Source organism: Manis javanica, chromosome 1, assembly GCF_040802235.1.
Source record: "Manis javanica isolate MJ-LG chromosome 1, MJ_LKY, whole genome shotgun sequence".
Taxonomy (NCBI): Eukaryota; Metazoa; Chordata; class Mammalia; order Pholidota; family Manidae; genus Manis; species Manis javanica.
In genome coordinates, this window is record NC_133156.1 from 179823614 (window position 1) to 179937434 (window position 113821).

The window sequence follows — 113821 nt, forward strand, 5'->3', positions numbered from 1 at the left end:
GCTCATCAAAAATTGTTTCGGTAAATGAAAAATGAGAAAAAACTGTCAACCAGTTTTGTGCAGTTAATGTAATCTTGGCTCAAAACCAGATCAGGACACTACAAAGGAAAAAAAGGTAAGCCCACTTCACTTATGAATGAGAATGCAAAAAATAAAATACTGGCTGAATAATCTAACATGTACTAAAAGATATAGTTTATCCCAGCAATAAAGGAAGATTTACCAGAGAATGCATAAAAGTTATTCATCACAGTAGACTAAAGTAGGAAACCCATGCATCTCTTTCAATAGATGCAGAAAAAGCATTTAATGTAGTACAACATCTATTTAAGATTTTATAATTAAAAATCTTAGCAAACTAGGAATAGAATAAAGAATAAATAAGTACCTAAAGCCAGTACCCAAAAATCTACATCAAACATTTTTCCTAATGGAGGAATTTAGGCACATTCCTTTTAGGATTGGGAACTAGACCAAAATGTACAATTACTGCTACTATATAACAGTGCTGAAGAGTCTAACCAATGTGGGAAGAAAAGGGGAAAAAAGAGGTTTAGTGAGTTGGAGGAAAAGATAAAACTGCAATTATTTATGAAGTGTATGATCATCTACAATGACAAACCAACAGAATAAAAAAACCCATTAAAATGAATAACAAAATAGAGCAAGGTTATCAAAAATAAGATCAACTTAATAAATTTCTAAGGTTGCTCTATGCCAGTGGTTCTCACCTAAGAGCCATTTTGCCTCTCAGGTAGAGTTGATCAATTTAACAAGTTAAAATTTTTAAAGATATTGCCATTCTTATTTCAGTTAAATTTGGATTTCAGGCAATAATAATTTGGTAAAACATGTCCCATACAGTTTGGGAGATAAAATACTGGGTTTCCATGTTTTCTGTGGCAACCCCACCCTCAGGGAACATTTGGCAATGTCTGACGACATTTTATCACAACTAGGGAAGGAGTGCTACTGGCCTCAGATAGGTGGAAGCTAGGAATGCGGCTCACATCCTGCACCGCGCAGGACAGCCCTCACAGTGAGCATTACCCAGCCCCAAACGGTAATAGTGCCGAAGTTGAGAAACCTTGTGATAACCTACCAGAAAATGTAATAAAACTCAAAGATTATGCACAGTAGGAACTGTCTGAGGATTGTTCCTTAATCAGTAATTCACAAAGTCTCTATAGAGAAAACTGTGAACCTAAGAAAAAGCAGAGATGGTTGTAAAAACACAGAGAGATATTCCATGCTCTTGTGAACACGTGACAGGTCGGTTCTACCTTCAAAATCGGTAAATTCTTTGCGACTCCAGTCAAAATGTAAGCTGGTATTTTTCAGAGGTTCAATAAACTTATCCTAAAATTTACATGAAGGAATAGAGGATCTTGAAGAGCACAGCTGACTTTGAGGGAAGAAAATAGCGGAGAATTGCCTTGCTAGATATTAGGGCACACTGGAAGCCGTGGTAAATGGGACAGTGTGTTACTGGTTCAAGAACCAGAAAGGAGCACTCAGAGACAGACCTTTGTGAACTTAACATATTTCAGAGCTGTCACCCATCAGCAGGAAAGGGCGGACTAACTCACAACTGACATGAAAAAAATAAAAATACAAATTGGCCCTACCTGATACTATATAGAAAAATGGACTTCCTAAGGGTTCTACACTAACCCTTTCATGTCAAAAGTAAAACTAAATAAAACTAATAGAAGCCAATGTTAGTGGGCTAAAAATGAGGGGGAAAAAAACACAAAAGGATTGGTGGTTTTGATAATGTCAAAAGAAAGGATTCCTTGTCAGCCAAGGTTGCAGGTGGACCAAAATAACAGAGTGAGAGGAGATTCTCACCCTACCTCAAGCGAAGGCAGAGTGACGTCCAGATGAAACGAGGGACTCTGGCAAGTCAGCAAGGAGGAAGAGCGAGGCCTGCATGAAAAATCAGCAAACAGTGTGAATGGGCAATGAACCGCCACAAACCTAAAAAGCCAAGAAACATGTAAGGGATGCTCAGACTCATAGTAGTTAGAAAAATGTGAGTTAAAACAACAAACAATCTCACTTCACACTCGGCACATTAATAAAAATTAGAAAGCTGGATAATGGCCTGTGTTGCTGGAGATTCTCTGCTGGAGGGAATGGGGTACAGAGGCTGGGGGCAAGGTTTCAGGGGAATAACTTGGCAGTATGGGGTCAAATTAAGCACATACACAACCTATAATTCAGCTGTCCTGCTCCTGGGTACATGCCCAGAGAGATTATCAGAGACGATGAAGGGGATGTGGGCAAAGACGCTCACTGTGATGATGCTTGTGGTCGGAGGAGAGTCAATCACGTGTTCACCATTGCGAGTGTGGGTGGGAAACAGCCTGCACACATGCAGGAACTGGAATGGGTCAGATGTGCACAGAGGAGCATCTATGGGTCTTTAAAGGCACGACAGTGGGAAAAAACAAAAAAAGCAAAGACTTTCAGCCAACAGCATTTTATAAATTAAAAAAGAATGCATGCAAAAACAATATATGCTTCACAAAGACACAAAAATAAGATGCACTTCAACATGATCGTGTGGTTGCTGATCGTATGAGTGGAGAATGGGAAAGAGGCATGAGGATAAAAAGGAGTAAGATAGTAAAAAGGCAAGAAAGCTCCTTGCAAAGATTAGAAAATTCCCTGAACTGAGGAGAGTAATTCAGCTTTTGGCACCTAGGGCCCAGACTCCAGAAAACAAAGCAACAAAGAACAGAAGGCGTGATGGGCTTGGCGGAATCCAGAAGAGAGATTTCCACGCCACGAGCCACGTGGGGAAAGACTGTCCATTGTTTGAAGGAAACTGTTTTCCCCAGACGGGAAAGACCCTCATGGAGGAGAAGGAGTTGGGCAGGAAGGCAGCCCTAGGGAAACTGTGATCAGACTCTCCAGTGCAGGAACCCGTTTTAAGTTACGCTGAGAACAGTCCCTTCTCAGCATCTGTCCAGTATGATAACGGGTCGGGAAGTAAGGGGAAGTAATGGAGAGCAGCTCTTCCCTGAGGCCCTGCAGTGGGGGCAGCAGCCACCTTGGGAGGGCGAGTAGCCACAGCTGCCCTGAGCAGCAGCCTGCCATGGCTGGCCCTGCACAGCCCGCTGCTCCCAGGGCGAGTGATGAGGTGGAGCTGCTGAGGAAAGGCCATTACCACAGAGACCTCATTGGCGTGCTCAGTCCAGCACAGCAAAGGGAACGTTCAGGAAGCACATCATGCCTCTTGTGCATGAGAATGCTTCCTCACCTCCCCAATCCAAAGTCAGAAAAATCAGATCTAATTTCAGTGTCTTTTCCCTCGCCACTAGCGAGGCTGAATTTTGTGTTTGGGCTATCCTACGTCCTGTTAGCCTTGGTCAGCCTCCTCCCTCAGTTACATGCAACGGCAATGTCAGCAGGTGTCACTAGGGACTTGTAAAACTTACTACCCAGGTTTGTATTTTGCTTAATGAGGAGGGGGAAAAGGTTAGTAAGGAGAGGACAGAGGCAAGTGCTTTTTAATTTTTTTAATTAATTGCTTTTAAATTATAGTTGATACAGGCAAGTGCTTTTTAGATGTTCACGTAAGGGCTTTATGTCCTGCATCCGAGTCACCCATGCCTGGAGAGACCAGCATGGTTCTTCAGTGGTGCTTGAAATCTAAAGGCTCAAAGACAGCCTAGGAAAAGCCATCGCTCTTCCAGTTCCATTAAGACTGAATTTCTGGGAAGAGAAATACCTGCAGTCAAGGCCAAGTCTTGGCTGGACGCCATGCAAGCACATGCAGTCAAAATTGAAACACCCATCAATTGTTCAGACTGGCCAGAAAACACTAATTACTCCCCAAACATGACTGCACTCTTGAAAATGCTCATGAATCACACACTGAGTATTTTGAAAAATGTTAAAATTTATTAATAGTAGTTAACATTACATAGTTAATTCAACTAGTTCTTTATTGTGCATGACAACATCTTCACTAGACTGAGTGCTTGAGGATTTGAGATCCACTTATGCAGTACATCCCAGTCAAAGGTGGATATTCAGTGTATTTACATCAGGCAAAGCAGCGTCACCGAGGAACTGTCACCTATTTGTGGGAAGACCAACATTCAAATGCATTTTCCAGCATTCCTTTTTGGAAACCAGCAACACACATTTAATAGTCATACATACAACTCTACCTTTAAGAAAATGTGCAATCTCATAGACGGTGCTTCTTTTTCAAGTTTAAAAGTTAAAATTTCTACCTATTTCTTAGGCATACCTAAATCTAGACACTCTTCTCAGTACAAGTTTGATGAACGTGTAAAAACTGGGTGCTTTTGTCGCATCTTACCATATTTGTTTGAATCCTTGCATCATATTCAATAGTGCCACAAGGCATTTCCTCTATCGTTTAGTATTCAGGCTTGATGTGTGTGGGTATGTGTATTTTAGGGCAAGTGGGCTTTCAGATTCACAATCAACTGCACTCTCTTGAAAATAGGGTCTGGAAGGCTTTATGCCACTCCCACCCCCAGATGTTTGAAATAAATACCTACCGTGTATAAAAACAGCTCAGCCTAGAGAAGCCAGTACACACCGGACATGGAAAACAAAGGCTTCTTATAAGACATTTAGAAAACCGATTTTGTGAGGAGGTCACAAATCCACCCAAAGTGTTGTCCCTGAGGTTTTGTTTGTTCAATTATTTTGGTTTGGTTTTGCTATCAAGAGTTAAACACAACTTTTTAAAATGTTTTTGGTAGCTTCCTTTGTCTTGTTAGAGATTTAAAATACTACTGACAGCCCTAAGGATGTAGTTTCCTGAACAATGAGTCTGTTTGAAACGATTGCCATCTCCTTTGGTTAGCATCCAATGTGATATTGTCCCGGCGCAGTCTCCAGACAGAGTAGCCATAGATGCTGTGGCTTCTTCAGGGCACAGGCTCTGCCTCTCTCATTCTGCAGGGAAAGGAGCCAGGAAGGGCTGTTTGCCCATTGGCTCACTCACTCTGAAGAGGCTCCCCTTCTCTTCCTGCAGGCGAATGAGGTATTTCTAGTAACCAGTCCATATCTCGCCTTCTATCCTTTAACTATACTAATCTACTAATGAGGAAACCTTGTGTGTCTATATACATAACAAATTAACATATAAATACATTACATACAGTGTCAAGATGAGGGAGCAAATGTACTTCATGAACTAAATACATTTCAAACATAAATTAAGATGAAAATACAGTTGTTTCCACTTCTGCAAGAAAAAAATTTAAAAACAGACCAAAGAAGTCCCTCTCCCAAAGGTCCATTTCTCATGGATAACTCATGAACCCACGAGGAGATGTGAAAACAAGCCCATTCGCAGGATGCATCAACTTGGGGCTTCCGTTTTGCTTGCTCCAACTTAGGATGCTTTGCTTCCAGGGACAACATCCACAGGAGCCCACCAGGCAAATGCTCGAGGCTGAGACTGAAGAGGCACAGCCACATGGCCACCCATGGACTCCATGGATTTCCCTCCACTGCTGCCTCTCCCTCACCACCCACGTTCTGCCTGTGAAAGAACCAGACTCAAGTTAGTGGAGACCCCCAAGAACTGAGAGGTGAAACAGTACCAACCTCCATGCTGGGGGATGCTATCCATCTAGAAATGTCTGGGTCCAAGGTGAAGCAACGGTATCTTTTCATTTAATGTCCCCATCCTATAGGGATTCTACAGGGACATGGAATTTGGCCAGGGGGTCTACTAAAGTTAAAAATTTGTTTTCAGTTTTAAGAAACAATGGGAATGGTTGTGACAAGTGTGGACAAATCCTTACTTCCAATTGTATTTATCTCAGGAGGGACAAGGCCTGGGCACCTAACTTTCCAGTGAGTAGGAAGAGACAAAACCCCAAGCGACAGGGTCCTCTCTGCCAAGGGAAAGCCAAGGGGTCTGTCTGTGACACAAGGGACGGCATCTGATAACTTAAAGCAGGGAACAGGAGGAAGCAAAGGCAGTCTCTTCCCATGGACTTTATCGCTGTCCAGCCTCACGGATGCGGCAGGCCACAGCAGTGATGAGAGCTGCACCCTTCCCACTGCCATCCTCTGACTCCAGGAAGGACACATCACATCTCGGAGCCAGGTCCTTTACAGTCTCATGCATCACCTTGGCGAAGCTGGAGAGGTTGGGAGGAGAACACAGAAAGAAGACCTTAGTCATGACTGACTTGTGTCCTCAGAGATGAGACTGTAAGAAGTGAGGCTGGAAGCCCAGGAGTGGTTAAAGTGGGGAAGAGGTTGACAAGCTGCCACATATTAGACACTTACTGTGTACTGTGTATCGGAAAACGAGGCTCGGAGAGGCTGGCCATCTGCCCAAAATCTATGCCACATGAGGCAAGTAAGGAGCTAAGATTCAACTGTGGGACAACTGTCTGAGATTCTGGGGAATTGTGTTCTTAAAACTAATCAGGGAAAGAGAAGTCATGGAAGCTGCAAGTATGTTGATAAGGTCTGGAGGGAAGGACAAAGCCCCACACATTCTATTTTCCGAGAGTATGGACTCACGTCTAGCTCAAAATGCCATTAAAGATAAAAGGAGCAGGCTTAGATGGGACTTCATGATGGGACAGATCATTTTGATACGGGGCTAGAGAAAGGGACTGTCATCATCTGCCCCAGCACAGCAGGGTCAGGATGGCCGGCCCCATCTGTGAAACCAATAGCTCGGCTCCTGCCACCCCAGTTCTTATCTGACACTGACACTCCTATTTTCAGAGATACTGATCACCAAGGAAAAGGCCTTACAACTTCTTCAAGGGCCACTCTTTTCACTAATTACAGACTCTGGGCAAGTCTCTCAACTCCTTGAACCAATCACGGTGAGAGCAGGCAACAAGTCATTTGAGGGGTCAGTCTATCCTCACTCCATCCCACCTACCACCACCCAGGCCAGGCACACAGCTCTGTTCTTTTAACTTTGAGCTGAAGAGCTTCCAGGGGAAAGAAACTGGAGCTCTCCTGACTTCAAAGTAATTTATTCAAACCATATGCAAATGAATGAAGAAGTGAGAAGATAAACGGTTGAAGAGAAGAGAGAAAGGAGCAGAGACGGAGAAAGATAGGAAAACAATTAAAAGAGAATTTAGCATTTTTATACTTAGGAGGAGGCAATGACATGACACTTTTTCTATAAAGCACCAAATGGTAGATATGCTCTCAGCTTTGTGCACCAACTTTAGAGCGGCCACAGACAATGCATAAAATGAGTGTGTGGGGCTGTGTTCCAATAAACCGTATTTACAAAAACAGTTATGGCTGTAATCTGCCAGCCCTCACTCTAGATTGCAGAAAGAAATCCTGCTCCAGAATTCCACTTTGTTTACTAGAATGTTCACAGGAGCACTGTTTATAACTAGAAATAATCCAAATATCCATTAGCCATAGGATGAACTACAGTATGCTGCCCAGCCCCAAAAATTAATGACCGACAATTGCAAACGTCCACATGGATGCATCTCAAAACCATAGATGCTGTCTGGGGAAAGCCAGTCACAAAGAAGAGAGGCTACACGAGTCTCCAGGATGGCAAGTCCAAAACCAGGCAGAACTAACACATACAGACATACAAAAGGGAGCAAGGGACTGAGCCGCCATCGACTTCCTCCTCCAGGGAAGAGGGGAGGGTGTGCTGGGGAGGGACTCAGGGGGGCTTCCACGCTCAGTACAATGCAGGCCTACTTCTGGTAGTCAATCTTTAAGTCAAAATAAACACATTATATCATTATATACACTCTTCAGAATGTCTGATCATTTGCTGTAAAATAAGGCAGAAGGGAAAGCAAGGAAGAACAGAGAGATGGAGGGAGAAAGATGGACGGGGGAGTGGAGGTCAGGCACTCACTGAGGATGTAGCTTGTAGAGAGTCCCATCCACGCCCACTGTCACTTTGAGAGTGTCCAGCCCCCGGTTTTCTCGTATTTTGTCCACAACGGCGGCCATGCCTGCGCCACAAAGCTGGGCTGCCCGCCGTGCCACCACAGTGCACACCTCCTTCACAATGATGCTGTCGTCACAGGTGCCCTCGAGCCCCAAGTGGTGCAGAATGGCGCGGACCTGCAGCAGGGCCAGGCAGTCGCTGAGGCGAGAGGGAGATGGCAAGCGGTCAGTCACACGTAAGAGGGGCTGGTGGCCTGCCACCCCAGGGACCAGCTCCTTTATTAGGAGAGGTTCCCTGGGGACCTAGCTATCTGGGAACAGGGCAGAAAGGCCGCTGCCCTGAGAGGTGGCTCCCGTTCTTGAACAAAGTTCAGGGTCCTGTGTTTGTCCCACTGGACCACAGAGACTCTTCCTGAGTGTGACAGCAACACTTAGAAGAAACAGCTCCCTGTTCCACTTTGCCCAGGCAAGGTAGGGCACTGCAACTACAAAACTGACACTCAAAATGGAAGGAAAGTCACTGTCGATGCATGCTACTCATTTAGAAATAATAAAGACAGTGATAATGCTTGTATGTGGCAAAGCTCTTCATAGCCATTTTCTCACTGGTATTCATGAGTCAGCAGGACAAGTACCAGCCCCCGACATTAGATCCCTGCTCTATTTCGACCCCTGCCCCCAACCCATGTTGTTCTCAGATCTACTGGTGTACTATTTACAGAACAAATGTAAATAAAATTGTAAGGAGAAAGAAATCCTATTGTATAAAGGGAACTATTTTAGAAGCCTGGAATCATCTTCTTGCACACAGACATGCCAACTAGAATGTATTCTTTCTATTCACCAGTACAGATAAATGCCCTAGGGCCCCACTCATATCAGTTGTCCAATTCCTGTTTTTCTACACAGCCTGTGAGGAATGCACAGCATTCATTTTCAAGGGGCTCTGAAATTCACTGCTCTCATGAGGCAGACTTTTCTACCATGAGACCAGAGGCCTTGTCTGGTGAGCGGCTGCACAGCGTATTTCTGCACTGCCGTCATGCAATCCTGGTTGCCCTTTTACTGTAGCTGACAGGTAAGAACCCTCCCTCTGAGCATAAATGCTTTAAAAGATTACCTTCCTCTGTGCATTCCAATTTATGCCTATGAGCATGTATCTATCTACCTTTGATGGTTAGTCTAAAACCCAACAATGTGACATTTTTTTCATGGGCTCATGCCAGCTCAGCACGATTTTTCACGAGAATGCTAGGTATTTGTCCTTAAAATACCAGCATCCATAAGATTCTTTACATAAGCATTATAGATACAATGTGTTTGCTACTAAAATGACCCTTAGGTAAGACATGACCTGATCTTACTTGAGCTATGGAAATCCTTCAGTCTGTCCATGTGAAGGTGGATATGGTCCCACCCTACACTGGGACCTAAATTCTTACCTCTCAATCTGAGACAGGAACTTGGTTTCAAAGATTCCCCTTGTCTTGAGCCGCTCTGAGATGCGGCCACGGAAGAGCAGCCCACGTTTGGTAAAATCAATGAGGATGTTTCGGACAATCTCACCCAAGTACATGCCACTGATCATTTTTTCGAACCTGTTAACGTGGGTAAGGTTTGTAGAGGTTAAGTAGGAAGGCGGTGGGATGTGCTGAGACGGCCAATGCATTAGAAGGTAGGGGCATGCAAATTTCCCATGTGGGAAAAGAAATGCTACTTGATTGATTCGGGCAGGATTTCTGGTGTGCACACACCACAGCCTTCATCAGAACTGACCACACTGCCTGAAGTCCCAGGAGGGTCCTCGAGATTGGCCCCACCTTCTGGGCTAGTCTCCTTTCCAAGGCTTATTCCCAATTCAAGAAAGAATCCATACCCAAACCCCACCACACTTCCAGGAAAAGGGTAGGACGCCGAGTCTCAATTCTTAACTGTACTAGGCATTTAGCATGATTTCTCTGCAATCTAATCAGTATCACTTCAATAACTAGTGCCAGCTAGAGACCCTGTCCTGCCACAGCTAAAAGTGGCATGAGGGTCTTTTGGCTCTGCACGCTGCCTCTAGAAAAGTTGGTCACCAGCTCCAACCAAGACCCCATAGCCACTCCATCTTATCTTGCCCCTTCCCCTTTAATGAATACATACACCTGTATGGCCTCTGAGGCCTTTTAGCCTGTGACCTCTGCTCTTGACAAAGTATATTCTGCAGAACTATGGTCTCTGATTAATCCCCAGAAGACACTACATACATCTTCCTAACATGAAGTGTGCTCAATCTTACACTTACTGTTTCTTGGCTCAGAGCTGCCCCACCCCACCCCACATACTAGGGGCTGGCGACTTGTCCAGCCCTGGCAATAGGGGGCGCCACACAGCGGCTGGATGGAGGAGGAGGAAGAGCTTGTTCCCCGCGGCTTCCTGTCCCTGTGGGTGCTGCCTGAGAGGGCTACACTTCTGCACCCTGGCAGCAGCCAGTGGCTCAACTGTCTGTTTTTCTTCACTGTCCGTAACCCAGATTTGAACACTCTCTGACCTGTTCTCAGTCGGGGTAGTGGGGGCCGCTTCTTACATTAACTCTGTGCTCCTCAGTGTTCCCTTTCAGTCTCTAAAACCTATGTGACCCATTCCCTGTAGGATATTCTCCTGGCAACTTCTAACTGTTGTGATTTGTTTTCCCAACTGGACTTTGAAAGCGTCATAGTCCAAAAGGGAAAAAGGATTTAACCCAGAACTTTCTCCAAGGAAATCTCTTCTATTAGCATCTCAAGCGAACGAGTGCCCTGGGATTTGCTGTGGTGAAGGATCTGCTCACTCATCACCCGCCAATTCTGTGGACACGTGCCAGGGCCACACGCACTCAGGTACCTACTTCTGTTTGCCAGGGTTGAGAGAAAGCTCATCCACAGCCACATCAAACTCTGTGCGTAAGTCATCTAGGCATCCGTTGTCCCCAAAGGCCCCCCACTCCATGTTGACACACATCTGCCCCTCGTCGCCGTCCACCAGCTCCATGTTCCGCATCTCCTCCATGTAGCAGGCATTGCTGCCTGTGCCTGCCAATCACACGAGGTCAGGGCCTCACCCAGCCCTGTCCTCCCACCCACCCCAAGCTGTGGGTCACAGCGCAGCAAGGACAGCCCAGGGCCTCACCCACAATGAGACCGACTTCACAGTGAGGGTCTTCATAGCCACAGGTCATCATAGTCCCGACTGTGTCATTCACCACAGCAACAACATCCAGGTCAAACTCCTAAGAGGGCAAAAGCAGACCCCCTAGTCCACAGAGGAACTGCAATATTCTCCCTTCAGATGCTCACAAGGGAGATTTATGTGTGTTTATCAGACCATCTCATACACACAACTCATTCTACTTTCATCAGGTCTCTGAACAAAGCCACTTCCTCAGAGCGACCTCGCTGGTTGTGCTATTTAAAAGAGCGCCCTTCCCTACCCCACTCACTCTGTCCTTGCACCACTTCATCCTTCATCACAGCTCTACTCCACCTGGCACAGGCCCACAGGTTTGTTTACATAGTATGAGAGTTTGCGGTCATTCCTGAGTCCCTGGGGCCAATGGCAGGGCTGGACATGCAGTGGACGTGCAGTCATTGCTGAGGGACTGAGTTAATTTTCCCCCTAACCAATGCAAATGTGCTCAACATCTCCCACACTTCCCGAACCAGACCAGTTTGGGCCTCATGCCATGTCTCTCCCACCTCTCGCCGGTGGATGGCTTCCTTCAGCAGGGTGACCACATCCTCACCCTCGCAACCAGACGCCTTGAAGCCTTTAGTCCACTTGAGGAGAATGCTCTAAAAATCACAACATGAGCATAGATGAGGATCTCAGAGAAGGGCTCCCAGGTTTCTCCCAGGGCACAGGCTGTGCCTCTAGTTCTTAATCTCACAAGTTATACAGATTCCATTTCAAGACCGATCATCTCATCCACAAAGGAGTCTTAACCTGTTTCACTTACTTGGATTTATTGAGCACTGACCATGCATGCGGCTCCATCATTTAATCCTCACAGCAAACTGGTGAAATATTTATCTATCATGCCCCTTTTATAGGTAACTGCAGCTCTGGAGTGATTCACCCAGGTCCCACAGCTTGTGGGAGGGGCGAACTCACCCCAGGCCCACCAACAGTAATGGTTGGGCCTGTAAGCACCACACCACTGCCCCTGCCTGTGACTTGAGTTCTATATACCTATTTATTTCACTGAGAAAAGCCATTTATTTACATCAGAAGGGTTGGAGTATATCTCTTCATTTCTAAACTCCATTGTGGAGTGAACAAGGGCCCTGCCCGTAGTTGGGATGACATCTGGTCTCACCACCGCCCAGTAAGGGAAGCACTCCAGGCTCCTCAGAGCCGCCAAAGCCTCTCACCTTTAACATGGCCCTTCGCCATGTCACAGGGCCCTCTGGGAGCAGATACCTGGTGACTTTGAACATGGAAGAACTTTCTCAAGAATGTTCCATGGTTCCCTCTTAGCTGCTGCAGCCCAGCAGAGAACAAGTGTCAAGAACTCCTAGCCCATTCCTGTGTGACCAGAATCCATAAAAGGGCTGTTTGCTTGCTTTCCACTCACTTTCACGGCTTCTGCAGGTCTTGCTCAACTGCTCATGCTCACCAGCCTTGCATTTCATGGCCCAGGAGTCTGGTATCACAAGTCAACTGGGATATGTCACACTGTGTTCAGATCCCAGGAGATTTGGAAAAACCAAGTACTATACCAGTCAGTGCTCTGGTCTACATACCTCCATCCAAACAACTGTGTGCTTATCTCCACTGAACTTTATTGTGTACAAACTAGCTTCACATCTCTTGACAGAATTTTCTATTTGGCACTCTCAAGTTTACAGAATGTTCAAGTAACATTCCAAGTGGTCCTTAATAAGACATGCAGAGACCTCGAGCGCCAGGGAGACTTGCCCCAGGCCACCAGTCAGTCAAGGCAGCTGAAGACTTCTGGGCCTCAGCATCTAATTTTCCCGTAACAGGATGGCCTCACCAGAACAGAAGCCTGCTTACAGATAAGATAGAACAACAGAACCTGGCTTCTGCCTTACTGCTCTGACTTTTTACAGTTCTAGACTGAATACATGCTCCTTGCAGAAACTTAGAACACAGGGAATAAATCTAATACAATGACCTAGAATCCTACAGTTCAGGAAGAAACAGCTAATGTGTCTTGGGGCCACCTGATAAATATATAAAGATAAATACATATTCGACATGAAGAGCAAGATGTGTGTGCTTAAAAATATTTCAGTAGGAAAGTGTAGATGTATATATACTGGAGTGTTGTATTTCTATCTTCCTATTAATCATATTTTTGGTATGTTTCTTCAGAGATAATATTTTTCTTAAAAGCTTTTAGTTTTAATACCAGTATTTTCCCATATCACTGAAATTTCTTTAAAAAAGCTAGTTGCAGCTATGAGGCAGTAAATGGCTCATAATTTGTTAACTATTTCTTGACTGTTGAACCATTAGATTTATTTCAAATGTCTCTGTTATAACAAGTAATGTTTCATTAAATATCACATAACTATTTATCCACATGCTTGATAATTCCCTTTGGGAAACTGATGCAAATGAGAAGGTTGAAATCCCAGTACACTGACACTGAAAAAAATAATATGTTGAGGCAAAGGAATTAGAAAGCTTATAGAGAGGGAATTGGAGGAAGGGGTCAAAAGGTACAAGCTTCCAGTTATAAGACAGGTAAGTACTGGGGATATATGTACTGCACAGCAAGGTGCCGACAGCTAAACTACTCTGGCATACCTGAAAGTTGTTAAGAGTTCTCATCACAAGAGAAAAAAAAATTTTTTTTTCCTTTTCTATTTTCTTGCATCTATATGATATGATGGACATTATTGAAACATCGTGAAGATCATTTCATGATCTAGGTTAAATAAGTCAAATCATTATGCCGTATGTATTAAACTTACATTCTGTTACATGTCACCTCAAAACTGGAGGGAAAAAAAAAGAAAAGAAGAGCTGAAAGCAACACTGAACAAATGTTGATTGATATATGTTTGGAAACACTGGGTTAGGCAGGGTTTTTTCTTTGCAGGAGGTCCTAAACCTTAACTGTACTAGTACATCTGGTATATTTAGCTCCCAGAGGGGAGGAAAAGGAAGCATTTACAGAACTCAGCTGAACAACATGGGCTGCTGTGCCAGGGACCTTGTAGGCAATGTTGGCTTTTTCTTACCACTGGGCCAGCTCACAGTACCTGTGACTTGTCCCACCTGCATGCCCTTCTCCTGCCTGGCCTGCCCGCCTTTCTTCCCCATCAACTCCTTCTGACTTAGATGATCCAAGTATCCCTCATGCTTTCCAAGCATAAGCTCAGTTTAACATCACACGGCACATCCTCAGGGCTCTGGCATCCCACTGGTGCCACACTCCAAATAGCAGCTCTTGCTTTTCTGAGCTCCCTTCACCAGCCCAGTTGGTCTGTAATCACCTAAAGCAGGAACCATGTCTTTTGTACCTGGCAACTCCGTCCACAGCAGTGTCCACTTGTAGCACGCATAAAAGCTTCTAGACCAACTGAGACAAAGGAACAACTGCTTAAATAACAACATTATAGCATTCTGACATCTAATTTACCAGTCATTGAACCAGGTCAAGCCCAACCATAACCTATTCAGGTCTCCTACGCTTCTCAACACACCCACATCCCAAACTGGGAGCACCAGATCTGCAATCAACTGCTTCATTCTTCCAAGGCAAACTGAAAGAGAATGAAAAGCAAAGGGGGGACTAAAGAAGTGCCAGGGCATCTAAACCACAGGACATGAATGAAAATGTCCTGGTCCTAAAACGAGTGCCTGAGGGGCAGTTGAGCATAATCAAGAGCATGGGCTCAAGCATCAGGCAAAGAGACTTCACATCTTGGCCTGGCCACTCCTAAGCTTTATCTGGTGCAAGGTACTTGGCACCTCTATAGAGATGCTGTTTTCCTTTCTGCAAAATGGGTATGTGAACACCTACCTTATATGGTTGCTGTGAGGGTTATATGAGAGAGCGCACATAGGAAGCCTAGCATGGTCCTGGCATAGAGTGCCTAAAAAATATAGTTAATACTGTGATTGGCATCATCCCAAAGACTGTTTCCTACTAGACCTACACCAGCTCTGACTTACTCACCAGGTCCCTCCTCACTACTGGTCACTTATGCCCTTCTTTCTCCCACTCAGCTCAACTTTCTCCCCTGCCCCAAACCCTGGCTGGTTAGAGTCAGCAAAGGAGAGCTGTCCAAGAAGGTACCGTTACCTCATCCAGGCTGTTCTGCTGGCAGGGGAAAGAGAAAGTGAAGCCCAGAGGCAGTGACACACCCTTCATGCCCATGTACTCAAGGAAGTCAGCGATGCACTGGACAATGTGGTCAAAGAGCTGCAGGGAGAAGGTGGGCTCTGAGGGAGGGTGCCCAGGCCAGGGCACACTGCCCCCCCAGGGTCTGAGCACAAACTCAAGGGCCCCACCCAGAAGGAATGCAAGCTCAGGCACAGACCTGAGGAAAGACCAGGATATGGCCCTGGCCCACATAGCCTTCCCCGGAACCATGGGTGAGAAGAGACAGCACTGTCCTCCCCGGTGAGAAGTGGGTCCCCTACCAGAGGTGCCACCCTGCCTCACCTCATCCCCAGTGCCATGCATGACCTCCTGTGGGATAGAGTAGATCTTGTTGTGCATCTCCACGCCACGTCGCTTCCCATTTCGCACACGCACCAGCAGGACCCGGAAATTGGTTCCCCCGAGGTCCAAGGCCAGGAAGTCACCTTTCTCTGGAAAACAGACCCAGAATGGCGATGTGTCAGGGCATCACTGCTTCACAACAGCAGACGGGGAGCATCTAAAGCACCTTCTACTGATGGGGAGCTCTCCTGGGATCTCCTCCACAACTCCTGGTGATGGACTATGAGATCCAACTAACAAAAAGTAAGATCCCTGGAACCTGTTGGCTTCTAAGTGGTTCTCATGAGTTCAAGTGACAAGGCCTCAGAAGTTCCAATGGGCTCTGCAGGACATGGGAATTAGCAGTACATACACTCAAAGATATCCAAGCCTGCCATTCATGCTGAACTGAAGGCCACCTTATGTTAGGTTCTAGAATAAGGAAGGAACAGCAGAGTACAACTCTTTAAAGGAAGTTCAAGGGAAATCTTATTAAATGAGAAAACCCTCCTTTGTTGGCCAATCAAAATGTGCTAGATGCCTCACACACAGTCCCCAGGCAACCCTCGGGTAGCCCTGGCAGGGAAGCTTGCATTCTCGTCTGAAGGAGTATCAAGCCCTGGCTGAGCTAGGCTGAGTCACTTGCTCAGAGCCACACAGCCAGAAGGGGGTTGAGTAGGGACCAAGTCCCAGCCTCTATGCCTGGAACCTGTACCAACTGCGCCACGATGGCCTGCTCAGTGATCATTTTCTCTGCATTGGGAAAGACTGCCATTTCTTGGGTTGCAAGACCTAAACCAGGGGTCAGTGATCTTTTTCTGCAAAGGGCTGAGCAGTAAACATTTCAGGGCCTGGGAATCATAGTATCTGCTGCAACCACATGAGTTTGCCGTGGTTGTGCAAAGTGACCCTAAACAATATGCAGACAAAGGGGCATGGATGAGTACTAATAAAAATTTACAAAAATAGGCACTGGGGCCAGATTTAGCCCATGGGCCTTACTTTGCCAACCTCAGACCTAGGGCTTACAAGAGCTGGCCCCTGGAACCAGAATTCCTGGGTTTGAATACCAGCTCTGCTGTTTTCTGCCTTGGGTGGGTTTTTTTTAACTCTCTGTGCCTCAGTTTTGTGCCAAACATAACAGTTTGTTAATAAGCAAAATGAACTACTAATCTCTGTAACAATTAAAAATGAAATGAATTCATATACGTAAAATGCTTAGAGGTGTGCTTAACATATTATAGACAGTCAATAAGTATTTACTATTATTACTGTTCAATTCTTAGCAGAGGAATGAATTCCTTGATGAACACTCGAATTACCCTGTACTCTATTTGAAACATGCTCTGTCCTAAATACCCAATGCTAAGGCTAAGGGAGACCTCTCGGAGCATCAACACCAGGATGAGGGCCCACCATGGTGAGCTGGGTGGCAGCCCTGCCAGGTACCTGTGCCATCAGGGGTAGCACACACGTAGGTGGGCAGCATCTTGACGGGGGCAGTGGCATGAGTCTCCTTGCTCAGACCCCGCTCCATTTCTACTTTCATCCTCCTCTTGACCTCCAGCAGCTGCTCACGGCTCAGCTTCAGAGGCTCCAGGGTCTTCTGGCGAACTCGATGTTGGTCAGCCAGCCGGTGGGCCACTGCCGTCACCATGGCTGCCCCCTTGCCACTGCCATCTTCGGAGCGGAGGAAGCGGACATCACAGTCGGGTACCAGGCGCCGCACGGTCTTGTGAAGGCGCTTGGCGAAACTGCAGTCATGGAGATAGGGCATGAGACAGTGTCCATGGTTATGGTCAGTGGTACACATGGCTGGGGCACCAGCTCACCAGCCCACATGCCAGGAGGCACCTGCAGGAGTGGAGATCCTCTCCCCACACTTTCCTAAGTTTAAGGTGACTGTATAAAAGCTCAGATCTTCAACTGTGACCACCCTGGCTGGGCTTAATGCCTGCTGAAAGGATCCTTCTAGGATGCCACTATCCCCTGTGTGCAGTCACATAATATTCTTCCCACAGGCCACAGCTCCTCTGCCCAATATGTCAGCCCTTTGCTGGAGCAGCCCAAAGGAGTCAGGTGATTCTGACACCAACCGCCATTCACGTTCCATTACTCATTTCACTCGATGATGCCTGGGAAAGACCCAAAATAGAAATGGTAGAAACAGTCTTCTGGACTCTGGACTCTCTTTGGCCAGTTTCTGCCAATGATCCCAAAGATGTCTGAACAGCTAAAGATAATAGGTATGTTCATCAAGAAGTTCTAAGTGGTGACTGCTGGGAGCCACGGTCCCCAGCGCTCCCCACTCCAGCTGTGGTCTGGGGGCCAGTGCATCAGTGGAGGCTGTTAGAGATTCAGGATCTCAGACTGAACTCAGACCTTATGAATCAGCATCTGCCTCTTAACAATATCCCCAGGTGATCTGTGTGCACCTTCAAGTGTTTGAAGCACTGGACTTGGAAACTAGGGAATAATAGGGCTAAGACCTTCTGCATCAATTCAGTTAATGAAGGCCCATTGCCTTGGCACTCATATTAGGTGAAATTAATGGGATAATGAAGTGGGCAAAATAGAGATCTTCCATGTCTCAACTGAAATTTGAATATTTTGGTGCTTATGACCCAAGAGATCAAAACACAGAGTGCAGGGCAGGATCATTTCAATACCCAGGTCAGCCAGAGAGGCTGGTAACCCATGGGACTGGGAGTGCCACTGGTAGAGGAAATAGCACCTGAATGAGAGTCAGAGAAGCACATAGAAAGACACTATCTCTCTTATACAAGAGGGTGCCAGAAAGACCCCTGTGCCAGGAGAGCCCGAGTAGAGGCCATTGTTGGCAGCCTTCAGAAATTACCCCCACCAGGCCAGGGACAACTTGCCCAGTTGGGGGCTTTTTTCCTACAAAGCCCCTCAAATCCATGATCCATCTCAGCCATCCCCAAATGCAAAACAGAGTTGGCCTGTGAGGTCACTGGGGTCACTCTTGAGCCTGTCAAGGACCCCCAACTGCTCTGGCACTCAGTCACTCCCAGGATGTGGACTCACTGAGGGTGCTTCTTGTAGACAGAGCCGTCAACCCCAATGGTAGAGCGCAGCCGCTCCTTGCCGGCCTTGTTCTCCTTGATGCGCTGCAGCACAGCCGCCAGCGTGGCGGCGCACAGGCTGGCTGAGCGTGTAGACACGATCTGGCAGATCCGGTGAGTGGCCACACAGTCCTCCTGTGTCGGGTCCATGCCCAGCCGCACCAGGACCTCACGGGCCGTCCGGACACCATCCTTCTCCCTGGGAAACAGGAAGGCAGCAGGTGGGCACATGTCCAATTCCCTGTGGCACAAGGGTGGCAGGCATGTGACCTGACAAGGAAATCCCTCAGCTCCAGCAAACGCCTCATCCCAGCAAGGACAGGTACCCACGTCACTGCTCAGCCCCCCATTGGCATAAAACAAGGTGGAGGCATTGGGGGACACAACACAGCCAACCTGAGGCTCCACTCCCAGACACACACACACACACACACACACACACACACAGTTTCACTGACTGAAAACACTGTATGTATGTGTAAGTTTGTGCTACGTCTGCTTGTCTTGGGGAACAGTACCTCTGCCAAACCACCTCCGGCTGTGTGTGGCAGCTGTGGAGCCCACCCTATTTTCTCTCTACAAAGCAGCCAACAGTCCACTGTGCTTCACAATGGACTGGCCTCTGCTTTATCTTGTGCTGAAGACGGTGTGAAAGCTGGTGCCAGAAGACTGGGACTCTTCTGAGGGGAGCTAAGTGCCTCACAAATGTGTGTGCTCTCATCCCCAGGCAGGCACAGTTCCTTCAGGAAGCTCCACTTAAACTCGGGTGAACTGCTTCGCCGCTCCCTTTAGTACCAAGGCACCCTCTCTCCACCACCTGATCCACCCAAAGGGCCTCCCCAAGCGACAAGTGAAAGTCTCGAGAACAGAAAACTAGGTCTAGCTCCTTGGATATTGTTCATTGAAAAACAAAAACCAGGCCATCCTCATTCCCATCCCAACCGCACTGTGAAAATTCAGACCTCAGCTCTACCTACTGGAACTAAATGGGTGAGGACCCAGCTTTCTGGGATGAAGCAGGAGACAGGATAGAGCCCTTCCGGCAAGAGAGTATGAAATGTCAGAGCTTCAGGAGAAGGGGAAGGAAATAGATGCAAATGAGTCAGTAAGGGGTCCACTAGGAGCCTCCAGCATTAAGCCACACCCACGCCCCCATGGCCAGGCAGGAATGTGAGTGGAGTAGTCCTGCACACAGAGGCCAGGTGTTCCAACACCTTGAGTCACTTTGGTAGTCAGCACACCCAAAACGGACAAGACTATCTGGTAAGTGAAATTAAACCACAGGCCCGCCATGTCCCATCCTGAGCAAGACTCTCTTGCTGTCCACATTCTAATGTCCAGTGCCTTTACTCATTCCCCAACTGCCTGTCCACTCTTTTGGGGACCCAGTGAACAGAGAAGGCCCCAAAAGCTTACCCTTCAATATCGGAAACATCTTTGGTCTCAAAGTGGCCAGTGGTGAGGAGTTCTGGGCTGAGCTTCCCCCCGAAAAGCAGCTCCTCCTTGGCCATTTTCACCAGGATAAGCCTCACCAATTCCCCCATGTACATCCCACTGATCATCTTCTCAAATCTGTAGGGAGATACACACCATAAAATCAGTAAATTCCCTGCTGTCAATGAACTCACAGCTCCCCTGTGGAGGCAGCACGTACACACAGGGCAGGCACACAATTAAGTGTTAATGTGTGTGGCACTGACTGGAAATGAGGTGTGCAGAGAAGCACAGGCTCCAGTGGGGCAGGAGGGGCCAGGGAACTGGGGCTTTCTCTGCAGCGGCACGGAGTGCCTTTGGCAGCCAAACTACACATCCAGAGAATGTGGAACATTCTGGAGCAGCCTGAATTTTAGGTAAAGTAAGGTACATGTAAGGTAGTGCTTGTGTACAAATTTTTCTCTAGCAAGGAAATGCGTTTTTAAAATGAACCTTATATATAGAACCTCAATATTTATTTACAAGAGGAAAAGGAAGTCAGTCTGATTAAATGTGGGGGACAGGCCCAGCAACTCATGTCCTTGTACTGCCCCTCCCCTTGCAAGGACATTTATGGATTCCTAAGAAAACAGCATGAAAAAAAACCCTGGGTGGAGCTGATGGTGTGATGGAGCAAGATTTGAGGGCAGGTTTGGACAGGCAGGAAGGAGGTCTAGGTGTCAAATGGTCTCAGGAATCTGGGAGTGAGACATCTTGGAAGTTTCTGAGCAGGCAGGTGACAAGACAAAGGCATGTTTTAGAAAAGCAGAGGCATGTCTCCAAGCTGAGGGTATTTGGGTAGTTTATTTTTTCAACACTAGGTGATGCTGTTTTCTTTAGAAGATAGTCTTTCTGGCTCACACAAGGTAACCAGAGAAACCAAGCCCTTAAAATTCTTCTTGGCCAAAATTAGGCCCTTTCTTGGTAGCTCAGAAAGGATTTGGGTCCTAGAGAGAAGAGGCACCTAGAGCCTGTGGGCACTAACTAGGCAGCGCTTCAGCGAGGAGGCCCAGAGCAAGGGTGTGGAAGGGAGGAAGCCAGGCCCTCAGAAGGTAACTTGCTCAAGACCCAAGGCCAGGTATGGCAGAACTGGAGCTAAGGGCAGAGCTGGCCAAACTGCTTGAGCAGAGGGTGCATTTAGCATGTTTAAGCACCAGCTCAGGCACACTGCCTGGGAGGCAGCCTGGCTTCAGGAGTGAGGGACTCAGGTGTCTGCTTCTGCACTTGTCTGAAATATCTGGTTCTATGGGAGGAGATAAGGGGAGGGGGCCAGTGGGGCTCCGAGGTGTGGGTCGTTTCTTAAAGCTTTTATTCCAGTTTTTAAAAACACTTTGTGTTAGTCAGTGTTTGGAAAATATTTATTTAGAAACAAAGAGTGAAGAAAAGTTCCCGCATGAGCCCGATCATGACTTCAGGGCTACCTTGGCTGACACGTCAGTATATGTCCTCCCGTGACTTATCTAAGGCTAAACCAGCAGTATGTTACTAAGAGCGGCCTGGCAATTCTGTCTCCTGACACTTCAAAGGGCATAGAGCTCCTTAGAGTGGCTTGGGCATGCCTCATTCATGGAAGCATTGAGCAAGTGACTTTTCAGTCCATTAATTTCCCACCATCCACAGGCAGACACAGCCAGTATGTTCCTATGAAAGTTATAAGTAAATGGACTCACATTTCAACATATGAGAGAAGCTTGTGACTTAAATAAACCATGCTTTGAGGAAGCAAGGACTTTCCCAGAAAGAAAAGGCTCCCTACCACCAAGCTGGTGAAAAGCTGTCTTGCACAAAACATTTTTGCAATTGCCCACAGAACTTGCAATAATCCTGTTTCAAGATCTTTAATGGGAATTGGCAAATGTTTGTGGGAGTGAAATAATGGTTTCTGAGTCAAAACCAAGTTTGACCAGGCTGGAAAGTATAACATTCAAGGTCCAAAATGTTGGAGGCCCTCCTCCAGTCCACCCAGGAACCTGGCTGGGCCACGGGTCCAGGGAGGGCCGCCAAGGAGGTTCCTTAGCCAGCTTTTCTGCAGGCCTCGAGTCTACCTGCAGCCAGGGCAGGAAGCACTGGAGCTCTGTGGGGTCCAGCCTTTCTCAGGCAGCTCTACGGGAGGTCTGAATCAGAGCCTCAGCCAGTAATTAGGAGCCAACAGTCACAGCCTCATCCTCTGGGCAGTGACCAGGGTGGGCGCCACAGAAGGAGCTTTCAGAGACCCTAATCTTGGCCATCTCAACCCGAATCTTCTTATGTGGCCCACAGACTGTTTCTAGGGACAACTTACAAATTGAAGGTGGAAAGAAAGAACAGGACCACACACTCAGAATGTTACATAAAATGACTCTTCTGGAGGACAGCCTCAGTTCCCAAGCCCACCCCCACACCGGGGGGCGCGCTGCTCACAGCTGCTTCCCAGGGTTCAGGGAGCCCATGTCGATCTCCTGGTCAAACTCAGTACGGAAGTCGTCAAGCACGCCGTCATCACCAAAGGCCCCCCACTCCATGTTGATACACATCCGCCCCTCGTCACCCTCCACCATGTCGATGTGCCGCATCTCCTCCATGTAGCAGGCATTGCTGCCCGTACCTGCCAAACCAAGGGGCTGCTCAGCTCCCGCCCGCACATCCTCTCTGGAGCCCCCTCTCCTTCTTAGCCCACCATCCTGAGACTGCCCAAGGTGGCTGGGATTCTTCAGAGCAGGCTCCCGGAGCATCCCAACACGGTCCAATACACTGCCATCCCCAACCCCAAAAGTCCTGGCTCAGCCCTCCCACATGATCGTACCATCATCATCAAAGAGAAAGCACAGAGGAGCATCCAGGCCATGGACGCCTCCTCTCCTCCTGGCTCCTATGCCCACAGCCAGCCCACGCCGGCCCTGACACCCAGGGCTCACCCCCGTCATCTTCTAACAGGAAGCACGAGGACCACCCAGGCCAATGATGCCTCCTCTCCTCCCGGCTCCCACACCCTCCGCCGGCAGCACCGGTCCTGACGCCCAGGGCTCACTCAACCCCATCATCTTCTAACAGGAAGTACGAGGACCACCCAGGCCATGGACGCCTCCTCTCCTCCAGGCTCCCACGCCCCCCGCAGGCCTGCACCAGCCCTGACGCCCAGGGCTCACTCACCCACAATGAGGCCGATCTCGCAGTTCTGGTCATCATAGCCACAGGTCATCATGGTCCCAACGGTGTCATTCACCACAGCCACAATATCAATATCAAAGTCCTGCAGAGATTAAAGGGGTCTCTGTCCTTCTCCATCACAGACAGGTCCCAGAAGATAGAAGACCAGCAGGACACACAGCTCAGGAGCAACAGGGCTGCCCTTACCAATCCTACTTGGAGCCAGAGCAGGTTGGAGCTGGAAACCAGGTCCAGAACTAGTCTTACAGAAGCGACTCACTACCCACCCTGCTGTCCTCACACAGAGGACTGCAGCGCTATGGTCTAGTTTACAGCCATCACTGTGCTGAGATGAGCCCATCTTGTCACTGTCTCCTTCTCTTTCCTCGTTTCTTTCTCCCTCCATCCCCATGACTCCTTCTGCAACAATTCCTTTGTCTTGATGTTCTCTCTGCCCCATTCCACCCTAATGCCAACATCATCCCAACTTTACTTGAAAATGATATTCAGGTCTTCTTCGGGTTAAAGACTAAAGGATTTCTCTTGCACCAAGGCTAAGTGCTCTCTATCCTGCTAATCAGGAGACCCCAAAGATATCTGATCTTATGTAAGCTCACTGGTGTGGTATAATCATTTTGCAGTATATGCATGCCAAGTCATTATGCAGTATACCTCAAACTTATACAGCACCCTATGTCAATTATACCTCTATAAAACTGGAAAAAAATTAAAAATTAAAAAATATTATTGGGTAGGCATAATGGGAAGGAAGAAAACCTCTCTTTAAGACCAACAAACAATTCTCACACTGACTTGAGGACAGACTGGGAAAGACTTCAGAATGGACCCAAAAGAATGTAAAGAGCCTCTGGACCCAAGTTCCTGCCTCCCCACCCCTGCTCCCCCTACTCACCCCTCTCCTCTGGATGGCTTTTCGGATCAGAGTAACCACATCTTTACCTTCCACACCACTGGACTTGAACCCCTTGGTCCACGACACCAGGAAACTCTGGAAAAAGACCAAGGAATGAACACCAATTCCTTACAGACTCAGACCATACCCCCAAACAATCACTGGTGGAGAATTCTGCCACGGGGCTTAAGTTTAGTGCACCACTGCTTCCTGACTAGCCTAGGAAGGAGAGACTAAGTTCCCACCAAAGAGCCAGAAAGGAGATCAAATGAATTATTCCTTCAGGATCTACTGCCCCCAGGAAGTGGAAAATGCAGGTATAGGACTGCCAGAATAAGATACTGTACCCTTTCGTCATTAACTCCCCAGACATCTTTCTTCTAAGGACCTTTATAATACTTTAGATTAAAGGAATTCCTAACTATTTTCTCATTCCTGTTTCCCTAAGAGAGATATGACAACATGCAATGTGTGTGGGGTTGCACTGTCCTTTGAGGAGAGGGTGATGAAGACCTCCTTCTCTGATACTTCTTCACACCCACACACACTCACCCAGGACACAGCTCCCACACTCAGACCTCGTCCACACCACCATCAGAGCCATCTCCAACATGACAGCAGCAGGTGGCTCAAGAGTTCTTCCCAGTCCTCCTGCCCGAAGAGTGAAGCACAGAAGTATACAAACAACTCATCTTACCTCGTCTAGTTTCGTCTGGTGGCAGGGGAATGAGAAGGTAAAACCCAAGGGGAGCTTCTTCTCTTTGATTTGCAGCTTATCCATGAAGTTAGCCAGGCATTCGGCAATGTGGTCAAATAGCTACGGGCACACAGCACAGGAAGATGAGCAGGGAGGCAGGATAACAGAGATGAAGAGCATCGGCTTTGGCTCAGAAAGTAACTAGTCTAATGTGTGCAAGCTATGTATCCCTTCTGAAGTCTTAATTGCTTATCTGTAAAATAGGGGTGATAACTATAACAGCCCTCACAGAGTTACCAAAATGATTAAATGAGTCAATACATATAAGAGCATAACATTAGTGCTTATTAAATACTATCTTCCACTTAAGCGATTTATCCAAACCACTGTCAAAAGAAGACTGTGAGGTAGGAGAAATCACAGCCAAAGCTAATAAGAAAGTCATCTCATGCCCTGGGAATAGAACATCCTTTGGTGGCACTGTCAGAACCCCCCTTGACATGGATGCACAGCTGATGGTCTTACCAGAAAGGGCAGCTCATCTCACTGCCAAGAAGTATTTTAGCATCCCCATCTCTTGTGAATGGGGGCGGGGGGATGGGACATTCTCTGTTGGCATTCTGATTGAATGTCAACAACTTAATAAAAATATAAGTAACTTTTAGATTTTTCCTCCACTCCAGAAAACTACTTTCCTGGGGGCAATTCAAATAAGCTATCTTTTTTTTTCTATCTTCAAAATGGAACACCCAGTGAGCCCATGAAGAGTGCTGAAGAATGAACAGAGTTTTGTGGATGGGCAACCTCACAACCATGCTAAGAAGGACCTGCAACTCCTAAGAAAAATCCTACACCTAAGAAAAAGCTGTATTTACAGTCACCCAGGCTTTCAATCAATCCAAAACCCACAGACCCATGGCTTCCTTTTGCCTACCCAGCATCCTCAAAGACAAGTTGGTGACACCTTCAGGTGCTTAAAGACTGAGGCCAGGGGCGCTGAGGTGCAAAGTGTAAGCAAAGGTTGACCAGATGGCAAAGCTCTAAACCCAAAGTGGGTGGAAGAGGACCACATTCCTTTTCCTCTCCAGGCAGGAGCAAGAGTCTCCACTAATCCAGCATTCCCGAAGTGTGGACCTGGACCAGCAGCATCCCCACCATCATGTTAGAAGTGCAGGTCTTAGGGTCGAAACCCAAACCTGCCAAATCAGAAATTGTGGGGTTGGGCCCTCAAAGTGACCCTGAAGTAGTGGCTTGAGAACCCCTACACTAAACCACAAAAAGTATTTGCATTACAAGGGAACTGAGAGGCTGGGGTGGCAGGTAGATTGAGAGGCCCACCAGCTCCGCAGATATCTGGAGTATGCTCAGTAGAAGGGATCCAGGAAGACAAGGCCACCCTCACATAGGTGGGCAGCTCTAACTGAACTTCCTGCACCAGTCCCGTCCCTCTATCTGATCACATTGCAAAATTAACCTCAGCAAATGCTGAAACTCAATCTCCAAACCAAAACATTCTCAACAGCAAAGGCAGGCAGTGACAGGGCTCACTCACCAGTACACAGATGTCAACTCCCTTAAGTAGAGGGCAAGTATTTTAATATGTAAATAGGGTATCTAGACACATAGTCAGCAAGTTCTATTCTTCTGATGGGAAGCTGATGGAAGCCAAAATTTACAATATGGTTAAACAAACCCCCAGTACCTTCTGTTGGTACTCTAGTCAAAACAATCTTTAGTGTAACTAGTTTTTATCCAGAAAAAGAAAGTTGCAGAAGCTGTACAAAGAGATGAGGCCAATCACCAGACATGGAGGGAGTGGGAGCTTTCGAAGGCGGAATGCGAGATGGTTTCCCCTCACTCATTCCGGTTCACTGTTCTCTTCCAATTGTGCTGCCAACAGGAAGAGGCAGGAAAAAATAAAGAGAGACAATGAACAGGCATTAAATAATGCACTGCCCAATACAGTAGCCACTAGGCATCTACAGCTATTTCAGTTCATTAGAATTTTTAAAAACTGAAGTCAGTTCCACATTCCAAGTGCTCACTACAGTACTGAGTGGCTCCCATGAGGCACAGGGCAGACCCAGAACAGTCCCAGCACTGTGAGAAGTTCTACTGCACAGCACTGGGTCTGAAGACCCCACACCTCTTTCAAGTAGAACAGCAGGGCCGTCTGTGCCCCTAATCGGAAGGCTCTCTCCTTTTCTGTTTGCTGATGATCTAAGGATAAGATAGTGGGAGAAAGAGCTAACACCTTCCTGCCATAAAAAGGCTCAAAGGGCATCATTTTATGAAGTTAGAAAGGTTTTCTTTTCCTGATGATTCTGAGAACCTGCTCACTCCCTTTCCCACAAGGTACAGTTGAAAAATATAAAGTGACTGCTATTCCAATTTGAGATTCACTGCTCTCAGGTGGAAGTTCATGTCCTCAAAGACACACTTGATCCAGGAACCACACTGCTCTGGTTCACAGATCCTCAGAAACCTTTACAAGTCTAGGGCTTGGTCACTTGGGCCCGGTTTTATTGAGATTTTATCTTTTAAATCCATTTGTTCTCCCCCAGTTAAAAAATTGAGACCTAATATCAAAACTAAACAGGTAAATATGGAGGAGAAAATATATAGTGCCAGTAATTCCACTACTAAAATAGCTACTATGGATTTTCTTCTTGTCTTTTTGCAAGTACCTTCTGCTGCTTTAAGGAATATAATATTCTTTCTCTTCCTTAGGGTGAAATAAACACCTATATTGTCTTCCGGTTTTCTTTATGCTTCACTTTTATATAGAATTTTTTCCTTTTATTTGACACCTTTTACTATCACAATAGTTTTATAGTTTCTTCCAGGTGGGTGTCATAGATTTTTTTTTAATTTGGACCACAACATTTTGTTCACATACACTGGAGCTGGGCGACAGCTGTACTAGAGCTAAAATCTCAGAGTCCCGGGGCTCAGCCTCCCTTGTCCACTCCAGCATCAAAACCAGGAAAGCAGGTTTACCCTCCAGGCCACCTCCAAGGACATATAAATAGTCTAAAAATATCTTCCTCACATGTTCTACTCATGGTCCGAAATTCCTTTCTCATGAGGTAGCCTTGTGTGCTGGGCAGAGCAATGGACTAAGGAGGATCCATCTCTTCTAAGATCTGAGGCCAGAGAGGTGACCATATTGGAGGGGCATCTTACTTGGATTTCATTTCCTCCATTCACTCTCACTGAGCACACGCCAGTATAAAACACAGAAGGCATAGCCAGCACTCAGCCAAGTGATCTTTATCTATAGCTCTGCTAATATCCAGGAATGTCTCCAGAGATTCCTATCCATGGACTCAGAAGAGCTGGGGAAGGAGCAGAAAGAATTCCCCAAGGAAGGCTTTTGTAGAGCAAGTGAAATAGGACACCTGTTTCCCTGGAAGCCCAAGAGCAGAGAACAATGGCTGCCCCCACAGCCAGCACCCAGCAAGCCAGCACATACTTCCGCTGCAGTGGTAACGAGGGCCTTTCTGTGAGCGGGCTCTTGTGGGGGAGCTCCTGAGAGGCAGAGTCCCCAGAGGGCCTGGCCCGTGGGATCTCATGTCCACAGGAGGACCAGCTACTTTGGCGAGAGTATCCCACTCTTGAATCAGAGGCAGGGAGCCGGGACCCAGGACCACCGTGTTGTCTGACTCCAGAAGCCCTGCTCACCTGGGCCACATCACACGGCCTGCAAAGTGGCTGGAGCCCCGTGGAAGTGTGCCCCAGGCTCTGGTCCCACCGACCTGGCTTTGTGTGTTGCCTCTGGCCCTTCCCTGTGATCCTACCCCTGTGATGTAAGGCCAAGTCACTCAAGCTTTCAAAGCCCAATTCTCCATCTATAAAGTGAAGGTAACAGAAGCACCCAGCCTCACAGAGCTCAAGTGAGGGTAAAATGAGGAAATCCATACAAAGTGCTTTTGCTCAGCCTGACACACACTAGGTCATCTTGTGTCAGCTCCTCCTCCTGATGGTTGCTCCTCTGCTTCAATACAACATTTCTTACTTTCTGGGGGGTCCAGCAGTGGTCCAGCTGGGCTTGAAGCCCTGGCGAGGGAGGACCAGGACTTTGATTCCCTCTAAGAGTCAGTGCACTGTGCATAGTAGATGCTCGATACCTGTTTGGAGACCATGATGATAGCAATTCCATCCTTGCTAACTTTTCCTGGGTCTTACTGACAGAATTCTTATTTGCATCTCACATCCCTTCTCCATCCACTCCTTCCATTGTTTAGATGCTGAGTGCAAAACGTGGCTCTCAAAGCCACCAAGATATGGGGGTGAGAGTAAGCACGATGCAGGGCTGGTGTGAAAGCACATGGTGCCCACTGTAGTGCCAGGGGGAACAGACATTCCAAAGCTGGAGCTGGTGTTTTCTCAACAGGCTCCCATCCCTGTGTGCAAAACCTCTCCTATTTTAAATAATCAAGAAGAGAGAGAACCAAGAACCACAAAGGCAAAGGGGCAGCTTCCTGTTCATGCGATGCTCTGTTTTTCTTTATGCTGACAACTGAGTCAAAGAGGACTTCACAATGACCACAGTAGCAGGTGGCAGTGTCAAACCATATATTCTCCTGACTCGCCATTCAAAGGAAGCACTCAAGCCAGTGTCCAGGAGTGTGGGTCCAACCTCCTTACAGCAGGCTTTCCTCCATAAGCAGCCATGCAAGCAGACCTCAAAAGAGTCAGCACATCCAGACCCCAGGGCCCATGCACATGCTCCCTGTTCTCTGGCCTATGTGCTCCTCTCATGAGGGAGGATGCCCACCCGAGCTCCAGGAACAGAGGGGATCACCAGACAGAGAGAGGCCAGGAAATCCAAGCCTCAGTCAGCATCTCCTTCCTCCAGACTACAGAGAAGGAGTAGCATCTGCTCTGGAGGGCCCAGAGCCCAAGCAGCTGCCCTGAGAGGAGGGTTAACCACCTGGGTGCCACTGCCTCGCATGATGTCCTCAGGGATGGCGTATATCTGGTTCTCCATCTCAACCTTCTGGAGCCCGTTGTCCGTTACTCTCACCCGAAGCACACGGAAGTTGGTTCCTCCAAGGTCCAAAGCCAAGAACTCTCCATGTTCTACAGAGAGAGGAGGGCCGCTGTTAGTCGGGGAAGCCCAGATCCAACTACTTCAGAGACCAAAACTCAAAGTCCACAAACACAGGTCGGCTCTGAGAGACAGGGTGGCCAGTAGGTCTTACTTTTTCCTACACACATTTATGCACTGTCTAATTCTTTTTCTTAATGCTAAGCACTTCCATGTTACTTTTACAATTCACATCAACAATTAGACAGTTTCCCAAGGGCTTTCAGCCAAATCCCCACTGAGCTCATGGGGCCCACGAACCCCTGGACCTGGAGTCCCCCTCAGTTTTGTTCCTCGTGCCCCCAGAACACTCAGCACAGTGCTGCAAGACTATGGGCTCCTGGGCCCTCAGCCAAATTGTGATCCCTGCACAAAATCTACTTTTTAATGTTTGCATACAGTGATGGCCATGTCCTATGGCAGGATGACAGGTCACATGATTGAGTGGAACAGGGTCCAAACGGCTAAAATTAAGAGATCAAGCAAATAGCCAAGCACATGCCCACCCCCTACTCCAGCACAAGACCCAAGACTTATTCAAATGAGAGAGAATGCGGACCCAAGAGTATGTAAGACAAGAGTCAGGCCACTCAGCTAAGCCACAGAGCTGGGGTGGAGTGGGGAGGGAGAGACTCCACTGACATAAGTGGGGCAAGATCTTTAGGTGTCACCTGGAAGGCCCTTCTGTCCAGGAAATAAGCAGTGCAGACAGGAAACATCGAGATTCTAGACAACAATAAGGCTAGCTGCAGGGACATGCTCCATTGTATGGCACAGAATGAAAGTGCTGAGGAGGCGCAGAGGTCCAGGCTGGGGGCTGGCAGGGCAGGCCAGGCTGAGGGAGGAGCGGGGCACACCCTCTGCAGCCTCCTCTACCCACAATGGCTCCACCAATGTCCCCTGGCCCTGCTGCACACCTTCTCAAAGTACACTGGACGATTTCCTGGGGGATTCACTTATTGGCATGGCAGTCGGCACTCAGCGCATTTCCTGGTGGGAGTCAGCCACTGAAGCAAGGTGGAATGGGTAGAAGGGTCAGAAAATGCTCTCAGGGAACCAACAAGGGTTTATTCTGTTCAGGTCCCCTCAGCATCAACAACTGCTTGGCCCCAAGAAAAGCTCCATCTGCCCAATGAGCTAAGGCCATTCACAGCCCCTGCAGTCAAGGGCTAACTTGGGGTGGATGTCATCCACTTGAGGTTCCATGGGCATGTGCCTCCACACCACAGTGGTCTGGTGGGAAAGCTATGCAGAGACTGGCTGGGAGCCCATCTTACCTTTGTCAGAATGGTTTGGCCATGGCAAGTTTCTGAGCCTGAGCCTCAGGAGCTTCATCTCTAACATAGGAGCATCATACCTGGCATGGCTGCTGTAAGGGCAAGGACTAGATAATGTGCCGCAAGCACCCAGCGTGGTGCCAAGGACTTAGGACACACTGGAAATGTTCCAAACAGGCTCTCAGCAAGCACTGCCTGGCACCACGCTTAAGCCCGCACACCCAGGGTCAGGGATAGCTCTCAGACAAAAAGGCACAATCAGCATTGCCAGGGGAGAAAGAAATCTGTCCCCAAAAAACCACTGGCATCTGCTCCAGCCACTTTGGCATTCTTCGTCAGGGGTGCTAACTTCCTGTTCCCTCTCAGGCATCTGGAGGGCACCCCCCAACCCCCAGCTGTAGTTGTCAGGTAGCTGGGGCAACCTTGACCCCGTCTGGGGTGACTCTGCCCCTCTCACAGCCATAGGCGACTTCTCTGGGCACTACAGTCTGAGCCTTCCCTGGTAGTGGGACCTCAGCCAGACTGCAGGAAAAGCTTCATGGTGGTTGTCATGGGGGATGAACAGGGAAAGCACAGATGAACTGCCAGCATCAGCACTCTGCTGCCCGGGACACTGCAATCCACTGGATCGGGGCCACCAGGGTCATGATTCTGGGCCATGCTGCCTCGGGTCCCAGGAGGGAATGTCATCCTTGCTTTCTTTTCAGGCTCCACCAGAACAGACATTCCTCCACATCCCTCCTCCCCGGCACCCCCTCTACAAACACACATGATCACAACCACCACGGCCAAGGACTGTATTTCTTCCAGAGTCTAGGATCGCTGAGGCAGATTCAGCACTCTTTAACTCCTGCAGCTAAATCCTGAGCAACCCCTCTCCTCGTGTTACCTCCACATCACTCACTAGAGGCCCTCATGGAGCAGCAGCGGAGAGTTGGACCTTAGAGATGGGCAAGCAGGCTGTTTTGAATTTCAGCTCAGCTGGTCCCCCTACCTGTGCAGCCTCACCAATCATTTAATGTCACCTATAGAACACAGGTCATAATGCTGACTTGTAGGACATGTCATATGTGAATATGCAGGTACACAGTAAGCCATCAATAAATGGCAACTGTCCTCATTGTTATTATTCTTTTGATTACATAAACTCCTCTCCTAGTTCTTCTCAGCCCCTCCAATCCCTGCTTCTCCTCCTACTTGTGGCTCAAGTCCTGCCTCCATTGTCAACCTTCTGGGACATTCCAGAAGCCCAAGCAGAGACTGTGTGATGGGTGTGAAGGAGGACCTCATCCATGGGGCTGGGACAGTCACACTGGACAGGGAGGAACAAGGTACTAGGGCCAGAAAGCATGCCTTTAGCAGGTTTCTTAAGAAAGTACACAGCCACATGACAAAGGACCCAGTAAGGCCTGGGGAGATCATGCTACAGAATGATTATAGTTGGTATTTGAAGGAATGTATTATGAAAACATCTCATATTGCATTTGCTCACTAATGGTTCATATGCTAAATAAAATGTCCCCATGCCAACTGTGGTGTTTATATACAAGGCCATCAGGTCAGGGGTAAAGGACATTTTGAATTTTTGACTGGCCTCTTAAATTCCTTTTTCTATGATTTACCTCCACATCTTTTGCCTTTTCAAAATACATATTCACTGATTTCTTAATAACCTGAAAGAGCTCTTTGCACATTAAGGAAAATAGGTTTGTTTGATTGTATACTTCCGATGATTTTTTTCTAATTGGCTGTTTTAAATTCTGTTCATTGTATTTTTGCCATGCAGAAATGTTTAATCTCTGTTGTCAAAGTATTTATGGTTTCTCAGTTTTATGTTGTGTCTGTAGAAATTCTGAAGATATTAGCCTACCACATTTTCTAAATCTCTCTAATTCCTCTTAAATGTGGCCAACATTATTGCTAAAATAAAAGAAGCAAGGTTTGATTGTAGGTTTGCTTAAATGATCAATTCACCTCCTTTTTTCTTATGTGACTATTTTGAAAAATGAAGCCCAGAACCCTATCTTCATCTCTCTTATCCCCGGGGCAGAGTTTAGACTTTATCAATGGCATATGGATTATCAAAAGAAAGGGCAGATGTAAGGGAGATTTACTGACTGAAGGCCCTACATGTAAGTGTTTCTGATGGAAGAGAAATTAACATTTGTTAAGTGACGGTCACTTTGCTTATGAACATTATCACATTAATCCTCAACAATCCTGTTGGGCACTACAATCCCAGTTTTCCCCATGAGGAAACCAAGACTCAGGGCAAGTAACTGAAACCATGATTCAAATTCAGATCTGCCTCTCTAGCCAAGTTGTCTACTGCAGTGCATGAGAAGGCTGCTCACGGGTAAACCATAAATCCTCAAATATGAAACTCTTCATTAACAATACCAAAAGCATAAGACCCAGAGGCCAGCAGCAGCCTCCAAGCTGGCCTGGAAGGCAGAGGAAGTGACACTGGGGTTCAAAAGCTGAGTCACTTGGTAAAGGTCATGCATGGTTCGAACTCAAGTCAACAGGACCCCAAAGGCCAGGCCTGTCCCACTGCACCACACCCAGACCTCTCACTACTCTGGTTCCTGCAGGCTGAGGATCACCTGGCACAGAATCCAGGATGGGAGCAGATAAGCCATGAACTGATCAAAAAGAAGGTAAAGATGTCCTAATCTTTATCAGTAACTGTGGTCCATTCCCCCTAGGCCTATTGGACGGCTAACTGCTCTCAGACAGAGTGGGAGTGGCAGACACATGTCCCCTGGCAAGAGGTGACACAGCCTTCTCCCTGGAGAAACCAAGGACCTAGTACAGCTTGTTGTTGCAGGCTTTTTTGGAAGGAACAAATCCATGCCACCCCACACAATCACACCAAACCTCTGCTGCCACCTCCCTGGCCATGCTCCAACCCTCTCTGGTGAAGGTGCCCGCCTCCAGAGGCAGACACAATGTTAGGACACCTATCTCATGGCTAGAAGCACACAAGCTTCCACGGGGAAGAGGCGCAGGCAGTGTGGGTATTAGGTCATGCCTCCTGCCAGCAAATTGCCCAATGGTTAAGATTCAAGTTGTTCCCTCTGGCAGAGTTGATTTGCTGGCTCATTTCCCATCCTGGACTACCATTCTGCTCACTTCCAGGGAGGCTCTTCTCAAATACAGGTCAGCAAGATAAAAGGGTTTCAGTTTCTCCTGGGAACTCACCTGTTTCAAGGAAAAGTGGAGGAAGACTAAAATGGCATTTTACTAACCACCTGAAGCTGATGACAGTCACTGTCCTCTTCATTGATACATCAGTATTGTATCTGAGCAGGCCATCACAGTGTTAAGAATGCTCTATCAGGTGGCCTGGTACCTAACAATGACCGCACTATTTTTGAGGGTAAAAGGCAAGGACCAGTTGAATTTCCCAACTAGATCTATTTTCAATCATTAGGTAGTTGCCACTAATTAAAACAGATCACCACCTGTTCCTCTCCTCAGGCACTTCCAGCAGTGTGCCAACCAGTGCCCTAAGAGTGACTTGCAGACAGGTTTGGTTTGCTTGCGTATTTGTGAGCTGCAATACACTTTTGTCACAGGCAACTGTGTTCACAAGTGGCAGCTCCCTGCCTAGTTAAGATGGGAGTGAGTCAGAGCCCAGATCCTTCACTGCAGGGCTTCTTCAGAACTACAAACCCCAGAGCCTCTTTTTAAGTAGGTGGCTTTTACACAGCGATCCCAGACTTCTGGGATCCTTGGAAGTGGCAAGGTCTGCCCTTAGCGAAAGCTAGGGAGGCCAGTTACGGCACAGCCTCACACCCCACATTCTCACTATCAATTTATTTCTTTTCCCTGATTTTAACTATCTTACATATGAAGTTCTATGTAAGATCTCATTTTGTTTAAGATGGGGAACAGGAGCCACTATGAAAAGAATGTTTTTACAATCACTACTTTGAGAGTCAAACACCAAACTTATTCTAGGACCTGCCAACAAAATACTTCCTATTCTGCAATTAGTTATTTCAACACTGAGCATTAAAAATAGATAGTTACCAAGCTTCTTAGCTCCTGGTGCTGTATGCAAGCCAGACCCTGAGCAGCCAGGGAGACAGGGAGCAGTCGGGTGCACTGTGGCGAGTACCACGATAGGACTGTCATAGAAGGAATGATAGTTTCTCCTCAGAAAAGGGAGCCTTCTTGGGAGCCAATGTAAGACAGCCAGGTCCTTGGTGAATGGAATGAGTTGCCAGACAGACAATGGGGTACACAGAGGTGTAGAAGTTCATGACATGCTCAGGGAATGGCATGTCCCGAGTGGTTGCAACATAGGGCATCTATGTCATGGCTACAAGCAACAGCAAATGCCAATGCCAAGGACTTTGGGTTTTAAGCAGATAGTCAGATTTGTGTTTTCAAAGGGCTGCACTGCAGACTATGGGTCTAGCCAGGGAGTCTGGTGAGGAGACTGGTGTGATAGATTTGAGCCAAGCAGTGATGAAGCCTGAGTTCTGGGACCACATAGGGTGGTCAACCACCCAGATTTGCCCAGGACTGACATGGAGGGTTCCATGATAAAACTGAGAGAGTTCCAGGCAAACAAGGATAGCTGGTCATCCCTGGTCCTTGTTAGATCCAACCACAGGACCATCTGCCTTTCCTTGTCAACTACTGCCTGAGGCATGCAGCCTGGAATTTTGAGGTCAAAGATATACCTCCATACTTTCACATCCAGCTCCTGAAGTGCCCTATAATTCAGTGCCCCCAAAGGCACCTGCTCCTGCCTGCCCTGCAATAGCAGGAACATTTCCAGGGTCCCCAGGCAGCTGTACCCAACATTCCAATCTTCTTCCATAGAGAGGCTCTGGGTTAGGGGAGACCTTGTTTACCCTTTAGTTTTCAAGTGCCTGCTAGCCCACTGCCAAGGACCACTCTTAGGATGTATGGCCTGGCCTCTGATTGAGAAGAGAACTAACAAGTTCCTGGGTCAGAAATCCAGCAAAACCCCCTTTGGCAGACACAAGTTTCCAGGCACACATTTCCCATGTAACTGAAACCCCCACAATCACTACCATATCTGGCAGCCTCTTTTTAAGCTCCAAGATCCCAACTGCTCCATTACAATGGAGCTGGCCTCCACTAACTGCCCAGGAATAAAGTAATTCCATGTTATTAAAGGTGTCAAATCACACAGTCAGCAAATGCTGAGTCTGATACAGTCAAGGAGTGGGGGAACCTGATCTTCAAAGTCACTAGTTTTCAAATCATTTTGATTTGAAACTAACTGCCCAGGAATAAAGTAATTCCATGTTATTAAAGGTATCAAATCACATGGTCAGCTAATGATGAGTCTGATATAGTCAAGGAATGGGGGAACCTGATCTTCAAAGTCACTAGTTTTCAAATCATTTTATAAGCAGCAGGATGCTAAATGCCAAAATGCAGAAAGAGAAAAAAATAAAGATGCTGGAAAGGAGGCGCCTGGGGCACATAAATTACACACTGTAAGTGCTCCCAAAGCTCCCAGAATGCCATCAGAAACCACCATCCTGGTCCTTTTAAACTCAGGAAATGTTTCTTAAGCTCAAAATAAGTGCCAGCCAGAGAAGTGTTACATTAGCTCCACAGGTGTGAAACCATTGTTCAAAGGACTAGAACATGTTTATGTTTCAAAACTGTAGATACTGAGATTGTTAAGATTTTCAGGTAGTCAGACTTGGGTATTAGCCATATGATTTGGGGTAAATTATTAAAAGTCTGACACTCAGATTTCATCATCTGTTACAAGGGAACAGTAATAACCTCCTCTCAAGCCAGAACCTCCCCACCCCTCACCAGGACACAGAGACACACACACAATTTTCATCAAGATTCAGTGCAATGAACACATAAGGTGTTTGGCACAATGCCTGGTGCATGCAACTGTTTAACAAACTCTACTACTACTATACAGAGGCTATTTATCAATTCAATCTTCAGTCTATATTGTGGGCACCATATAAGTCCACTGATTAACTTGCATGTGTGTCAGTTATTGATCTGCCTCTACTGCACGACTGTTGATAATAATGCTGAGCAACCAAGATAAGGCCTCCTTTCAGAGTTTTACCAGTCTCCCTGCAACCTATCACTAGGCTAGTCTCTCTTTATCATATCTTGTGTGTATATTATATTACCCAGTATCATCCTGTAATCATTTCATCTCCATAAGCCTTATCTCCTCAAGGACAGTTTTCACTCTTCAAAAGTGCAGCACAAGGCAGCTTGGCACACTGCTGCCCTACAGAAGACCAGCCTCAGAGGAAACTCTCTGAAATCAGTTGCATGGCTATGTCTGTGTTACTAATAGAAGAATTAATGCATTGTGCTAGCAATGTAGGGGGAGGGAAGCAATAATATGCACCTCTAGCAGTGTGCCTAAGGACCCAAGCACCAGCATGCCGCTGGCTGGATTACAATCAAACACTTCCCCTTACCCACTGTGTGACTGTGGGCAAATTGCCTAATCTAGTGAAATCTACCTTCTTGTTCTATAAAACAGGCATTGGGTCACTGTAAGAATTAATGAGATAGCTCAAATACAGTGTATAGTGCAGAACTTGGCATTGAATAAGTCCATATTTTTCAATAATTTTTTAATGTAATTATTATTATCATCATCATACTCTGCTTTCTAAGGAGTTAAGAGACAGTGGAGATACACTCACCTATGGAAATAATTCACAATTCAGAAAAGTGGGGAAGTGTCAAATGATCAATACAGCAAAGCCTTCACCTCACTCTGCCTTCTAAGACATGGTTATATCTAAACAATCTTACCAAGACAAGAGGGGGATAAAGACACTACAAAAATACTCCATTTCTAAATTGGAATTTGAAGCTAGAATATTAGATTTCCAGGTGGGTGGTGCTTGAGCTTATTTTAATTATAGAAAGCCAACTCATATTAATGATGTATTTAAAAAGATCATCATCTGATTTGCTCTAGAAACATTTGTTCAGCAACATGAGTCAATGTAAATATGAACCTCTTGGTCATAGAGTCAGAATTACCCTCACGTAAATCCCACCTCTGCCACTAACTGGCCGCAGATGACCTTGGCAATCACCAGCCCTTTTAGCCTCAGTTGCCTTATTTTTAAATTGGAATGTCTCTCTTAAAGAGTTTGCATAGAGAGTAAAATGCCTATTCATGTAAACAGCCTAGTACAGACTACCATGAGTGTTCATCAAACAGTATCATTTATTCCTGTGTTTTCTCTTAAGACGCAATTGTCCTCTGCAAGCCAGATCCCTGAGGTGTATGGTGGTGGGCTCCTGACAGGACTGTGGCTGAAACTGGATGGGGTACAGACTTGATGCCTGACCCTTGGCATACATGAGTTTGAATCCTGACTCAGCCTTTCATTAACTACGTGGCCTCAGGCAAGTTATCTGAACATCCAAGCTTCAATTCCTCATCTAAAAAAAACGTGGATAAAATTTGTACCTACATTCTAGGATACTGTGAAAAGTAAATGAATTCCTGCATGTAGGTGCTCAGAAAAGCCTTTACCCCATAATATATATTTAATAAATATTTAAGGTACTTGCTTAGTGCTAGTGCCTGAAAAAAAGGCATGGGTTCCTGGCCTGAGGAGCTAGTAAATGTATCAGGACGTTAAATGAAAACCATAGGAGCGGGTGTGGTTGCCAGTCAGAGGGAGTGACAGGTACAGTAAATGTGTGAATCTAGAGGACACACAAGGGACCTAAGAACAGGCAGAGGCCCTTCACCTCAAGGAGCTCTTTGAAGGGGTCACACACACACGCACACACACACACGCACACACAGTCAGAGAACAATCCTGTATAAGGTCGCACCCTCAGCGTCCAGGCTGGGTCCCAAGGCCACCACAAACATACTTGTTTTAGGAATGGTAGGAAGGTACAGAGTCTTGTGAGACATCCCAGGGCCACAGAGGCTCCCATGCAGGTAAGTCTCAAGGACACAGGTGTGATGGAAATATTGAAGGCATGAGGCAACGAGCCAGCCCTGCCCCATACCCAGCCTCAGCCCTGGCCTGGCCCCGGGACTCCTCTGCAGATGGCTCCCCAGTGGCCCGCTGCCTTCTTGGTGCACTCCCCTCCCTCAGGTTTTCAGACTCTGCTTCCTGGCTCCTCCACTGCCCTGGCAGTGGCGGTGGGCTCTTTCCCCACCCTGGGATGTGGGTAGCTATCCCACCCGACCCCTCATAGCCCCCACAGGTCCTTATCCTTAAGGAGCTACTAGGAGAAGTCAAGGAGACAAGCTTGTGTGAACGCACTGACAAAGCTTAGGGCTGTTGCCTTCTCTGAGGATGTCAGCCCCAGGCAGCTGGGCTCCACACCGGGGAGTGGCCTTTGACTACTAACTCTCCCTGCCCACCACATGTGCCCTGGGCCCAGCCCTGTGCTCTAGCAGCCACCCATCAGCCCCCACCCGCCTCCCTATGCTGCTGCTGATGTGCATTCTGCTCACACCCCTCTAACACTCTCAGTTCCTCCCCACTGCCTACTGAAGAAAGACTGTGTTTTAGGCGTGCAATACAAGGCCTTCTGATCTAGCTCCAACCTACCTTCCAGCTTCCATCTCCACCTTGACCCTTTTCTCCATTTGATTAAATCACTTCCTGGGGGGTGCTTCATGAAATACAGATTCTGTATCCAAATAAGGGGATTAAACAAAGCTGGACAGGTTCTTTTTGCACAACTCTGAGCCTTTAATACCTTAATATGCACTGTGGCTCTTCAGTCTCCCAAGCTAATTGGCACTTCTACTTTCACAGACTTCAAGAAACAATCTAGGACAATGTGGACCACACTGTTTCTCCAGCAAGCCTGTGGAGAGTGCCAGTTAGAGGTCCAGAGCGTAGCTGCTGAGGCCTCTGGCTGTGACCATCCCAGGCACACTGTGCTTCCTCACTTCCACTACATGCAGCTGCAGGGGGACTGTACGATCCCCAACTGAGCAGTGGAGCCTTTTTCAGCACATGGATGGAAAACAAACGGCTGCCAAATATGCGCTGGTCGGGTTGACAAAGATTTACTTCTACTTTGTCTACCAAGGCTGCCCACTTTCCCAGTCTTGTTTGCCCCATCTCACAGACTTTCATTAAATTCCCTGTATGTCTGAAATAGCTAGAGTTGGTTTCCAAGGCCTGACACCAAAGAACTTTCAGTGATTCATAGTTCTTTGGGTGCCTGAGCACAGCCACCCAAATCTCCCACCAGCAATAGCCACCCCCCAGCGGCAGCACCTGTCCCATCTGGAGTGGACCTCACGAAGGTGGGCAGCATTTTCACAGAAGCAGTAGGGTGGGTGGTGGCTCCAAGCCCTTTCTCCATCTCCTTGCGGAACCGCTTAGAGATCTCCAGAAGGGTCTCATCAGAAAGACGCATATGGTAGAGATACTGGTCAACCTGAAAGAGGGGGAAAACAAGAGGAGAGGAGAGGCCTGCAGGTTAGATTATGGTGCACATCCATGTCATGGAATGCCAATCAGCCCTTCAAAATAATAACATGCTATGTTCAGAAGGTTATTGTTAAAGACCATTTAACTGGAATCTATTTGACAAGACTTTGTCTTTAAAAAACTAAAAATTAAAATTAGAAAAATAGGTTTAATTTTAGTTCTGGAGAATGGTGAAGACCAGGGAAAAGGCATATTAGTCAAGAGGAGAGTCCTTTTCGGAAAGGTTGAGTTTACATGTCTATGAAAACATCCCTGGAACTGGAATTCATTACCGACCCTCATCTCAACTCCCCACACACTTCGAGCTCTGGCTGCACCAATCCCATCACCCCTCACCCTAGGCCAAGCACCCACCACTTCTTGCCTGGACTTGTACAACTCCAATTCTGCAAACTTGTACAACCCCTTCCATCTATGCCCCATCCCACAGCCAGACTCTACTATTCCCCCTGCTTAAAGTCTTTCAGCAGCCTCCCATTAGAACCAAACCCAAAAATCCTTCCAGAGCCCCAAACGGTCTGTTGTCTCCTACTTCCCAATCTCACTGACTCTGCAGTCCTTGCACAGACTACCCTTGGCTCAGTCACCTGCTCACCCAGCTCGCCCCTCCCCACCTTGGGACCCATGCACATTCCTTGGGACCCCACAGTTCCTTATTTACCCCGTTCTTCATCCACCAACCTCTTACCAATGCTTCAGGCCTCTTTCCGCCAAGGCCTCTTCTGATCCTCTTAATGAAACAGGCCTCCCATGACGCTAAGAATTTGGACATTCCCCTTCCCAGTACCATCCACAATTTGGAAATACATATTTATTAGTATCTGAATCACAAGCACAAAAGGCAAGAAGAACCATGGCCACTTACTTGCCCTGTAGCCCCAGCACAGTGCCCAACACATAATAGCGTCTCTACAGAAGCAGTAACAAACCTCTCCTGTCCTCAGAGGCAGACACAGCTCTCCCTGGTTATTTCACTAATCTTGTTTCCAACATAAAGTCACAGGAACTTTTCTCAAGCTTAACACCAGCAGAAGCAGCAATAGGAGTGCTTCTCAGGTGGTTTCCCTCTGGGAACCTCCCATCTGCCTTGGCCACGGATATTCTCAGTTTTCTCCTATCAGGAGAAGGCCTGACAGAAATCCTTCCAGGGAGGCACACAAGTGTCCACGCCATGCCCATCCTTGGAGCGATGGTGGACAGGGGAGGCTGCTGGTCATGGGATGGTGGGGGTAGAGACTCAGGCACTCTGGGCCAAGCTGCAGCTCTGCCCTCAAGGTGTAGGGGTCTCAGTCCTTCCGGCCTCATCAGCAAAGTCAGGGGTGACAAGGGACCTGCTCTTCCCAGCTCTGAAACTCCAGGATCGCCAAGGGCAAAGCTTGGTGGTGACCGCTGCCACTGTTATTCCTGTGGGAAACCCTGTCAACACCCACCCATCCCTCACCCATGCCCAACTCTGTCAAAGGAGCACAGATTTTTACAATTAGCTTTCTAAGACAAATGTGCTCATTCATTATTACAGCCTATTATATATGTTCCAGCACTTTCTTCCTGAAAATTTTTTTAACCAAAACTTGCAGCCTAGGATTTCCAGGGGAATGGCAGAAGGTATTTAATCCTCTAAGGAAAGAACAATCCTGGTGCCTTCCTTTGCGAATGACAAAGGACAAAAACAAAACAACATAAGAGACGGTCCCCTTAAATCTTCTCTCTTCCAGGATGCATCCTAACTCCCTGTGGGGTGTGGACCACATCCTTCTCTCTGGGCCTGTTTCTGCCCCTGCAGAATGGATTGGCCCTCCTCACACCATTTCACTTATCCTAAATCAGTACTAATCTTTGATCCTTCCTCTAACATCCCAACGCAGAGTCTAGAGTAAAGTGCTGAACACAGCAGTAAGAAAGCAAAGGCCAGTGTGGGAATGGGCCACATCTGTCCTCTCCACAACTGTCACCTGGTTAAAACACGACAAAAATGACAGATTTGGGAAGAGAAAAGGCCCTTGGCCACTTCTCCACTCCCTCCCCAGACAACAGAGGGACTAGGCTTGCCACACTGGGTTTCCAATTTGCAGAAAAGAGAATTCCCCTGAACTCCATTGTTGCCAGCATTTATCAAAGAGCTTCTGCAGACTAAATCTGTCAGTCTGAATGAGGAAGAATCCAACCATCTATTCTGTTTTCCGATTTCAGGCTCCTGGAATCTCACTTGCCTCAGGCCCACTGTCTGCCCCAGCCTCCCAGGGCTGTGGGGCACCAGTCCCCACCCCAAGCCGGGTCCCTACTCTGGATTTCCTACGATAATGAGGAACCACAGTGTTCCTGAGGAGGCCCAGCTTCCCCCCACTGTGACAATAGAGGATCCCCAGGGGGTAAAAGGGCACAGCTTTAGCCCAACACCACACACACACCCTTCCTTTTGGTAGGGGGCAAATCGCTAGTGATGCGGGGCCCAGGGCAACTTTAATGCTCCCAGAGGTCTCCTGCTCCAGATGCAGTGACACCTGGGCTGGCTCAGGAATGCTGCCTTATGGCTTACACATCTCAGTGTTAATGTACAAAGTCCAGGGCCACTAGACTGGAGGCCAATGCCAGGCCATGTCCAGGATCAGCCTAAGATGTCCTGATGTGCAACAGTAGTAAAAGCAAATCCTTCCTTAGCACTGACTCCATTTTCAAGGTTTCCCACCCATTACCTCATTAATCCTACAACAGCCCAGTGAGGGACGCAGTGTTATCACCTTCATTCTACCAAGAGGGGAAGGCAACATTCCCAGTCACACACACAAAGGGTAGAGGTGGGACAGGACTGGGCAGCCTGGCTCACCTGTGCTCTTGTCCACTCTGCTAGATGAATGCCCCTCTTCTGATGGACAACAGCAGGGCCTACACAGGCCAAACAGCCCGGAAGTGCACTCGGGCGGGCCACGTCCATTAGAAGGCCATCTTCTAGGCCAGGCATGCCCTGGCGCAGACACGAAGGGCAAACAGCAGAGGGCTGGGTGCCCTGCCAGGGTGGAGCCCAGCAGGTGCAACAGACGCATCTCTGCACAGTCATGAGTTTAACCATGACAAGGTTGGAGCACCCACATTACTACTTTCCCTAAGAGCAAAGGAGAGTGCCAGAAGCCTCAATACCCCACTCCCACCCACTTAGACAGCTCTGGGTGTTGCAACAGAAGCAGAGAGTTCCTGCATGGGAGAGCAGAGCCAGACTGCAGTGTTAAGAGGTTGCACCATCACTTCTTGGAGTGGGAGGCCACATACACAAAACAGCAAAGGCAGAGTGGCCACAATTCCTCAGTGGCCATTCTTAGTTTGACTTTGATGCTTAAGCAGTGACATGGCTTGTTGGGAATCCAGTTGGCACTCCCCATCCTTAACCCTCAAATAATATAACAAGTTAACATTTGGCCTTTACCCCAGCGATGGTGCCCTTTACCCAATAGATTATAATCATTTTTAGTTCAGTGACAGATGAAGATGAAGATGATCGCTACAGTAGCTAAACATTTACCAAGCATTTTTTACCTGCCAGACACCATCCTTTGGCTTTACTCACTTGACCTCTATTGTCCCTTTGTAAAATCCTATATCCCTGCTTTACAGGTCACTTGGTGGTGAGGGCAGGGCTATGATGCAAACTGAGGTGTGTCTGGCTGTAAAGCTAAGCCCTTGGGGCTGGCCCCCGCCCTGTCCTGTGGGCCCACGGCAGGCACTCTGCCCTGTGGTTTCCGGGATGACCCCAGGGCCATGAGTTCCTCTCTGTCACATGAGAAGAAGAGAAATGGTATAGGATAGCTGTGTGAAATGCAGCTAGAGCACCTCAAGGCAGACTTCCCCCTTCACAGCAGGATGATATATGTATCCACCTGAGCTTATTTGGGCCACTCAGGAAGACGTGATTAATCACTAATGTCACAGCTTCCTAAACACACCGCTGGGACACACCCAGCCTTGGCGAGCACTGCTCTGCTGGGTAAAGGGTGGCCAAGGGAAGCAGAAGTCGGAAACAAGCAGCAGCCTCCACACAAAGACAGTTTTCCTGGATTGAGAGGGAAGTGAATGCACTGGTAGGAATCCTGCCAACGTTCACCCACAGTGCAGCCAGAGCAGAGAGCACCAGGCCCAAAGTCGGGGGACAAAGTCATTTAGGAGACACCCAATGTGCCTGGGACAGGAGGACTGCGGCAAAAACAAACTCTCAGAAAAGCCTGTGGGACAGCAAGGTGAAAACCTCACTGAACTCAGGCAGCTCTCAGGTTTGTCCAGTTAGGCCCTCCCAACCTGACAGTCATGGGGCCTAAGTTTGAATGCGTCCAAGCATGACAGGCTCCCTAGTTCTCCAAGTGGGTTACCTCCCATTGTAAATCAGCTCTAATGGTTAGAAAGCTTATCCTCAATCTGAGATAAATCTTTCGGATAACTTCTTCCTGGTCTCCATTCTGCCACTTGGGATATGAGTTCCCAAACGTGGCTGTACATCAGGATGACACTGACATGAGGAACTTTGTGAAAATATTAAGAATTCCAAAGATCCACTCTAGACTAACCAAACTGACACCTTTGGGGCTGGTGCTCAAGCAACCACCCCTCTCCCTAGCCACCATGCCAATAATGTGATGGGCTGGGCTCCAGCAATACTACTCAAGGTCATTTTTACCATTTTTCTGCCAAGGGTCTTTGAAAATCAGTAGTTAAGGTGTTAAGCTATGTGTGGAAGAATCCAGTGTTGATCCTGGTGCTGAAAGTTGGAAAGACAAGCCCTATACTTGTTGGAAACAGACTTAAGTTGTTGGAAACATCAAAGCAGAATCATTCAGGCCGACCCGCATGTCGTAGCTAGTAGTGGTGAACTGCAGGCTGTGGCCAGGAAACTCAGTGCTCAAATCCTGGCTCTAGCATTTGGGCAGGTGTGTGACATTGGATGACTCACTCAGCACCTGAGCCCCAGTTTCCTCCCTATAAAAGGGGATGAACAGCTCCAAACAGAATCACTGGTATAAATGAGGTGACGAACATAAAGCCCTAAACCACCCGCCTTCCTTCCACCCCTTCTCCTCTTTCTCTTAGACTTGCCTCTGCCAAGTGGCACCATCAGAGGATCAAGGACATTTATTAACCCCACTTAAAGTCATATTCAACGTTAACAAAACAGATGCTAAAACCCCAAGTCCTTTCTTCTTTTTCTATGGTGGGTGTGTGGCCTACCAGAGTAGGCTGCTTCTCTTAAATCTCTATCATGGAAACAGAGGGAAAGGAGGGGGCATTCCAGGCTGGGGCAACAGGCAGACCAGAAGCAAAGCCTGGCTGAGGTATGGGAAGGCCACCTGCCTGCTTGGAGGCAAGGGTGTGTATTAAACAGAAAAGAGATAGCAGTTTTAGATGACATCTATTTAGCTGTCTTGAGATTACAACTTCCTCATTGGGCAATTTTGGTTAGTTTCTTGCTACCCATAACACAACATGCCCACTTCCTCTCCAGAATTATGGCTAGAGGCCAGAGGAGCCCTAAAGCGACATTAACCCCATACTTTTTATGAAATAAGATAACACCCAAAATGGGAAGCACATCTCCTTCAGTGCCACATTTTCCTCCAGACCAGAACTAAAATGGCAGGGGGAGGGGAGAGGAAATTGGGACCTAACAGTGATGCAAGGAAAGGAGGGAGCAGAAGGTCCCCCTCGTAGAGGACCCACACAGCCCAGCCAGGTCTGGAGAAGCCCCAAAGGAAAGGCCTGGAGGGGAGAGCCAGAAAAGGACCTCTGAGAAGCTGAAGCCAAAGAGCAGCCTTGTCCAAAGTCACACAGTTGAGACTAGAATGTGGGTCATCCAGATGCCTTATTCTACTGTCAAAAACAAGTGACCATCCTGCTGCTGGTCCACAAGAGCTCATGTCATCTTGCAGGTCAATTCTAACTGGATGGCTGGTGAACACCACCTAGATCCTGAGGCCAGCCTATCTGGTCCCAGTGAGAAAATAGTCCTATCAAACTAGGTATAACCAGAAGACTGTAATAACCAACTTTGATAGTTTGTTATATCAAGTACTACAAACCCTAAGTTCCAAAGGGAAATATAGAAGAAACTTTAAATTTCAACATCTAAATCCGTAAGATTTGTTATCATTCAACGCCTGAATCCCTGACCATACTGGGACGCTAGCTTCTCCCATTTTATTGAAAACCATTTATACACAAAGCACTACAGTGTACGGTGTACAGGAACTTAATTTTAAAGGAAATCAATTCTAGAGATGGTAGTGGTCATGGTTGTACAACAATGTGAATGTATTTAATGCCACTGAATTGTATTAAATATATTTACTCTATATATAGACATGCAATTAAAAATGTTGAAAGAAATCAAGATCGTGCTCTAGGACTTTACAAGATAGCACAGATCTCAACTCATATTACAGACCCAGTAAATGTCTCTGAAACGAATGGAAGGGTGGGTCTTAGTACAGATAACAGTGCAAGGCAGCCCACGGGAAGTGTCACAGGTGTGAGCAAATGGCCTGTGCAACTGGCATTCAGGGAAGACTGCACCTGGGCTAAGAACACACAAATCCAACATACATGTCAGCAGATGTATATTGACCTGAATATGGTAGGGAGATCATATGAAAAGACACGAAAGCCCAAGATCCTGGGAGGAAGTTACAAATTCTAGGACCAGAAAGCTACTCACTCACCTCACCTCCTCAGGATAGCTAGCTCCCTACTGCATTGCCTTCATATTATTGTGATTTAATCCTATCGCTTGTAATCAAGGGGGCATAAGAAGGAAGGGTCATAAAGATCGCCCCACATGTAAAGTTGTTGTGTTGTCCACTGACCAGTTAATTCTCTATGGTTTAGTGTCAGGACAAAGTCTGGCTCCCCAAGGTTACTGTGCTTCCTGCTACAGGTCAACGACACTGGAACGACTGACTCAAGGAGAGCTGTCCTTTTTGCGTGAACTGTCAGGAAGCTCAGAGACCTGTACTCAACTCCAGCAAACTATCCTTAGTCTAAGTTTTTTGGTAATCATCCCTGCCGGTTTGACAACTTTTGCACTAACAATCCCTTTACTGAAAGCTGAATCATATCACCTAATCCTTTTAGTAAGCAGACAGAAAATAAATAATACATGATGGAGCAAATGTTTGTCAATCATTCCTACAGCAAACACCCTTTTGGTAGAAGGGTGAATTCAAATGACCAAGTAAGAGTCCACAGCATAGAAGCATAAGGGCCAAGGACACAGGGAAGCCCTGAGGCACCACTGGCCTTCCGATCTCCAGTCTTTGGGCATTTCTGATCTAATACCCAGAACCTTCTCTCCAGCTGAACACTAGCTAATACCTATTGTTTAGTTTCTTCTAGACCCAAGCAGACCAACTGACTAAATTTCAGCGTTCCTAGTACTTGTGCTGTTGTCCTAAAGATACAATCAGGTCACACATATATTAGGGCAGGACTCAAGGCTCCAACCTAGCATCCTCAGAAGAAATTTAGGAAGGGCTGAACCCTCTTGAAAAGCACTCACTAGTCCCATCTGGTTTAATTCAACCAGTCAGAGCAGGGCTGGGGGCGCAAGGACAAAGATGCTAGACAGCAGTAAGAATGCACCACCACCTGCAACATACACAGAGGAGTCTCAGAATGTGCAGTTGGGTGAAAGGGACACACCACATGAGTCCATTTATACTATATTCAGAAACAGATCTATGCTGACAAGAGTCAGGATAGTAAGTCCACTGAGTGGGGGTTAGTGCTGGTGTTAGTAATGACTTGTTACTGGATCTGGGTGCTGGTCGCTGGGTGTGTTCAGTTTCCCGTGTATGGTATACTTCAATTTAAACATATAGGAAGAAAAATGGGCAAGGTACTGACTAGGCCCTAGTCTTCCCACTACCCATGGGCAGAGGACCAAAGAGGTCAAACCAGAGGGTGAGCCACAATCTAAATACAGCCACACACAGCCTTCTGGTGACTTAAATGGTGACACATGCTGGCAACTAAGTTTCAAAAGAATTTCATATTTTTGCATTATTTCTTTGCCAGGGTTTTACCGCAAGCCTTTGACAAGGAAACTAAGGCTTGAAGCTTCCCCAAAACTACAGGCCAAGTCCCTGGCAAGACCCATGACATCTGGTGGCCCACTGAGTGGCCTGACCTGGGGCACAGGTGTGTCTGTCCCAGGAAAGCCAGGTAACAGCTGTCAGTGACCTCATTAATAATTACGCCTTCACAGACTCCTCCTGGGAGGACCAAGCCTGAGCAAAGAGCAGCAAGCCTACCCTGTGAAGTTGCCAAACCAACATCAAGCCAGATTATTTTTGATGGAAAAAAAAAAAGTCAGGAGGAAAAGACCCAACAGATGCAGGATTCCTTATGGCCCCTGTCTCCTGAAATGCAGCTAACCAAACAGATCTGCCACAACACTTGTTCAGATGGGACAAAGTGGACGCTCACTGGGGCTACCATGCCACCTCGGAGACTCCAGCCCTGACGCACTGCGCTCACAAGCCAGGGCGGCAGACTGAGCATGGAGTTGACTGAGCAGGCTCCCAGGCACCTCCTCCAGGATCCTGTTGCACCATCATGAATCATACGTTTCCTGTTCTTCCAGTTCTTGCTCTCAGCTGCATCAAGTTACAGCCAGACAGACCTCAGGAAGCAGCACCTGTCAGGGGTCCAGGAGATGGATGTTCGGGACACCCAACCCGAGACCCTCCTGTCCTCAGATGTTCTGTTCCGACTGCGGAGCAGCAAAGAAAGGAATAATACACCCCACATGTGTGTGCATGACCCTGGCACAGTTCATTTACACATACTGATTGAGCAGTAAATTGTGCCAGGGCCAGGTGCTGAGGATGCCGAGATAAAGAAGACCCTGGTCTTTTCTGCAAGGGGCACAGTCCATCAGTGGGAGGAAAATATAGCAGCAAGGAATTTACAAACTGAAGGCAAGGGCACAGAGTAGGCAGTTTCTTCACTGTAATAAAATACAGATTTACAATCACTTGAATCAGACACATCAATCCAATTCTGAAGAGTGTTTTTCTTGAAAAGGTTAGAAACGTGTTGTCGCAATGCCTAGAATGTTCCCCTCCTCTGGCTTAACGAACTCCCACTTGCCCTTCGGGGCCCAACAAATGGCCTCTCTTCTAATGCTTTCCCCACATTCCCAGCCAGTGATGCCAGCACACTTTTCACACCTGTGCCTCTCGCCCTCACTGGTCCCAGAGGAGCAAAGGCATAGGCTACATGCTCCCAACACCGTATCTCTGATGCCAGCAGCCATCCCAGTATTAGGACACAGCAGGTGCTCAAGACATATTTGTCATGGTCACATCCAAAGACCTAGGGGCTTGCCACAGAGTGGAGAGGGGCCTAGGTGAAGGGGACAGCCGGCCGCTGCAGACAGCCCCAGGGCTCCGAGCTGACCTTGGTCTTCAGGCTGGGCCTTCACTGCATGTGACCTTGGCAGGAACAGTTTCCTCTCCATCCACCTTGGCTGCCCCGACCAGCACCCCAGGGGTCAGGCTCTGCCTCCCCCAGACAGCCCCAGGCCAGGGACCAGGGTCTGGCCCTGAGCCCTGTGCCCCACAGGGGCATCTGAACTCCCCATCCCTATCTGCTGCCAACTGTCCACCTGCTGCACCAAAGCCCTTTGGGTCTGTCCCTCTGCACCATTTCTAGTGACAGACCTTCCCCATCTGCCCCACCCACCCCACAATCACACCCCCGCAGTCAGGGCAACCATATGTCCCAGTTAGCCCAGGACAATCTCAGTTTACACTGTAGTAGCAGCCTAACTATTAATAGTGTCCCCTTTTATTCTCCAAAGTGGCCCAGTTTGGACCTTCAATTATAGGGCCACTGTACGTCAAGGCCACAAAGCAAGTCCTGCCACTGTTCTTGGAGTGCCCACCCCTGAGTGATTAGGAAGGCTCATGCTACACAAACAGTGCTGAAAGGCCCGGGCCAGGGACTGAGAAGCTGGGCTCCTGCTCTGGGGACGGTCCTGTGTGAGCCCGGGCTGGTCACCTGGTACATGCCACCTGGTCTCCTCATCTGTAAAAGTTAGGGTTTGGACTACATAACCCCAAAGGTCCCTTCCTAACTGACTCATAATCCCATGGAACTGAAACACAACAAACTCGGCCCCTCCAGTTGTCCCAGGCAGCCCCGTGCTGGGGGTAAGGACCTGGGCGCTGCAGTCAGGCTGCCTGGGTTTGAATTCTAGCTTGCCCTTAAGGAAGGTACTGGCCCTTTCTGTGCCTGGTGTCCTCATCTGAATAGTAATAATAACATCTCTCCTGGAGGGCTGTTTGAGGACGGCCTGAGTTATAGCAGAGTGCACAGAGCCCAGCACTTAGTAATAAGCAGTGTGTGGGTTTATTTTAAGACCTTTGGAAATTGAAGGGGGAAAGGAACTGTTGGAGCATGGCTGGAAGCTTCACTGGAAGAGGCTGAGGCAGAAAACTTGGGAGGAAGCAGGAAGCAGGAGAAGGAAGTCCCTCAAAAGGAAAAAGGAAAAGTGGCAGTTTCAAATGCCCTCATTTAACCCTAATTAAAGCTGCCTGATGGCTTATCTGCCTTTACTCCTTTATCCAGTATGGAGATGCCAGAAGGAAGAGATTGGGAAGAAGGCCTTTCAAGGACATGGACAAACTCCAGGCCTACAGGGCCGCCCGCAGAGCTGAGTGTGAAGAGTGGCAGGAAGGCTGGCAGTTGGGCACCACGGGCTCCCAGGGCCCGGTTCTCAGCCTGACGCATTCCCTCAGTTAGCTCCAAGATAAGTTATGACCAAGGTCCCTCCAGGGAAGGAAGGAATGTCAAAGAAATGCTTAGAAATCCACAAATGAAAGTGCAAAATGCATGGCTATGCCTGAAAGAGGGCAGTGATTCAGGGGAAATGGGATTCTCTGGCCCCTGTTCCCATGGGAACAAGGCCAAGACTCCCAACAGGGTTTGGACAAGACAAAGCAATGCAGGGATGGGGGAAGTACAGTGTGGGTTCCACACAGTGGGTCCCCCTGGGCTCTGTCAGGAGTCCCCTACACCGCAGGGTCAGGAGGGGACACACTGGACAGCTGACAGTCTGTGTGTAACAGGTAAACAGCTCTCTGCCAAGACCCCACGTGGCCAGGGACCATCTACCCCATGGTGCCAGAACATGGGAACAACTGTTCCCAGGGACCAGTGGAACCGACACCTACCAGGACCTGGTCCTATGACACAACAGCCCAGGGCTCCTCAAGTGGGTTCTCCAAGGGAGGCCTGAGTCCAGGCAGCTGGATGTGGGGGAGGAGGAGCAAGCAAGCCTCTCATGGCCACCCTCAGCACGAGTGGCCTCAGCAACTGCCCTTGGGGCCTCTGCCCTTGTGCCCCAAGGAAGGCCTGGGGGTATAGGGGACTAGGTTCCTGCAGTGACAGGGGCTGAACTGAGGCTGGGATCATTCAGTCAGCCAGGTATCCCTGACTTCCCAAGGAGGACACTTCAGCCAGAGGCCCCCAAGGGGAGGCCCCTTCCCCAGAGGGCCTGAAGGAAAGCAAGTCAGGGCAGGAGCTCAGCGCCATCTCCGCTGCCCAGGAAAGAGGGGCTTCAGAGGTTGGGAGGGGCAGTGAGGAGGCTTCCTTATTCCTCAGCTTTACCAACTTGCCAGAAAGCAGAATTGGGCCAGAACCCATATTCCCTAAAAGCCTTCTAGAAAGAAGCAGCAGGGCCTCTTTTCTCCTGCCCAGATGCATAGCTCAGTAGGGTATCTAAGAGTGTGTCTTTCCCCATGTACTAATCTTCAACACAAAGTGTTGACTGTGTGCCAGGCACAGCTCTAAGAGCCTCACATATATGAACTCTCTTTAATCCTCACCACAACTCACTAAGGTGTTATCCAAGTACTCTCTATTTCACAAGAGGAGGAAACTGAGGCCTAGAGAAGTTAAATTAACTGGCCCACATTCACACAGCTGGTTATGTGATGAGCGAGCCTTCAGCCCCAGGGAGCCTGGCTCTACATCTCACCACGCAGCCTCTCCCAAAGACTGCGGTACTGTCTCGCAGTGCATGTCACCGGCCCCACTCCTCTACTTCCAGCTATGGCAGCTATGCTCCGGCCCCTGGGAGCAGTTGTTCCCAATTCTGGCCTTTATGGAAACCCAGCAACAGCCAGGGTGAGATTCTCCTGCAGACAACTGAGCAGATTTCTCTCCCACTGAAGAGTGCTGCTTACATTGCCCACATTTTTCTGGTTAAGGACAGAGAAACAGTAACCTGGGTAACCCACCTTTCAGCCAGGGGTCATGGACACCTGCTGACTGCTGTGGCCAGCAGACCTCCCCTTAAGTTCATCTTTTGTAAAAGGCAACTTCCAGCCATGACCATCCCATGACATGGCACACTGAGAGCTGACAGCTGTAGTGCTAGCTGCACTCCTAACTAGCTGTACGTGACCACGAGTGATGCACTATAAAACTGAAGGAGGGGACAGGCTGTGTTCTTCCAATGCAGCTTCTCTACCCACATATATTTGGCGCCAAAAAAGTCTTTGTTGCAGAGGGCTTGTCCTGTGTGTTGCAGGATGTCATCCCTTGCCTCTACTAGATGCAGTAACATATCCTCACCCACCCTGGGACAACCAAAAATGCTTCCAGACACTACCAAATTCCAGTGAGGGACAAAATCTCGAATAGTTGAAAAGTACTTTAAGGAGCTGTTTAAAAAAAAAAAAAAAAAACCACAGGCTTTCCCCTATAAATTTGGGTACAATGGAAATTCTTGTGCTTTGTGATAGCCTGAGATAGCCCCTCCCAAAAGATTACCCAGCCCAAAATGTCAAAAGCACTGAGGTTGAGAGACCTGCTTTAAAGTAAGCAGAAGCAGCCACTCCAAAGGAAGGAAGCAGGGCTTGTGGTGTTTTAAGATGCAGCCACAGGGCTCTGGGACTTGATTTGCCACACCCCCATCCCCACTTGTTTGGAAAGGCAACAGTGTTGGAAAACAAACCAAACTTGCTGACTTCAAAACTCAACAATGATAATGAGGAATCCATTAGCAAGAGTTGCCTTTCATACTGGAAGTATCTGAACAAAGGAAGCCAGTTTTCTGGGGTTCCTGAGTTCTTTCAGTACATCAGATCTCCTTACTCTGGCTGCCAGATTTTTTGAGAAAACTGTTGAGGTCTGTGTTCTTTTCATTCCCCTTGGAAAGGGCCCCTAACTGCCCTCAGACTCCTCAGGGTACTAGAAAAGTTCAACTTTAAAAAGTGATGTTAAAAAAAAAATGTTGGCTTTGTCTGAAGAACCTCACGGAATTTCAAATCATTCAGTGGTAAAGAAAAACGTGCTTCCTAGCCTCTCTGAAAGAGAAGTTTGGCAATACGAAACAAGTGGATGGCTAGCAAAAGCTACAAAATATTCCTACCATCATCACTTGTCTTTAGAACAGGGAAGGAACAGTATTAGGATACTAAGGATTAAGTTACAAGATGAACAAATGAGATGAATTGTATCTGTCAGTGAACCCAATCAAAAAACTCTTTAAGGTTTTAATCAGTAGTTTACTCCTGATACTTTAATCCCTTATCTGAAGATTAAGGGCACAGAGCCAGGCTCCAAACCTATCAGTAATGGTTCCCTTGAGGTCCCTAACTCCCCACCCCAGGGCACTCCTCTCCACTGCCACACCCCAAGGGACTCTACACCACCCTTTAGTGGCTGTAAAGTATCTTTTCCTAGAGCCTTATTTCACCAGACAACTGAAAGACGTCTTAGTTTCAATTTCCCACATAGTATCCAGAGTTTTTATAACTACAGTAGGTTCTCAAAAACCATTAAAACTCGTGTCTGTCTTGACTCCAGGGCTCTGATGAACCTTTCTGCTTCCTAGATATTCCCCCTCTCCTAAGTCCAGAATTGAAAGCCACCCCTCATACATACAGCAAGGAGCCCAAGTGAGCTATCTATATTCCAGGAGTGGAATGAAAATGTCACCAGTCTAGTGTGTTAGAGCAATTTGGTCAGTGGCTAAAGGAAAGCATATACACTTCGTTTATATGGTTAATCGTTATTCTCATTCCTAAGAGACACAAATTCTCTATCTTACATACTAATTATACCTCATTGATAAAAAGAAGCCTCTAGCTCTCCACAGACAGTACATAAAGCCTAAATTGCTGGAGGCCAGGGCAAGCTCTTTTCTTCTCTCCCTCCCTTTCTCAGGATCAGCCTCTGGCCTTGATGAATGACTAGCCCACTGCTTCTCCTAAGGGTCTCCCTCTCTCCCCAGCCCTTCCTCCCAGTATTAGTGCTCCCCTCCTCTACTTCCTGTAGCCCTTGCTCAGCTTCTGTCTCCAAAAGGTCTCCTCCTTCACTCTTGCACTCACTGAGCACCTAACCAGCTGTCAAAAACTTTGGCTACAAAGTTGAACAGCCAGGATTCTCCCTTCCCTGAGGAAGGAATCAGAACTAAAAATTACCAACTCCAGTGTATGATGGAATGATACAAATGCCAGCATAGGGCAGAAGCTCCTGGTGTGAACAGGTATAACAGTTAGAGGAACGAATCAAGTTTTGGCGGAATGAAGAGAGAGATGAAGCTGAGCTCAGGGTTGGGGTCAGGAGCATTCACTATGCAAAGTCTTGAAAGGCTTCTGAAATGACCTAGACTGGCTCCAGAAAGAGAGTGGAAACAGAGAAACCCTAAGAAGACTCTGAAATAACCCAGAGACCAGCTGGCAAAGGTGTAGCAATTATAAAGGAAAGTGCATGAAGTGCCTCCAGATCTCCCCACCAGATTAGCCAGAGGGTGCTGGTGCCATTAATTTAACCAAGAGAAGAGCTAGGTGCATCTCTGGACCTGCTGGGTGAGGGTGCTGCCAGCATCCACGAGTGAACACAGACAGAGGCCAGGATGGAGTTCACTAACATTGCCAGAGGCAGGTGAGTGCAGTCAGGTACACGGGACTCTGGAGCCCAACCGCATGGCTTCAATTCCCAGCTCTGAAAAAAATGTACTGACCTTGGACAAGTTCCTTACCAGTAAAATAGGGACAATGAAAATAACTGTATCTGCTTCATGGGACTATTGTGAACATTAATGAGTAACATATGTAAAGAGCTTAAAACAGTATCCCGGACACAGTAAGTGCTAAATGTGTTTGCTCTTGAGTTTCAAAGTGTCAATCAGCAAAGTGAGCATATAACCCTTACTCTCTTCCTAAAGGTGCAAATCACTGGGCTTGCCCATCAGGAGACAAGTGATCCTGATGGAGCCCCAGAACATGTAAGATGATTGGGACTTCAGAGTCCAAATCAAGGCCTTTAAAAAAAAAAACAATTAAAATTAAATTCAAGCTTCATCCTTCTCTCCTAATTCTTCCTTCTAGCAGAAACTTGAAAAGATGTTTCCAAAATACTCTGGTTCTCTTGCTATATAGGTCCTATCGAATTGCAGCTGGAATCAAACAGTTTTGCTCACCTAAGCCAGGAGGCTAAATCCTAGGTTCTGATACCTGATGAGTTGAAAGCCTGACTCAATTCTGCCCCCACTGGTGATTTAGAGGAAATACACCCAAGTGTTCCCCCACCCCCACCCCCACCGCCCCACCCCGCTACACACCCACACTCTTAACAGGCTGAAAGGTAGTAACAGGGTAGAAAAGAGAAGCCTGCAAGAAGGACCTCTTCACTTTGCTGTGCTTAATCATCACAATTCCATAGAGGAGACAAGGCCACTGCTATCATTCGATTCACAAAAAGAAACCGGCAGTCCAAACAGGCAAAGTGCCTTGCTCAGGATCTTGAGATTCATAAACCACAAAACAGAGATTAGAACGCTGGCTAATTCTTCATTCACTATGGAACCAAAGAAATGACAACCCCTTCCAGGCCAGCAAGTGTACAACTCCACAGTTCCAGTCCTAGTCTCCTAACTCTGGACTGGGGAAGAGCAAATCTGTAAAAGAATTTAAATGTCCTGGGGCATATTCACACAACTGAGCAAACCTCCCCAGGATTAATGGTCCTGCGGCTTTGTATTTTAGGACTCGCCAAGAGATGACAGACTTCCCCAAAGGTTAACTCACTTCTTGGGGAAAGAAGCTCAAAGCAGTTGCCAAGACCTTGCCGGCTCACACACACTTCTTAAGTAAACTGAACGGAACTGTAGAACAGAGCTACCTACAATAGGAGAAAGAAACAGCACTTAATAAGCAGAGAAAACTCAACTAAACCAGCCACCGTCTGCTCCCTCTTCTAACTGAACACGGGTAATAATCTTTCTTTATTTGGGGGGTCATCTGCTACCTCTGAAAACACCAAAATGGTAACCACCATCCTCTCCCTTGCTCTCAGGATCCCCATAACGGGAGTACGAACAGATCGCCCCATCGAACGACAATGTCAAGACATTTTCCCAAAAATGCGTTCCCACTAAAACACAGAAATTGCAAGTATGTAATTGAGAAACGCTCCGCTACTGCCTAACAGCTCTGGACACCCCCCCCAACCCCGCCCCAGCCTATTCCCTCTTTTCCTAGCCTGGTACTTGAGCCAATCCTGGAATCCCGAGCTTTTCAGAAACCCAGTTCTCCCCAGTTAGCACTCCTGGGCCCAGCCCAGCCCAGCCCTACCCGGAGGCACCAGGAGCTAGGCTCCAGGCGGGGCCAGAGACTCTTTATGTAAATGACCAGCCCCAGGAGTGCAGAATTCGGGACTAGGGGGCTGCTAAGAGCCAGGTGGGCACAGACAGGTCGGAGCTTACGGCAGGAAGAAACTCGTTTTCAGGAACGACAAAAAATTTCATAAAAGACGGGAAAGTAGGCAAGGCGCAGGGGGAGGGGGGAGCGCGGGTGTTGGCCCCTTCCTAGTAACTTATAAGAAACCAGATGTAACATCCAAAGTCCGACCCCCACTTGGAAGCGGGTCCCGGGGGTCTCAAGGCAGGTCAGTCCCAAGGCTGGTGGGGGGTGATGGGAGTGAGAGAGGGATGTACGCCCCTTGCGGAGACTCAGTTTCGGGGGCCGTAGTTCTGGGGAGCGGGCGCGGCAAGCGAGGTTCCTCAGCCCCTTGCCCAGCTCCTTCCCTGGTTCGCTTCCCTCGAAGCCCACCTCGGCAAGGCCGTGAGAAACGCCATGGGGAACGCGTCCCCCAAACGCTGTCCTTTAGCATGGGAGGCCCCCGGCAGCCCCACACAGCCAGCGGAGCCTCCTCCCCCAGCCACGATTCTCCGCACGTGCTCTTGCCGGAACTCGGGCGGCGAAAGAGGGGCTCCTCCCACGTGGGGCCATCAGTCTAGGACTACGTGCCGGGTGACCCGCCCCTCCAGGAAAGAACAAAAAAAAAAGCGCGAGCGCGCGCAGGGTGGCAGGAAGGGAAAGACCCGCGCGGTGCGCGAGCCCAGGCTTCTCACTCGCGCGCACATGCCTGCCGGTGCCTAGCGGACGTGGCTCCTGGAGCACAGGAGTTTCCCGGCCACAAGGACTTTTAGAGCCTCCTCAGCCCGGAATGTGCGTCCGTAGGGTCAAGGTTAGAATTACTGCAGGCCAGGACCCCGGAGATGATGGGGACCACGCAACTTTGTCAGAGCGAGCCAGACGGCCCTAACCCAGCGTCCTTACCTTCTGCACTTGGTCATGGTTGAGCTCCGTAAAGAAGTAGGCGAGAAGATGCGAGGCGATCATCCTGCTGCGGCCTGGCGGTGCCGAGTCAAGAAACCGAGGCTGAAACGCGTGCGAGGAAGGAGGGTGGCGCGGTCGAACTGCTTTTTTACCCGGGGTTGGCGGCCCAGACAGGAGCGGTGTTTCGGAGCGGCACACAAAGAAGGCTAACGGCGTTGGCGCGCCCGGCTGGAGGGTCTCAGGTCTCTAGAAACAGGTTTGGGGAGTCACAACTGCTAGAAGGCGCCCAAGAATCACTCCCGGCGACGTGTCGGATTGCACCACGGTCAAGGCGCTAACTTCAGCCACAGGATCACTAAGGCTCAACTTGGGAAGAATCGCAGCCCAGCTCTGCTAAGACGATAGGACCTGTCCGGCTCACACACGCGCTGCTCTAGCCCGCGGATCTTCCCGACGTGGTGACACGGTGTGTTAGCTGCGACCTGGGACTCCTGCGCCGGAGTTTCGTGCAACAATGTGGCTTATTGAGGGGCTGCCGGCTCGCGGGCCGCCGGGTCAGTGACGCGCGCGTGCCCATTGGCTGAGCGCAAAGGGTGTGTGTGCCCACGGGCCGCCCACCGCAGTCGCGCAGCCAATCAGCGCGCAAATCCTGCGGGCGCTGCCCCTCCGACACCCGAGCCGGCAGACTGAAGGGGCACGCCCGGGGCGGGAGGCGGGGCCGCGAGGCTAGGATGGGACGTGTGGTCCGTGGCTTCAGGCTGGGGCGGAAAGGCGCATGAGCCACCGCCGCGTCAAGCTCAGCTACGGGTAGGGGGCGCGTCTTCACAGACCCGGTGTGTGGGGAGACTGGAAAGACGGGTAACCGACCAGCACATGCCCTGTACCAGGAGACACAGGAGGATAACTCCGGGTCCTGTGAGGGGCCCCCAATGCCGGGTCACATTTCTGAAGCATCTTCGTTCTCATCTACTGTGACTTAACACGCTCGCGCAACGCTGAAGCAAAATGAGCCATAGCAGTTGCTACTACTTTATGCCAGGCATCGCCAAACTGACAGGATGTGGGATTTATTAACTTAGTTCTATATATGAGGAAACTGAGGCACGGCGCTCATAAGAGAGTTGCCCAAGGTCACACAACTAGTAAGTGGCAGATGGAGAAAGGGAACCTACATCTGTCTGACTTTGAGATCCTATTCTTTTTTCTATTATCCTACACTGCCACTGTAAGAGCTGTGGAAGTAGGAGGTAGGAAAGGAGCTTTGTCTGCAGCTGTGGCTCTTATGCATGGGTGAAACTGGATGGGTGGTGATAAGTGTGTAACCAAATGATCCTTGACATGTGTGTCGGGGGGCAGGGGTAGCTTATGGATGCTGACAGAAGTGGGAGCCTCAGCCAGAGCTAATGCCAGGCACCAGACTACAAGTATATTATATATAATGGAAGCTGGCAAGAATGAAAAACTGACTGAGGCAGACACAGGTGGTGCTTGTGGCAAAAAGCAAGGCCAGGTTTGGAGTAGAGAAGATGAAGGTGTTCTATGGAGGAGTTCTCCTTCTCTCATAAAGAGTGGGGTGCTCCTTGCAATGTATTTATAATTATTATCATACAAGTAATAAATGTTCATTGTTGGAAAATAAGGATATACAAACAGAAAAAATGAAACATCCATGATCCAGCCTCTCAGCAAATCTTCTTGAACGCTCTGTACCCTTGCCAACTACACCTCCTCACCCCTCCTTGCCTGTACTCCAGTCAGGCTTGGGTCCCAAATGGCTTTTGACATAGTCACCATAATGACCTATATGTTGCCAAATCCTGTGTTCTCATATCTTTTCTGCCCTTATCTTACCCCACCTCTCAGGGATGTTGGTTGGGCACAGCTTACCACATCCCCCACACATTCTCTACCTGGGATTGATTCTCTACCTGGGAACTCCACCCTCTTGGTTACCCTCTCAGCTCACTTCCCAAGCTCCTTAGCCCCTCACTGTAAATGCTGGCATATTCCAGGACTGTCCTCCACCCTCTTTTCTGATCTAGTTAGGCTCTCTTCCTGGGTGGTCTCTCCCAGCCCCATGACTGTTATATCTACCTGCTGATGACTCACGAATGTAAATCTATGGTGAGGACCTCTCCTGGAGTTCCAGACTTACCTCTCCAACTACCATTTGTCATCTCCACTGAAGTGACTAGCATCTCACATTTAATATGTCCAAAGCTGAACTCAACTTTACTTTCCAAATCTATTCCTTTCTCACTTGTCTCACCAAATATCAATTAAGTCATTTACCCTAAGTTATCCTGAATTCCTTCCTGCCACTTACCTTCATATCCAGCCAATCCATGAACAAGCAGTCAATTTGACCCATAAAATAGATTCTGTAATTGACCACTTCTCTCCATGTCTTTAGACACCTCCTAGCCAAGCCACCAGTGTTTCTGCCAGAGACAATACCACATCATCATCCTACCTTACCCCCTGCTTCCATCCATGCCTGCCTCCACCCTGACCCCAGAATCTCTTCTTCACTCAGGGGCCAAAGTGACCTGTTTAAGAGATATTGAGGGTTTGGTTCCAGAGTATTGAAATAGAGCAAGTCTAATTAATTTTTGGTTCCCAGTGCATGTAAAAGTTATGTTTACACTATACTATAGTCCTAAGTATGCAATAGCATTACGTCTAAAAAAATGTATATACCTTAGTTAAAAAATACTTTATTGCTAAATAATGATAACCATCATCTGAGCTTTTAGCAAGTTGTAATCACCGGTCACAGATCACCATAACAAATCTAATAATAATGAAAACATTTCAAATAGTGCTAGAATTACCAAAATGTGACAGAGACACAAACACAAAGTGGGCAAATGCTGTTGGGGAAATGGTGCTGATAGACTTGCTCTATGCAGGGTTGCCACAAACCTTCAATCTGTTAAAAAAAAAAACTCAGTATCTGAGCAGTTCAATAAAGCTAATAAAATGAGTTATGCCTATATAAGCCACTCTATGTCTCTCCCTGGGTCAAAGATATTTATTTAATGGCTTCCAATCTTAGAATAAAATTCAAACTCCTGACAATGATCACTAAGTCTTATGACCCCTGCCTCCCCTACCACCCATCCCATACCACTTTCCCTCATTTCACCATTCCTCAAAAATGCCAAACTCTTTCCTACCCAAAGGCCTTCACACTTTCTTTATCTTCTGTTTGGAATATTCTTCTCCAGATCTGCTTCCAGCTGACTCTTCCTCCTCACTGAGATCCAGCTTAAATATCACCTCCTCAGAGGACTTTGCCCTGACCAGCTCTTCCCAAATAGTTCCCCAAGTCACTATCATGTGGCCCTGATTGAGTTGCTGTTGATTTGCTGTGTATTCTTTCCCTCTTCCCTAGACTGTGAGCTACAAGAGGTCAGGATCTGTATCTATTGTTCCTTCATATTTCATATCCACAGTGCCTAGAATGATGCCTGTCACATGGTAGGCATGCAATAAATATTTGTTGGATAAATGAAGAGAAGAAATCTTAGAGATAACCATCATTTACATTTTGTATAATAATACACAGGAGTTATCATTTTATATATTATTCTCAAATATTTTCCCATCTCTCCCATCTATCTTAGTTCAAACATCCAACATCTCTCACTTGATTACAATAGTCTCATAACTGTGCTTTCCATCTTTAGATATAGAAACAGCAAAGATTTATAGGTTTGAGTGTAAATTTAGATCCAACAGAGCTGCTTAAAGAATCTGTGATCATATTTGCTTTTCTGGAGCAATACCTGTCCTCCATGTGGATGGAGGGGAAGGAGAGGGAAAGGTCAGAGACAAGAGACAGAAAGAGACTGAAGCTGTAAGAACAAGGCCTGAACCAAAGTGAGTCTGGGATGGGGAGTCAGGCTATGGTTTTAGATGTTTTGAAGTCTGAGATGGAATTGATGGCTTCAGCTAGGAGTGAGGGATGAAGAGGAAGATGCCTGTGGCTCAGAAACACTTGGACATCCTATAATCCAGTGCTATAGAACCCACTGGCCCGAGGCAGAGAGCACCAAACCCAGTGGATCATGCCAGCTATCATACCTTCTCCATACACTAATTCTAGAGGGTTTTCTCAACTTCCCTCTTCTGGTCCTATTTCATGTGGACCAGATAATAATCACAAGGTGGTCCAAGTATGTATTACCTCTTATGAAGCTCCCAATCCCAGGTGATTGGAGTAGATACTGTGTAAGCCCCAATTTACACAGGACAAACTGAGGGTGAGTGATTCACATAAGGCTGAGACTTCTGTCTTTGCCTTTTCTGGCTCCAAACTGCATGCCTGGAGTTTATTATTTATTGATTCTCAGATCCCTCTCTGTCAACATCTCTCTCTCTCTGTCTCTCTCATATAAGACACATGGTCACACACACAAATGTTGAAGTGTGATGAGACATCCATATAATTTACGTTCCACAGCCCCCAAAAAGAAATCAATCAGCAAACATTTATTTTTAAAAACCTTAAAATATTCAGGACAGTTTTCTCAGTGCTATAACAAACACAAAAGAAACACAAGTGTGGTTCTTGCCCCTGAGAGATTGACTATTTAATCAGAGATATAAAACCAACCTATAAAACTATTAAGACAGAATGGAAAAGTCTATAATTGAGAGTCAAACGTGTGCATTTTATATGTAATAGAGTTTTGGCGGAGGAAAAGACAGAGCTTCTGGCCAGAGTCAGCCAAGGGTGGTCTGATGGATATAAATATAAGTACCAGCTTTTACATGGCTGTCTCTGGCCTCACACAGGACTGATCTGAGCCTAACAAAAAGAGAGACTGTCTAGGAATCTCAGTATACAAGGAACTTGGATGACAACTAGAAATAAACAGGAAGGCTGAACAGTGCTTTGTCAAATATCATTTCTTCTTAGGTAAAGTGAAGTCAAAAACATGAGATGCATACAAGTTCATCATTAATGTATGAAAAGGTACTGAAAATAAACATATCTGTGTAGACTCACAAACTATCCTCTAGTCGAGGAGCTGGAGGACCAGGAGACAGGTGGGAGAGAGACTTTATTGTGTAGTCTTTGTACCACGTAGTTTATGCACAAAAACATGGAATTAAATTGAGAAAAGAATCTATTAGTGTAGAGGCAACACAATAGGATGGAGAGGATATGGGATTAAACATCTGAATTCACCAAAAATTCCAAGTTTTAAGCTTAAAAAACAAAAAAGTGATACCCAGGCCACATCCCAGTTCAGTCACATCCAAATGTCTGGGAGAAGGACTCAGTTATCAGTATTTTTTAAAGCTCCCCCAGGTGACTCCGCAATGTAGCCAGTACAAAAACCAGGGCTGTAGCGTGACTCTGGGTACTTGGCCTCAGTGTTTGGAGATCAACTGAAACCATGTCAGTCTGAGCATCTAAATCTGACTCCCCCATTGCTAAGCACCATCCCTTTGCACTTCTCTGATCTTTGTATGTGTTCTGGGTCCAACAGCATCTGTTGCTTATCTTTATAGCTGCCCCAATCCCTCCCCTCTAGACGGCAGGAGTTCAGTTTCTTTCTTACAAACTTGCCAAAAATCCAAGTCAACTTCCTAGTCTCCTGTCACTTCAATCAAGGGCAATGGATTCCTTCTAACTAAGAGGACACTTGTCCCTGCAGGAACTCGTGAGGTCCCTGCCTCTCTCTGTGCTGCTCTCTCTCCATGACTTCAGATCAGTGGTTTCAGGTGCAAGGAACAGAACACTCCGGCTCCAACAAAAAATGTATTTGTTGTTGCAAATACAAGCTGCCCAGTGGTGGGCTGGCCTGTCCAGGCTGGGTGCCTCAGGGCTCTGGCCCTGCTTCTCTGAGAATCTCTTGGCTCTGCCTTGCTCCCTGGGTTGACTTAAATTCCTGCTGGTAGTGAGATGGCTGCCTCATGTCCAGGTTTCATCCACAAACTACAAGGTGCACAGACAGGGAAAGGAAGTGTCTCCTCCTGGGTCTCTTTCTTATAAGGAAAAAACCATTTCCTAAAATTCCCCAGTCACTTTCTTTCCCCTTAGCCTCACTGGCCAAACTGTCACACACCCATTCTTGAGCCATTTATCTAGAAAGAGGAATAAGATTATCATGGTTGGCTTACGTGAGTGGTTCTCAACAGGGGGTGATTTTGCCTCCCAGGAGATATTTGACAACTTCTGGAGACATTTTCAGTTGTTTCAACTGGAGTCAGGGGTGCTCCTGGCAGAGATGCTGCTCATGATCCTATAATACACATGACAGCCCCTGGAACAAAGAATTATCCAGCCCCAAATGTCAGCAGTGCCCAGATTGAGATGCCCTGGCTTAGACTAATCAGGGACCACCCCTAAAGCTGAGGACAGGGTCACCTTCCCTTAGTCATTTGGTGGATCCCAAACAATACCAATTTTTTTAGGGAGAAGAGGGGATGTGGTGGGCAGCCACCAATGTCCCCTATATCACTGCTTCATAAGTGTTGGGGTCCAGCATCAGTTTCCTGCAGAATAATCCAGATGGGGAATTTAGGAATTGGTGGTCTAATCACAACAGATTATATGGATCGAGATGGTCCTAGAGCCAAGTAAGGTTAACATGCCTTTTTTTTTCATTTTCATTTTTTAATTGGGATGTAATTGACATATAACCTTGTGTAATTGCAAGTATACAACCTGATTCAGTATTTATTTTATTACATTTGTATACATTGCAAAATGATCCCCATAACAAGTCTAGTTAACATCCATCACCACATATAATTTTTTTCCCCTTGTGATGAGAACTTTAAGATTTACTCTCCTAGCAACTTTTGAATATACAATGCTGTATTGTTAACTACTGCCACCATGCTGTACATTATATCTCCATGACTAATTTATTTTATAACTGAAAGTTTGTACCTTTAGATTCCCTTCACCCATTTCACCACCCCCTAACATTCTTGATATAATATTACATTTCTGTAGAATTACAAGGCTGGCATTCAAAATAGCCACAGGACACTTGTTTTCTGGTCAGTCAGGGAACATTGATAATTTGCTTCTCTAAATGTTATCAGAGAGCAAAGTGTGACATCACTATTGATAGGGTTGTAGCCGTCAGAGAAAATGTGAGGTTGACTGCTCCCACTTACAATGTTGGTTGTTATCTCAAGGAGACATGGGATTTCAAGGAGTCAAGATTAAAGTATCTGCTAAAACATCCAGAAGAACAATATATCCCTGTTCTTTGTCTTTTTGCTGCTACTGTTATGTATCCAGTATTTCTTCAGCCTGAAAACAAAACCGTTAATTACAGAGACCAGCTTTTTTTTTTTTTGAGAGGGCATCTCTCATATTTATTGATCAAATGGTTGTTAACAACAATAAAATTCTGTATAGAGGACTCAATGCACAATCATTAAATAAACCCAAACCTAATTCTCAACAGTCTCCAATCTTCTGATGCATAACGAACAAGTTCTTACATGTGAACAAGTTCTTACATAGTGAGTAAGTTCTTACATGGTGAACAGTGCAAGGGCAGTCATCACAGAAACTTTTGGTTTTGATCACACATCATGAACTATAAACAAGTCATTATTCATTCGATTTTTATACTTGATTTATATGTGAATCCCACATTTCTCCCTTATTTTTTTAAATAAAATGCTGAAGTGGTAGGTAGATGCAAGATAAAGGTAGATAACTTAATTTAGTGCTGTAAGAGGGTGAATGTAGATAATCAGGTCTGTGCCTGTAGACTAAGTATTAATCCAAGCTAGACAAGGGCAACAAAACATCCACGGATGCAGAAGATTTCTCTCAAAACAGAGGGGGTGAGGTTCTAAGCCTCACCTCTGTTGATCCTCAATTTCTCACCTGATGGCCCCCCTACGACTGTGCCTGTCTTACGTTGTTCCTCCCTTGAGGAATCTTACCCGTCTCTGGCTAACTAGCCATCTTCTGGGGCCATACAGGGATATGTAAAGCTGGTAAGTGAGAGAGAGGCAATATTCTTTAAAAAGGTTAGCTTTTAACTTCTTTGCAGATTTATGCCCTGTGGCTTCTATGCCCAGCATTTGTCTTGAGGTATCTTTACCACTTGGAAGAATTATGATACTCGGTAATTTTTTATATGAGGCATGACAAAGACCAGCTTTTTTAGGGCAAAGAGCAGGGCTAACATGATATCCTAGGAATTGTGTATGTCTGTGTAGATTTCTGATTACTAAGCTTCTGGAAATCTTTTGAACTACCTCATGTCTGCAGAATAGGCACAGACTTTTGGTGCCATCGGGACTCAGCCAGCTCCCAATGGATGGCAGCTGGTTTCATGCCAACATGACTCTGCCCCAGAGTTCTGTTCTAAAACTTCAAATCGGTTAATTCACCCAATGACTCACATCCCTGTAAGTTATAGTCATTACCTGTGATAATCTTTAATTCTAGTCACCAAGTATTTCTAGTTCTCCCCCTAAGTTCATGGTAAGATTGCTTAACCATGTTCCTTTACATTTAGATGTAACCATGGGATTTGTTTGATCAGGGAAAACTCCAGCAAGTGCATGATTTTTATTGAGCTTTGCCTGTCATGGAAGCACAGAGACAGAGCCTCTGTCAAGCTGGATCCCTAAGAGAAGATGACGTGGAACAGAGTTCCCATCAACCTGTAATGGACGAGCAGTATAAGCAAGAAACAACCTTTGTGGTTTTAGGACACCAAGAATCGGGGGCATCTGTTGCCACAGTGCACCTATCTATCCTGACTGATAGTGTTCCCCATGGGCTGGCTCCCCTTCAGTCATGTTCCCTCCTCCATCCCCTCCCTGTGTTGCTCCAGTTTACTCCCCATCGAACTTTCCACGTCTCTGTTTGCTTCCCAACACCTATAGTGTGCCTTCTGGAGCCCCAATTTTGTGCCCAGGAAACTCCCCTGCATTCTTAGCTGCTCTACAGAACATACCCTTCACATTTGGGCCTTACCTGAACCCTGACTCTCCTCTAGAGACTTCTCCTCCACACACCTGAGACCTGAGGGTTACAGGTGAGATGGTGCTCCTGGTGCATGAGCTCCTGCCATCCGTGAGTCCAGCTCCTTTCAGACTCATGGCCTCCAGCCAGGTCACCCTAGGCCTTCCCAGTTTCCTGACATCCTGGCCACTCCTCCTCTTTCACTGCCCTCTCCAGCACTTGGATCATAGTTTTCCTCTCTTCTCCAATCCTGCAGCATCTTGGGAGACTTCAGCGACCCTGCAGACAGCTACCAAACACCCTGGCCTAACTGCTTCCTGACCTTCCCAACTCCAGTGACCTCCACACTCTTCCTACTCTGGCTGCTCTCTGAGGCTACTTCCTAAACCTTGTCACCTCTCAGGACTGCTTCCCTCCTGCAGTCAACGCTGTGACAGCCACTGTATAGGGGCACTGAGATGGCTCAGCAGGCTGAGCTGCACTGGCTCCTGCACAACCAATTCCCAAACTATGTCCTGACACAGAAGTTCTCAAAGTTTAATGATTTATTCTAATCACCTGGGGATCTTGTTTAAAGGCAGACTCTAAATAGGCAGCTCTGGAGTGACGCCTGAGATTCTGCATTTCTGACAAGCTCCCAGGTGATGGCCGTGCCTGTGGTCACGGACCTTACTCTGAGCCGCAGGGCGCTACATGTCCGTGAGACCCAGCTGACCTCTGCTTCCTCTTCTTCCTATGGGACAAGCCAATCACTGCTTCTCTGAGCCCCAGTCAATCCCCATGTAACCCGCCAACAGCTGGAGACCTGTCTCAACAAGTCCAGCAAAGTGTGGGTTCTGTCTAGAGCCTCACATTTTTGACTTTCAATTTTTTAAAGGATCTCAGATATAAATGGCTCATTATCCTTCAGTACCTAGCACACTCTCATCTGTGCATGAAAGGTTCCTCTACTTGAAATTTATTTCATTTCCTTTTTTTCTAACCCTTCAACCCTGTTACCTGTACCTTTCTCCTCCCTAGGACTTGACAGAGGTCAGCACTCTAATATGTCTAATTTAGGTCCCTAAGTATACATGCATTCAACCTTGTTAAATGAGCTTTGTATGCTTATGTTTTTTAAGTTACAAATGATGAACAATTCTAAAAGAAAAATAAATGAGTAACCTTCCTATGAGGTCTTGTGTGGTATCTCCTGATGAGGTGGCTGAGATTCATGACCCCATTATTTATAGAGGAAAACAATGCACCCCTTAATATTTGAACTAGCCCCAGCATGTCTCTGTTTCTTGCAGCCAAAATAACCCAAGGAATACTCTACCCGCCTAGGGTGGTCGTGAGGCTCAATGAGAGCAGGCTGTGGTGTCTGCACCTTCCCAGCCCATGGCTCCTCCTTGACAGAGTCTCTTTTGTTACAGTTGACAAAGGGCCAAATGGGGAGTGATCTAGGCTCCAGTCTGAATCTAGGATTCAGTCTCCATATGGCTCAGTTAGCTTTGCCAGATACCAACAGCGCCCTTAACATTAGCCTCAGACATTGTTGTAAACCCATTGGCATAGTGATAGAGGAAGGTAGAGTTTAAAACACGCACCCAGACTTGATTAGACAGACAGACCAGTGGGCAGAGTAAAAAGTCCAGAAACAGACCCAGAGACAAACCCGATAGGGGTTTAGCATATTCTAAAGGTGGTTGTTCAAATCATCGAGGAGAAGATGGATTAACTAATAAATGGTGTTGGAACATCAGGGTGACCATCTGGGAAGAAAAATTAAACTGGGTTCTTATCTTACTGTTTCTAACAAAATAAATTCCAAATGAAGCAAAGATTGATATATTAAAAAAAATTAAATTATTAGAAATCTCATAGGAGAATTTTTGTAATAACCACTGATTAAAGCTTTTCTAAGCATTACACAAAAATCCAGATGCCTCAAAAGAAAGATGAGTTTAGTTACATTAAAGATTTTTTAATATTCCTCAAGACAAACCCATCATAAACAAATATCCTTTAAACATACTTTGACAAATTAGTGAGAAAAAGATCATTGTCCCATTTGAAAAAATGGGCAAGCACATGAAGAGCTCACAGAAAAGAAAACATAAATGCTCTAAAGATGTGAAAATACACTTAAGATCACTTATAATAAGAAAAATGCAAATTAAGATAACAATGACTGCATTTTTCAGCCACAGCTTGGCAACACTGAAAGATTTTAGAAACTATACTGACAAAGATGTATGGAAACAAGCATTCCCACAAATTTCCCTGGGGGGCAATTGGACAATCTCCGTCAAATTAAAAATGGACATACCCTTTGATTTCTAGGAATGTATTCACAAATATACTTGAATATGTGTGAAGTTACACATGTCATTTTATTAATGTAAACTATGATTTGTCCAAATAATAGAATACTGTACAGATACAAAGAGATGTCAAGTTTTTGGATTACTGATACTGGACATACTGTTTAGAGAAAAAAGCAAGAAGAGAAAGAGAAAGAGGGCAAAGAACAACGTAAGCACAGGGAGAGGAGAAGGAGAGTGAACATATCTGCCTGTCTGTAAGTGCACAGATCTCAGAAGGTTATGCAAGAAAGGTACAGAGGGGAAGTGGGGGCAGTGGGGGCATGGGGGGTGGGGACTTAACACTTTCTGTTTATCTTTGTCATACCCATCAAATTTTATAGTATGTGCATCATTATAAAATGTAACAAATTTTAAATAACAATAATAAATAAATACATAAAATGTTATTCATTTTTCCAGCAGAAACCTTGGTGTCCACTGAGTTATGGTTCTGATTTCTGCTGACTGAATATACAAACAAATTTCAGAAAGGAAGTTTAAGAAGGAAGTAGAAAGAGGATTTGTTTTTACTCTAAGGTTTGGTTTTTCTGGAACTTAGTGATGAAGTAATGCCTGCTTTCTCAAGCCACAGGAGCATGAGAAATGGCTCTCCCTCCCTCTTGGTATTATTTTATATACCAATATATTAATATAACATATTAATATATATATTACAACATGATAAATACAGGTACCCTGTCACCATACAAACTTATTACAGTATTTTTTACTATATTCCCTATGCTGTACTTTTCATCCTGTGACTTACTTATTTTATAATTGGAAGTTTGTCCCTCTTTATCCCCCTCACCTATTTCACCTGTACCCCACCCCACCCTGCTCCCGTGTGGCAACCACCAGTTTGTTCTCTGTATTTAAGAGTCTATTTCTGTTTTGTTTGTGTGCTTGCTATTTTTTTTTATTCCACATATAAATAGATCAAGCATGAGATATTTGTCTTTCTCTGACTTATTTCACTTAGCATAATACCCTCTAGGGCCATTATGTTGTCGCAAATGGCAAGATTTCTGGAGAGAGAGCTACTCTCGCCTCAGAGAGTGGGTTTCAGGTGGTAAAGATGACATGGATCAGTGAGAGCCAGTGCCGGCCGGTGGGGACAGGCCAGTGGCAGGGGCTCTCTGGCCAAGGCAGTCGGTGAGACCAGAGCAAAAGACAGGAGCACAGGGGCTGTCGATTCAGCAGACATGCCACAAGTCAAGGACCAGAATGCCTGAGACCCTTCTGGATTGCAGGGGCCCCAAAGAAAAGCAGCCTTCTGGGCATGAGAAAGGGAGCACCAAAAATAAATAGAGAGGCAGAACACAGCGGCTTGAAAGGGCAAAGAATAGCAGTACGTGGAGCGGAGGCTGAAGAGAGGACAGAAGAGGCTCAGCCTGGCTGAGGCAGAGACTACCTACCTCTCTTCTCCTGTGTGTCTAGTGGCCATATCAAGAGATAAGGCCTTCAACTAGTACTGCACAGGTTGAGTTCACATTCAGCGTAATGATGGTGTGTTAATTTTTATCCCCACTTAGAGAACGATCAGCACACAGTTCTAAGAGCTTTGACAGATGGGCCTCTCAGAGAAGCTCCTAGCACATCCCGCCCTCAAGCTTCATGTTCTCTCAGTATCGGTGCCATGCTGTTGCTTAATTCCTCCTTATTCAGCTCTATATGACCCTGTTCCCCTTGCCGTAAAGGCTTTCATTCATTCAGTCAATAAGTCAGTCAACAGAAATTGAGTACCTGTAACACCAAGCCCTGTATCAAACCCAGACAGCCAGTGGTTAACAGGACAAAATTATGATCGCTGCTTTCAGGACTCTTACAGTATAGGGAGGAAGCAGTTGAAAAGTAAAAAGCCAAGTAAGTAGACAATGCAAATTATGATACATTCTTTGAGGGAAAAATAATGGTGCTCTGAAAGTGAGAAGCTGGCAGCCCATTTTAGGTTGTGTGGTCAGGAAAGAGGGCTACCTCAGTGCACATCTCCAGAGGACAGTGCACACTGAAAACACATTCTTGCTTTGCACCAGGCTCTGAAAATCATGTACCTGATTCCACTGTTCCCATTACCTCTGATGCCCTTCCCCTTATGTCCCCCTGCTTAATACAAGATAATCACTACATAATGATAGTAACTATCATTCACTGAGTGCTTTACTGTATGCTAAGCACTTCAGACTGTAAGGAAGACAAGACACACAGGGATGGTTGAAAATTCCAGGAAGTTTGGGAGTAGAGTTTAGTGCAAGTAAAGCAGAGATAGCTCACAGAAAAGGGATCTGAGAATCAGAGGGGTTGGAGCTGGCCCGGAGGGATTCACAGTCATTGATGCACCACCACCATCACCACCCACCACCCCATCCCACCCCCCACCCTCCGGGGCCTCCTTGTTCTGCAGGAGAGCCAGGTGGGAGGCTCTGTCCTTGAATAATGGGAACAAGCAGGGAACAACCACAATTTGGAAAACCAGCAGAGAACATATTGTAACATCTTAGAACTAGATGACCTAGTGCCTTCTGAGGACCTCCATTGGGTTACTTCAAGAATTTTTAACCCAAAGAGAAATGAACTAGATTTGAGCAAGCACTGTGAATTCTGTCCCTCCCAAATACTTTTCTGCCTGTAAATAAAATCCCAACTAATCATTTGGACATCATCTAACCGTTGCCCGGCTGCGGATACCACTCCCAGGCTGATACTGTTAAGAAGTAGGCTCACCATCCCTTTATCTTCCCCCATCTGTTGACTGGGAGCAGAGCCATAAGGTGGATGGAGCCCAGGTCCCTGACTCTTGGAGAAAAGTCACCCACCCATTAGGAACACCTGTTTGGACTTTACTTGAGCAGAAATACACTTCACAGCTAAGCTACTGAGATTTTGAGGCTTGTCTGTTAAAGTAGCTAGTGTTACCCAAGCTAACCTCAAACCCTTCACCTCCCACTTTCTTCTCTTTTTTATCATTTAATATCTTTTTTTTAATTGAAGTATAGTCGATGTACAATCTCACATTCATTTCAGGTATAGAACACAGTGGCTTAGCAGTTACCCACATTATTAAATCCTTACCCATTAGTGTAGTTACCATTTGTTAACATAGGGAGATGTTTCAGAACCACTGGCTATATTCTCCATGCTATACTACCATCTCTGTTACCAACTTATACTATGACTGAGAATTTTTGTGCCCCTTTATCCCCCACACTCTCCCCACCCACCCACCCCCTTAGTAACCACCATTCACTTCTCAGTGTCTATGAGTCTACTGCTGTTTTGTTCATTTTGTTTTGCTTTGTTTTACATTCCACAAATAAGTGAAATCACAGTATTTGTCTCTCTCTGCCTGGTGTATTTCATTGAGCTTAATACCCTCTAAGTCCATCCATGTTGTCACAAATAGCAGGATTTCTTTCTTTTCATGGCAGAATAATATTCCATTATGTACATGTACCACATCTTTATCCATTCATCTATTGATAGACAGTTCCATATCTTGGCTATTGCAAATAGTGCAGTGATAAACATAGGGGTGTATATGTCTTTTCAGATCAGGGATTTTGCTTTCTTCAGGTAAATTTCTAGAAATGAAATTACTGGGTCATATGATATTTCTAATTTTAGTTTTTTGAGGAACTTCCATATTGCTTTCCACAGTGGCTGCACTGATTTACATTCCCATCAGCAGTGTATGAAGGTTCCCTTTTCCCCACATCCTTACTAACACTTGTTATTTATTGTCTTTTGGATAGTGGCCACTGGTGTGAGGTGATCTCTCATTGTGGCTTTGATTTGCATTTCTCTGATGATTGGTGATGTAGAGCATCCTTTCATGTGCCTGTGGCCATCTGTATTTCTTCTTTGGAAAAATGTCTGTTTAGGTCCTCTGCCCATTTTTTAATCAGGTTATTTGTTTTTTGGTGTTGAGACTTGAGTTCTTTATATATTTTTCATATTAACCCCATATCTGATAAATCATTTATGAAGATAATCTCCTATACTGTAGGCTGCCTTTTTGTTCTGATGATGGTGTCCTTTGCTATACATAAGCTCTTTAGTTTGATGTAGTCCCATTTGTTCATTTTTTATTCTGCTTCCCTCACCCAAGGAGATGTGTCCAGAAGAAAATTGCCCATACTTATGTTCAAGAGATTTTTGGCTATGTTTTCTTCTAAGAGTTTTATGGTTTTATGTCTTAGATTTAGGTCTTTAATCCATTTCAAGTTTACTTTTGTGTATGGGGTTAGACAGTAATCCAGTTTCATTCTCTTGCATGTAGCTATCCAGTTTTCTCACACAAGTTATTGAAAAGACTTTCTTTTCCCCATTGTATAGTCATGGCTCCTTTGTCATATATCAATTGACCATATATTCATGGGTTTATATCTGGACTCTCTATTCTGTTTCATTGATTTATAGGTCTGTTCTTGTGCCATCATTTGCCACATTCTTAACCAAGTATAAAAATTACTCTTTATGGAGAAGCATGTGAAGCAGAGGTCAGCAGCCATGCCTGCGGGCCACATCCAGCCTGCTGCCTGTTTTATTTTGGCTACAATCCCCAAGCTAAGAATGGTTTTTACACATTCAAATGGTTGAGGAAAAAACTCTAAAGAATAATAACATTGTGTGACACATGGAAATGATAAGTGTCCTTTAATGGAAATTGAAATTTTAGTGTCCCTTAATAAAGTTTTATTGGAACTCAGCCACATTCATTTGTTTACAGATTCTCTATGGCTGCTTTTACCCTGCAACGACCATTTGAGTAGTTGTAACAAGCCCTAATGGCCCTAAAATCTAAAATATTCACTATCTGGCCCTTTACAGAAAGTCTGTCAAATCCCAGCTTGCAGGATACACAGATCATCCATTCTTCTGGATAGGATGTTTAGAAATTGTCTCCTGTCCACATTCTGGCAAGACAGTATATAACCTCATAGTACAGCTCTATTGCAATGCTATTTTTTGAGGGCCCCAGGAGATATTTCCCTTAGGTCTTGAGACCAGGAAAATCTGTGCCACTTCCTTGGTGATAATCTTAGTCACAAAACATTTGTTTTGGCTGCAAGAATGCTCCAAGCCAAATCCATAGCCCTGTCCTCATAGAACAGGGTCTTAGATGAATTTCTGGAACATTAAAACTACCCCAGAATTTCTTTATTGCCCTACACTTTTCTCTTTGTCGCCATCACTTCCTTTAAAAGTTCCACTCAATTGCAAGTGCTTCTCCAAGCTGCTTCAGACATTCTTTTCTGCAATGAAGCAAAATATAAATTAACAAAAATATAAACAACCATGAATTGTATTACATCATTATAATAATGTACTCAATTATTATGTCATCAACTTGGCTATGCTGGAACTCTGTCTCACAAAACCTCCTTGTCTATTCTGACTGTCAGAAGCATCAGCCATTGCCTCATATGGTAGAGGAGGTGAGAGAGCACAGAGGTGCAGACGGTTCCCCCACTCCATGACCAGCTCATCTCCTAGCTCTTTCCCTATTGTCAGCCCTATGGCCCAGCAGTGAGCCCAGCTCATACCACCAGACATTTTGCCTCAAACTCACAGAGGCAATAGTCATGCTGACCCTTCCACCTTCCACAGATTTCTACACCAGCCCCCTTTGCAGGGTAATTCCAGCTGCAGGATGTGCCTGGCATTCAGACTTCCCTGCAGGTTTCAGCTCTTTTACAAGCACTAAAGTTGGTTGGTGACTCTTCTGTGATCTTTCAAATCCCCTTTTCAGCCCTGTGCTCCCTCAGACTCTCCCCCACCTGTGTAAGGTCCACTTCCTCTAATTCATTATTCCACAGTACTCAGAATGGTTCAGCTTCTCTGACTGAACCCAGATGAATACAAATAATGAAACAGATTGTATTACAAGTAGGATTAATAGTAAGGAATGCTTCACTCTCCTAACTCCTAACTTCTGTTATTGGCCACATGTGATCCTCTCATTAAGTGAAAATGTCCTCATTTTTTTATCCTAACTCACAGAAGAAGCATTTCTAATTAGGTAAATTCCCAGGGCTGTAGAAGTTTCTCAAATCCTGGGCCAACAAGGAAAGTCCAGGTTAAGTTAGAGGTGGGTGGACTCCACACCACTTTGAGCCACTTCTTCCCTCCCTCTCACAGGAGAGTTGGTGAAGCCATTCTCCTCCCTAGGAAATAGAAGTTAGCAATTTTGCTGGGTACTTGGGACCAAGGACAATTGTGCTCATGCAAGATTCCTAAATCTTCTCTCAGTCCCAGCAAAACAGCACCTGAACTGGGTCTTGGGTGACATTGTATTCTTGGTGTGTTTTGAAAGATACTGAAATTCAGTCATTAATGATTCATTCTTTGGGCTCTATACTCAGTCATAAGTACTTTGGCATTTAGAGTCTCTTTTAAAAATGCAAATGCTTCTTACGGAGATAAAAATAATAGCAAACCACTACATAGCTCTTATTATGTGCCTGAGACTGTTCTAGGGGCATCACAGATATTAATTAACTCATCTAAGCCTCACAACACCCCTTTAAGAGGATTACTTCTATTATTATCCCTTTTTCAGATGAAGAGACTGTGGCATGGTACAGTTAAGTAGTTTACCCGACGTCTCCCAGCTGGTCAAAACCAGGATGGAAACCCCAGCAGTCTGGCTCTGGACTGTTTTTAACTAGCACATTATACCATATCCTGCAGAGATAAATGATCTGAATTGGTTTTATGTATTCATTTGTTTAGTCAGAAAAAGTTTAGTGCTTATTGAGCACTTACTATGTGCTAGGCCTTATGGATATGACAGTGAATGGATCCCACTGACCCTGCCTCTGTGGATATGGTCCCTGCTACCCTTTGCATTCACGTACCCATTAGCATTTGAATTGTCTGGGATTTCCAGCATACAGGGTGCTTTGGAAAATAACAGTGTGTAAATAGTAATAATAACTACCATTTAGTAAGTGCCTACTGTGTGCCAGACATTGTTTTTGTTTCTGTAGTGACTGCCTAGTGTCCCACCCAGTAATACCAACATACCCCAGCCCCATATGCCTAATCCAGCCCTCCACAATCCACCACTGGGGACATTTACCACCTTTCCACCCAGGACCAGCTCAGACTCTCCCTAATTTTTGTGCTCGGTCTTATGCTTGGCTTGGAAAGAGGAGAGGGATTGGGGTGGGACTCCTACTGGTTCTAGAAGTTGGAAGCTGTCATTATAGTGGAATTAAGTTGGGTGATCCTTTCCTTTATCTGAAAAAGGACTAGAATTTGTTTAAAGAAGGATTTTTTAAAGTATTTCCTAAGCACATCTATGAAGAGACTTTTTAAAATCTTATTACTTTTTTTACTACTTACCTGCACAACCTCAAACAATGTTTATATAAATCAAAGTAAAAGAGAGCTGTTATCTCAAACCACCTCTGCACCCCATTGTCCCTCTTAGCCTCGCGTTTCCTAGCACCTGTTGCTGGCCAGCATTGGTAAGGAATTAAGGAGCCCTGGATTGAAATCCTGACTCCTTCACACTCCAAGCCATATAAGCTCAGGATAGTGTCCCACCTTCGGGACCCTCAAGGCTTTGGTTTCTCATCTAGAAATGGGAATGAGAGCATTGTACAGATCAAATAACCCAGTGGAAGCAAAATGCTTTCCTCCATTCCTGGTGCATTGAAGTGTTCAGTAAATCGGTAAAAACTACTTTTCTTTCTATGGCCCTCAGGAATGCCACTTCAGGTTTCTTTCTGGGGGCTCTAAGGTGTCACTACATTTTGTCAAAGTGTCCCATTCCTTCTGACCGACCTCAAATCTGGAGCTAATCCCCTCATTTTTCAGTGAGAAAACTGGGTCCCCTAAACAACAAGCTCTTTGCCTCAAGTCATACAGTGGTTTAAGTGGAGCTGGAATTGGAACCCAGGTATCCTGATTCTCTGCTGGGGTTCTTCCTACTCAGAAATTTCCCCACTGAGTAGTTTAGTTTCTCCACCTAGGCTGTTTGGGGCAGCATCCCTAAATCCATGGGAAGGCCTTTGGGAAAGACTGGAGCAGCTCCACCAAGCATCAGTGGCACCATGCCCGAAGTCCTACAGCCTAGTTACTCTTCACTCTTTGTGCCCACCCCTGGTTCTTCTCTGAGCTCGAGCCTCACAGAGCCCTCTGACTATTGGGCAGCACCTGGATGCCTCACAGCCCTCTCAAACGGAACAGCTCAGAACTGAGGTCATGACTTTCTTCCCCAAACACATTATTCCTCCTACATTCCCCACCTTGCTAAGAGGCCTCTTTATCATCAAACTGGACCCCAGGAAGCATCCTCAGCTCCTCCCCACCCTTGTCCAACCTTCCCTCTACAGTCAGTTAATCCATGTCTTAGCCCGTCAGTTTGGGAGAGGCACCCTAATCAGTGCTCTGAGCTTGCAGTGTCCTCCCAACGCCAGGCTAATCCCACCTAAGACTGTCTCCAGAAGCTGATGCTGAGATTGTAAGATGGAAAATGGTGCTTAAGGAACATAGTCTCCCTTCTCCCTTATCTCCAGCCAGTCAGCATCCTGGGAGAATCTAGTTCAAAATGCTTTAAGGAAGACAGGTATACAATTAGGTGTTATCCAACGTCTTAGCTAAATGTTTGGAGAGCCCAAATTAAAATTCTGGGTAGGAAAGCATTTATCTTCCAAGCAGGGAAAGGCGAGGCTGCTCACTGGGTGTGCTCATCCATTTGTCCTCAGAGCCAGGTCCTCTTCCGGGTGCTTAATCCCCAGATGGCTGAAATTGCCTGGTAAAAGCCACTTGGTGACAGCTGCAACCACTAGCTTCTGGGAAGACCAGAGGCAGTTAAGGGCCTGACCTAGGATTGGAGCAGTAGGAGATGAAGCATAGGACTGCATTAAAGACAGAGAACTTTTTTTTTTACGTTACTAAATTCACTTCCTCTCTAACCTCCTGTGACAATTTCTGTTCTCACCTCTCCAGAAACTACCTTCACCAAGTGACTGCCGACCACCTTACTTGCCTCTGGTGGTCCTCCCTACCTGCTGACAACTTGGGCTTCTGAGCTTTAACACTGTGTAGGCCCCCTTATTCTTGAGCTTACCTTTTTAACTGATTCTCCTAAAGATCCTCTTCCACCTCTCTGATCCCTCCTCTAGATCTGCTGAAGTTTCTATTTTCTCCTCCCATCCTCCAAATGCCAATATTTTCAAAGGATCAGTCTCTGAGTCTCCACTTGTCTCTCTCCATACCCTCCCCACCAGAGACCACCACCTCTACTTCAATTAACCCCAACACTGTCTCCTCTGGGTGAACTAACCGCAGGTGCCATCACTACCTCCATCTGCGAAAACTCTTGCTTGCCTTTCTCGAGGGTTGTGCCATTATTTTATCTTCCAAGATCAAAATTGAGGGGTTATCTCTTCCTCTTCCCTGTCCTTTGCCCTCTTCATTCTATCAGACCCCAAGTCTGTCCACTTGCCTAGCTGAACCTTCCTACCCCACCCTGTTTGCATTGCTGCCCCTCTAAAATAAACCTTCAGTACATGCCTACACAAAGACCTCAGCCTCCTAACTGGTTTCCAATATCACAATTCTGAGTGCTGATTCTAGGCTCTATGAAAAGATTAGCTTTGGTGCTTAAACTCCCCTAAGATCCAAATAAGTCATTTGAGTCATTCTTAACCACTTCCACTTTGGAGACACAACTCTTTAAGTCAGATGCAGAAAATGAACTCACTTACCTTCCATCCTTATCCCAGTGTTATATTATGATATTGGACTGATTCTCCTGCTGATAATTTAAAACTGTAAACAAGATAAAATATTTAAAAAGAACAATTGTTTGTAGGCACTGGAGAGCAGTGAAAGATAGGTAAAAACTGGAAAGGATTTTACATTTAAAAGAAGGAAAACAGTCTGAATTAATTCCATATTTATCTGATCTTTCCTCTAAGGATTATGTGGTATGATGTGGGGAAATAGAGCTCAAGCAAGAAGTATTAGTCTTACTGAGGTAAAGAGCCAGAAGTTAGAGTTAGGGGCTACCAAAGCAGTTGGTCTTGAAGGAGGAAGTCCTAGAAAGGAGGGAGTGATAAAGGAAGAACCCCAAAATCTGTACAAATTCCCCTCAAATTCTTAGATGACTCTAACTGGACATGTTTTGGGTAAGAATCCAAGAAACTCAGCAGAAAGCAGCAACTGAAAGGCTGAAGGGCTATATAGATATTTCAACTGACTGAATTCTCTCAAAAGAGAGAATTGAGCAGAAAGAATGGCTTAAGGAATATGGGCCAAAGTATTTTCCAAATTTTATTAAATATAGACCCAAGAAGTTTAACAAACCTTAAACAGGATAAATACAAAGAAACCATGTATCAGTTAAATCTCTGAAAATCACGGAGAGAAAAATCTTAAAAGCTGAATGAAGGAGAAATACATTACATGTAGGGGACCAGTGATCAAAATGACAACAAATTTCTCACCCAAAGACCAAAAAACAATAATAGAATGTTGAAAGAATATACATGTCAAACTCGAATTCTATATCCAGTGAAAATATCCTTAAAAATTGAAGGTGAAATAAAGATATTTTAGCTAAATAAAAACTGAATTTATCATCAGCAAATCCACATATAAGAAATGTTAAAGGAAGTTCTTAAGGCTGAAGGGGAATGATACTACATGAAAATTCTGATCTCCAGGAAGGAATGAAGAGCATCAAAAATGGTAAACATATGAGAAAATATTTTTTAATCTATTTTTCTTTCTTTCCTAAATTTTTAAGAGGCAATTGTTTAGAACAAAAACTGGAATAATCCATTATGAGCTATGTACCTTCGTGGAAGTAAAATATGTAACTGCATCCAAGCACTTCCTATTTCCTTTCCCACCATCTTCAAATTGGCTACCTCAAGACCCTCAGATCAACTGCATGATAATCAGTAATATTCTCTTTGGTTAAGGAAGAGCTTTCTTCCCAGATTCTGTCCCCTTTGCAGACTTCCTGATGTCTCACAGGGACTGGCCAGTCTCCCCAGGTATGTAAGGTTCTTAACCTCTTGTTTATTCTCTGTAGAAGGAGACCCCGTTGATTCTGTCTAGGCAACAGGCAATGATAGACTCCTCTACAGGACTTCCACATTCTGATTCTTCTTGGAATTATCTCCTCCTCTCCTTGTCTAGTTCATTCTTACTCATTCTTTGGAAATCAGCTCATATATAATTTCCTCAGCAATCTCTCACTGACGTCCCCCACCCTATCATGTCCCAGGTCTTAGCTGATCACATTACACTATGCCCACTGCCTGCCCCTCTCCCAGCCTGCAGAGGCTGTATGACATTTGGGAACAAGGCTAGGAGAGCAAAAGTGCTGTACATAAGCTTCGCTCAGTTTCCCAGAAGCCAGGCTCAAGGGTCCAGGGTCTCTGAGACAGTGTGTAATAGTTGAAAGAGCCTGGGGAGGCCTGGATTCTGGTGTAGTGTGATCTTAGGCAAGTCATTTCTACCCTCCAGGCTCATGTCTGCTCATGTCCAGGCCTGAAAGTCCTTCCTGCTCAGTTTCCCAGTTCCTCCAGATGAGGCACCTCCCTACTTGTGTCCCAGAATGCTGGGGTTAAGTCCACACAACCACTGCTGGATTCATGGAACACATACCCATCTGTCTAATTTTCACCTGCCTCCCAGGATATTCATGTCTTCTGAATTGTTTGGACCTTCTTGATGCTGATTGACCTCCAGACTGAAGTTCTCATCTCCAGTGTGAGGTTCCTCCTGCTAGGGAAACCTTTCCACAACTCATACAGTCTGCTGATCATGACTAATCTTGTTTTCCCCATCCTTCTGCCCAAAAATGCCATTTTTATCTGGAAAACTGAGCTTTGGGGATGCCCATGCTTAGAAACAGGAGAAGGACAAGAAGATATTTCATCCCAGGGCCAGCCTGGGTTGAGAACCCTTCCTAGGTACTCCTATGGCACCTTCACAGCACTCATGACATCATATTGTAACTGACCCATAACTCTGTCCTTCATTGTGTCCCCAGTGCTCAACACAGAGTCTGGCTGCATATACGCATTCAATTGATATTTGTTGAATAAATAAATGAAAACTTGAAGAGTCAGATAAGAGTCAGAGGGAGTTCATTTACTAAAGCTAAGGAAGAAAATTTTCAAAAAAGTATTAAGAATCCCATTCTTTGCCCCCCACTTCTTGCAGCATTGGTGTGGCAGTCGGTAGGTGACAACCACCTGGGAGAGGCTGGATGAGGGCCATCCACACCTGATGGTAAAGTCCACCTTTGAAGCCATGCCTGCCTGAGAGGGTTTCAATGCCAGTCATTTTGTGTGTGTGTGTGTGTGTGTGTGTGTGTGTGTGTGTGTGTCCTAAAAGATACTACAGCATGAGGTTAGTGGCATCACTGCCATAGAGGCCTGGGACTGATCCGATAACATGCTGGTATATTCTCTGGGTGTACTTGACATTTACCTCTAATTCAGTGATTCACAGTCCTGGTGTGACTGCTCTCAAGATTTCTCTAATTTCTCAAGTACATCAACAGACTCTCCAAATGAAATGAATTTACATTCACCTTAATACAGATTCCCAAGGCCCACCCCAGACATATTTAATAGGAATCCCTGGAGCTGGGCCTAGAAATACACATTTTTAAATTAGGATTCTCAGGTGATTCTGGTGCAATTCTTTGGAATCACTGCTGTATTCCAGTCCTCTCATTTTCCAGATGAGCAGACATGAGCCTGGAGGGTAGAAATGACTTGCCTAAGATCACACTACACCAGAATCCAGGCCTCCCAGCTCCCCCAGGCTCTTTCAACTATTACACACTGTCTCAGAGACCCTGGACCCTTGAGCCTGGCTTCTGGGAAACTGAGCGAAGCTTATGTACAGCACTTTTGCTCTCCTAGCCCTGTTCCCAAATGTCATACAGCCTCTGCAGGCTGGGAGAGGGGCAGTCAGTGGGCATAGTGTAATGTGATCAGCTAAGAGGGACTTCTCCAGCCATGATGGTAGAACTGTGAGTTGGGGAATGACCCACTGCCCCACTGGTCTGCTGGAAACCCTGCCACCAGGCTGTTTTCCTCTCCAGTCCCCACTCAACCTCTCCAAACAACCCCTCAACTCTGTAGCTTCCCAGAGATGCGAAAAAGGAAGAGACAGCTATGCACATGTCTCCTTGGAACAAATGGCCTAGAGGAACCTGGAGGTTGTCAGTAGAAAGGCTGCCTGGGCAGTTTCCATAGCAACGCCTGCATCCCTGCCCCAGCAGCTACGTGCTGCCTGGCATGTGCACTCTGCCAAGTCCCTGGAGGGCACTGCTGTCTCTCACTCATTCAGGAGTGAGTTTTTAATCCCGGTATTCAGATAATAACATACAAAGGCATTTGTGGGACCTTGAAGCAGCTGGAGCTGGAGGCACATGTCTGTGGGCCATCTAGGGAGGGGTTCAGAACTGAGGCACCTCTACATTCCTCCTCCCACCACAGGGCCTGGCATGCAGCCGATGCTTAAATACTGTTGGGTGAATAGTTAAACAAATGAGTATCTCCAAAGCTATAGTGAGCTGCTATGGAGGTGAGAGAAAAACCAGAGCAGAGCATGGAGGGGAGGAAAAGGATACCCTTCCCAGTTAGAAGAGGAACACATTGATCCCAAAATTGCTTCTAAGAACTTACCCTCTTCACTCTTCACACAGAGCATCTGCTGCCCCTCTGAGCTGCAAGCCAGCAGTACAAGGAAACAGCAACCAGAGGCACAAGCTCCCTGCCTCTGCAGAACCCTCTTCCCACAACCACCCCACTAAAACACGCACACACTTTGGGAAAGAGGTATGCAGCAATGGATCAGGAGTGGAATTTCAAGCACCAGTGATTAAAATGTTTTTAGGAAAGGGGAATAGATACCTGGATTCCTGCAAATTACTTGCCATCATAATCATAGCCTGGAATATATTTAAAAACACATATCTTCAGTATCTTCCTTTGAGAGTGTTTTTCATACTTGGCAACAGCAAACAAATCTGGTTAACAAGGTAAGTCAATAAGCTGGATAATGCCATCTGGGATAAAAGACTTCTTAGCTTTAACAGTGATCAAGACATGGGTTTTATTTATTCTTGGGTTTTCAGGGCCAATTAATAATTCAGGAAACATTTCCTGGTGGGTCCCAAGATCAGGCACTCTCTTAGGCGTGAGGACCACAAGAACGGGGCCTGGGACGGGAAGGCGAGACAAACAGGCAGCCACAGGACATAACTGCTCCCCACCTCCCCACCTGGCCACAGGCCCCATCCACTCTAACAGCCCTAATCTGCCAACACCATTGTCCTCACTTGCTGTTGACCCTCTGCTCAGTGTCCCAGGTTGCTGAAAACTGCTGGAGAAAACTCAGCCATGCAGACTGCCGTCACTGCAGGCCTAGGGGGCCCTCACAGCCAGCGACTATTCCTCTCTGCCACCTCCTCAGTGCTTGCTGACTTTCACACAGTAGCTGCTTTAAATTTTCACCCATGTCCACATGCCCCCAGGCTGCCATCTCCTCCCTCGCTAACAGCAGATAGCTTATCTCATATTTTCCAGAGAAAATAGGGGCTGTGAGGCTGGAGCTCCCAGGCCCCCAGTTTCATCTCTCTAGGGACCGATTCTCCCCTTTCCTCCATCTGGAAGGAGGTGTGTCAGCTCCTGCCCGAAGCTAGGGCCTCCCTCCCTCGTGATCCTGATTCCTCTCTCTAGATAAGGCCCATCAGCCTTTTCCTTTCTGCTGATGTTATCTCTGCATCACATGAACATACCCAAGTCTTCCCCAGCTGTTTAAAAACAAAGGGCAGTCAACAACAAGCCCCTGACCCCCTTTCTCACCCAGATGCCATTTTATACCACTCATCCCCTCCCCAGTAAAACTTTACATAAAGAAAAAAGATTTCTTTTGGAAGGTTAAACATTCACAAGAGGTTTGGTTAGTTTTCTTTAAATAAATATAAAAAATAAAAGTACACAGTGAAAAATATCTTCTTTATATCCCAGTCCTCTTCCCAGAGGCCACATTTCTTACCATTCTCTGACATGCATAGATTGTGTCTATTTTTTTTAAACCTTCTCTGGTTTTACACTTGATGTTTTCACATAATGACTATCATTCCATATTAGCACATCCAGATTTGCCTTATTTTCTTTAACTTCCTACAGAGTATTCCAAAGTACACAAAATGTACATACCAAATTTGAGAAGTCTTCTATTGACAGATATTTGGATCTATCTTTTGCTGTTTCAAATAATATTGCAGTTAGTAATCTTGTATATAGATCATTTTGTTTATGAATATTTCTAGAGAATAAATACCTACCTGTGAAATTATGGGATCAAAGTGTATATTGGGATTTTCAATTGTTATTGCCAAATAGGCCAACCATAAAAAAAAGATCAATGTATCCTCCTGCCAGCAAAGAATAAGAATTCCTTTTTCCTAAGACCTATCAGCTGAGTAACCCAGCATTTTTCACCCTTCTTGATCTAACTGAAAATGATATTTTAGTGTACTTTTAACCTTAATTTCTCTTACAATTAGTAAGAGTGTTCTATTTTCATGTTTAAGAAATATATTTTCTTTTCTGTAAACTCTGTTCATATGTTTTACCTATTTTTTATATGAGTTGCTCTTTTTCTTATTGATTTGTGAGCACTCTTTATATATGTCCTCTTTTATGATAGGTTACCTTATTTTTTTCCAATGTTTTTTATATTTTGATTGTGTCTATGATGTTTTTGTAATGAGGTATTTTATTATAGTAAAATATACATAACATGAGATTTACCATTTTAACCATTTTTAAGTTTACAGTTCAATGGCATTAAGTGCATCAACATTGTTGTACAACCATCACCATCCATCTCCAAAACTTTGCATCTTCCCAAACTGAAATTCCATACCCATTAAACAGTCACTCCCCAGTACTGAATTTATCATTTTTTCTTTAGAAATTTTGAGTTTTATATAATACATAGAAAAGCTTTCTCTTTCCCCCAATTTTTTTTTAATCTATGCATTTTCCCTTTGGTCAGTGCTTCTTAGCCTTGGCTGTACTCCAGTCACCTGGGGTCTAGGTCTTATATCCAGAATTTCTGATTTAAATAGCTTTAGGTGGGGCCCAAACATTGGTAATTCTTAAATAAATTCCCAGGTAATTCTAAAGCTCAGCCAGCATTGAAAACCACTGTTTCTGCATATTTAAGATTTCATATTTTATGTTTAAGTCTTTGATTCATCTGGAATTTATATGCTAAGGTAAACTGAGATATGAAAGTCAACCTAATTTTTTCCAGATGGCTATTCAATTATTCCAATACCATTTAATAACTGTAATTCATCAAATCTGACTTCAGAATACAGAGAAATTCCTGTCCTCACCACTTTGTATTTGGGTGATTTGGGACAACTTTCTTAAATTCTCTATGCCTCAGTTATTTCATCTATAAAATAGGAATAATATTACTTCTTCATAGAGTTGTTTTGAGGATTAAAAAGGCTTATAAATTTAGAGCACTTAGAACAGTACCTTGGTAAAATGCCATATTAAACCTGTTACTATTTGTTACAGTTCAGCAAATGAACACATGCAGAGCCAACACAGATATGGTAGGCTGTTATATAATTATTACAAATTATACCTTAAAAGAGTTGAATTTAAGTGAAAGGAGGATAGCAAGTTAACTCATCTAGATAAAAATGTGTATATATTAAGCAAACACTGCAAAGAAATACATGAACATATTAGGATGGTTGTATTTGGGTGAGGGGAAATCATGAATTCTTTTTATTTTCTTCCTTCATCTTTCCTGTGTTACCCAAATTGCCAACAATGAGCAGGTATTGCTTATATTTGGGTTGGGGGAAGAGGCAGAGGAGGTATTACGAATTGCTAAGCAAGGTCTGTTGCTCTGTATTCCATCCCTCAACACATGTTGCCCTGCCCAGTGAGGTTCAAAGAGCTTTCCCATGTGCACCCATGTTATGAAGAACTTTTTTGGGGGTGATGGCCCAGCGTTAGGACTCTACCTGCAGGCTGGTATGAATGCCATTTTCTGAGCTATTCTAACCCAGCTAATTGCCCTTGCATCCAGCCTGCTTTGTTCCATCACTTAATCACCCAAGTCAGAAAGACCTTATCAAAAGCCTTACAAAAAACACGGATTGAGTCTCTATAATGCTACAGACCTTGTATCTATTTCCTTAATAGATGAGTCTAGAAACAATATTAAGGAAAGAAAAAGGTCAAGCTGACATATTTTGTTCTTAAATATCTGAAGCTGAATATTGGTGATTGCTGCTTTTCCAAAAGTCTACCAAATTTGACTATTATATTAAATAATCTAGTCCAGAATCTTGTCTGAGACTGAAGCCAAACCCAGCCAGTGGTATTTGAGCAGGACATATCCTTCTCCCTTGGGCATCCAAATGACTTTCATTTAGCCCTCTTCTTCTTTCCACCATTGCCCTACAATGACTTAAGGAGCACCACTGGGGCCATTCCTCTATCCTGCAAACCTTCCAGGAACGGGGATAGAATTCCTTTACACCTGGAGTCTAGAACTCCATACTAGTGTGCAACAGAAACTCTTCCCTTTTCTTGGCACTAGTGTAGAAGGTCAAGGAAAATCCAGACGCTTTAAAGTGCCAGTGAAAATTTCTTCCATCTCACTTAAATTCTTCACAAATATAAACTTCCAAACACCATCAAAAAGATTTATCTTTAAAACAAAATCTGAAAATATAAGGTCCATTCTTTCCCAACACAAAAGCACTGGTATAAACTGGTGAATGATAAATCAATACTTCAAAGAGCTAAATGATGACAAATAAATGTCAAGTCAATGAATGAGTACTCTATCCTAATGCAGAGGAGGTCTTTCTAAGACCAACTACATATGACAGGTGCCAACAGGTATCATGAGAAAGTATCTTCCACTTTAGAATTTAGAAAAGAATTAGGTATAGGACCTGAAGTTATTTTTTAAAGTGGTTCAGAGACATTTAAAATAGTGCTCTTTTAATGTCTCACTATACCAAGTATGAACATTTCCCAGGGTTCATTATTTTGGGGCAGCACATATTTTACCTACATTGCTCAGGACTTCTCAGAGCTTAAAGAACAAGAGTTTCTTAAACAGGTGATTGTAGATGTTTGATGTCTAACAGAGGTTTGCTACTTTGAGCATACTTAAGAATCCCCTGGAAGGCTTGTTAAAATACAGATTGCTGGTCCCTGCCCCAGACTTTCTGATTCAGCAGGCCTGGGGTGCCACAAAATCTGAAAACTAAGAAACAGAAAGAAAAACGTGAGGGACTCTTGTTGGATGATTGTTGCTTCTATCACTAGCTACAGAAAGAGCAAAGGGGACAGCATGACAATAATAGCTAACATTTGTGGGTGGGTCCAGTGTGCTCTGTTCTCCTATGCACCAATTCATTCAACCTTCCACCAGCCTGAGGAGATGGGTACCATCACCGTCACCATCACCGTCACCATCACCATCATCACCATCTGCTTTGAACAGTTGAAGAAACTGATGCACACAGCTGGTAATTGGAAAAGCCAGATTTTGGACCCCAGAGTTCTCCCTTCCATGCTAGCATGCTCAAGTCCACACTATGGACCTTCCTGAGGAACATCTGACCACTTGGCCATCCTTCACTAGAGGTGATCTTGGCTGGTGTTTTTCCCCTACACCCTCTCATATGAATGCCTTATGGAGAGTCATTCACACAGGGCTGCTGATAAATGTAACCCCTCAGGCATCCACCTCCTGCTATGAGGATGGAGGCCCTGACCCTATGAGCACCTGACAATCCAGAGGAAAACCCTCCCAGGTGGTTGAGACTTCTTGGCAGACTAAAGACAAGGCCACACAACCAACAAACATTTATTACAGGACACATTGCCACAAGCATTTTATATACATTTTCTCTAATTCCCCACACCATGCAGGGTAGATTTTTGTCATTTTCCCCATTTCATAGATGAAGACATTGTAGCTTAGAAAATTCAACACACTTAAAGCATTACCATGCCTTGGGTGTTCCGCCCCTCAGAACTGAGCACCACTTGTCTCCAAGGGAACACACTAACCAGAATGGACCTCAGGGACCACCTGCTTCTCCCTCACTACCCCTCCCCCGTCTGCCTGGCCTGTGATGGGATGGTGGGAAAACGGACAACCCACACCTACCCAGCCTCACCAAATTACCTTGGCCTCACAGTGCGGTGGGAAGGAATGTTTTTGAGTTTTGAATCCCAGCTTTGTTATTTATGCCAGCGAGACCCTGGCACATCCCGTAAGCAATCTGAGAAGTTTCCTCATTTGTAGAAAAGGGATTAAAAACAGCACTAATTTCTAGAGGTGTTGTGAGAATTAAACAAAAAAATGCACCTAAAGTAAGCACTGAATAAATAGAAATTTGTTTCCTTATTACCAGTCCTGAGAACGCCTTTTGCTGTCTCTGGCCATGTTTCCAACATCGGTGCAGGGTGAGATTTTAGAAGTGTTCCTGGCTCAAAAAACTTCAGGCAGTTTACAGTAACTTGAGGCCTTTATTTTAGGTGTTCATCCAACACTCATTTATGGCTGTCATTTCAAATCTGAGCATTTAGGAGCCCCTGGGGACCTGCTGGGGGGTAAGGTGGGGCAAGAGGTACAGGGGATAAAGGAGGAAATGAGCTTCTTTTGAAGAGTTTCATGACTTTTTTGTTTTATTTTTAATTTGAAAAAGCACTTGGCTTGCAGCATTGTTTGAGGAAAAATGTGCTTCAAGTTCCAGACCACACAATTAGGACACAACCTGTTCTTCCTACAGGTAATAAGAATGACATAATCAATGAGCCAGTGTCAAAATGCTGTGAGAGGCAGGGAAACATAACTTGACCCCTCAACCCAGACATCAAAAGCATTCCAAACCCAAGAGTAGACATATGATGGCTCCTTTTATTTTTAACCAAACACATCTATTCACTCAACAATGATTTATCCAGTGTCTGGTGTGAGCCAGCAGCAGAGGCCAACACTGGGGTTGCTTAGATGAATAAGCCCTGGGCCCAGCCTCCCAGGAGTGGTTAGCCTCATGGAAGGGATGAACGGGAAAGCCATGATCTCTCTCAAGCGGGCACGAGCTCTCTCAGGTGGAGGGCAAAGAGACAGAGAGGTCTCCACCTGGAATGGCCAAGCTTCGTGAAGAAGGGAATGCTGGACTGAGACTCAAACAATGAATGGGTGATGCGAGTGAGGCGATTTCAAAGCATAGCATCACATGGAAAGGCGAGAGAGCAAGGCACAGGTACCAGGCAGGTCCGCTGGACACCTGCCACCCTAACTTCCTCTTCAGACTGAAATTGCCATACACACAGCCCCTGATCTTGGTCTTGAACAAGACTGGATGAGTGTGCACCTGATCCAAAGGCTCAGACTGGCCAGAGTGTCCTCAGATATTCAATACAGGTGATATTAATTAAATTAGACAGTCACTCTGGCTCCCTCTGAAATTTACACAGGAAAAATAACAGAGATTTGGCCAGTAAGTGAACAGAGTCCAATGCAGAGGAGCAAACACCAGACTTCACTAGGCTCTACCCACAGAAGCTGCCTCTGCCCCAACTTTGAGTTCTGCTTAAGTCTGTTCTGCTGTGTCTGCATGATAAATCATCCCCCAAACCTAGTAGCTCATCACAGTAATAATTATTTTCTCTTCCTGAGTCGGGAATCTGGGGAGGGCTCAGCCGGGCAGTCCTGGTTCAGGGTCTCTCAGGCAGTGGTCTTTGGGCTGAGAAGAGCCAGAACAGCTGGGCGCTGCAGCCCCTGGGACCGGCCAGGCAGCTCTCTCTCTTCACGCCACCTCAGAATTTCTCCGTGGTGTCTCTCCCCGTGACCTAGTTTGGGCTTCCTCCCAGCATGGCGTCTCCAGGGCAGCCAGACTGCTGCTTATGTGGCAGTGGAAGGAGTCAAGAGGGAGAGTTCTGGCAAGCAAGGCAGGAGCTGCGCTGCCGCTCATGACCCAGCCTCAGAAGCCATGCAGCGTCACTCTCACATACTCTCTTGATTAAACTTACCACAAACGCCCAACCAGTTTTCAAGTCCACCACCATGGAAGGACTGTAGGAAAAAGCTGTCAACATAGTTTAGAATTCCTCTCAGCTCAACCTTATAGTGCAACTCCATTAGCCCAAGTTTAGATTAAAGTTGAAGCTGACTCTGTTCCTTGCACATTAGGGAAGCTGCAGTTACCTCAGCAAGACTGAAGTGTAAACCACAAAAGGCACCCAGGAAAGATAACTCTGGAGAAGCAGCAAGGCTCTTTCATATAAGACTAGGGAGACTGAACTTTTTCCTACAGGCATCTACTCTTCCTTCCAGGACAAGTGAGGACAGGTACAGGTAAGTGGCTTTCATAAGCAGGTGGCCTCCAGGGCAGAGGCTGGAAACTGGTGGTCCAGAGACCCCATACAATAACTTTTAGATGGGAAACTTCTTACAACAAATCAGCATTTCTGGCTTCTCTTGAAAAATGAGAAAATCCAATCACAGTGGGATCCCATTCTTCCACAGACACAAAAGAACAAGAAGAACAGCTGTTCTCTTCAAATGGGGTGTGTGTCACCAGTGAGCCACCATTGCCACCATTTCCTATTGCATCACAATTGTTTCATTATTCATCTTATCTTCCCAATAAACATTTGAGTTTGTGACCTCTGATCTCAGGCTTCCCAAGGGCAAGAGCTGTTGTGGATCCAAGCTAATAAGCCCCCCTCTCATTAGCACTTGGTAAGGAATGGAGACATATTCTCTCTTCAATCAAACAGTATATATGCCTACATGTTCTCAACAGTTTTTTTAAAGAGAAACTTTGTGCTTGGAGTCATCTCCCTTGCTGAACTGAATCTGGTCAATGTGTTCAGAACAAGTAGAAACAATTATAAACCCTATAAAGCGCAAATCAGGTACAAGGTGACTTCCCTGAAGAACTTACATCAGCTACCCTTTTGAGCCAAATCCTAGCCTGTTGGCCATGCCACTAGCCCACAGGTGACTTCAGCCAATCAAAACAGCTTAAGGGCAAATCTATGATTTCTCACCTCATAGAAAGTAGCTTATACTCCTTTTCAACTCTACAAATCATATCCTTTCCTGAAGTCCCAAATCCAGTCCCAGCTCCTTCTGAAAGCCTTCCCACATTACTCCAGTTATGTAGCCAGGGTTTGCTAGTTATGTAAACAGGAAGATGCCTCATCTTCCATTAGACTTTCTTCTGGCCTATAGTATGGGCCTTGCCCTGGTATGGAGCAACTCCAGTTTGTCTGGCAGCCTGATGCCCTGCTGTAGCCTCTCCTGCTGGATCAGCTCTTCCAAGGCCTGTTCCTCCTAACAGGGTAGCTCCGGAGCCAGTATGGTTTGCCCTCCACACCTGTTCTTCCTTAAATGTCTATTCCTATGTCCACCAGAGACCCTGAAACCAGTGAGAGGTTGAGAAAATGAAAAGACCAACCAGAACAGATTCTTACGAGGCATACAAAGGAATGACCAGAAGACACTCTAGCTAGGGCTGGCTGAAATATCTAAAAATTATTGTATTGGGTCTCTGGACCACCAGTCTCTAGTCTCTGCCCTGGAGTCCACCTACTTATGAAAGCCACTTGTACCTGTCCTCACTTGTCCTGGAAGGAAGAGTAGATGCCTGTAGGAAAACATCCAGTCCCCCTAGTCTTATATGAAAGAGCCTTGCTGCTTCTCCAGAGTTATGGACCCTGATGTCTTCTCTCAAAATTGAAAATGAACTCCTGGAGACACATGAGCACATGAGTGGCCACCACTAATCCACAGTTGTTTTTCCATTTGGATTGTATCTTTGGATTTGAGAACAGAGCTTTCCTGAAGGAAAAACTCAACATGAAAAGGGGGACAATCTGAGGAAACAGGTAGGGGAAGCACCACAATTAGGAATAAAGAGAAGAGCGAGAGGACAGCGAGGATATCAGAACTGTTCCTGAGAGGCAATCAAAACCAATAGAGGGCGAGAGAGACTGGCTGGTTCTGTTGGAAGGCACCTGTCACTAGGCAGTATTGTGTAATGTGGCCTGACCCAAATATTTTAAAATGAGACACTGTTGTCATTTAGGGTATGTGGATGAGGCAGTAGCAAGAGCTCACATGATAGAGAACTTCATGCTTGAATTAAAGTAGCCAGATGATTTAACGGCTGCAAGAAACAATCAAGATTTGATTCATGTATGTAATATATAATACACATTGAATAATAGCACAGGCATGTTGAGATTATACAGTCAAGTTGCCCAGTGAGATCAGATTAGATAACATCCAACATGATGGTTAAATGCTGTGCACCTCTTCCTCACCACACGTTCATGCATGAGGTGACTTCCTGATGTCTTCTAAAGGCCTTCTCTGAGCCAGGTGCTGGGAATGCAGTGACAAGGGAGAAAGACACAGTCCCCAACTTCATAGCAGTTGTGGTCTAAGATTAGTTACCCTCAACTGGAGGCACTAAGATCCATATCCCCAGGGGACATCTGGCAGAGGGGACCACTCTTGGTTGCACATTGACTGAGGACCCCACTGGCATTTAGCTGGCAGGGACCAGAGACACTAACCATGCTACCCTGCACAGGCTCTCAGTAAAGGCCAACAGCACCTCCACCAGGACATACCAGTAGTGCAAGATAAGATACATTCTTAGAGGCCGATTTTTTCAAAATAAAACCGAGTATATGTTTATTTTCAAAGTACAAATTTTTAAGATTCCTTATAGTGTTCTTATGTAAATCTCATTGAATGCTTGTCTCCTAAATGACATGCTTTGGAAAACATTAGAACAACAGGTAACAGCAGACACAGCTAGGTTTGAATTCCAACTCTTAACAGTTTCTAATTTGAACTATGGGAAAGTTACTTAATATCCCTAAGCTTCCTAACACATGGAAATAATAGCTAGCTCATTGAGGTATTGCTGAAATGTTGTGAGGACCAGAGGCAGTGATATCTTTGAATTGCCTTGCAGTATCTGGAACTCTGGATGTTAAAAAGATGTGACAAATATACTTGAAACCAATATAATATTGCATATCAACTATACTTCAATAAAAAACAGATGTGGCCAGTGTAGACAATGTGGCCCAGTCTGGGTGTGGAAAGAGATGATGTGATGGGTAAAGGGTGAGCTGGGGACAGGGGGTGGCTTCAGGAAGAATAAGGACAACTGAAGTCCTAAAGGGCACAGAGGAAGGAAGAGAGAAGAGGGCCCAGCAGGTGAGGGTGGAAGACAAGTAGGGAAAGGGCCCAGACAAGAAAGCACCCCTGGTAGGTCTTAGTCCTAGGCCATCGCACATCCAAGGAGTGATCCATTTCCCACACAGATTCTCCTAAGCAAACAGGTCTCTCTTGATACCTCACCCTACTTCCACCTTTGATCTCCTTTGTGTGTCCAGGCCCGTCCCAGATGAGACATACAAACCCATTCTCTTGGTCTCATGTAGTCCTGCTGAGATGATTCATCCACAGGAAAGCCTACTGCAGGGAGAAAGTTTGTCTAAGCAGGACCTAACTGAGTCCTTTGCCAAGCCTCTCCTGGCAGGGCATCTCAGGCTCATCGCTGTATTGTGAGGTCAGGAGTAGGGAGAAGAGCAGTCTAGGTAAACGAAGGCATTGCTTCTATGCTCTATGGTTTTGCTGGCTTGTTAATTATCTTGACAAGATTTCTGCAAAGTTCCTTCAGATCACTTGTAGAACAGAAGTCTGTGTCTTAGCCAAAATTTCTCCCACTGGCCATGAGCAGGGTTCTCATGTTCTGGAGGCCATTCATTGGCCAGCTGCATAAAATAGTGTGTGTGGTGGTGGAAGAAGCAGAAGCATGGGAAGGACTCTGCTTCTCAGCATTTATCCCCACACAGGCCACTGTAGGCTTTGTAAACATACATGCTCCCTGTTCTTGCTTGCTGAAGGAAGCCCCAGTTCTTCATTTCAAGTGTTGGTTCCACCCACACTTTCATGAAAGGCAACATCCCAGCTGCTCTCCCCACCCACTTTGCCTCCTTTCCCAAATATAAATATTCAGAAACTGGGTAAGGGTTGCCCCATTCTTATTTTCACCCAGGCTTTCCTCTCACTCTCCGTGTTCTATGTAGACACCTCTCTGGAGCCAGCAGCTCCCCAAGGAAGGTGAGTTACACCTTCCAGTCATGGCCAGTGAGCACACCTCTGTCCTGTGCTTTTGGATGTCACCAGGCATGTTTTCTTGGTTTGATTTTGGCATCTGTCTTTGGCTAAATGGTGAGCTCCCCAACTGGTGCTCTTCATCAGTGTATGTGGGGTGATTGAACTGTGGTGTTGTTTGGGTTTTTTAGGGAGGAAAAAAAGTAAAAGCATGGAACTAATCTTTCTTTTCCTTATTCACTCTCTAGAGATGATGGTCAGGCAACATTATTTATGGAAGGACCCCAGCCTTCCATATTGATAAGGTCTTCTCCCACACCTTTCTATGCAAAAATTTCTTCCTTCCATTTATACGGTGGATTCAATAATCAGAGAGGCAGTAAACAGAATGGCGAAGTGGCGACATGTATGCCGCCTGCTTGTCATCTTTCAGCTATAACCAACTAGATTATGGAATTGATTTTCCTATTATTCCTGGGGTCATAGTTCAGCCTATTGTTGCTGTCCTTGGAACCTATAATTACCTGGGAAAGAAATCTATTTTTACCTGGGTAATTATATCTTCATGCCACTTACCTTCTTGCAGTCAATCAAGAGATATTTATTGAGCCCAGCTACATGCCAAATACTATTCTAGGACCCTGATGAAAGAGCAATGAACAAGACAGACAAGATCCCTGTCCTAATGGAGCTCAGTTTCTAGAGTAGGGAGGCAAATAACAAATAAATATATACATAAGAATGTTTCAAGTCATATGTATTTTGAAGAAACAGAACATACTGTGATAAACAGTGACTGGAAGATTTCGTTATTGCTTGTTTTTAAGATGAGAGATACATAATGGCATGCTTTGTATGACATTGGGAAAACTGCTGTTTTTAGGAAGAAAAAAAGTAAAGGCATGTGACTACTCTTTCTTCTCCTTATTCACACTCTAGAGATGATGATCAGGCAACCATCATCTGTAGAAAGAGAAACCATTAACAGAAAAGAGAAGGAAAAATTACAGGAACTTCTAGGAAGTCCTCTTCTCTTCTACACCCTGTCTTCACCAGAGCAGATCAGTGTTTCTCTCTCTAGCTGATCTCTTTGTAGTCTGTGGTCATCAGATTCTCTGTGGCTCCAGGGTTGTTTTCCATTGTATGCCATGCCCATCAGCTTCCCAAAGAAAGTCATGCATAAGAGCATTATTTGCCCATGTATCAAGTCCCACCATATAGATATAGGTATTTTTCTACTATCTGGAATCACTTGTGTGTTCTTAAGGTCAATTTGACTGCCCAGTATGCTGCCACCAAATACTGGCTTTTTCTCTCATATTTCTTCAAGAGGATCCATTTTCTTGATCCTTTCAGTCCTCTCCATCTGCTTTTGGCAGCAATGAAAAAGACAACTTTGAGCAGAGTCTTCTGGTCACACAGTATAAATCCTACCCAGCAGAGAGAGAGAAAGGGCGATTCCTGTAACACCCAATCTTCAAATTTAAGGTCAGCTGCTCATCCCCTCCTTAAATTCCTTAGAAAATAAGCAAATATAAAGTTCACAGGAGAACTTTCACCCTAAATCCCCTCTTGTATTTCTCAAACTTTGTGAGCTCAGCCAGGCCATGAATGAGCTATGATGAAGCTTTTGGACACCTTAGCCCAATAACCAGACTAAGTCTAGGCCCAAATTTAATCCTGGCCCAAACTTTATCTTGACCCAAGTAGTAGTGCTTTTCTCTAAATTCTAGAGCACAGCCAGCCAAGGCCCACCCCAGGGCAGAGTCCTTCATTAAGCCAGCTCCTCTGGAGGAAGAGAGCCACATGCCAGGAGGTCTCAAAAGAAAGAAGCTAAAGAAATATCACCAGGACAAAGGCACTAATGCAGAAGTTCTCAATCCTTTACTGATTTTACCACCATGTTCCAACTGTTGTTCCCTTGACTTTGATCTGTATCATAGCTCCCTTTTCCTCCTCTTCTTCCTCTCTCCTGCTCTTCCTGCCCCTGCTCCAATGTGCATGTTCAAAGGTTTGGCAGGAAGGTTCACTGGTTCATCCTTGAGAACTGAACATGCCACTGACAAAAGCTAATGGGTTGCATTTAAGAACAATCAAGTTTCCAAATATTTTTAATTGAAGTATCATTGATATACCATCTATAGGTTTCTTCTTTGTCAACTCTTCTCAAAAGGGGTCTTCCTATTTTCTTACTCCTACATTCTAGATCTGAGATTATGATCTGGATTCCTGAGCCCTGCACCTCACCCACAAGGCACTTGTTTACTTCAATGGTAGAACAGCTCTGAAGAGTTCTTCAAGCAGCTAGGGACAAAGATGAGCTCACTTAAAAACTTTCTATTTGCTATGGGTCAAAATCCTATCTGAAAATGTCTTCTCCATAGTGCTTAAATTCTAATAGCACAAAGTACAATTCCCATTTCTTTGCCTCACACCCTAACTTAAACCCATGTTAATTAATTTTGCCAGATAAAATCTATTTTTGGTGACCTCTCCGTTAATTTAATTCTACTATCAGGTGCCAGTTAAATAAATGCAAGCTACTATATTTGTCAGTGTATTAATTTCAAATGTTTCCAGAAGGACCATGTAGAAAATCACAACCAAAAAGCATCCCACATAAATCAAACAAATTTTGATACCAGAATCTATCCAACATTAACTCAAAGGGACTCTCCTTAGTGTTAGAAAACACATTAAGTGTATATATATATATATATATATATATATATATATATATATATATATATATATATATATATATACCCTAGAAACAGCTTTAAATTTTTTTAATTACTTAGAATGGAACAGTTATTTGTCCATCACATTTCCTCTTTCACTGTTATTACCAATCATGAGACAAAACTGTAAATTATCAAATTTAATCTTCAGCTAAATAAATATTACTCTGACTTTAAAGGGGAGAAAAAGCAAGGGAATGACAAACACAGAAGAGGGATAGAGGCTCCCTCTTGGTGGTAGGCAGTCAGGAGGATGAAAGCAGCATGCACACATCTCCAACAGAATGGGTAACATTTTAGGTTATAAACTGAGTGGTGGCACATCGATGTGTTATTATTTTGTTTTTTTATATACCAATATGTTACATACATTCTTTTATATGTATCCAATGTTACATAAAAGAAAAAAATTACTAAGCAAAGAATGCATCCTTTTTTCTTGGGCAGAATACCATTATTTTACAAACAAAATTTAAAACCTTGTTCTGGTTTTCTGGCTTATTCCCAGTAGAATTTTTTTTTTTAAGTTTTCTAGTAGTTGGATTCACATGTTAATTAACTTTATTAGGTAAAATATATTTGAGGGGGACTTCTTTTGGTCAATTTCATTCTATCGGGTGCCAGTTAAACTAAAACAAGCTACCATGTGTGTATATTAATTTGAAATGTTTCATTCAATTCTCTATGTTCTGATGTTTTCAAGGTGTTAAAATGAATTTGAAATCAACTAGTTTTTCTTTTTTTAAATGTTTATGTTTGTTTTTCTACTCAATTAGTGGCCCTTTTTCTTATTGATTTAAGGGCTAATTGACTTAAAAGCTCTTCCTATATACAAGTGTTTTTTCAGTTTTTCATTTGCTATTTACGTTTCTTAATGGGTTTTTTAATGTGAAAAGATTTTAGCTAGATTAAATGGTTAAATTATCAATCTTTTTCTTTGCTTTTTAATTTTTTGTTTGTTTTGCCTTTGCACTATGATAGTCTCCATCATCCCAAGATAATGAAATTTTCCACCTAAATTTTTTTCTAGTGTTTGTGGTTTGATTTATGTTTGTATATGGCATACATCAACAAACTATGGTCCTCAGGCCAAATCCAGCTAGCTGCCTATTTTTGTGAATAAAGTTTTATTGAGGCATAGCCTCACTCATTTGTTAATTTTTTGTCCATGCCTGCTTTCACAAAAACAGCAGTTAAGAAGTTGTAACAGAGATGACTCACAAAGTCTAAAATATTTATCATATAGCTCTTTACAGAAGTTTTATCAACTTCTGGTACATGGCATTAAAATTTATTCTAGCTGTATATGTTAGTCGATACTTTTCCCCACTGATTTAAGTGTCACACTACTTAGACATAAAAACATATACACACACATGTACAGTCGATCTACTTTGTTTTTGCTAATCTGCTTGCCTATTTCTACATCTTTTTAAAAAATACTGTAGTTTTAAAATATGCTTAAAATGTTGATAGTAAAAGTTCTTCCACTGTCATTTGAAAATCTTGTTGACCATCTTTAAATCTATTCCTTTAAATGAAGTATAGAATCATTTTGTAAAATTCCTATATCTCTTATGAACATTCATAATCAAGTTTTTATGTAGACATGTTTTCACTTATCTTGGTAAGTAACTAGCAGTGGATGGAATTGGTAGGTCATATGGTATGACTTACAAAGTACATTGAACTTTATAAGAAACCACCTGTTTTTCTTCTGTTATATTTGTAATATTTTGTTATTTACATTGTTTTGATTTTCTTTTTCAAAGAAACCAGTTATGCCTATGTTGGATCTCTATTGACTGTCTTCCACATTTTCTATTTTCTCTTTCTTTTTAATCTTTATTTCCATTTCACCATATTATACTTCCTCCTTCCTATCCTATGCTCTGCCATTACCATCTCCTCTTCAATATTTTACAGGTCTTCTCTAGTTGCTCTCCCATGATCTCAGGATTTCTAACTAAACTCAACCTTTGCAATGTATCCATTCATGGTAACTTTTGTTCTAGCAATTGCACTTTAGGGTGTAATCTGGTACCTATTGTGGAAAACTGTTTATCATTATCTACCAAAGATCCTATGAGCCCTGGATCTTTATGTATTCTTTATATGTTATCTCTGTATGTACAGCAATATAAGCCCTTTGTCAGTCATATGTGTTGCATATCTTCTCCCTCTATGGCTTTCTTTTTATTTTCTCAATGTTAGTTTTGATAAGCAGAATATTATTTTAGTGTATTCATATATATCAATATTTTGCTTATGGTTAGTACCTTTTATGTTCTGTGTAAGAAACCTTTCTTATCCTGAGATCATGAAGATACACTTTTATACTATCTTCCAGGAACTTTATTTTTTTGCCATTCCTTTAAAAAAAAGTTTACCTGTATTTTAGTTTTGTGTGTGTGTGAAGCAGAAATTAATTTTCATCCCTAATCAATGGGTATTCAAAATATCCCAGCACATACATTGAAAAGATTCCTTTTCCCACTGCCCTACTGTGTCACCTCTGACATAATCAAAGAGCCATATACCTGTTTTACTATTCCAACCAGTGGATAAATTTGTCCATCCTTGAGTCAATACCAGTCTTAATTACTATCGTTTTGTAATAAATCTTGATACTGCTAGCTAATTTCTCCCATATTATTATCTATACATATATATTTAAACATTATTTTATATATTTAATTAATTTCATATTAATCCTACATTTATTAAATATTTAATGTATAATGACATATAATTACATGTGTAATATATGTAAATATACAAATTCATATAAAAATATGTCACAATTATACTTCTATATTATATATTCATTATCTATTGTTTTTATATATTGGTATATGTATTTCCCTCTAGGCACAGCTTTATCTGCATCCAGTGGCTTTGGATGTACAGGGTTTTTTTTAACTCAGCACAAAATATTTTATAATATTATTAGGTGCATGTATTTGAGCATTGTTATATCTTCCTAGTGAATTAAATCTTTAACTATATTTTTTTCCAGAGAGAATTTATGTTACTTCTAGAATGTGCCTGAAAGCACTAGTAGTAACCTTGGGTTCAGCTTAATCCGGTTCCAGAGACAGCAATTAAAGCTGAGTTGCAGTATCTCTGAAGGCCTGTTTACTTCTGATTCAGTCTTACTCCTGGGATGCAGACATTCCCTTCAGGTGTCAGTCTTAGGGGAGTAAAGTTCATCAGGCATCCCTCCAGTGGGCCCCGTACTCTAGGCTTCGTGCTCTAGCCCCATGAGGCTATCATAGATGTCACTCAGCTTCCTTGCCACCCGCTTCAGGTTTGGCAAATACCACAGTAAACTGTTTATTGTTGGGAAATAAAAATGTTATTTTTGCATATTAGTTTTAAACTAGCCATGGTACTAAAGTTGCTTATTAATTCTGAAAAGTTTTTTCTGCTGCTTCTGTTACATTTTCCAGGTAGATAATATCATTAGCAAATAATCATGCTTTTGTCTTTTCTTAACAAAGATGAATACAGTCAGTCTAATTTTTAAGTGTGCTTCCTTAGCCTGGATGCTTTACACATTTTGCCTGTATGTGCCTAAATCTGAGTCTCTCTTCATTAATTTGGTATGATTATTTAATCAACATAGAAAGCTCTTTTTGGCAGTCTGAAGATATTCTTTTATTCCATAGTGAAGCATTGTTCTGTTCTTTTCCTCAGAAACAAATATTTATAAGTCATGTCTCAATTTTCTGTTCTGTTTATCTATTATATTCTCTTAGATGATTTTTCCCTCTTTTCCTCTGCATCCTGGGAGAAATTCTTAAACCTGCTTTCATCTTGTGTGTTATCGCTTCTGTTCTTTTTTGGCTTAGTGTGCATTTTTAAGTTAATGTCTTTGTGGGTTTCTGTCCTGTTTTATAAAAACCACATCTTTTACTCTACTAAGGATACCAAACAGCTTCCTGAAATTTCCTTTTGGAGCCTGCAATACATTATTTTTGAAGATATATATTTGACTTCTGAATCTGCAGGCTACTATTTCCTTTCCCTGGTTTCTGTAATTTATTTGCAGGTTATTTATTAAATTTAATCGAAGTCTCCATCATTGTACTGTAGCTCACACACACTGAGTGCTCACCATGCACTGTCCTAGGCATTTCTCATTCACTGACTCATGTAATCCTCACAACAATGAAGAAAGAAGCATTGCTAACCTCATTTTATAGATGCGAATGCTGAGACACCAAGGTTAGGTAACCTGCCAAGGTCACAGAGCTGTAATTGGTGGAGTCAGGATTTGAACCCAGACAGTCTGGCTCCAGAGTATCTCTGCTCTACTGCCTCTTAGTAATATTTAAGTCATTTTTAAACAGTAAATGCTATTTAGACTTGGCATTGACAACAGATAATTAGTGCAGATTCCCCCTGGCTTCATTTCTATTTGTGTGAAGGTCAAACTCCATTCTCAGTTACACAGCTGAAGTGCAGGTTGAGTACATAACATCCAGCCCAGTCCTGATTTCCAGTGGTTGTTCATCCATTTAAACCCTGCACCTGATACTCTAAACGTATGTGATTCTTGAAAAGCTACAGTTCTGATTTAGTTCCAACAGAGCTCTTTCTCTCAATGCCAACTCTCATAGCTCTTTACCTATCTCTTTATACCTATATCTTCCAGAATATAGGTACTACTGCCAGCCCCTTACCCCAGTGTCTCCCAACACACACACCATCCCACTGCTTACTGCTTAGTTAACTTCTGGGGAATTGTTGTTTTTAAAAAAATATAGAAAGATAACAAGGAAATGGGAGGAGAATCAACCTCGATTACCTCACAAGACCCCACAGTAGAGGGCAGGCTGGGTCTTTGAGCCAAGTAGTAAACAGTGAGGAGTCTTATGTTTTTCAGGTATGTCCTGTGCCATGATCCAAATGAGGTGACAGTGTGTCTTTACCTTCATTTGTCTGTGTTAAAGATTCGTCTGGAATCCTGGGTTTCTGCTCTCTATTAGATATAGTTTTCAGGATGGTTATAAGCTTTCCCTCCCTCCACTCACTGCCATGCTTCATAGATACTTTATTGAAAAGAGGAGAGGTGCTGTATTCAGGGCTGTTAATCCAGAATTCCCCCAGCTATTGTTTGTAAAGCTTTTCAAATAGATTGGATAAGTGATCAAAGAAATTCATAAAGCTATTGAAGAGCTATATTAATTTCTAAACCTGATTACAGCTTCATCAGTAGTCTTCGCTATCTACAAATACTTTTCACCTCACTTGGCATCTATCAAATCCTCAATATATAAAAATAATTAATACTGTGTAAAAGAACAACGTCATTGTGCCTAATAACTAGGCAGCAACTACTGTCTGCCTATCCAATCAGTACTACTCTCCTCTTCTAGCTGAGTAACACAGCCCCAGTTTCATTTGGAGTGAAAAAATTCTTGAGCTTCCTTAGAAAACATTATTTTATGGCTTTATGGAATTATTTTAGCTAAGGAAATGTGGGTAGAAGCTCTTGGGGATAGAAAGGAGCAGTGCACAGAACAACTCCCTAAAAGAGACAGGCAGCTGGAGATTGCTCCTCTCTTTGTTCTTCCCAGCTTACTCCTGATTCCTGCCTGGAATCACACATGTGCTGGCTGGATTTTCAGCAGCTATATTAGACGATTAACAACCTAGAAGCCATGCACTATGGACGGCAGAGTGCCTGGTATGGGTCCCTCATACCAGTTTTGGACTTCATTCCTCTGGACTTCTTCTATGAAAAAAAGAAAAATAATAATAAAATAAAGTTCATATTTTGTTTAAACCACAGTTATTTAGTCTCTTACCAGCAGCCCAATGCAATTGCTACCTAAGGCATTCTCTAAATAATAAAAGTAGTAAATAGCTAATAATTGTTAAGGGCTTACTGTGTGCTGGGCACTCTTCTAAGTGATATTAATTCCTTTAATCCACACAGCAGCTTTGTTAAATCTCACTGTACAGGTAAGGAAACCTAGATCAGAATGCTTAAGTAACTCGCTCAAGGTCACACCTTGATAGTAGTAGAAAACCTAGAATTTGATTCCAAGCAAGGCTCCAGAACCTGTACTCTTAGCCACATGTGAACTGCCTCTAACATCCCAGCTCAAACATCAAAAATGGCCCAGAAAATACACTGGACACTGCAATTAGGCAACCATACTTCCAGCAGTTTAAGCTGGGTAGTTTCTAGGCTCCATGGTATTCTCTGACCTTTCTAAGCATCAGATCACAAATGTTGACAAAAACTTACTGACAGCCTGCTGCTCAGGCTGGGCTGAAATCCTGGTGGCTGGGCTCCTACCGCCTTCAGTCCTCCCAGCTGTAGTTCCATATTCACACCCCATTCAGGAATCTCGCAATAGAGGTCATCCTTTGGCAAAACCCCAATTTCTTCCCAAGTAAAACAGAAGCAGAACAGTTGTAAAAATTGCATATTAGCAATCCTTTAGCATTTGTATCATAATGCAGTTAGGTACATGTGTTCAGATCTTTGGAATATACCAACCATTACAGAACAACATTCCCAGTTAGGCTGTCTGAGGCTGTATTGCATTCACAGATCACCACCAAGTGATAAGTCATTTAGGAGAATTTGTCCAGATTCTCTGGGACATTTACTTTTTCTATTTTTTTATTTTTTGAATTTTTTTAATTTTGGTATTATTAATGTACAATTACATGAGCAACATTATGGTTACTAGACTCCCCCTATTATCAAGTCCCCACCACATACCCCATTACAGTCACTGTCTCTGGGACATTTATATATGCATTCATATAAGGTGTTTTCTAGCTATTCCTCAGTCGACTTCAAGTTAAACCATTGTGCATACAGAAAGCTGTTGCCGTTCCCCTTCCTTTCTCACCCACGACCTATAAAACAATCAGCCTGAGAGCATCTAACTGAAAAGGCAGAGGTAGAAATACATCAATCTCAACAAATGGGAGAAACACACTGAAAATTTTATCAGACTTCAAACACACATTAGCCAGTATTGCAATAAGACCCCATTTGAACACCTGCACTGCCAGGCTCAGGGTTTGAGAAGCCTGGAGAGATGGGACCAAGTGAAAGGAATGAAGGGCTGCTCCTGGGCGATGTGGTTAATTCCCTCACTGCAGAGCATGATTTTTTAGTGAATAGGAAGATTCCGCTAATTACAAATTCCCCCTACTGGTCTATCACTAATATCTGAACTCCTACCATTATAGAGCTTTTTCATGTCTTAAGGTTAGGAGATTCAGATGCTACTAGGAAAGACAGCAATAGACAACAACCATTTTCTACCCCAAGCAGAGCAGAGTGGCCTAGTGATGAGTGCCTTTCCAACCCAACAGCTACCTGAGTTTAAATAAATCAGGACACCAAAAAAAGGAGTGAGAGTATTTATGTGTGTGTGTGTGTGTGTGTGTGTGTGGTGTGTGTGTGTGTGTGTGTGTGTACACACGTGTGCCTAATGGTGAGGGGTGCCAAGAGAGGAGACACGGGAAGGGGTGGGGAGAGCCCAGGAAAGATCGGACACACAGTCTTCAGCATGGAGCATTGCCAGGGTGGGGAAACCTGGGTAGAAGATCTGTCCATTCGGGATGAGGGGCAGCAGCATGTGGGCCTGGGTTCCTGAGGGTGGGAGAGGAGGAGGATGGATTAGAGGAGTAAGAGGAAAAGACATCATAGCCCACAGTCTCCTACTTCATGCAAACACCCACCTGCTGAGGTGAGACTGGCACCAACACGTAGTGGATGTTGTTCCCAGTTCACACCAAGCCCCACGTCACGGCTCCTCTTGCCACGGTCAATCTCCAAACACCAGCTGTGCAATCACATGGGAATGAGTCAGGGCCCTCCCAGGCAGGCAGGGTGTGGGTATGGGTGGGAGCCTGGGAGACAGGCACAACCCTGTGCCACTGAGGTCACTGGAGGGGCCCTCCGAAGACTTGGAGAGTGGGGACAGGGACAGGGGGATTTCTGGCTTGCCATCTGGGTCGGCCCTCTGATGTGCCCTGTCACTTCCCAGACCAGGGTATTAACAGGGAAAATGAGTCTGGCTCCCATCTGCCCCTGTGGGGAGGGCGGAGAGCTAGGAGGTGTTAGAGCCAACACCCCTGACTCCCAAGACTTGACCTCCTGTTCCAGTGACTGGCTCTGGGCACTGCTGGGTTGAGAAGTGGGGTCACTGCATCTCAGGTGCTCTTCCTGGAACCTCCTGCAGAATGGAATGTGGAACCCTTCTAAGAACCACTGACCTTGGCATCCCTGACCAGCTTGGATGTGAGGGTGGGGGAGAAGGGGTGCTGAGTCTCCAACACAGCTCAGCTCAATCTTGAGGGCTTCAGAGCCGTCCAAGCCGTGGCACATTTGGTAAGAGGGGAATAAATGGCAAAAATCATGGGAGAATATGAGTTGGTTGGAGAACAGTGAGCCTGCCAGGGAGGGGATCCATGGGCCCCACTGAGGAGAATCAGGGGCTGGAGGTAGGGATTGAGTTCCTGGACAACAAAGGAGTCTGTCATCTGTCTCTGCAGGGTACACAGCCAGCCCCCCACCCCACTGCCGGTCCGCATGAGGCCCTCATATGAACCGAAAATGGCACCCCTCCCTGGACAGACCAATGAAGTAGATACACCAGAGGCGCTCAGGTGACACCTTTGTATGAAAAAAAGACACCTTCAGCAGGTGCAGCCCACTCCAGGACACCCAACCCATGGAATTCTGGGTCCCCTCACTCCCTTGGTCAGCATCTGTGTGCAGTCCATGAACTGCACACCGTACGTGGGTGCCTGGGAACTGCTCAGGGAGAAGGTGTGTGAATCCTCCTGTTCTCCCCTGGCGGTGGGCAAGCCGGCACCTCCCAACAAGCAGCAGTGACTGTGGGTGGGCTTAACTCCACAGTGAGAAGAAGGGGTATTAAAATAAACTAGTCTTCGTCCCTTTGAAAACTGGCCCCACACCTCAGCTACCACCCTACAGTATAGCCTCTAATTGATTTATTGTTCACACTATGTTGGAATTTCAAGAATCAGTTCTAGTGACACCCTCCCCAGTAAGCAGCCATAGAGCCATAGCCAAGCAGGGTAGCCTCAGCCACAGGATTCTGGCTTGAATCCTGACCTGCAGGTTATAGTAATCATGAGGAGCAACTAACTTTATAGAGCACGTTGCAATTTACCAAGTGCTTTCACACTCACAATCTCATGTGCTCCCTTTGAGGCAGAGATGACTGGCGGCCTCCCACAAATAAGAAAACAGAGAACTCTGATGGCCCAGTGGTGTAGAAGGGTGGTTGGAATATGAACTCTGGAGTCTGACTGCCTGGGTTCCCATCCCAGGCCTGCCCTTTCCAGGCTGTGGGACACACACCAAGTTGCTTCACCTTTCTGTGCCCCAGTATCTCCATGCGTGAAAGGGGAGATTAGTAGCTGTCTCACACATGACATGGCTATGGCAGTTAAAACACTTAGCACAGTGGCTGGCATGAAACAAATGGTCCCAGAGTAGGGGATCTGCTTTCATAGCCAACTCTGGTAAAAAGATCTACCAATATGTACAAAATCTCACATCTTTTGACAGCCTGCTTGTGGCACAATTAAGATTGGGTTAGATTATAGTGTCTGTGGATAAAATGAGAGTTCCTGTGGCCAGGATTCTCACCTGGCAGTGGTTGACTAGCTCACTGCACACCTGTGGGCAATACATGGCTGTTGACTCTTTTAAAAAGAGCTCTGCCCAGTGCTCTGGTGTGACATGGTGGCAGGGCTGCAAGGCTGCAGGAGAGCAGAGCAGAGGCTGGAGTGGTGGCAGTGCCGCAGACAGAGGCCCAGAGGATGGCTGTGCAGGACAACTGTGCAGAGAGGCCCAGAGGACGGCTGTGCGGACAGAGGGGCCCAGAAGCAGAGACTGGCTTGCTGCATACAGACTCGTTCTGAGTGAATGGGATTCTAGTGACTGATCTGCCACCTGGAAATAAAGTTGGGTATAACCCTTTCACCCCAAAAAACGTTTTGCTGCCAGTTTCTTTGGTCACACTGAATCCATAGCGAACTTGCCCAGGGCTGAAACTCATTGGCAAGACAGCGTCACATTTGGGAAATGTAATTCCTGTAAATTTGTTGAGCACGACTCAGCCCCCACATAGCCAGACACAGCAGGCTGAGTATTCGACAAACAGGCCCACAGATGCAGGGGCAGGAAAAGGGGAAGCAGCGGGAGCTGGCTCTGGGTTAGATTGGCAGTGTGTACCCTCTCCACAGGGGCTTCTGGCCAAAGGTGGCCAAGGGGGAATACAGGCTCAGTCAGCCCCTTCCCTTTTCTCACCAGAATCTTCCCATTTTTCAATAGAAGCCCAAAATACTGGCTTTTAATGTGAAATATCCTGGTTTTCAATTTTAGCAACTATTGAATTTCCTTAAAACACTGTGGGCCAGACCAGCCCCAACTGCAAGCCAATAGCTTGAGCCACCTCTCCACGCTGCCCTCTCTAACAGGCAGCTCCCACAGCCCTCACTACCTGCTGACCGCACACCTCTCCCCAGGCCTGTCCTTGTCTGTTGCCTAGATGGACGTCACCCTGGTTGTTCTGCTCCTTAAGGTCCATACAGGGGTAAAATGTCTGCCATGAAAGTAATGGGTTTTCTGCCCAGAACCTATCAGAGGGAAGGTGCCATATTAATTACTCAGTTACCATGCAGTATGAAAAATACTGTGCTATGTAAATAAGATAAACTGAAATGCACTTCTGAGTGTGAATGTGCAATGGAACACCCTAATGAAGCTACACTCATATGTAAGATACTCTGTGTTCACAGAAGTCTTTTAATATTACTCGCCTCAGGGGAGAGATTTGACACCACATAAAAAAGCCATATTAAAGGGAGGAACCTCAAAGTCATCTCCCCCAACCTCTCATATTAAGATGGAGAAACTGAGAGAAATCTACTGAAGATCCAGGGGCTGTTACCCAGCCTCCCCACACCAACATGGAGCTACCCACATGCTCGCTGAGCCCACCCTCCCAACTGCAATGTGCAGGTCCTGCCTTCCAGGGCCTGTGATTTCCCTCCTTGGGTACTTCCACATGTGTGTCATGAAAGCACGTTCATTGGGAGCATTTCTGCATGTGCAGGGTAGCACTGGAGCCTCAGGAAGGGAATAATACAGCAGCTGACATTTGTAGGGCACCTTATATGGCTATGCAGGGACCTTTGTGTGTTCCCTTACTTTTCTGAAAAGTGCACAAGGCATAGAAGAAAGGATCCAGGCTCAGAGTTGGAAGACATTTATAAACACTGCTTATGAGACAGGTGACTGTGTGAGGCATCTGGCGTCCTGAGCCTCCCATTCCACCTCTCTGGATACGCATGGGTACTCACTACCACTTTGTATGGCTGTATGAGTATGAGATTTCCCCACCCCCGCTTAAAGATATGGTGCCGAGTGACCATGACACTAGGCCCCTGTCTCTGGTTCAGGGATTTTTCTTGGGTGACAAGTGACATTTTGAGAAATGGCAGAAGGTCCCTGAACCCATCAGAGGGAGAGTTACACACAAGAGACGCACAGGTGCACACAGAGTCATGCTCTCCTGAGTGCCCGCAGGCACAGGGCTACTGGGGGGGCCTCAGGAACCCACCCAGGCAGCTGCAAGCCAGGCTGCAGGTCACGCAGGTTCTCCTGGCACCAAGGGCCAGCAAGTGCCTTGGCTGGGGCTGGTGGTCCCTGTACCCAGCTGACCACAGACACTGGGACGCCTTCTCCCTGACTTCCGAATCCATTTGACTGTCACAGTGCATGCTGAGTTCAGACTGTTTTAGCAGCAAATTACAGAGACAATGATTTCAGCAAGACTGAGGCAACAGGATTAGAGCTGAACCGTGCCTGTACTCAACATGGGTGCCAGTAAAATTACACAAGTGAGTAGTGCCTAGACTTGAGGGGATCAACATTTGGCATGGAAATGATTTTCCAGAGAGGAACAGCTGGGACTGATGAAGAGCAAGATTTGAGAGATTTTCTGGGTAGGGATAGAACAACCGGTAGCCCAGGAGAAAGGAATCAATGGCTTATTCTAAGCTCCATCACTGGGATCCTAATTAACTTCAGAAAATATCTTGGTCTTCTTGGCTATTGTCCTCTGCATTTGTAAGGGAGTGAAATAGCTAGCAGTCAGCATCTAGTAAATGCATACAATATGCCTTTGTATATGTGTCTCATTTAATCTTCACCATGAAGGAGGTTCTATTATTATTCCCATTGTCCAGATGCAGAAACTAAGGTCCATGGAAGTTTATTTGCTACCAAAAAGCAGTGATATAGATTATCACAAGTGGAGCTGGGAGGGCCTCACAGAAAAGGTGACACTGGAACTGTCTTAAGGAATGAGTAGATGTTTGCTAAGTGGGCAGTGTGAAGAGGAGGAAAGAACACAATATACCCCTAAGCAAAGGGATCAGCTTGACCAAAGCCCAGAGGCAGGAAATGAGTTGGAAAAGCAAACTAAATGGAAAAGTTGGAAAAGTTGGAAAAGACTAAATGAAGGAACTGGACAGTGATGCATCACTGAGGACTTCCTGGTGGTAGAATCATGTGATCAGATTTGTTGAGTGGACTAATGATTTTATAATGCCTTTTGAATAAATTTTTACATTCTTCATTTATTATGACTACAGCTTACTCTTAATTCCCCACCACTTCCATCTCATTTCCTTTTTTTGCTATTCTAGTGTAGTATATATTTCTGTTTAAATTCTTCTCAGAAGACAGGGACTCCATACCTGCCTACGTGCAAATACATGTCTACGTATGCATAGATGGAGTAGTAAAGAGGTGGGTCACAGAAGCCGAGAGAGAGTTAGAAGAGAAAGCAGCTGGCCTGAATGTCACATGTCACCAAAAGGTTAAATTGGATGAACTATAAAAAGGCTTTGGACTTGAGTGATGAGAAGGTCGTGGGGAACTACAGGAACAGTTAGTTCACTGCTCTGTAGAGTCTGACAGAGATGCAAGATGAAGTGGAGCAGCAAGGACAGACTCATGCATTCAAGAAAACTGCAAAGGCGATTTCACAGAGAAAGAGCACTGGTTAAGTGAGGGAGGAAGTTCTATCTGCTTATTTTAGTCTGTAGTTTGTAAGGGGTGGATGAGAAGCACAGAGGGGAAGATGAGCAGATGCGTAAAGGGAAGAAACAAGCCTGGAAGTAGAGACTTTGAAAATGGAGAGTCAGGCAATGGAGATGGGAAGAAAGCTCAAATCTAAGCCTTGGCTTTCCCTTAGAGTGACAGCTGAGGTTGAAATGTGTGATCTATTAGAGGAATCTAAGAAGTGGGCTTCTATCTTCCCCAAAGATATCGCTGAGGTCATTGCCCCAGCTGCAGAACCCTGGCACTCCTATTCCTGTGCCCCACCCCCCATCCCCCAAACACACCCAGACACACACTCACTGCACGTCCCCAGGGACAGTCCCCTCTGTGGGCCTTGCTTTTCCTGCCTGAGGCTCCTGGTGGGGGTGGGGCTGCCTGGAGGCAGCTGGGGAGGGGAGGTGGACCAGGCAGGTGGGAGCGCGGGTGGGCAAGGAGAACAGAAAATCAGGGCTTGGAGAGGCAGGCTCAAGGCTCAGGGATTCCACGTTCTAATTCCAGCTTCCTTTCGAGGTCTGGTTCTCTTCGATTGATAGACAATTCCTGTTCTACCTGTTCTCCAATAATTCTTCCATTTCCATTCCAAAGATGAGCTCAAAGAAGCTTGTATCCAAAAGAAGGAAAAAAAGTAGTAGTGAATCAGATGGCGAGGTCCGTGGCTGCCAGCATGTATGTAATGCCTGGACACTTACATAATCGCACAGCAACTGTGAGTCACAGCTGCCGGCAGAGCTGAAACATGACTAAGTCCTTGCGAACGCTCTGCTTGGGACAGGGCAAGGCTTGCTGTTTAACCCCTCTGCTGCCACAGCCTGGCACAGGGTAGGGCTGCCCTTGGGTAGACACTCAAGACAAGACGGTTGAGTTCAGAGCATTAGGAGAGGACCTCTGACCTGCAAAATACCTTTCCGAGAGAGCAGCAGAGGCCTTTCATTCCCTGATACAAATGCCTCGGGGAGAGATAGCACATGGAATCCCAACATTTTAAAGCTGAGAGGAAGTTTAGACTTATCCAGCAGAATCCTCCCCCTTAACGGATGAGGACACTTGATGCCCAGTGTCCAGTGTCCAGTGAGAGATTAGAGGCCATCCGGTGAGAATAGCCACTCAGTGAGATAACGTCAGAGTGGGGACTCAAAGCTGGGTCTCCAGCAAGCCCATCATGTAGTGGACATGGTGATCTATTGAGAATATTGCCCCTCCGTGTTTCAGGCAGGGAGCCCAGAGGTTCCCCACTTCACTGTGTCCTGCATGCCACCTGCTTTCCTCACACATCATAGCAAGAATGACCCCAAAAGAGTTTCCCTTATTTCCCGAGTTTCAGTTAAACTTGTCATAGCTGGAGTTCTTGAGGGAATAGTATTTTGATTCAGATGGAATGTCCAGCTCTGGAGCCTGTCTGTCTGGATGTGGTTCTATTCAGACTCATCCTATCTCAGTGACTTTGGACAACATGTTATCTAATTTACTTGAGTCTCAGTCGCCTCGTCTGTGAAATGGGGGTAAAAACAATAGAATTGTTGTGAAATCACTGGAAGGATTTATGAACAGTGCTTATTAGCACAGAGCCAGCACAGAATAGGTGCTCACCAAGTGGGGGCCTCTGTTGAAATGGCAGAAGCACCATTGCCTTCACAAAGAATAGGGAGCTCCTCCTGGGGGCCCCAGGGAGAGCTGCCTTCAGGCTGACCCCCAGACACAAGCAATCCTCATGATAATCTCTGTCCAGAGCCTCTCCGTGAAGACCTCAAAGCTCCACCAGCAATGTGGGTCATGGTCCTGGCCCTACTGTGGCTGTCGTCCAGGTGTTAGAACATCTGAGTTGCCGCACCCTACCTGGTATTGTCTCTGGAGGAGGTAGCAAGGGACTGTGTGAGGGGGAGCCGTTTGCCTCATGAGTATCCTCCATAAAAGGGTTAGAATGTCATACCCTCCCCCAACTTCCATCCTGGTTTCACTTAATAACCAACTGATTCTGTCATCCAAGAGCTATCTAAATAAACAATTACCAGAAAAATCTTTCCTTTTGTATAATTTTTCCATTTGAGCATATTTAAAGCATGTCTTCTAGAGGAAGGGACCTCTGCATATTAACAGAAGTGAGAGAGTCATCAACTGAGGATAGCAGGCAGATTGGAAGGGAGGTGAGTAGAAGGCTTCAAAACCAGGGATTAAGTTAAAGTAAGCAGCTGAAAGGTGAGACTACCCTCTCACCCTTCCTTAGTTACTAGAATACTGGCAGCCAGATTCTTATCTCCCAGGAAGGAGATTAAAGCATCTAAATTGGGAGAATTGAATCACACTTGGAGAAGGACCTACAGATCCTACAGATATCGACACTTGGAAACTCCTCAGTATAAAAGTCCTGTGTTGCCCAATTGCCTCTGGCAATTGACTTCAACTCTGTCATGTCCAACACCTCAGCTTTTTTGAGGTGTAACTGACATACAACAAACTACTCCAATTTAAGGTGTATAACTTGGAAAGTTTTGACATATGCATCCACTCATGAAACCGTCACCACAATCAAGATGACAAACATACCCATCCCCCACTGCCACTCCCTGTCCCATTCTGCATTTCCAGGCAATCACTGATCTTTCTGTTGTTACAGGTTAGTTTACATTCTTTACAATTTTATTAAAATAACATTATATGTATAGTCTTTTTGTATGGCTTCTTTCATGAAGCATAATTCTTTTGAGATTTGATCATGTTAATAAATATTTTGAAATATCCCCTTTGCAATCTGAAATGAAATTTATAGTTAAAATAATTAACCTGCACATATTTTTTTAGAAAATATTTTAATGCCCTTACAAAGAAGAAACAAAAAAGAAAGTATTTATGATGCAGTAACTATTCCACTATGAAAACATATGGGCAGTACACCCTGGAAGACATAACAGTTAGGTGCTTTCTTTTTCTTATAGTGAATAAGTTTGAATTTTAAGATAAGTTAGCAATATTGAAATGAATATTGTTGATATTCCTCTATATTTTGTTGTATTTCTTGAATTTTCCATTTTGAAATAAGGTCAAATTAGTATATTTG

At 45.3% G+C, this 113821-nt stretch overlaps 1 protein-coding gene across 6 annotated transcripts; it reads right to left on the reverse strand.

The window, feature by feature from the left end:
* Positions 1-3890: 3890 nt before the first annotated feature.
* On the reverse strand, positions 3891-58900 carry HK2 (hexokinase 2). Of its 6 annotated transcripts, none has more exons than XM_017648529.3 (18): positions 58363-58900; positions 40535-40697; positions 29842-29990; positions 24906-25025; positions 24209-24304; positions 23299-23398; positions 22570-22753; positions 20113-20268; positions 18659-18937; positions 17060-17364; positions 15572-15720; positions 15209-15328; positions 11625-11720; positions 11059-11158; positions 10778-10961; positions 9351-9506; positions 7874-8107; positions 3891-6146 (listed from the first exon to the last, which is right to left on the reverse strand). In XM_017648529.3, exons 1-18 carry the CDS (start codon positions 58423-58425, stop codon positions 6002-6004), a joined length of 2799 nt encoding a protein of 932 aa, XP_017504018.2. In that variant the 5' UTR covers positions 58426-58900; the 3' UTR covers positions 3891-6001. The 6 variants fall into 6 exon arrangements, with proteins under 6 accessions (XP_017504018.2, XP_017504019.2, XP_036883122.1 ...); XM_017648530.3 differs by having other exon boundaries at positions 18659-18895; positions 58363-58899; XM_037027227.2 differs by lacking the exon at positions 58363-58900 and adding an exon at positions 57853-57872.
* Between the last annotated feature and the right edge of the window lie 54921 nt (positions 58901-113821).

Coding starts and splice junctions, on each gene's coding strand:
- HK2 (XM_073242051.1), bottom strand. CDS start 43,709: ATGCCTGGCCTAGAAGATGGCCTTCTAATGGACGTGGCCCGCCCGAGT. Junction 20,269..22,569: donor CTGAACCCTGGGAAGCAGCT/GTGAGCAGCGCG, acceptor ATCTCCCTACAG/ATTTGAGAAGATGATCAGTG. Junction 15,721..17,059: donor TGCTACCCCTGATGGCACAG/GTACCTGGCAGG, acceptor TCTGTTTTCCAG/AGAAAGGTGACTTCCTGGCC.